Genomic DNA, 144,179 nt, shown 5'->3' with positions numbered 1-144,179 from the left:
GTCTAGGATTTCGGACATTTTAGGAATTCAATTTCAACATAATACATTAACATTTAAAAGGGACAAGCACATCTCAAAATTCATCTGAGACCTATGAGACGAAATATAGTGACTAACAGACATGTCCGGGGGTCTCGCAGTTGTCTATGTACCCAAGCTAAAGCGTGTCCACTCAAGGCAACAGAGCCCCCCATGGTTACAGCAGTATACCTTGGCCTGTTTTACCATGTCCACTCAAAGCAACACAGTCCCCCAAGGCTAAAGCAGTATACCTTGGCTTCTGTTTTAGCATGTCCACTCAAAGCAACACAGTTAGCATCTTCACTTGTTTCATCCTGTTTTTAAAAAAAGAAGCTTTATTCTCGAAAATGAAAAATTTAGATTATTTGCCAATCAATCCTATAGCTTACTAAAAAATCTAAGCTGAAGCAACTGACCCTAGAAAAGCAAGGTCAGACACAGACCATCTGGGACACTTCAAGTGACAGAGCACAAGTCTTTCAAGTGTGAGGACCTGGATTCAACCTCTTGGTACCAGGACCCCCGGCAGAAAATCCAGTCCCCACAAAAGAGCGAAGCATTAGAGATCATCATAAAAAAAAAAAAAAGCAGAAGGAAATGAAATAGTCATTTCGTATTCCAAAACCAACCTAAACTTCTAATTTTGGTTAGAAGGAATTTCTAAGAACTTCCTGAGAACCTCTAGCATGAAGTGGTCGTGTAATACCAAGGGCCATGGAAACCTCCAAAGCGCCCCGTGACCCACAAAAGCGAAAGCAGCTAAGGAGGGCCAGTGCAGCAGGGAGGACGTTTGCCTCCCACGAGGCTGACCCGGGTTCGACCTCTGGCATCCCATATGGTCCCCGAGCAAATGACAGGAGCAATCCCTGATGTGCAGGACCAGGAGTAACTCCTGAGAATTGCTGGGTGTGGGCCAAAAGGCCAAAAAGCAAAAAAAAAAAAAGGAAAAAGAAAGCAAAGCAAGTAGCAGCAAAGGCTCTCTCAAGGAATCAGTCCACCGAGAGGGCTGGGGAAGAAGAAACCCAGGCGAATGCAGATGGTGATTTAGCATCCGCTGAAACCATGTTCCAGACAGACCTGCTGGTCACATCTGAATGAACGAGTGACAAAGAGGGCAAACACGAGCTGCGCTGAAGCACCACCTAGCACTTCTCTAGAACTTTCCACCTTGTTTGCTGTCGATTTGGGCCCGCAAAAGGCTTCCTTCCCCCGGATTTTACAGAAAAGCCCGTATTCCCAAGGCTAACATACAGATACCTCTTCTGTTCTGGCTTTCTTGGGACTCTCTTCTTTGTGAGGGGAGGATGTCCTCTTGACTCCAACTACAGGGTTAGGTATTTTTGTTGCTGCGTTTCCTGAAGGTCTAGGTGGCGGGTTAGCCAGACGTGCTGGAGGAACAGCTCTGGAGACCGTAGGCTTTGGTGGTGGTGAAATGGCTGGTTGTGTGGCAGTCTGAGGAATGCTTTCGCTCGATGGCCCTAGAGTGCGTGAAGGCAGAAATTAACACTGTCAAAATCAAATAAAGCTTTAGGCTTCCAAATTTGATTTCGCTGAAAATGAGATTGGTGGATAATAAAATGGCATTTAAAAATTTTAGCTAGGGGCTGGAGCGATAGCACAGCGGGTAGGGCGTTTGCCTTGCACCCAGCTGGCCCGGGTTCGATTCCCAGCCTCCCATATGGTCCCCTGAGCACCACCAGGAGTAACTCCTCAATGCAGAGCCAGGAATAACCCCTGCACATCGCCGGATGTCACCCAAAAAGGAAAAAAAAAAAAAAGCTAATATGCTTGAGACCTTATGTTCAATCTCCACAACCATAAAATAAAATCATTTTTAAATTTCGTGTCTGGGGCCACCCCTGCCTGTGCTCCAGTTCCACCCCTGCAGTCTGTGGGAATCCTCAGGTTAGTGCCAAGACAGAATCAGCGTCAGCAGCGTGACGGAAATGCCGCGATCCTCCAAAAGTAAAATAAATTATAAACAACTGGATTCAAACTCTTTAGCAACGAAGTCACCTTTTCAAATGAGGTCAAACCCAACATAAAGCAAGCATTCTCCACTGTCAGAGCAATCTCCTCACCCCCTGAGCTTTCACTGGAACTGACTTGTGGCACAGAAACTTCAGTAGCCTGGATGTTGGTCACAGAGGCCGCCGTCACAGCTGGAGCAGGACTGTTTCTGCTAGAGAGAGCGCCAAAACAGAAAATAAAACTCAGCAACAAAATTGAGCAAGTACAGAGTTCTTTATGTTATAACTCCATAACTTTACTTATATGTTTATCAGTGACTGATTTTGCTGAAATTAAAGCAACCAAAAGCTTATCAACATTCTAAAGCCGGAACCGTCCAACAAACCCTTCTGCAAGCATGATCAAGTCCTGTATCTGCACCTCACCTCCTGGGATGCTGTGTCACCATCCATCATACTGTAGCATTTTCTACTTCATCCTCTGACAGAGAAATCGTCCTAATCTGTCCCTTTGCCACTGGTTATACTTTAATAACTCCACTCTCAAAACTGCCTTTTCGAAATTTAAATAGTATGTCAAGAGGAGACAAATAATTGAGAAAATGACATAACAGTGATAAACACATCCAGAGAGCAGAGCCATGAGCATCACCAGGTGTGGTCCCAAAGCCAAAAAAGGGGAGGTGAGAGGAGTGACAAATGCAAAGTCCAAGAGAAAAAAAAGAGAAAAGACAAACCTGTGTGCTTTGAGGTCAAAAAAGGGTACATGTCTCTATAGGAAATGGAGACTTTTAAAAAACATCAAGAGGAGCTTCCGAGAAATTACACTTCTTGGCATCTAACCAAAGAGCACAAAACATGAATGTACAAAGATGTATGTGCTCCTATGTTCACTGCAGCTCCATTCACGAAGATCTTTAAGCACCGCAAGTGCTCAAAAGGATGAGTAGCTATACTGTGTTTAAAATAGGTAGCCCAGCGGGTAGGCCGTTTGCCTTGCACATGGCCAACCTGGCTGACCCGGGTTCGATTTCTCCACCCCTCTTGGAGAGCCTGGCAAGCTACCAAGAGTATCTCGTTCGCATGGCAATGCCTGACAAGCTACCCGTGTCGTATTCAATATGCCAAGCACAGTCACAACAAGTCTCACAATGGAGACGTTACTGGGCCCGCTCAAGCAAATCAATGAACAACGGGAGGACAGTACTACAGCTAAACTGTGGCATACACACACTGGAGACCCTGTGAGCGCTAAGATGCATCTTACGGCTGTCACCTGGTTGGAACTGAAGGCTATCATGCTGAGCACAGCGTGTCAAAGGGGAAAGGACACATACGGTATCTCTGTCCAAAGAGAATAAAAACCAGCTGACTGTGGTGAGTGTGCCAGGCTAGGAGCTAGGAAGGGGTGAGAGGGGCCTGACAGACGGGGCAGAGGAGGCCCAGACGGCTGGCGTGTGCTGTGCAGCGACATGAATGCATGAAGCATGACTATAAATCACGGTACCTATTCAGTCTTGATTCTTAGAAAGGAAAAGATGAAAGGAAGCGCCCTTCGACCAGATCGTCACTCCTTTCAAACACGCACCACCATTGAGACACGCGCAAGAGTCCCACGGCAGAACGGGGATTCGCCTCTCTTTTCTGGTGCACTTCCACCACTCGTTTCCTTCACTACTGGCAGTGGGAGAACCTCGATACAGGAAATGTGTGGGGCTGGAGCAATAGCACAGCGGGGAGGGCGTTTGCTTTGCACACGACTGACCCAGGTTCGATTCCCAGCATCCCCTATGGTCCCCTGAGCACCGCCAGGGGTGACTCCTGAGTGCATGAGCCAGGAGGAACCCCTGAGCATCGCCGGGTGTGACCCAAAAAAAGCAAAAGCCAGGAAATGTGATGCTAACATTCTTTAGTGTATTTTTTGGTATTTTTGAATTGAGGTACTGTAATTGACCAAGGTATTCATAGCACCCAGATTTTCAATCAGCCACGATTAAATTCCATGTGTACACTTTTCCCAACCTCAGATCTCAAACCCCATCACGTCAGGATCAGAGATGACTCCGCCTGGGCTCTGGGGCAATACAGGGTGCGAGGACCTGGACCCGGGTCAGCCGCCTTGCAAGGCAAACGCCGTAACCGCTGTCCTATCACTCTGGCTCCAATTCTTTAGAGTCTTGGTTAAGACATATCTCTCCCAAAATACAAGACAAAACAGGACCAAAATGTCACTGTCCCTGAAAGCTGAAAGTTAAACTGTTCTTTAAAACAAACAAAAAAAAAATTTGAAGATGCAACCAGAATAAGATTCTCTCTATACCACTTTACCAACCATGTATCTGTTTCGCCCATTTGGCTTCCGTACGTACCCCTGAGAGCTGCCAGAACTGTTCAATGGACTGGTCTTCATAGCACTGGTAGGTGAAGGCACAGACATGCTGTTATCACTGTCCATGGACAAGTCAAGGCTGCTGTCATTCAGAGGGGTTAACCTGACACCTTCTGCTGAATGCTGAAATCATACAATATTCAAATATATTTTTATCTCACTTAGATCTTCAGAACATGAATACCTTTTACATAAATGATATCTATTTCTACTATAAGACACAACACTAAGTAGACCAAAAATAGAGTAATGCTTCCTACGAAAGAGAGGTCTGAGAGACACATACTTCCTGACTCCTAAGGCCTTTGACTTATGCTACTTTCATAAGGAAAAAAGAAAATAATGCTACATTAAACACACAGTGAATGTACATCGCAGTGAAAATTGAAAAGTGTTACATTATGAAAATACATAAGCCTTTATCAGGACTATCAATGTATATGCATATGAATTAGAAAAAATATAACACCAACAGTATCAGGGTTAGAAGAAATCTGTTTACAGATTTTTTTATTCTAACAATGAACAAAAATAAAATTTAAAACATTTATCAAGTACATTCAAAATGCCACTCCTATTTATAAATAAATGAGACTGTCTGAAAGCAAGAAATTTCTAGTACTCAAAAGTACAATTTAGAATTTAGCCATCATACAGTTAACAGTACAGAATATAAAAGCAGAAGCAACTTTCTGAAAACCATTTTTCTAATCCTAATGAAACTAAGTATTCAAAAAATTACTCAATGTAGCAAGCTTGACGGTTTTCTGGTTGGTTGGTTGGTTGGTTGGTTTTACTGGGCCATACCAGGCAGTACTCAGGGCTACTTCTGGCTCTGCCCTCACTCCCAGCAAGGCTTTGGGGACCATGCGGGTGTCAGGGATTAAATCCGGGTCAGTTGCATGCAAGGCAAATAATTGTACCCACAAGCGTCCAAATGATTCTATGGAATGAAATTAAATTTCCAAAGTGACTTAGTTTCTGCAATCAACCTGATTATAATGCCACACTAATATCTTCAAGCTTTTTTTAAAAAAAAAAAAAAACTGGGATAAGTTTAATGTTCACTTACCTAAGGAACAATTTTAATGAAAGCAATATGCATTCTTATAACAATTTACAACCCAAGTGGATGCATGCTCTCTGCCTTCCCAAATGGGAATGAATCTACGTAGTGCTCCAGAAGCACCATTTACATTCATGACTCAATAGTGATCAAAAGGGAACATGAAACTTGGCAGAAATGAGGGGAGGAAATAAGTATCACTTGCTTATGAAGGAAAATTCCCTAATATCCTAAAATAAGAAACTTTCCTGTGCAAAAACACTATGGATTTCACACTCTGCCAGATAAGGATCTCCTCAGCATGTAAACTCTGCTGAACTAGAGCTAGTGAAAAGCAGAAGTTGAAGACATCGGTGTGGTGTTATGGTTGCACTGACTGCAGAAACGAAGTCACTTTGGAAATCGTAATGAAATCGGTGAAATAGCTGGTCACTGTGGGGAATGATCAGAGTGCGTGTGTTTGTGTGGATGTCTTAACAGGTCTTTCCAAACAAAAGGATCACATTTAAGTGACTCTGCCTCTGCTTGGTCACCTGTTTCAAATTTAACAGAGACTTCAATGCCAGAAAGCGTGGGAATACTCCCAACACTGCTGCCTGAAGACAGCAAACCACAGAGACAGACACAAACTGGACAAACCTAAGTCACAACACATACTTCCATGACATTCGGCAAGGTTTTTGACTTTGCTTCTATGAAAGAAGCAATACCAGGCCCGGAAAGTAATTCAAAGGGCTGGAGCACATGCTTGGCATGAAGCAATACCCGCCACCACAGCCCGCTTGATACTCGGCACCAACAGAAGCAAGGCCGAGGACCAAACAGCTGACAAGTGAAGGGAGATACTTAAGAGCTAAGACTCTTGAAATCTAGAAATTTGGGAACCCAGCGCTAAGCTGGGTATGAGTGATGGGCAACTGTCATGTACGCGACTGACCCGGGGTTCGATCCCCAGCATCCCATATGGTCCCTGAGCACCGTAAGGAGTGATCCCTGAGCGTAAAGCCAGGAGCAGGCCTAAGCACTGCCAGAGCAGCACAAAAAGCAAAAACTTTCTTTACACAAAACAAATACAGAAGCCCGGTACAGTGCTTTGCAAATAGTTAATAAAATAAAGCTAATGATAGAAAGCCAAAAAGACTGATGGATCTAGATAGATCTCTAAATACCCATTTACTTTGTAAAAAAAAGAAATTTTTGGTGCAAACTTGTAAATAATCTAAACAAACATCAGATGATAGATTTAATCACAGTAATCATATAAGGTGTGGCCCAAAAACAAAAAAACTAAGCAGCCAGTTAGTGCCGGTAATTTAAAGAAATCTGAATGCTTGCAATATAGTTAGCCCACAAACATGAAGGTCACAAGAATCTAAGTTATTATGGAAAAACTTTGAAAATACATATGAGTACTGTATAGTCTGTGTGGATAAAACCCAAGACATTAGGGCCAAGATACAGCGAGCAGGGCAATTGCCTTGCACACATCTGACTCAAATTCAATCCCCAGACCCCATATGGTCCCCTGAGTCCAACAGGACTGGTCCCTGAGCACAAAGCCAGGAGTAAGTCCTGAGCACAGTCAGGTGAGCTGCACCCCCAACCCCACAAACAAACAGAAAACTCCAAAATAAAGATATTAAGCATAGCCACTACTAGGTAATGAGTATGGTTAGTTCCTTTGAGAAACAATTCTTAGAGTTAATATTCTCATCATTGTTTCTTTTTCTATCCCAGAAGATTTTATCTCTAGGATATTAAGAAACAGAATTTTAAAAATTGATGAAAATTATATGCTACTTGTTTTATATGACAATTTATCATAAATGGGAGCCATGAACGGGTTCTGAAAGCCGAACCACTTCGGTAACGAAATGGCCATTTTAGTTAAAAACGAAGTGTCAAAAAAAATTATCTATTCACATTCTCTTCTGAAACCAAATTAACCTCCTATCTTTTTATACATATTAAATATTTAAGCAACATTCAGTTGCTTAAATCCACTAATAATATAGCACATTAAGGAACAATGAGAGACAAATGTTTTGCTTGATACTTTAAACATAAAATTGTCCAATGGTAGATTTTCTGTTGAACGTTTTGCAATAACACATTTAGTGAAACACAGTTAAAAATTAAACTTTATACCTCAAAACTCTAAGTGCCCTAGCCCCAGATTATGAACTACAATGATGGTGATTACAACAGATCAAGTATTAAGGCATTTGCTTTGTGCCAAGCACAAATCCATCTACCATTTACATGTAGACAGATTTACCCTTAATATACCCTACATCAGTGCTAAGGCAAATCAAGAACATGAAGTTACATATGTCACAGTTCAGAATGGTGGACCTCTAGTCTTTTCCCTGTATTTCCCACCATAACATAGCAGGCTTATTGTAGTAGTCATTTGACTGTAATATATATATATATGGTTATATATAATATTATATATATGGATACACACACACACGTATCTATGGTATACCGAAACCTGCAATACTATAACCTGTCAATTACCTTTAAGAAAGACACATGAAAGGAAGACACATGTCCTCTTTAGCTGAATTTCCTTTTTCTCATAGCCCCAGTTCCAGATCACCATCCATTATGTACAATACTATGGTTTTCATTCCCTAACATATAGCTTTAATTTTAGGTTCCTTTAACTAAGATATTTTAAATTTTTTAAACTTGTGAATGTTAAGCAAAGATATTCATATGCATCCACCTTTTAAAAACTCCACAAATGTAGCTCAATCTCGTTCATTTTTACTGCTGTAATCCATTACAGAAACAAGCACCTACTTTCTAAAACTACTGAGAGTGAAAATGTAATTGTTCCCTCTGCATTCAAATTCCCCGATGTCCTCTACCAGAAGTCCACAGAAACCCATGGCTACTGGACAGAAATAGGAAGCATTAACACTGGAATGTCAGACCATATGCCACTACTGCAGCTGTCAATAATCTTGTACTCCGATTTTTAACATCTTCAATCTGCACGTAGAATTCTTATCAAGATAAAGCCATCTTTGCTTTCAAAAGTAAAAAAGTTGATTCAAAATCTATACAACTTCGTATTTTTGCTTTTACAGGAAAAGACACTACATACTGATGCAGGATATTATATAGTTAAGAATGAAAGAGCTTCAGAAGAGAGTATGAGTGTATGTGAAACAAAGCTATACAACAACTGGTGCTGTATAGCTACTAACGTATCTCAAGCCCAAGGGCAGTGCGCGCAGGAGACCCGGGGAAAAGCAGTTTCACTTAACGGAAATTCTGCCCCCCAGGGACCAAAGATGTGAGCTGCTTCAGATGACATTAACCTTAACCTAAGTGTAAAGGACTGACAGGCCTGATGCGTAAGAACGTTGTTAGTAATGCTTTTGTAAGTATTTTCTACATTTACCTTTTTCTTTTTCTGAAGCACATGATTAGGTAGCAGCTGATGGAGTTGCTTTCTTTTGACATGCATTGCAGCAATTTTCATGTCCACCTCAAACATCTTGCTGTTTATTGCTTGCCTATGAACTATACAATTAGGAAATTGTTACAAGACACAGAAACATCTTAAGAAGGCAGTCACACGCACTCAGAAGCTATCCTAAACAGGCATCATTTTCCCATTAATACTGAATCCATAAAACCATCAAAAGTTATCTCTGATTTAACATTTATTAACGAGCAAATCCTAAGTGTCTTTTTCAAATAAGATCTGGAAAAGAACAAAGTGTACTAATTCTCCCAGTGTAATAACTCTTAAGGTATTAACAACCAGAGATTAACTGTTCTAAAAATGGACGAGTTGGAAAGGGTTTCTCAAATCCTATACCCATATAATACTCAAGAGAAATAAAAAATTCAAATTCAACTATGCAATAAATGCAGTAAAATCTAAAAATACCTTTCCAAGTCTGACATTAAAATAATGTCCTATTTTTGCATTACAGAAATGGAGACTTGTGAGAGCACAGACATTCAGGAGCCCATCTTAGCGCGCGGCTCTAGCCATGACCTCAGTTCGAACCCCTGCACTGCATGTGGTCCGCCAAGCTCAGGGTTGGGGTGGGCCCCGAGCACCTCTGGTTCCCAAATGAAAAACTGCCCCAACAGCAAAGCCCCAATGGTGGCCAGGGTGCTGCCCAGCAGTGCAGGGTCCCATCTCAGCAGCATTGCACTCAGTTTCTTCCACTGACCTGGCCGAGAATGGCTCTGGGACCACTTAAACACCACTCAGAGGCCAACTCCCCTCCTCCCCGCCCCCAAATAAAAACAAAATCCGCACAATTTAGTTCTAAAGGGAAAACAGAAAAGTCAGTTCTTATGCTAAACCAAATATTTACTGAGCCCCAATTTTCAATCACATTGTTCTCAAGGGGAAATAAATGAGCAAAAGACCTTTGGAGTCTTTAACACTAGTAGGGAGATCCCAATAAAACAAGAAAATGTCAGACTAAAATATATTTTCCGAGTCAGAGTGAAGAGTACAGCAAGTACAAGCAAGTTGCCTTTCAGGCAACTGACCCAGGTTCAATTCCCGGCAGCCCATAGGGTCCCTGAGACCCGCCGGGAGTGATCCTTGAGTGCAAGCCAGGAATAAGTCATGAGTACTACGAGGTCTGGCCCAAATACAAAAATTAAAGTATATTTTCTATTAGTTGGTGGTTAAATGCGATGAAGGAAAACTGTTTTAGGGAGAAAGGAAGTTCAGTCTGAACTCCTCGTGATCTAACATTCCAGAAAACAAACATTCAAGGGAGAAATGTCCTGAACAGAGTAGAGGCTCATAGTACCAAAGAAATCAGGGAACATCCCTTATGAAAGTTATAATCCCTTATCTATTTCTGACACACAAGATTCCTTTTCAGGGGGGTGGGGTGGCCACAGATGCCTGTGCTCTTACTCCTGTGGGTGCAAAGGCCTTACGAGGTGTTGGGGATTGAACCCCAAGAAACTTCTCCAGACAGACAACATTAATGAACAGCGTATGGTCATTTGGTGTCTACCTTTGTTTAATGTAAATATCAAACAGATTCTGTCAAGAACTCTAGTTTTTGACTACTAAAAATTTAGTCTCTGACTACTGAAAATGCTGCCTCAGGTCCTACTGGGCCCATTCCTAACCTTGTCACCTCTTAGCCTTGTATCACATGATTCTTAAGACATATTCAGAAGGCCCGATCAAAGGCTTACAAAGCGCAGGAAGAACTCAAACTTGGACTTTCACTCTGTGTGAGATGGGCAGTCGTTACAGTTTCACCAGGTATGACCTAGTTTGCCTTAGATTCATTTTAGACGCCGAGAAAAGGTAAAGATAGAAAAGGGCGTTAATCCAATAGATCGGGATTATATTTAGGATGATAGCAAGAAAAAAAAAGGAAAGTAGAAATCTGAATGTATCCTAAAAGCAGATGCAAAATAAAAATGGACAAATATCAAGTATAGGGTTAAGGGTGGAGTGACAGTATAGCAGGTAGGGTGCTAACCCTGCACACACAGATCCTGGTTCAATCCCCGGCAGCCCATATGGTCCTCCAAGCCCTGCACACATTCAGGAGTAAGCCCTGAACGCTGCTGGTGCTATGTGGTATGTGACCATACCCTAACCCCCCACCCCCACCTTCCAAAAAAAAAAAAAAAAAGAAGTAGGGAGAAAAGGTAGATTCCAAAATTTTTGCTTGAATACCAACAAAGATGTATTTGCAACTACCTTAGGATCAAGCTTGAAGAAATGTTACAGGACACTAAAAGGGTAAGAATAAGCTTTGAACACGTTCAATTTGTTTTCCTGGAAGATCTCAAAAATCACTCTGGTAAATGTTCCAAGATGGTGGGGCAGACCACTCATCAGGCTGAGCACACAGGCTGCGTGCTACAGGGTCTGACATCAGCTGCCACTGTCCATGGTCCCTGTCCAAGGGCCAGGAAGAATCCCAAAGCACAGGTCCCCAAAATTAAAAAAATACAAAACTCAAGATACAAGAAAACTAAAGAGTTTTCTTCCCTCCCCAAAACCCAAAGTTCCTTGAAATTCAATGAAATTCAATGAAGTTCAATTCCTTGAAATTCAACTTTGGATAAATAGTACTAGATACTTTTCAACATAGATAATTCCTCAAAACAAACAGACCATGCCCTACTTCCATTGCCAAAGAAGGTAAACATTAATTAAGAAAGAAAAAATGGTGAGGGCCAAAGAGGTAGCAATGGGAGAAGTGCCTGGCCTGCACACAACCAACCCAGATATGGTCGCCTTGGAACCTCTACGAGTGATCCCTGAGCAGAGCCAGGAAAATAAGACCTGGGCACCATGGGTGTGGCCCCAAATCAAACCAAAACAAAAACCAACGAGGTGAGAAATCTGCTTATCAATTACTTAATGTGAAAAAAAATCTATTCTAAATTTTCTAGGAATGCAACTACATGTATATGAATATATCCCCCACTGGGTCAAAGAGAGTACAAATGGTAAGGAACTTGCCTTGCATGGGGCCAACCCAGGTTCAAAGACAAGCACTACATGTAGTGCCCAGAGCATCGCCAGGAATGAGCCCTGAGCACCACTGTACCTAAAAACCAGGGGAAAAAATGAAAAACAAAACGTGCCACTCTATCACTGTCTTCCTATTGTTCATCGATTGCCTTGAGCAGGCCCCAGTAACGTCTCCTTCGTCCTAGCCCTGAGATTTTAAAAAGTGCCACATTTGAGGCTCTTTCAGGGTCAGGAGAATGAGACCCATCATTGTTACTGGTTTTTGGCATACTGAATACGCCATGGGGAGTTTGCCAGACTCTGCCGTGTGGGCAGGATACTTTTGGTAGTCTGCCAGGTTCTCCAGAGAAAGAACTAGATGAAAAGATGTCCTGCGGCCGTGTGCTTCCCCGTGTGCTTCAGGGAGCAGAGTTTTATACAAACAAAGAAACAAACAAAAAAATCACCTTTAAATTTCACCATGTCAGCACCAACAGAAAAGCATAAGTATGGAAAGGGAGAGAGGAAGAAGAAAAAAGGGAGAGAAGAGAGAGAGGGAGAAAAAGAGAACAAGAGAGCATGGGGGGGCGGAGAGGGGAGCCCGAGGGAGAGAGGAAAGAAAAGGAAAGAAAAGCACCTGCCATAGAGAGGCAGGCGGAGGGTGTGGTATGATGGGAGGGAACCAGGGGACTCTGGTGCTGGGAAATGGACACCGGTGGAACACTGCTCGACTGAAACCTAACCATTAACAGCTTTGTGAGGGTCTAGCTCACAGTGATTCAATTAAAAAAAAAAAACAAAGTAACACGTATGTACACAGGTAACAACACATTGGTAGGATTTTACAGATTCTACAGCAAGTGCAACGGCCCATTACTAACTTGATCCATGTGTTGTACCTACGCATCCCAGTCTGAAACACTGACTTTTCCGTACTTCACCCTGACACTGTCATGCTGGTTTGACACTGGAGGTGGGGACGCACGTTGTGTTTAGCTAACAGGCTATCTTTTCTCTCAGGGCAACACTCAAGTTTGAATGTAGCTCTAGTCGGCCTATCCCATACTTCAAAATGAACCTTTTTATGGCTTTTGGGCCATACCAGGAGAAGCTCAGAGCTGCTCCCAGCTCGGCTCAGGGAGGTACTGGGATGCCAGAAACTGACCCCGGGCGGCCGGCCAGCCCTAAGGCGAGCACCACAACCCGGGTGCGACCACCCCAGTCCTTCCATTTCCAACTGCTCCGGAAGAAAGCAGTCATCCGACTCAGTTTCAGAGACAGAATTTCTTTCCCATTCACAATCTTGAATCCCCTTAGGAGCCAAGAAATTCGATACAGGCCAATCTGTATTAAATATATCTGATCTGGAAACATTTTCTGGCCTTTCAGAAGCAAAAAATACACCGTGCATTATGTGAGTCCAACATTCAATTGTGTTAAGAAGCTAGGCTTTAGGGCCAGAGACCCAGTAAGGGCTTAAGGCACTCACTGCATGGCCCCAAGCACCGCCAGGGACAATGCCCCCCACCTAAGCACGGGGTCAGGAGAGCAGCACCCAGTACCAGCGGTTGTGGCCCAAAACAAAAGAGAAGAAAGAAATAAGCTATGTTCCAGGCAATCAAATATTGAGATGGTTTTCCTAGTAGGAAACATAATCAATTCTACATCATTCTCCCAACTTTAGGCCAACCACAATAGGAAAATCCATTTGTGTATGATATGTAACTGATGCTAAGTCAAAACTGTCATTCTGATGACCACGCAGTATTTTCAAGTAATTTTAAATTCCTGCAAATCTCATGATGGCATACACGATCAAATACACAAGTTACATGGTTTGATTTTCCAAGAACAGACATACCTGTATCTGTGAAAGACTGAATATCATAGGTGAGATCAACACTGAGGTTTTCAGAGTTTTCTGTTTTTTTAAACACTAGCCCAATCACCCACATCGTGCAAAATTCTTCCCTGCAAAGTAAGAACTCTATTACTCAGTTTACTGGGATTTCATGAAAAGTATATCAATGTAGCTGACAGTGGATGTGGAAAATTTCAGAACACAATGTATAAACAAACTAAATAAAACTAAGCCCCCCTCCCCCCCAAAAAAACAATCAAAATTATAATCCTTTCCCCATCAACATCTCTTTATTCCTATATAAAACTATATATAAACAACAGTTTTAGGAAATACTATATACTCTTACCTACATACTGACAGCTAATATAATAACGACGACTTATTCTAAAGTTAAAGGTACTACATAGAAGCAAAAGTTATGTTCACGGGCCAAAGAGAGAGCTCAACGGCTGGGCGGCATATTCCGAATGCAAGAGGCCTGCATCTGATTCCTGAACACCTCACGGTCCCCACAAAGCATCACTGGGAGAAACCAAGACAAGTAATCCCTGAGTACCACGAGGTATGGCCCTCAAAGCAAAAATAAACAAAAACTATGCTCCTTGAAGAAAAATAAAGACGGTATATTGGAAAAACGCGGAACAAGAAAAGGACAGTCAGGCTTCCTTGGATATATTTGTTGAAGGTCAGCTGAAAAGGCCCCCTCAATAAATTTACACAGATTAACAGAACCAGGGGACCCGGTCACCTTTGAACACTGGAGAGTTTTAATGGATCATACACGGTTTCAATAATTAAGACTGAAGCAACAAAAAAATTGTAGAGTTCTGGGAATGTCGCTCCATGGAGTCTTCCCTTAGGGCCCAAGGCTGAGAGTTCAATTCTTGGGCCCATTTGCCACCTTCACCCACGTGTCGACTTCACCTCCCCTCTGGAGATATGCACTTTCCTATCTAATGCTGGGATGTGTGCTGAGCCCCTCTTCCTGTTGAGAGAAGCCCAGGTTCTCTTGAGTGTGTTAAGATCCCCCACTCTAGGGCTGGAGCGATAGCACAGCTGGGAGGGTGTTTCCCTTGCACGCGGGCCGACCCGGGTTCGATTCCCAGCATCCCATATGGTCCCCCGAGCATGGCCAGGGGTAATTCCTGAGTGCATGAACCAGGAGTAACCCCTGTGCATCGCTGGGTGTGACCCAAAAAGCAAAAAAAAAAACAAAACCAAATGCCCCCGCTCCCATCCTCAAAACTTACAAATAAAACCAGATGTTACTTAAAAAAATAAAAACTCACTAGCAGCCCTGACCCAGTTTCATCCAGTGTGACCAAGTGGGCTGTACTGTCACTGTCTCAGTGCCTGTCCCAGCCTCCTTACAGCAATGAGACACCTATACGTGGTGGTGTGACGGTAGGAGAGCCTCTGCTGCACCAATCAGAACAGCAGAGCTACGGGGTGAGAACAAGCTTTCTGCAGAAGCTCCTTTTCGAGGAGTTGGTTCATCTTCATTAACTTTATTCTAAGGAAACATTTTTTCATCATTCTTTCAGCAAATTTTTTAATAACAAGCAATATGAAATAAATTGAGGGTCTGTTATGAGGCAGGCTTCAGGGGTAGTTGAGAAAATTGGAAATAATGGTGGTGGGATTGGTGTTGGAATACCAAATCATCATGAACAACTTTGTAAAACAGTGTTCATATAAAGTGTGAGGGGAAAATAAAATTTAAAAAATAAAAATTTTTCAGGGACTGGAGTAGGACCTTGCACGCGGCCGACCCAGGTTCGATTCCCAGCATCCCATATGGTCCCCTGAGCACCACCAGGAGTAACTCCTGAGTGCATGAGCCAGGAGTAACCCCTGTGCATAGCCGGGAGTGATCCAAAAAAAGCACAAAATAAAAATTTTTCAAAAGAGGTTCTTCAAAGGGGCTGGAGAGAGTGCTTGCAGCCAACTGGGTTCAATCCCCAGCATCCTATATGGTCCCCAAGCCCTGCCAGGAGTGATGCCTGAGCACAGGGTCGGGAGTAAGACCTAAGCACAGCTGTGTCTGTGCATGTGGGGGGTTGTGGGGGGAGCCCGGCGAGGGAGGCTCGTTCGAGGGACGAAGAGAGAACTCGGAAGGCACACATTTTGCATGTTAGAAGTCCACGGTCAATCCCATGCTCCTAGACTCCCCTAAAGCACCAAACTGGAAGTGGTGACTGAGCACCAGAGGGTGTGCACCCCACCAAAACAGTCATTAGCATTACCCTGTGGGGGTGGGGGGGAGACAGAACCTTGAAAATGAGTAATACAGCAACCCGTGAAGTGGGTTGTGGGACTCTAGGACAGTGGCGGAGGAAATGAGAGGACACTGGCTGAGGGTGTGGTATCAGAAGGCCTCATTCCAGAAATTATGTCGTTAATATGTTGTAAAACGTGGTTAAAAAAAAGATCAAGAAGCTGGATTTCACTCAAAAATCTTTTAAAAAATACAACATTCAACCACAAGCTAACCTATAAAAGACTATTAAAGGGAGCCTGGCAAGCTCCCCGTGACGTACTCGAAATGCCAAACACAGTAACAACAAAGTCTCCAATGGAGACGTTACTGGGCCCGCTCGAGCAAATCGACGATCAACGGGAGGGCCTTTACTTACTAACATAAAGCTGCTTTTATTACCCTATCTTCTGGATGCGAGGATCTATCAGCGTGCTGCAAGGTCAAACCAAAGTAAGCTTTGTTTAAAAAATTTCAGGGGGGCGGGGGCGGGCAAAGCATACAGCACTTATTGTAACAGCCACTGGAGCACAGAGGGAAGAGAATGCCCCGGCAGGGCTGCAGCGCTGGGGGTAGCTCGCCTTGCACGTGGATGTGAGGCCCCGATCAATCCCCACACTGCAAACAAAACAAGGAGGCAGGAAAGAGGGACAGGGGGGCCAGCCGTGCGAAGGGAAAAATGCGGAAGAGCAGACGTGGAGAACGGGAACTGGTGACTAAAGCACCCCGAAACCTGCAGCATCAGTCCAAGGAGCCAGAGTTCACGCTCTGCTCTGCACCACGCAGCAGGCCCCAGCTCAACACGACCCCCAGCACGGAGCTGGAGGAAGCCCCCAAGCACCCACCGCTTCACCAGCGAGAAACCATTTCTGTCAGGAGGGACTTTTCTCAAGAAAAAGGCCTTTTCCACAAGGATTCGGGTCGGGACTAGCCGAACTCTCAAACTGGTTTTGAACTAGAGTAAAACAGTGCCAGATTACAATCGCCAAGAAAAGTTTCTCTGAGTTACATTTATAGAGGAAAATCAATGAAACTCTATTGCCTTACTTGTCAGGATTTTCTTTGGGTGCTGGAAACGACTGGGGGTTCACATGAGCCAATGTAATAAATTCATTCTTCTCCAAACTTCCAACCAGGATTCGGATTTTTGACTCCACCAAGCCCACCCTGAACAAATGTCACTTAGTATTAATTAAAAGTCGGGTTAAATATTTTTAAATGCACAAAATTAGAAGTTTATGTAAAGCAATTAATATGAAAATTGTACTTAAACACACACGTGGGCAGTTCGCCTGTCTGAACTTAATAAATAAAACTAAAGCCTTCGCTTCCACCCAAAATTGCAGAAACAAAAACTGGGGGAAAAGAGAATCATGTCATTCCCAAAGGAAATTATAAAAAACGGTTCACCAAATATCTAAGGAAACAAAAAGACACGCCAGTAGTGAAATATGTGAATCTCTGGAAGGAAACAAATACGATGTATATTTATTCCCCAATTCTCATACTTCTGGTTTATGAATAAAGCAAAACGAACGTCATAAGGACTCCCTCCCATCTCTTCCTGTTCTCTGTGCTCATCTGAATCACTCTGAAGCGTTTTGGTTTTTAGAAAGTCTAATCTTATACTTACCATTCTAGGCGTTGTTTTTCTGTTGGTGCACTTGCTAGAAGTACAATATAATGCCTTTGAAGATAAAGACAACATGCTATTTATTTTACTTAAATGCCAGCGCTGGACATCAACACCACAATGTAATAAGCTTTGTTACAGTTCTAGATCACTTCATCAATTCAGCAAAGTTCCCACATTTCTAAATACAGGAAATAAAATTTGTCTGAAATAGTTCTTCTTTAACAAAATTAGTACCCCGAAGCAGTTTAATTCAAAAACACTAAAGAAACATTAAACATTACTGGTTCAATGACTTTGATGGAATGCTCTGACTATAAAATCAGAAAAGCTGCTCACTAAAATAAAATTTATCAAATGAGTTATTTTCAATGCAAATTATCACCAGGGCTTTGCCCCCAACTCCCCCCAAAAATTCACTAGGTCAAATATTTTATATCAGTAACTTCACGAAAATAACACACATGCTTGTATAATTCAAATGAAAAGGTACCAAAGATTAAACTGAATGTTGAAAATACAACCTTACTTTTTTCCAAGTCTTTTGTGTCAAGTTTCAGTTATGCTACAGTCTCAGTGCTATGAAAACAGCTCTCATGGGGCTGGAGAGACAGCAGGAAGGGCTCTGCCTGCAGCAAACGCCCACCAACAACAGCGGAGTCCTGGACAGTTCCCAAGCACCGCTATGTGTGCAACGGGCCCCTCCACACAACACACACAGAACAGTCACTAGCACGAGAACAGAAACATCCGACACACAGAATCCAACCCCACCAACTGTGAGAAAAGACCCTTTCATTTCAAAAGATATCATCACTACATAAAACATTTTGATTTTTATGTTACCTCCAAAAGCAACTGACAATCATTGCCAATACTGGTTTGGAAAGAGGACAGACGGACACAACAGTGGGAAGCACACTTGCCTGGCACACTGTCAACCCAGGATCTATCCCCCGCACCCCATCAGGTTCCTGAGCCTCGCCAGGAATAATCCCTGAGCTCAGAACCAGGAGTTTAGTCCTGAGCACCGCCAAATCTGACACAGCAACAAAGTAACTCCAAACACAAGGGGGCAACCCCAGCTTTATCCAGCAGTGCTGGATCCAGCAGACCACTGTGACCCTATAGAGTCATGCACAGCCTGAGCACTTCCAGGTTGGATCAAGAATCCTTTGGGGGGGTGGGGGGTGGAGGATGGCACAGGATATATGACCTCTGAATAAGTACTTGGGCAATTCTGGCAGGGAACACGGACAGTGAAACGGAAGGACTGAGGGAGGCAACGGGCTGGGATCCAATCCCAGCTCATCACGGCCTCACGGTGAGGTAGCTGCTCCTGCTGGCCTCCAGGACTACTGGACATCCCTTCCCCAAGGGGCAGTTTTTAAAATATAAAAAGAGGGCCAGAGTGACAGCACGGCAGGTAGGGCATTTGCCTTGCACGCAGCCAACCTGGGTTCGATCCCCATCATCCCATAGGGTCCCCCAAGCACCTCCAGGAGTAAATCCTGAGTGCAGAGCCAGGAGTAACCCCTGAGCATCACTGGGTGTGACCGAAAAGGCAAAACATAGTAATAAAATATTTTTTAAAAAGGCTGACCAAAATATTGCGGAACTATTCAAAAACTGAGGACAATCACATACACAGGTGGTTGACTTGAATGTAGCCAACCGGATTCTGTTCCCTGGAACCCCGTATGGTTCTCTAGGCCCGTCAGGAGTGATTCCTGAGCAGAGCCAAGAGTAGGCCCTCAGCATCACCGAATGTGCCCTCCTCCCAACCCAAAAAAAGCAGGCTTGCATGCAAAATCTCAAAAGTTATTTGTGAGGCTCATCCACTTAAGGATAAATTCCTTCTGTCTCTAAATTCTGCCACTACTAAAATAGTCTAAATGACCTCCCGAATCTTCGATAAAAGAATAAATGACACAATGTTCTATTCACAAAGGCAAAATACACAATCCATTTGAACCTCTATTCTGTTGGCAATTTAACATTCCTGTGTTTCAAGAGTTCAGCTTTGGTTGCAGAAATGGGGTAGGGGATGAAGCAGCCACTCTACAGGTGATGCAACTGGGGTTTACATACAGCGAGGAGTGTGGGGTATGAGGGAGTCAGAAGGCAGGGGCCGAGCAGCAAATACCAAAGGCATTTAGGACTCTTACTCATACATCACAAGAGAATCACAAGTCCTTTCCACAATCTCTCATTTTAAGCAGCTAAAGCGGGTAATTTATTAATTACGCTTAATAGGGTGCATGAGAGACAGTCAAGTGAGTACAACACTTGCCCTGCAAGCAGCTGAGCCCCATACCCCTTATGGTCCCGAGTCCGGCCAGAAGTGATCCCTGAGTGCAGACCAAGGAGTAAGCTCTAAGCAGAGTCAGGAGTGAACTCTGAACCCCCCCACCCCCCCCAAAAAAAATGAAAATAAGTTTAATTTAAAAAACTGCAGGGGCTGGAGAGATAGCACAGCGGGTAGGGCATTTGCCTTACACGTGGCCGACCCAGGTTCGTTCCCAGCATCCCATATGGTCCCCCCGAGCACCACCAGGAGTAACTCCTGAGTGCAGAGCCAGGAGGAACCCCTGTGCATCGCCAGGTGTGACCCAAAAAGCAAAAAAAAATAAATAAATAAAAAATAAAAAAATAAAAAACTGCAAATATTTTGTTGACCATTAGGAATTCATTTATAAGCCTAATTAATCCATCTGAAGAATTGAGCATGAAACCCCAACTAGCAGATTAAACTTTTAAAATTAAAACTAGTTTTCAATTTCTCAGAACAGAGACCAAGAAGTATGTCAAATTTGAACAGTATCTGTTGGTCAAGAAACCTTTTATGTTAAACAACGTATTTCACACTACCACTTAAAAAATTAAGACCATACTTGAGATCTTCCATCTACAGTCCTATATTCTGAAGGCAATAGTGATTAACTTCCCCCAAATCCAAAGGTAATCCGTTTCTGATTAGAAAAAAAATAGTTTCCCGGGGCCAGAGAGACAGCAGAGCAGTATGGAGCATGCCCTATACACAGCTAACCTGGGTTCCACTCCCAATATCACACACTGTTCCCCCAGCCTGCCACGAGTCATCTCCGAGTACAGAGCCAGCGATAAGACCTGAGCACTGACAGGTGTGCCCCCCAAAAAAGCAAAACAAAAAAATTTTCATTAAAGCCTATTTAAAAGTTTCTAAGAAAACTAATCTTAATTGCTATTATCTAAAAATATTTAACATTTTATCTCGGCAGACCACAGATCTGCTATACACATTTAAAATATACTGATATATTTTATAATACTTATATTTTAGCAAAACTCATTGCAACTACAGTGCAGCTCAAGACCAAAACTAGTTCACTTTCTCAATTTCAAAAATTTTTTACAGATACACTATTATAAATATATGGACTTTGAAATTAAAAAGCAGTATAAGTATTAATCTTAATACCTAAGAGAATACTTTTTCTATGCCACTTATTTCCTGCTGAAATGGAACTTCTGCTAAGTATATTGCTACTTAAATGCTAAATTGAATATCTTAAAGGAAAAACATGAATATTTTCTTAGAACTACTTAAAATTTCACAAAGCAATTTTACCCCTGTTTCTGAAGGAACACTGATATCTTCTGGAAGATGAATGATTTGTCTGCTTTTTTATAAGACAAATGAAATTTCCTCCATGATTCCCTCCCTTCCAAGAATGCCAGGCAGGTGCATTACACACGGTTTTACATCCTACACATAACAAATGGCGATACTTTGAGGATACACTTCAAATTAGGATTAAATCAATTTTGACTCGAAAACTAAGGATTTCAGTTCAGATGTGTATTTGCTGGGGTATTTCATATACATTTTTTTAAAAACCCAAATCTGGAATACCTCTAAGGTCTAAAAGTAATCACTATTTTAAAGAGGAAAAGTGTTTAATCGAAGTATAAAATATAATTTGCTATGTAAATAAAATACTTTTCTTCCCACTTTTGGGTCACACCTGGCAATGCTTGGGGGCTACTCCTGGCTCTGCATTCAGGAATTACACCTGGTGGTGCACAGGGGACCATACGGGATGCCGGGGTTCAAACCCAGGTCGGCCACGTGCAAGGCAAACAACCTATCTGCTGTACTATCACTCCAGACCCCTATAGTAATTCTTTTCTATATCTTCATTTACCCAGGACTCAAAGCTGAAATTTCAATTACCCTGATACAATCCTTTATTAGGTCCTACATCCTCTTATTTAGAAGGTTTAATAGTCATTTTTGATAACCTAAAGGGTTTGAATGTTTCAAGAGAATTCCGTAAAGAAAAAAATTCTAATGATTAATATTTCGCAAATTCAAAGACAGCTTAAATGTTAAAAAACCCTCAAACGTCTAGCAAAGCAAATTTATTGAAATAGAATTACACCATGAAGGTTTGTTCAATTTCAACGTAATCTCTTCAAGTGAATCAAGTTGCTTAACTACATACTTTCAAAATCACTCTACCCCTCTCCCCCCTTGCTGGTAGCAAAGTAAAAGAGGAAAATGAAGAGATCTACCTTCACCTGTGATTCTGAAGAATTAAGAGGTGCAGAAACTTTCTATGAGATTATTTATTATTTTCCAATAGAAAACAATGTACTCTCTGTGTGGTCATTTAAAGAGTATTATAATACAAACGCTTCATAGAGTAAATGTCAAATGGTACCTCCCTCAATATTGGTGAAAATAAAGGCAAAGAAATATGAACTGCTAAATGGGCAGAACACTTTATAGGGGACGGCTAAGAACAAGGAAGGGCATTGCAGGCTAATTTAAATTTTTACTGACACCAGAGTGCTCAGAACTCAACAATTAAGCTCGGCTCCACTATCACTTTCTCATGCAAAGATACAGAAACAAAACACAGAGACATCATGAAGGTCGTCATTCTTGTTTTTAATTGGGGAAAGAGCAGAAAGGAACCTTGCTTAAGATATTACAAAACACAATCCAACACATGATCAAAGTGCTAAAGAAAAAAATTTAAGTGGGACTTTGGCAAGTTTTCACCTGAGGGCAAATGAAAGTGCAAGTCCATTTTTTTTGAAAGTCAGATTTATTGTAACTTACAATTTTCATCAAAACCAATACAATCAGGCATTTAACCTGGACTACTGCTGTATTAAAACATTTAGTTAAAAAATATATTTATCTATATAATACCCACTTAGACCCCAAGAAAATTTGCAGAAATATTTGTTCAGGCTTTTATTAAAATTGGGGGAAATGGCAGGCCAATCATGTGCTGTAACTACGGAAAAACACTTGACTGAATATATTTACATTCTGTTAGCTATGCCTAAGTTATAAAAGAGTCTTTGTAATAAATAAGTATCCAAAACTGGGAAAATTAACTATTGATTTTAACCATTCTCTCTTTTGACAAGATATACAAGTTCATGTTTTGATGATGACTAACAGAGGAAATCTGTAGGGGACCACACTTTTACTTGACCCAAAAACAGAAAAAAAGAAAAGAAAAACTAGGGCTTTAACCAAAAACAGTACACTGTTTATGAGAAGGCATTTCTAGATGCTAAAAATTTAGAACAATACCCTAGCAAGAGGAGATGTTACATATGCTACCATTAAACCATTACTTAAGAGAGCAACATGTCCAACATGCCTTAAAATACATACTTGTACTTCTGAAAGAAGTTTGGAGCTTCAAAAAGTTTGGACCACTCTCCCTTACTCAGCAAAATTTCATCTGTGATAGCAAGACCTAAATTAAAAACATATTAAATGTTTGCATGCTTCAATCTAACAACCTAGAATTTAAAAACCATTAAGACATACCACCACATGCATTCACCACAATCCTAAAATCTTAATTTTAACGAACAGTAATGTTAGTCTAGGACTCTTTGAGCTCAGACTTTTTACATAACACAAACTATTCAAAAATGCTGGAGGATCTTTGACATCAGAGTTCTGATAAATTTTTATTACTCTAAAAATCTATGCTCACAAAATGACTCTCTCCAAAACCTTAAGCACTACTATTTTTTTTAAAAAAGGAATTCTTTTGCTGTTGGATTTCTTTACTTCCTAAAAGCAGACTTGGGGGGGGGGGGGGGTCGGGGTGACAGACATCACCATCTTTCCATGAAGAGCCTCTTCTAATTATAGGAAAGATTTTACTCTTCTGAGTTTGAAACCTGTAGTCCTTTAGCTGATTCTATTTCCCTGACACAGAACACACCAATTCCAGCTACTTCCCTAAGACTGACTTCAGCAAGGCCTTCTAATTAACGGAACTACACTGTAGCACTGTCCTCCAGTTGTTCATCAATTTGCTCGAGCGGGCCCAGTAACGTCTCCATTGTGAGACTTCTTGTTACTGTGTTTGGCATATCGAATACGTCACGGGGAGCTTGCCAGGCTTTGCCATGCGGGCAAGATACTCCCAAGAGCTTGCCGTGCTCTCCGAGAGGGGCGGAGGAATCGAAACCTGGCTCCGCCCGGCAGGTGGCTTTCAAGGCAAACGCCCTACCACTGTGCTATCGCTCCAGCCAGATGGAATGGGACTACAAGGATACAGAAAAACATGTCGGTTTGTCCAAAATAATGGAGTTTGGCCCCAATCCATACCACTTAGTCAAGAAGCTTATGGTACCACTTATGATTTTACACAATAATATGGGTAGTGAACCACCCATATAAAGGCCCAGCTAGGGATACAGCTTTAAATAGTCTTATAATAAAAATTTTCCTCAAAAAATTGAGGAATTGCATTTCTCAAATTAACACTCATACTATAATCAATAAATACGTAACTACTTAAAATCTACTTAGCAAATGCTTCAATTTACATCACGACCAGTCTATAACCGTATGCAAATCCTTTGTGTATAAAGGAGAGGATAAGGATAAACACTTACCTTGCTTAAACTCCTCAACCATGACCATCCGTGTTGAAACGGACACATTGTACGTGGAGTTCTGTTGTGGGTATGCTGGTGTAATTATAGGCATAAGATGGTACCTATCACTGGGGTTTACCTACATACAACAACAGCCAATCAGTTTCTTCAAGTACATATGCAACAGTTACTTGGACTTTTACCCCTTGTTAAACTGAACCAATGATTAAATTTTATTTCATTCAAAGCTGGAGTTGAGAAAGAAAAACCATGTAAGGAGACATCAGTTTTACAGGTATTCTTTATAGAAGAGATTTTTCTAAACTATCAGACTGTTTAAATTTAGGTATGACTATTTGAGTAATCTTATTAGAAATAGTGTGCCTATGAAACAAAACGGGGTCTTCTGGGGCATCTTTGATGTTTAGTTTTTCTCTTTTCAACAACAGATGGGGATACAAACGTAATTACTCTGGAGTAATGTAAAACTACAATATGTTATGTGTAAAAACAAATTTAAACAGGATGGAAATTTAGATACTAATAAATTGGTTACTTTAAGGAGCCTAAGCTATTGAGACATGCTGAAAGTACATATCCATGCTAGTTTCTTTTTAAAAGAATAAAATGATTTAATACATCTCATCTTAATCATATGCTAATTAGTGGCATAATTTAAAAAAAAAAAGGAAATCATAAACTCATATTCCTCCAGAATAAGTGCTCTTAAGTTTGGAAAAAGAAACATACCTTAATAAAATTTGAAACTGACAGAATCTTTATGCTGTAATAAGATAAAGCTAATGCAGAAAAACACGATTTCTAAAGCCTTTTAGAAAGCCTGAATCAAACCTAAGTTTCTTCTTTCAATTAATTATATGTTATCGACATTAAAACTGAGTAAAGGTCGTAACTTCACATGAGGCAGAATAGAAGTTCTTCTTTAGTCAAACCATGCTTTTGTAATCTGTAATAGCCAAACCAATTTTCAATTATATCATCGTAATTAAAAAGATATTGCTTAGACGATAACTGCCACAAGTAAACATTAAAACAGTTTCCTGCAGCAACCCAATTTTAACAGAATATTTAAGTCAAATAAAAAATACAGGGATTTTTATTATCCTTTTATTATTATTTTTTAGCACAAATGCCCACACAACTTTCTCTTACAAGGTAGTTCTCTAAATAGTATATAAATTAAAAATGTTAATGAACTTGGTATTAAACTATGTACAATTAAGATTTTATTTTACAGGGTACATAATTATGCTTCTCACACCAGGACAATTATAGCTGAAGTTATCTAAAAGAAAGAATAAAGCGGACATGTACACTCATTTGTCAATGATGGGAAGTCTCCCTGATTTTTACTTGTTATTGCACAGTGTGAATTTGTAGGGGAAAAAATAATACACTAACCCTTGGGTCCCATACAGGCAAATTAAGATTGCATTCTTCAGGCTGTTTCAATAGCACTGGATTTGGCCATTCCCTGTTTAAAAAGAGTGTAGCACTTGATAAGACTATTGGATATTACCATCTAAACGTATTTATTTTGTTAAACATACAGCAATTGTGAATGTGATTCTTCTTCATTCATCTTCCCTCTTGGTATATATAACCTTTTATTCCTTTCTGCAGACAACAGGCTCTTCAAAATACTTTTCGTTTAACTATAAAACTCCAAACTATTTAGCAGATGAAGTAAAGAAATCTCTGCTTTTCAAAGAACTGCCAAGAACCACATAAACACCATCTACAAAACATCTCATGTGATCCCTAAATCTAAAAACAGGATGATAAACTGTACACAAAAACTAAAACCCAGTCTTTATACTAGCTTCAGACAACAACAGTTCAAAACAAAAAGTTAAATGACTATAGACAGAGGGGTATAATAAATCATAGAAACTGATTAAGAAAAGTACTATCTCATGGCTTAAGAGGTCGTCACCAGGAATATATGTCACTGTTTTAAGACGCATTCTGAGTTAGCTATTTCCGTCCTCCACTAAGGATTAAACGCTAGAAAACATCTACCACCCATAAAATAAGTATCAGTTTCTTAAAAATATTAATTGTTGGAAGCAAAGCGATAGCTAAAATAAGTATCAGTTTCTTAAAAATATTAATTGTTGGAAGCAAAGTGATAGCGGCAGTGTAGGGCCCTTGCCTTGCACCTGGCTGACCTGGGTTCAAGCACCAGGACCCTTTATGGTCCCTGGTGCCCCACCAGGATGAACTCTGGGTGCAGAGGCAAGAGTAAGCCCTGTTCACTGCTAGGCTTGGCCCACTCCCCCCCCAAAAAAAAACAAAACATTAATTGCTATGCATGTGAATACTGCAGTATTAAGAGAAATTATGACAGGTCCTACTCAATCTCATCTCACGATTATGATTAGGTGCTGGCAACTCTGAAAATAAAATGTGTAAAGTGTAGCAGCTCTGAATTATAAACTGCTCCTAAGAAATAATTTTTTATAAAGTAACTATAAAAGAACAGAGGGAGAAGGTATGGAAGTTGGTAAGAATAGGAATGGAAGACCAATTTTTAGATCAATCTGAGTAAGAATGAAAAACTCTACAATCTTTTGGACCAGAGCAACTTTATCTTTTCTTAAAAGAAAGACAGAGAGGGCCAGAGAGATAGTACAGCAGGCAAGATGCTCGCCTTGAATGCAGCTGAACTGGGCTTAATCCCCGGCATCACATACGGTTCCCCAAACTCTACCAGGAATGATCCTTGAGCTCAGAACCAGGAGTAAGCCCTAAGCACTGCCAGGTGTGACCCTGTGCCCCCCACCCCCACCCTAGGCCTTCCCCCCAGAAGTTTTTAAGTTGATAAATATAAAGACGCTAAAAAAATGGGAGTTTATTAAAAAAAAAAAATTCTTTCCTGAATTAATGACTAATTTAAGGATTGAGGAAATGCCTTTTTCAAGTACTTCTATTCCTTAAGGGTTTTTGTAAATATATAAACAGTAGGGGTGGGGAATTTGGGGATCATAATGATATTCAGGGGACCATACAAGATGCTAGGGACTAAAGCCAGGTAGGCCACATGCAAGAAAAGCACATTTCTACTCGCTGCACTAGTCCTCTGGCCCCTGCACAAACATTTTTAACATTGTACCAAAGATAAAGAGACCATTAGAAAATATTTTTAAGATCTTGAGACTGCTTGTCTATTGATTTGGAAGTGATATTATGTTTCAGCTAAACTAATATTCTAGCGTATTAATCCCCTGGATTTAGCAAACATTTAAATTGTAATTTATTTAATAGTTTACACATGGAAATGGAAATAGAACCTGTCTTACTACTCTGGGAAATTGGAAGGAATGGAATTTGGTCTGCTGTTGCATACAACCCAATCTCCCCAGGACTACTTAAATTGTTTACATATCATGAGCAAAAATAGTAACCTGAATCCAGCTGCAGATATGTCATAGAAATAAGACTAAACTTCAGTGTCTACAATCAATTTTATTTTAATATAATCTAAACACATACCATTTAGAAAATACCAAGAAAAATTTATGTACAAGAGTTGACGCTATTGCATTTGGATAAAGCTGGCAAGTTCTTGCTACTAGCATAGCCCAGGAAACACCACCGAGGAAACCTAATATATTGGAATAGATGTTGTGGCCTGTTGGTGAGGGAAAAACAAACAAACAAACAAAAATTAGTGTTGAATTAAAGCTGAAACATTTTCAATAATCTAGCCAACAAATTCTGAACTCACGTTTGGCCCAAAGTTTGATAGCTCTCAGAGTTAACCTGAAGTTGTCAATGTTTGGTACTAGATGTAAAATTTCATCGGTTACCCTGCAACCTGATTAACAGGAGTGAAAAAACACAACATCAAATCGTCAAGAAGTTTAACATTATCTCTTTACATCTTCTGAAACTGGTGAAATTCTGAAATTAAATAAAAACTTAATTTGGCAGAGAAATACTAACTCAAAAGAGATATAGATTAAATGAATTAAATCGAATACATCTTCTACTAGAAATACTACCCTAATAAGTAAAACTTTTTCCAGATCAGATATAAGGCTTCCAAAAGTCTCTCTTCGAGTGTCTTAACAGCATGCAAGGCTAATATGAAAATGTTCAAAAAGGATTAATTTGATAAACATAGTAACTTGGAAATGTTACAAAGGATCAAAAGATAATTAGGACTGCACAATGAAATCCACAATACTAACAACAAAATATACAATCATCACAGTCTTTAAATAGCCCAGGAAGAAAAGTAACTGGGTTATCAAAGGTAAAATAAATGCCAGATGCCCTCTGGAGTCTAAACTATTAACACTAAAAGTACACTGCATTTAACTCGCTATGAATAAATACTTGACTATAAAAAGCATTATAAAAAGTTAATACCTACTAACTCAGTTATATGCAAAGGAAAGTTGGTTTGACATACCATTAAGACTTCTTATGCATCTTATATCTAAGTTTTTAAGCAGACTGTCATCTCGTAGGTCCAAATCTTCTGGAATAGTCTGCAGTGCTAATCTTGCAAACAAAATATCAATCTAAAATAAAAGTAAAATGTAACAGTCCATACCTGGCAAACAACTTTTTTTGCAGGAGAGGGGAACCACACCTGGCGATGTTCAGGGCTTACTCTTGGCCCTGAGCTCAGGATCACTCCTGGCAGGCTCAGAGAGCCACACATGGGTGTCAAGGATCGGACCAGGCTGACATCATGCAAGACAAGTACCCGGCCTGTTATACTAGCATTTCTTCAAAGGAGAAAGCACACCATTTAACACCAATACTTTCCTCTACTGGAGGTAAGTGTACAGCAAGTGGAACACTTGCCTTACAAGCGGTCAACTGGATTTCATCCTCAACACCCCAGGTGGTCCCTTCCCGCCCCATCCCCACCCCGAACTTCTCAGTCCACCAGGAGTGACCCACGAATGCAGAACCAGGATGTAAACCCTGAGTACAGCCTGGTGTGCCCCAACCCCCACCAAAAACAAAGGGGGGACACCAGAAAGTACAGTGAATAAGGGGCTCGCCTTACAAGCAGCAGACCCAGGTTCCATCCCATGCAGTTCCCCTCAAGTCTACCTTGAGTGATCTCCAAGCCAAGAGCCCCTGAGCGTGGCTGGGAGTGGCCCCAAAACCAAAAGGTTAAAAATAAAGTCAATACGTTTCCTTGATTACGAACATGAGCCTAAACTGCAGCCTCACGGGAAGGGGGCGAAACTGGCTCGTCCTTCACGCCCAACTAAGGTCACGAGCGGCTCTCCGGCATGGCCATGGCACCAGACACACAGAAACTAATCTCGTGATTATCCGGCTCTTGGCAGAAATCCCTCCAGATTTAATTAGTAAAATATCAGAAATCCAAAATCAGGCGGCCGCTATTGCAGTCGCTCAACATCATATGGTTTTCATGACCAGCAATAGAAAACAAATGATTTCACAATGCCTTCTCAGCAGTTCTGATTGTTGGGGGGAAATTCCAAACAATAATGGTGCATCTTTTGTCAAAATAATGAATGTAATCAAAGTAGAGAGTTAAGCAGAAATCATCTGCCTCACAGGCATCGGGAGAGGTGGGAGGGGGGTATATTGGGGTTCTTGGTGGTGAAAAATAACTAAAGTTTGATCATTGTATGACCGAGACTTAAACTTGAAAGCTTTGTAACTTTTCTCACAGTGATTCAATAATTAAAAAAAAAATGCATGAGCCTAAAGTCCACAACAGATACTTTTATCAGTTTTAAGGATTGAAAAGACAGTGCAGGGGGGAAGGCGACTACCTGGCATGGCATGCAGTTCACGCTGCTTTACCGCAGGAACCATTTGGTCCCCCAATACTCTAGTAGTTCCTAGCATCACTGTTTTGGGTGTGGCCCAAAACAAATCCCCCAAAATATTTTTACAAGCTAAATGGGCTGGAGCGATAGCACAGCGGGTAGGGCGTTCGCCTTACAAGCGGCCAACATGGCCGACCCGAGTTCGATTCCTCCGCCCCTCTCGGAGAGCCCGGCAAGCTACCGAGAGTATTCGATATGCCAGACACAGTAACAACAAAGTCTCCAATGGAGACGTTACTGGGCCCGCTCGAGCAAATCGACGATCAACGGGAGGGGCCTTTACTTTACTTTACTTTAAATATGAAACCGGAGCTCTGCTCGGGGTGGGGAGGGAAACTCAGCCCGCCCCCCTGCGAGGGGCCCCGGCGAGAACAGCCAGGCGCGGAGACAGGAGCAGAGCCCCGGCAACCGAAGACCTCCAGAACCGGCCACCAGCATGCTGAGACCACTCTCCACATGCATGAAGGTACCGGCAGAGGAACAAAGGCATGCAGGTCCCGGGGCTGAGATCTCCAAGCCTACTCAGATCGGGGCTGAGCATCCTCCACTCCGATCCTCCACCTTCCAGTAGGCAGGGGTCACATCCACCATCTGACCCCCAGCGCCGTATGATCCCATCAACGGCCAAGACCCAGAGACTATAAAACCCAGCTCCTGGAAGACATCTTATTATCTTATTCTTACTTTGGACAACCTCACAGGCTACCGAATGTAACCTGCCCACATGGCGGAGTCTGGCAAATTCCCCGTGGCGTACTCAATATGCCAATTACCAGTAAAAATGATGGGTCTCATTCTCTTAGCCCTGAAAGAGCCTTGAATATGGCACTTTTGAAAATCTCAGGGCTAGGACGAAGGAGACATTACTGGTGCCTGCTTAGGGCAATCGATGAACAGGATGGTCATGAAATATGAAACAATGGGGCAGAACAAAAAAAAAAAAAGAGAAACAATTTTTTAGAAGCATCCACTTGTTAGTTAAATCATACATCAGTTTGGTTTACTAAGAAATGCACCCAATAAATTTAACAAATAAAATTTAAAAAATTTTTAATACACGCAACCGGAGCCAGAGAAATAGCACAGCAGGTAGTTTGTCTTGCATAAAGGGGCCCCAGGTTTGAGCCTGCATCATATATATGGTTCCCGGAGAACTGCCAGAACTGATGCCTAAGCACAGAGCCAGAAATTAAGCCCTGAGTAGTGCTGGGTATGGCCTCAAATAAATTAATTAAATAATTAAAATAACTTTTAAAAAAGAATCATTCTCCCATGAGATGCAAATGAATTTTGTCTAACACACAAAACAAATTCCATCTGCTGGCAATGTTCTTTATGGGGAAATAGATCTATGTACAGACTATATTTATCACGGTCCTCCCGTTATTCATCCATTTGCTCACGCGGGCCCAGTAACGTCTCCATCATGAGACTTGTTGTTACTGTTTGGCATATCGAATACGTCACGGGGAGCTTGCCAGGCTTTGCCGTGCAGGCGAGATACTCTCGGTAGCTTGTTGGGCTCTCCGAGAGGGGCAGAGAAATCGAACTCGGGTCGACCATGTTGGCCGCTTGTAAGGCAAACACCCTACTGCTGTGCTATCGCTCCAGCCCATATTTATAATCTCTACTAAATTTTATACTTTCAGTTAATTATATAATGATTAGTCATAATGGAGTTCATGCCCAATTCAATCAGTCTAATCAATGGCTGAATAAATAGCAATACTCCTACATTAAAAAAATTATCATAGATCAAACTTGAGCACCTTAAGCAGCAATTAAAGAAATGCATTTTTCATAAACAAATTATTTTTCCATTTCCTCAAATTTCACAACTTTCATTATTAGTAACTTTGCAACATCATTATATAAAATATATTAACAGTAACTAATGAAAACTGAGGCTATCTCATGGTCAGTTTTGCTCCCATTACTTTCTCTCATTTAGTTGAAAGCAGTAAAAAATAATCTACATTGCGTCAATAATTTAAATTCATAAATCCTACCCCATCAGTATTTTTTTAATAAAAGTATCTTACTACATACAATACCAGGTCACGAATTTCTCTTAACCTCTTAAAATATCTTGCTGAAGACCAAACTCCTATTTGCAGTAAGTACTATTGCCTTGAATGATTAAAAAGTACTTAGCTATGCATAGAGAAAATTTACCAAGAATGTAGCAGCATTTTGGGAGTCAATTTTTCATTCCTTCTGCCTTTATTTGGGCTGAAAGACTAAAGTGACACGTTCTGCATCACTTCTACCAATCCAAACTTCCAGGAAGTGGGATCACAGGAGAGGCTAGGGGGACACCCGGCAGGGGGCAGGGCTAGGTCCTGGCTCTGTGCTCGAGGCAAATCCCTTACTCTCTCTCTGGTTCCCGAAAACTTAATTCTTATCACATCAATTCGCAAATTACAAAACTGTAAAATTTAACTACGTGGTTCAATTTCACACAGAGCAAGAAAATATTTCAACATATCTTACCTCTATTCCATCAAAACATAGTTTGATAACAGGTACGAATGCCTCTTCAACAGCCTGCAAGAAAAGTAAACAATTTCAGTGTCTCTCAAATTACACATTAGACCTGTACCAGTTTTAGCGCTTTCTGATTAAAGTGATAATTGAACTCATTTAAACATAGTTTAGCATAATGCCAGAGACTAGGTTCTTAATAACTAAACTTTTCTTAAGTCATTAGACTCTCGAGTCAGACAAACCAAAGTGAAAATCCTTGATCTGAACACATTTCATAGGTGAGCACGGCCAAATTACCTAATAGACCCCGTTTGTTTTCTACTCTGCACCCAATTACAGATTTGTTTTTAGGCAACTAAAAAAAATAAAATACAAACACATATATAAGTAAACACCTAAAAGCCTAGCAAACTGCATGAGCTTAACAGACAACAGCAATATCATAAAATCCGTTCCGTTCAGCTGATGTTTGTTTTGGGGTCACTCCTGAACGCACTGAGGCCTTACTCCTGGCTCTGTGCTTGGGGGGCCATATGTGCTACAAGTTGTTTGTTTGGGGGTCAGACTTGATTGTGCCCGGAGCTAACCATGTGGTCCCAGGGATCAAACCTGGACCTCTGAAGTCAAACCTGACACTCAACACATGAACTCTCTCTCCAACCCCCATTCAATCCCTTTCACCCAAGCATTTACGCACTCTTAAATCTTTCACTTCTTCTTGTAATTTCAACTTATCATAGAATGAGGTGAAAAAGTCACTTCGATCAACGTGTCTTGGTGCAACACACAATGCATCAATATCAGCACCTAAAAAGAAATTCAGTCATCAACCACTGAAGAACAGCACACACAAGATCATTTTGCATCTTACTGCAGCAAAACTTTACTGATGGTGACGATCTGCTAACATTTTACTGGTGGGCCTCAAAAAACAAACTCCACCTTCAGAACATGTCCAGTCAAAACAGAAAAAGATTAACCTTAACTAATGGTATTTTAGTTTTTAGCCGTAGGACCCTAAAATTGGCACGGACAAAGAGAAGAGGGCAGCAAGGAAAGTAACTTAGAAAAGACCTTTTATGATAAAGAGAGGGTCATCAACCACCCCCATATTAATTAATCCATCGATCAGAAAATAGTTCTCTTCTAAACAACAATCAATATTTAAGAGACTAAACTGATGTCTAGTTAAGAACTACAGAATCAACGTCAAAAACCACAGGCAAAAATTCCAAGGTAGAGACTGTGCTATGACAGTTGTTATTTAATGCTTTACTGGATGCCAGCAATCAATACGTGAGAACAGAAAAAAGAGAACATTAACCGGTATCATAAAAGAGAGGTAAGGTAAGGTAAGGTAAAGGCCCTCCCGTTGATCATCGATTTGCTCGAGCGGGCCCAGTAACGTCTCCATTGGAGACTTTGTTGTTACTGTGTCTGGCATATCGAATACTCTCGGTAGCTTGCCGGGCTCTCCGAATAAGAGAGATGAATGAGATGAATTAGTCTCCGAATAAAAGAGAGATGAATGAGAAATCAAGTTAAACAGTAATTTCCATGAGATTCAGAAGTGCAGGCACTATTCTGAAGATTGAGTATTTCGCATCTTCATGAAAGAAAAAAGACAATACTGTGTACAGGATACACGAAAAGCAAATACAGTACTAATACCATGGAGTAGTTGGAGATGGGCAGGAGGCTGCCAGAATAAATACAATATAGCACTGTCCACCCTTGTTCATCGATTTGCTCAAGCGGGCACCAGTAACGTCTCCACTGTGAGACTTAACTTTCTGGCATAAATACAATATACTGGCAGGTAATTTTAAAACCTTGAGATCAGTACTAACGGTTACACAGGAGCAGCACAAGTCAGAATCCTAGTTCTGCCAAGATGGCTAAAACTATTCAAAGATTTATTATCTCTTACGTGCCAAAACCCTGTATTTGGGGGCTGGACCAAAAGCACAGTGGATAGGGTGTTTGCCTTGCACACAGCAAACCTGGTTTTGATTCCCAGCATGCCATATGGTCCCAGGAGTAATTCCTGAATTACTCCGAGCCAGGAGTAACCCCTGAATATCGCCGGTGTGACCCAAAAAAGCAAAAAAAAAAAAAAAAATCCTCCATTTGTTTCATGAAAATAAGACATTAGTGTGGGAGAGAAATAAAATAATGAAGACCAAAAGCTTAGATCAGTGCCCAATAAAAAGAATTCAATAAATGTTCTCCTCATGGTTAGGATTTTTATTGTGATTTAAGAGGAGGAAAAACTGTAAGCGTAAGGAAGAAAATAAACAACACTGATCATTAATGATGACAGATACATTTCTTTGGTTTGTCTTTGCATGGGGAAGAAGGGTGGGTGTGAGGAAAACAGCTCATTTTCCTGATCTTCAGACATAATTCTTCAGGTAGGGAAAACAATATCGAAAGCAGCAAGGCTGGGGCTGGAGCAGCAGCACAGTGGGTAGGGCGTTGGCCTAGCACGCACCGACCCAGGTTCGATCCCCAGCATCCCATGTGGCCCCCTGAGCACCGCCAGGAGTAATTCCTAAGTGAAAATCCAGGAGTAACCCATGTGCATCGCCGGGAATAACCCAAAAAGAAAAAAGAAAAGGGGGAAAAAAAAGCGGCAAGGTTGAAAAGAACTCTTCAATGGGAAAAATGTTTTATATCCACATTCTCTAGGATGTTAGCAGTCATATGAATATTCAACAGATAATATGTGGGTATTTCTACAAGAAACAGAATTTGTAATTTTACTTTTTTTGTAATTTTGTAAAATTTGTAATTTTGTACAAGATTTGTAATTTTTGTAATTTTAAAGGTACAAATGGACTGGTAGGAAAGATGATAGCACTGTGGGTAGGGCATTTGCTTGCACGCGGCCACCCCGGGTTCGATTCCTCCACCCCTCTCGGAGAGCCCGGCAAGTTACGAGAGTATCTCACTTGCACAGAAAAGCCTACCTATGACATATTCGATCTGCCAAAAACAGTAACAAGTCTCACAATTTGTTGTGATGTTACTAGTGCCCGCTCAAGCAAATCGATGAACAACGAGATGACGGTGATTCAATGATAACTTAAGGTATCATTTTTCAGTTTATTAAATTTAAACCTCTTGAAATGTTCACTCTTCCATACAATCCCAAACTGTATAACAACATAATAAACTGAAATGCATGCCATAATTTTTCAGGAATAAAAAGATACTCTTTCTCAAAATAATCAGCAACAATATTTACCTTTTGTATGTACTCCTAATCTGTAAGATCCAAATGTAAAAATTTTTCCTCCAACATTTTCAATTACAGATTGTGGAAGATTCTGTTGGAGTAAATAGACGGTGGTTATTTTGCTGATGAGACCAAGGGAAAGGGCTTAAACAAACACAGTACACTTGAAAAGGAAAACAAAAATAAGACTTCTACTGCAATGTATCTAAGGACAGTGAGAAAACTTGGGAGGGCTGGAGGCCCTGCTGGCTCTCACGCGCCAGGCCCCCAGCACCACTGGGACAGGGACAAACCCAAAAGCAACCAGAAATTTCATCGAGAGGATACATAGCTAGCCTTCATGAAACAACTTAATGTGAAATGAAATCAACTCACAACTTTTAAATTGATATTTATTACTGAAGACTGAAACTACTTTTGAATTTTCTGTTCTCGGGAAATGCAGTCTCTACAGAGGATTATGGCCTAGAACAGCATGTGACTCCACAGAAGCAATGATGAGACCAAGAGATTTTTATTCATGACAACAAAGATGTTACATCACTCGTGTTTTACTTCTGGGGCTGGGATGTAGTAAGTTGTAGAGCTCTTGCCTTGAACGCAAAAGGTCCTGGGCTTGATACCTGGCACCACACATTGATAACTTAAAAAAAAAAATTCAATTATACAGACTAATCTAACAGTATATATCTCATAGTATATATATTCAATTATACAGACTAATCTAATAGTATATATCTAATAGTATATTAGAGTATAATTTTTCCATGTCAGAAGCGTCCTCAATGTCAATACTACTATAAATTTTTAATTTCCAAAATGCTTCAATAATAGAAATAAACTTAAGGTTTTTCTGTGTACAAACACCAAGAGAATTAGAAAAATTTTTTTCTTCTGTTTTGGGTTTTGTTTTGATTTGGTTTTGGGGCCATACCCAATTAAGTTCAAGGGTCACTCCTGGCTCTGTGCTTAGGAATCACTCCTAGCAGTGCTTGGAGGACCATGTGGAAAAAAATCCTGGGGCCAAAGCATGAATACAGTGGGCAAGGCATTTGCCTGAAATGCGGTCAACCAGGATTCCATCCCAGGCATCCCACATGACACCCACTGCCTCCCGCACTGCCAGGAGTGACCCCTGGGCATAAGCCAGAGAGTAAGCCCTGAGCATCAAGTCATATCCAGCAAGGTCATGCCTGTTTGGCAGGTGGGTCATACGTACAATCCAGCAGTACTCAAGGGCTACTCCTAGCTCTGTGGTCAGGAATGAACCCTGGCAATACTCCGAGGACCCTCTGCAGTGCCTGAGATGACACCAGGATCAGAGAGATATTAAGGCAAGGCCTTAACCGCTGGTTGGTACCTCTCTGTCCCCTGTCACGCAAACGCTTCAGAATATTCCCTAGACCAGAGAGGGAATATTCTAGCGGGCTTAACCAAGATTCATGCCCCAGCACCAACTACAGTCCCCTGAGTCTACCAGGAGTAATTCCTGAGCAGAGAGCAGGAGTAAGCTCTGAGCACTGCTGTTACCACCCAAAGACCCAAACTGTGCTCCCCCCAATTCTTTTTCCTTTTGCTGAAAGTTTATAAATTCATCAGCTATCATAACTTTTTATAATAATGCATTAGGATCTCAATAAAATAGTATTTAAGAACACTAAACAAAGCAATAGTTTGAGAGACTAGTACCTGAAAAGATTCTCATTTATGTAAGATTCCTTAAAAGCTATAGAGGGGGCTGGAGCGATAGCACAGCGGGTAAGGCGTTTGCCTAGCACGCAGCTGACCCAGGTTCAATTCCCAGCATCCCATACGGTCCCCCGAGCGCCGCCAGGAGTAATTCCTGAGTGTATGAGCCAGGAGGAACCCCTGTGCAGCGCCCAGTGACAAACAAACAAATAAATGAATAAATAAATAAAAAGCTATGGAGTGTCAAGTGTTTGTAACATTTTAAAAGTACCTTTCTAGGAAAAACTACTTCATATTTTCAGTTACTGAATTTCAGCTCTGTAATGTCACAACCATAAGGGACTTTTAATACGCGAGAGAATGGACCAATAGTAGAGAGTCATGCAAGCCATGGACCCACGTTAGATCCCTGGCACCACAAAGAGTCCCCCGAGCAGGGCAGGTGCAATCCCTGAGGGCCAGTCCAAAGGAAGTGCTGAACACTGCCACGTATGGCCCCTAATCCAAAACAACAACAACAACAAACACTGAACCTGAGCTCGGTGACAGAGTGCAGCCCTTGTGCAAATCCCTGGGGCCAATACACTCTGGGTCCAGGGAGATGGCTACAAGGGCAAGAGCACATGCTCCGGCCATGTGGGAGGTCTAGGTTCGATCTTTGGCAGTGCCTGGGCCCCAGCCCCACTAGCAACAACTCCCAGCACCAAGTTGTGGTGTGGTCCCCAAACAAAACAAAGAACTCAATAAGCACCATTCTGGTTTCCCAGAATGGTTATTTTAAAAAAATAACTAGACAGAGATACCGAGCCTTGTTACCAGGTGTATCTTAAATCAACTGCATTGAATTATGAACAAAAAATGACCAAAATGTTACTCTATAGACAAATATTTCACCTTACCTTGCTTTCACTGATTTCTCGTATCCATTCTTTTACCAGGTTATTCAATTTCCCTAAAATTAAAATCCTGTTGACAGAGCAAGTATCAATCGTCAATTCCATAACATTACTTATTGAGATGAAAAACAGATCAAAGGTGGCTTCCCAAATGTGACCCACTTTTGAAGTCATCAGAAAGCACACAGTGGCTAGGTGTATGTGGGCACTGTTCTACTGGGTAAGGCTCTCCTTTAGCTACGAAAGGCATTCCCATTTCTCCTGGCAAACCTGTACTTACATAATCCAAACACCAATCATCAAATTAAAGAGCCAGAGCAACAGGACAGTGGGCAGGGCACTTGCCTTGCATGCAGCCAACCCAGGCAGGATCCCCAGCACCATGAAAGGTGCCCCCATGCTCCACCAGGACTGATCACCGAGTACAGAGCTAGGAGTAAGCCCTGAGCACTGCCAATATGCCCCCACCCCACCCCCACCTTATGGTAGAAGAAAAACTAAGAGGCTGCACGTGAAGCCAGGCAGTAAAACCTTTGCCTTATTGTGTGAAGCCCTAGATTCGATCCCAGGATGCACAAAATAACATAAAAATTAAGGTGTAAGGAGTTCTGGCTCAAGTGCTGATGCACTTTCCTTGCACATGTGTGGTCTTGGGTTCAACTCTTGGGACATATAACCAGAGAGAATACCGCCGGGTATGGCCTTGGTAGTGCATAATTTTACACACACACACACACACACACACACACACACACACACACACACCCCATCCCCAGTCCCAATAGAATTTTATAAAGTGGGGCCCAAGAGATACGCAGCTGGCCCAGATTCAATCCCCAGCACCACATGTTGTCACCCCAGAAATTTGGTCCCTGAGCACCACAACCAGGTGTGACCCAGAGTCAAAACAAATATAATGTGACCTGGAAGCTTTGTAACTTTTCCCACAGTTATTCAATAGATAAATATGAGAAGAAAATAGAATAAAATTATGAAAAAAAATGCAAGGTGGAGTTCATGCCCAATTCAATCAGCTAACCAGTGACTGAATGAATAAATAGCAATACTCCTACATAAAAGAAAAAAAAAACAATGGGAAAAAAATAGGATTCAGGTTTAGAGTTCAATGGCCCAGAGATAGTCCTGCAAGTTTAAGGCCAAGAGCCCAATCCATGGTGTGCCTACCAAAGAAAGGTCTGAATGGGTACACTGTAAGTGGCAGCTCTAAGATCTGTGACCACTGGCACCATAAGAAGCAGTGTGACCCCCCCACCTCCAGTGAGCACCACAACTGAAACGATGTGCCAGCACCACAGCCAGTGGGAGGCTGCAGCAAGCACACACATGGCCAATGTGGCCCTGCGAGCACTAGCAGAAAGTGTGCAAACACCACAACCAAAAGTAAAGCATCCTGCTGCATACCTCTGCTAATGTGTGGAAGCCCCAGCCAACACCACAAGGATACGTGCCCCCACAAGACAAGTAACTTTGGGACACCCTATTGATGAAAGGAAGGGAAAAGAAGGGAGAGGTGGTGAAGAAAAACCTAAGATTCACCTGCGCTGCAGTTCCTCTTCCTCTTCAAAAACCCCGAAGGGCTTCAGAGTCTCGATCAGTTTCTGTGTCAGTACGCAGTCGGTCTCCTTGGGGGCCGCTAAGCTGATAGGAGAGGTAATGCCATAGTGCTTCGGTGGCGGTTGTGTTTGTTGTGACCCCTGCGTTGTAACTGGACTACAAAGGGAATTGGAAAAGATTAGTGCCTCCCCACACAAAAGTCTATGGAATTTCAAACCAACAGGCATCACCAAAAAACTGCTTTAACAGCTCCTTCACTGCCACTTCATCCCTCCAAAAATCTTATTCGCAGACATTTTGTCTTTAAAAAGGAAAAATAACAAATGACAAAGCAGTGTCTCCTCCCATTCCAAAGTGTTTAACTTTGTTACTACCTAAATTTACCTAAATAAATTCTGAGTAAGAATCAAAAATACTCTAAGAAGTCAAACTAGAACACAACTGAGAAAAATTCACTTTTGAAAAGGAATCAAGACTCAGCAGTGAATCCAGAAGACAGATGCTCGCCAGACATCTCTCCGGCCCGCGCTGAGCCGATTTCACGGATTTCATGGGGCTCCTCAGAGAGAGAGGGTGTCCCCTCGCCACCCACTCCAGATGAACCCCCGGTGGCCACAAACTTTCAGAAGAAAAGAAAAACTCAGGTACACGGAAACAGGGTCCGAGAAGCCCATTCCCTTCCCCTCTCCCCACCCCCTTGGGGTCCAGGCTGTCCCGCCCAGGAAGTGCCTCCAGGCCAGTTAAGCAAGGCACAAAAGAAATCTCAAAACCTCCCTACAGAGATGTCTCTGGACCCCAATCATCTACATATTGAGAATTCCAGGAGCGCGGTGCAGCGAAAGAAAGCAACAGAAAATAAATTATCTAGAATCTGCCTGTAGCGGGCAGGCCTGAAAGGCGGTGGGAAAATTCGAAATAATGGTGGTGGGAAGGTGTAATGGCGGTGGGATTGGTGTTGAAATACTGAATGTCATCAATGTGAACAACCCTAGGAAAATAAAATTTAAAAAGGAGTCCAAACCTATTTATTTCCAAGTCAATGATAAAACTAATCCCAAACAATAACCAATACAGGAGATGCCCCTCACCCCCCACAAAAGGGACTTAACATCTCACTCACAACTAAAAATCCACAGATAATATAAACACAAAAACCTTAAGGAGGAACAAAGGTTATGCACAGCAACGGTATTTGATTCTCTGGTTTGGGGGCAACACCTGGCAACATGAAGGGCTTGACTGAACTCGGGGATCACTCCTGGCAGGACTTGGGGGACCCTATGGGTTGCCAGGAATCAAATCCTAGCTGGATAATGTGCAAGACAAGCATATTACCCTCTGTACTATCTCTCCAGCCCCAAATGGTGTTTTTTTGCCAAGAGATTTACATTCCAAAAATAATATTAGTCTCTAAAATTCTTCCATTTTAAGAGAAATTCCCAAGTTGTGTAACTAGTCAGATTTCAATCTAAGTGATGAAAAGAAAATTGCATGCTTTGAATACTTTAAAAAATTAATTTGAGGGCCAGAGCAATAGTACAGCAGACAGAGTGCTTGCCTTGAACAAGGCGAACCCGGGTTCTATCTTTTAGCACTTCATCTGATCCCCTAAGGACCCGATAGAAGTGACTGTGGGCAGTCAAGAAGTCCTGAGTACCACACTGTGGCCTAAAAACTACCACCAACAAAAAATATTTCCACCTAAGTAATGGCATACTTCGAATACTTTAAAAAATTAATTTGAGTGGCTGGAGCGGTAGTACAGCAGGCAGGGAGTTTTCCTTGCAAGCAGCCGACCCGGGTTCGATCCCCAGCATCCCACGTGGTTCCCCAGGCACCACCAGGAGTGACTTCTGAGTGCAGAGCCAGAAGTAACCCTGAAGTTGCCAGGGATGCTGCCTCCAAAAAAGAAAAGGAAAGGAGGACGACAAAGAGGGAGGGGCGTAGGGAGGAAGAAATTAATTCAGCAAGCAAGACAGTTAATTCAACTGGCTAAAGGTATGTTTGCAAGCGAGAGGTCCAGGTTCCATCCTCTGCACTGTAATCAGGAGATGTAATTTTGAGAATACATGTTTCGACACAAAGAACCCCCCCCCACCCCACCAAAAAAGAAGTTTTTGATTAAAAATAAGATTCCCACATTGGGGCTGGAGAGCTAGTCTTGGTTTGATCCCCATCATCACAGTCCACTGTGAAAAGCAGAGCCCAGCCCCTGAGACTCCTAAGCACCCCTGGGGTAATCCCTGACAGTGCCCTGTGGCCCAAGTCGTGGACCACTGGCCCGGAGACAACTGCTGGAAGCAAGTCCTGATCACTGCTGGGGAGGCGACTCTCCACCACCTCCCCCTAAAGGCCAAAGAAACAGCTCACCAGAGCATGAACTCTGCATGCTGGAGGACTGGGTTCCAGCGCCAGCACGCCTGGACACCAACAGGTACAACCTCTGGGTATAGGAGCCAGAAGCACCTCGGTGGCCCCAAACCAAACCCAAACAAAAAGAAATTAACTGTTTTAGGGGTTGGAGCGACAGTACAGACGGAAGGAGGCTTGCCTTGCATGCAGCCAGCCAATCCCTGAGCACCACCAGGTGTGGCCTAAAAACAAGAACCAAAAAGTTAACGGCTTTAAAATACAAGTAAGGCGACTGAAAAGACAGGAGAGCAGGCAGACGCATGCCTTGTATGAGCCAACTTCCGTTTGATTCCCAGCACCCTATACGGCTGCCCAGAACAAAGCCAAAATTTTAAAAATCCACAAACACATCCCAACCTTTTTTCAAGTTCAAAGTAAATCATTTTAACAATAGCCTACTTAAGCAATACCGTGTGAAATCCAATATACGAATGTCATTATATATACTCATTCCCTACCGACAGGATTCTGGCTTACACTATGACTATTAGACTGTGTTTGTTTTTAGGGGGTGGGTATTTTCTATTCTCCTAGAACAAACCAAGAGCACCAAAACATACCATCAATCATCAGGCTGTAAAACATCTACTGATGGTGTTCCCAGGACCACTTACAGATTGTCTCAATTTTCATTTCATTTTATGAAAGTAACACTAAGAATCAGATTTATGATCTTTTACAGCAATCCCTTCTGAGCAATCCCCTCCTACTTCCTCACTCTAATGAGCTGTCCAGAGCCAGGAGAGCTCACAGAACTGGGGATCCACATGAGTCATCAAACTTCCTTAATGCTCTAGCTTTCCAGTGCAGGCAGTCACCTCCTGCGATGAAAATACACAAAGCAGGGGCCTGAGAGAGTGCAGCGGGAAAGTTGCTTGGCTTGCATGCAGCTGACCCGGGCTTGATCACCAGCCCAAAAGCAACAACCATAACAACAACAACAAAAAACCCTTAAGTAATAATTAAGTCCTTATATCCTATCAATTAACAGTCAACAGACTCACAAAACTGGTATCATAAAGTGACACTAGGGGCTGGAGAAAGAGTGAGGTAGGCGGAGCATTTGCCTTCCGTGTGGCTTACCCAGGATGTCCCCAGCATCCCTTATGGTACCCAAGCCCTGCCAGGAGTGACATATGCGCTCAAAACCAGCAGTGAACCCTAAGTATTGCCGGATATGACCTAAAAAAAAAACATAAAAAACAATAAAACCTGTAAGACTCCAACAAGTTCCCTACAAAAAATCCAAAGCATCACTATAAGAACTATTTGGGTGTGACAGTCCAGCGGTGCTCAGGCTCTGTCCTGGGATCACACCTGACTGTGCAGAGACCCAAATGGAGTGCGACTGTCTTGCCTGTCATAGTGTCTCTCTGGCCCCATGTCTTTTTTTTTTTGCTATGAAAAGCAAACTAGAAAATTTAAAACTACAATAGTTTTCTTATCAGTAAAGGACCTTTTCCAGGCCGGAGGAAAGTCCAATGGGTAGGGCAGCTGCCTTGCACAATTCCTGGCATCCCAGAGTCCCCTGAACCCACCATAAGTGATCTCTGAACACAGATCCAGGAATAAGTCCTGACAACTACCCTGCAAGGTGTGGCCAATACTCAGAAGTAAGGTCCCTCCTTCCCCTCCCCTTACCATACACACACACACAACCCCCCAATGCTTGGCATCCAAGACCTGACTAGTTAGAACAAATATTTAGGTATTCAGAACAACAGCATTTTTGTGAAGTTACCATGTGACTACAGAGTTCTTATTTTGGCAAGATTGTTGTTTCAAAAGTTTAAGCATCCAACAAATACACTTAAGCAAACTCAAATGGTGACAAGTTAGTTCTTATGTAGTTTAGTAGCCATACAAAATATGATCAATTTGGGGATATACGATGACAATAACCATTTCCTGATCAGTGAGGAATTATGAAATATAGAAGTGCCCCCAATTCATGGCATTACTCATAAACCTTTCAGTTACCAACAGATAAACCATAGTGCAAAGTGTTACATAAGGCATATTAAGAGTTATATATTAAATATCAACTTTTATTGCTACAGTGTCGTGCTATTTCATTGTAAGGTTATTAATGCCCTGCACCTAATTTATAATAAAATTTCAGTCCTATCACAGATATATGAAATTCCAGTATAAAGGAGTACATTAGTACCTGCAGGTTCAGGCATGATGGGGAGTCTGAGAGTCCCCTGGTAAGGGGGAGAACTGTACACTAAGAACTTTACCTTCCCACATAATACAGTTTCGAAATTCCAGAAAACTATTTTTACATATTTAAAAATTTTAAAAAGTACCCCAAGACACTCAAGAAAATAAACACTATTTTCAGAAGAGTATTCAAGAAACAAACTCAAATGCCCATTCATATAACATTGACCTACCTAAAAATATTCCAACTTTATATAGTAAAACACTTTGTAAGTCAAATTAAAAGAAACACTGTAGGGCCGGAGCTGTAATACCATAGGTAGGATGCCTGCCCTGCATGGGGTTGGCATAGGTTTGATCCCCAGAACCCCATATGGTTCCTGAGCACCACCAGAAGTGATTCCTGTGCACAGAACCCAGAGTTAGCCCTGAGCACTGGTGGGTGTGAGAAGGCATTATGCCAAATTATGCAAAAAGTTATCAAGCAAAAAAATATTTCACTGAATACTAGAGAGTAAATTTTAGCTACTATGCATCTGAAACAGGGGCCAGAGCAAAAGTACAGTGGTTAGGGCACTTGCCTTGCACACGGCCCACCAGGGTTTGCATCCATATCGTTCCCGAACCAAGAGTAATCCCTGAGCACAAAGCCAAAAATAAGACCTGAGCACCAGGTGTACCCCTGACCACACTCTCCACTTGGAAAAAAAAAAAAAAGAGGACGACATACACAGAATCTGGAAGTTACTGTGCTTGCCTTCAAAGTTGCAGACCAGTTGGGCACTGCCAGCTGAAGCACCAAAACTCAAGAAAGTTTTAAAAGTGCCCTCGCAATAGTGTGCCAAGTACCGAACCCCCGTACATCCGAAGCATGTGCACTACATTTCACTACCCCAATTTTAAGACTTTTCCTCCAGCAGCTGCACCTCAAGCAATTTACCTTCCAGAAACTGGAACCACAGAACACAGACGCCAGGTCCTGGAGTGGAGAACAGTGGCTCAGACACCCTGACTAGCTACACATGACGCTGAGCCCAGAAAGAGCACCCAAAGGGGAAGGCGCAGGCGTGTGCAACCGGGTTCAATCCCGTGACCACAATGGCCGGAGTCAGGCTGGTACACACCGCATCCCAGGAGCCTCGCACTGACCACTAGCTAGCCTGGCTGGCCCTCCCACACCAAGAACTGTCCTAGGCCACCTGAGCACATTGTGGGAGATCCCTCCCTTAAAACAAAAATGGGAAAGACATGAAATAGACACATTTAAAGACATGAAATACACTCATCTATCCCAAATCTACGCACCCCTCCTGAGGTAGAAGCTGGGTCAAACATGGGTCAAACTCCCCCTCCACAACACTTAAGTCTGAAATGAAGAGTCTGTATCAGAGAACCAAAAGCGGCAGTGCTTGGGATCTCTTGACCTCTCTCGATTTTGCTGGCTCCAGAATTTGACCCTTGTCATCAGACTAAGATAAAAAGACACCCAAAACTGTTCACTGGAGCACCATATGCCTTAAAATAATCAAAAAATCTCCAAAATAAACATCATTTTGGGGGCTGGAGTGATAGCACAGCGGGTAGGGTGTTTGCCTTGCAGGCGGCCAACCCGGGTTCGATTCCCAGCATCCCATATGGTCCCCTGAGCACTGCCAGGGGTGATTCCTTAGTGCAGAGCCAGGAGTAACCTCTGTGCATCACTGGGTGTGACCCAAAAAGCAATAAAAAATAAATAAACATTTTATTTTAGTATAGGATTTGCTAAAGAGATCACCTCTTCACAACAAAATGCCACGCTGCATTTGACAATGACGCTGTTATTGCACACAGTGGCAAGGAAAGATGCCCACAATAAGTCAGGTGAGGCCTACTCCCTAGAGGGCACCCAAAATGGCTAAAAAAGCCACAGACTATAATCTAGTACTTAGTGAAATCTCAACAGAACCCGGTAGCGTGTTATGCGTCCTACATGACAACCAAGTGTTTCGAACCACTGTGGAGAGGGAACGGGCACACTGGCAATACTGGGAGGCAACCAACGGCTGTGATCAGGAATCCCTCCCAGCGGTGCTCAGGGGACCAGACAGGACCAGACATCCACGCCCTTCCTCCTGCACAGGCCCTTCAAGCTTTCTCCCGGGCCCCTTCATTTAAATAAGCCCATTTTTAAAGCAAAACAGTTCTATTTAGGAAATATGAGAGGAAAGAATTACACACCCAAGTGAGGATGCATGCAACCCCCTCCCCGAATAGAACAGGCCTGGCGGAAGAGTGCACACACCCAGCGTACACCACACCAATTCACAGTGAGCTTTCGAGAAGTCCCACTATCCATCTGTCACAATATAATCAAGTATCCTTAAAATTAAAAAAAGCATTTTTGGTTTTTGTTTTGCCACCACACCACAAAGTGCTCAAAGTGCGGAGGGGGATCACTCCTGGTGGTCTCAGGGGACCACATGGGAGGCTGGATCTCAAACCCAGGCCAGCTGAGTGACGGCCCGCGTCAGCCCTGCTGCACTATCTCACCAGCCTGTTCAATTGTTCTTGATTATAGATGTCAAATGAAACTTGGAAGGTCATCTAATGCTACTCAGGCAAAGACAAAGGTAATAAGGAGGCTGAAATCTGTCAGCAATCGCCACCAAATAAATGTTCAATTAAAACAATGATCACTATTAGCCTATGACTAGAAACAAATACAAAGCAAAGTACGCAGGACTTGTAGCTCCAGGAAACTGCTACGGCATCTGATAATGGGATTTCTTCCTTTTGTTTCCGGGCCACTCCTAGCAGGCTCGGGCCCATAGGTAACGCGGAGGATGGAACCTGGGTCAGCTTTGTCCAAAGTAAGCCCCTTACTGGCTGTACGTATTGGTCCCCTAAGACGATCAAATTTCTTCACACCACTTTTCCAAAAAGCACCTGTGCACCATTTATTTTTGCCCCAAAGCACAGTATTCATTACAGTAGTTTACTGTTTATATTTTTTTTAAAAAAAAAAGCTAAAATCAGTAAGGAAATTAAAAGTCTGCTCTCAGTGACAATACAAAATTTAGTCTGAAATCCAGACCGTTCAAGAATTTAGCATGAGGGGCTGGAGCAATAGCACAGCGGGTAGGGCGTTTGCCTTGCACGCAGCCGACCCGGGTTCGATTCCCAGCATCCCATATGGTCCCCTGAGCACTGCCAGGAGTGACTCCTGAGTGCAGAGCCAGGAGTAACCCCTGTGCATCACCAGGTGTGACACCCCCCTCAAAAAAAAAAGAATTTAGCATGAACTAAATACAGAAACTGTCATGTCCTCCCGTTGTTCATCAATTTTCTTGAGCGGGCCTAGTAACATCTCCATCGTGAGACTTGTTGTTACCGTGTTTGGCATATCGAATACGTCACAGGGAGCTTACCATGCGGGGCTCTGCGAGAGAGGCAGAGGAATCGAACTCGGGTCGCCCATGTTGGCTGCATCCAAGGCAAACGCCCTACCGCTGTGCTATCACTCCAGCCCAATACAGAAACAAGGGGGGGGGGGGCGGGAGGGAGGGGATCAGACGGAGTTTGCAAGCTTGCAGTTGCCCTCAGGATGCTTGATCCCAGGTACACTGTACACTGAACACCACCAGGGGTCACTCCTGGGCACAGAGCCAGGAACATCCTGCCATTGCTGCTGGGTGTGGCCTAGAAACCCCCAACCCAAGTGTGTGTGTCTCAGAAACAAAGAGCCATGATTGTGCAGGAAGACGTTTAAGTGTGTTGTCGCAACAAGGGAGGGCTTGCAGAGATGAGTCAGCCATACAAAAGGGCAATAAATCAACTATCTTCCCAAACAGCTTATTGAAAAATTCTTTCAATTTAAGCAAAGCGCACTCTTACTAATGAATCCATCCCTATCACCTCCTGCTGGGCATCTGGGGTCTGTAGCGCACGGTAAGAGCTGGGTCAAATGACTCGATTTTACTTCAGTGGACAGGAAACACTGCCATTTCCCCCTATTTTTATTCAGGGTGAAACTGAAATCTCAACTTTCTTTGGAAGGGTCCTTTTTGGAAGCAACCAGAGAAATCAGAGAAATGCTGGATATGTGAGTGTGTATACATGTGTCTGTGTTACAGTTGTTTGGGCTTGGGGTGGAGGTTCTGGGCCATACTCGGTACTCAGGGCTCTCTCGTGGTGGGGCTGGAACGCCTGAACCCCTGCATCTCTCTGGTCCCGAGGTTTAAAACATCGCGATAGCTTCTCGGTAAGCAGTGGGGGAGGAAGACCTTGGCCAGAAAGCGACTGAGGGGCTGCTCTCAGCAGCATTCTTGAACCTTTCAGCCTGTGGAATGGTGCCCAGCTACACACAAGACCGGTACTTTCCAACTTCCTACTCCCACAGATTAGCACCCCATCTATGAACTGACATGGTGGCTGTAAAGTATCTGAAAGTGCATTAAATGAATCTGTCACAAAAAATTGAACAGACTTGCACACACACACACACATATATATATACATTGCACATATATATATTTTGCTAATAAATTATTTTAAAAACGTAACTGGCTTGTCCTGTGTTAAGTGATACTAAATATATTTATAATCTAACTACACATATATCTCTACACAGAATCTGGGTCTGGGACACACCATTAGTGCTAAGGGCAACCACAGCGTTGCTGTTCAGAGGCCTATGCAAAGCCGAGGATTCACTGCGGGACTCTAGTTTGTTTCTGTCATCTTATCTGTTCCACTGAACCTAGCATATTCTTAAAAATATATGTAACAAGTGAACCATCCAGTCATAGTTTTAAAAAGTAGCAGCAACTTGTTTGATCATTGCAGCACTCTTTACAATAGCCAGAATCTGGAAAAAACCTGAGTGCAAGAAACTTTGGTACATTTACACAATGGAGTACTATGTAGCTGTTAGAAAAGATGAAGTCATGAAATTTACATACAAGTGGTACTACATGGAAAGTATCATGTTAATCGAAATGAGTCAGAGAGGGATAGACACAGAAAGATTGCATTCATCTGGGGAACATAACGTAACAAATAGGAGACTAACTCCCAAGAACAGCCGAGATAGTAACAGGAGGTTCACTCCATGGCTTGGAGGCCAGCCGCACACGCTAGGGGAAAAGGCAGCTCAGATGGAGAAGGGAGGACCAATTACAGGGTGTTGGGAGGATCCTCCCAGGATGGGAGAAGCATGCTGAAAGTAGACTCTAGACCTGCCACTCAATGCCTCTCTTGCAAACCACAATACCCAAAAGGAGAGAACAAAAGGGAATGCCCTGCCACAGAGGCGGGGTGGGATGGGAGGATGGGGGTTGGGAGGGACACTGGGATCCGTGGTGGTGGGAAATGGGCACTGGTGGAGGGATGGGTACTTGATTGTTGTATAACTGAAACCCAAGCACAAAAATTTGTACATCTACAACTGTACCTCATGGTGTTTCACTAATACAAATTTAAAAATTAAATAAATAAAAAAGTAGCAGCAGAAGGGCTGGAAGAGATAGCATAGTGGGTAGGTCTCTTGCCTCCCACAGTGGACCCCAGCACCCCCATAAGGCCCCCTAGCTTCTGATCAAAGCCAGAAATAGCCCTGGGTATGGCCCCAAAATCAAAAATCATTCTTCTTTTTTAAAGCACAAGTTTGGGGGTCAGAGAGGTAATGCAACAGGTAGGGCACCTGCCTTACCTGCAGCCGACAGGTTTAGACAGATCCCAGACACCACTTAGTGAGTCCTGCTAGAAGTTGATCCCTGGGGCACAGTGTCAGGTGTGCACCCTGAGCACCGCCTGGGTGTGGCCCTCACCCCTAAAAATCACCAAACCAAGTAAAGCGATCATCTGCACTCAAGGGCAATAAACTAGGATTAAACCCCAAAGTCAAACTATGAAAATGCAAATTTGATTTTTCAGGGAAAGCATCCCTGTTGCTTTTAAGAATAGACATATTATTTTTCCACCCCTCATAAGGTCAATTCCAACTGCACCCAGACCCTCTAACCAGAAGGGTAAGAGAAATTTAAAAGTCCATTCACAGCATTTCCACGTCAATTCGTCAGTTTCAAAATTAAAGAATCTAGAAAAATACAAAAATAAATCAGAAACAATAGTCAAAATTCAGGCCTATCTTTTTCATTGATTTTTGCTTACTCAGGTTTTTTAGTTGAAAGCGGTTTGTGAGGGGCTGGAGCGATAGCACAGCGGGGAGGGCGTTTGCCTTGCACGCGGCCAACCCAGGTTCGATTCCCAGCATCCCATAGGGTCCCCTGAGCACCGCCAGGGATAATTCCTGAGTTCAGAGCCAGGATTAACCCCTGTCCATCGCCAGGTATGACCCGGTTTGTGACTACCCTGCATTAAGTCTACGGGTTGACTATTTCCCAACAACATTCGCTGTGCATTTCTTCCTTCATCACATCTCTCTCCCCTTTTCTAAATAAAATATAGCATTTGTCTGCTTCCTTTCAAAAGTATACACATCATTTATTGCACATATTATTACTGAATACAGTACACTGTAAACCTTTTATGTGTCCTGGGACCCTGTCCACCCCCCCCCCAATCATGCCTGTTTGGTTACAATATGACTTTATTAAGATGATCTGGACTAGAACACACAACTATTAGGTGTATCTGTACATCAAAACATATTATGTGCATTAAATACAAAAAATGCCAGTAACATTTTGCCTTCCTCAAAAACTGCAAAACCACCATTAGTGACATCAAGTTAGTTTCTGAACAAAACAGAGAAAATATAAATATGAAATATAATTCTATGACAGAGAAAGGAAGTTATGGGGTTGGGACCCTACAGATTTTCTCCTAAATCTTTAAATTTCCGGAATGGAGAAAGCTATAGGATTCTGCAAACCTATCATACAAGGATTGAAAACAACAAACATCTACCTTTGAAGGCTGTAGTCACAAGATAAAATGTCTAAGTGGTAAATCTGTTTGTGACTTTAAATAAACCAGAGTCACCAAAAATACACTAAGACTACAGTGTGCTGTTCGTTACATATATTTCAAGGCATTTAAACAGACGTCAACTGAGCTGATAAAGTAACAGTTCCCAACAAGACCCAGGAAAAATAGTACAGTATTAGAAGGGGAACAGAACCTGGAAACCAAAGCGGAATTAAGGCCCCAACCTCAAGAAATCTCAGACAATTTAACCAATGTTACGGGAAACAAATGTCTCCCGCAATACTGCTGCTTTGTGAATCAAGATTTTGTGCAATCATTTAAAAGCTGACAGAAATGAGCCAGACAGTGGGAAGGGCACTTGCCTGTAGGCAGTCAAGTGTATCTGATCCCCAGAACCCGGGATGGTTCCCCAAGTCCTGCCAGCAGTGACTTTTGAGTACAGAGCCAGGAGTCAGCCCTGAACATCACCAGGTATGCCCCCACCCCAAATCTAAATGGCCTTGCTTTACCTGAAACAAGTTTTTATAAACTTGATACAAGTAAGAGATGAAATTTTGTGTAACATTAAAAGCACCTTACTTAGTACCAAAGGAGGGGAACTAAATAGGTTCAAATTTACTCCCACGACCTCCCAACTTCGGCATAAAAAAGCAAATATGGGGTCGGAGCAACAGGACAGTCGTTTGGGCATTTGCTTTGCACACAGCAATCTAACCAGGCTTGGAGTGCCAAGCCGATCACAGGCACGCTACATAGTACCCAGGGCCTGCCAGGAATAATCCCTGAGCACACCAATGGGTGTGGCCAAAAAAAAAAAAAGAAAGAAAAGCATTAAGGTGTAACACTTCAGATTCATAGCAACATTAATAAGCAACAAGTAATTTGCTACCCCCCCAAAAAATTAAAAATCTAAATCCGGGCCAGAGGGACTGGAGAGAGAGCAGAGCGGGTAGGGCGTTTGCCTTGCACGCGGCCGACCTGGGTTCGATTCCCAGCACCCTATATGGTCCCGAGTGCATCACCAGGAGTAACCCCTGTGCATTGCCAAGTGTGACCCGAAAAGCAATAAATAAATAAATAAATAATAAATAAATCCAGGCCAGAATGCTAGTATGGAGAGTAGGAAACCTGTCTTGCACGCAGTCGACCCAGGTTCAATCCCCAGCACCAGGGACCGGAGCAATATAACAGCAGGCAGGTATTTGCCTTGCAGGCAGCCAACCCAGATTTGATCCCCGACACCCAGTACGGTCCCAGCACTGCCAGGAGCAATTCCTAAACGCAGAGCCAGGGGTAACCCCTGTGCAGCACTGGGTGTGACCCAAAAAGAAAAAAGAAAAGAAAAAAAATCCCCAGCACCACCTATGGCCCCCTTAGCCCCACCAGGACTGCAGGACTGATTCTGGAGCTGGGGCCAGGAACAAGCCCCTAGAAGCAGCGGGTGTGGCCTTCCCCCTCCCCCACAAGGCGGGTAGAGGGGAAGAGTGAGGGAACAACTCGAAAACCTAAATTAGAAGTTGTCCGTTATCTCCCTACAAGTAATTTAAGATTTTTTCCACTGAACCCCCCCCTCCCCACACACACACAGTCTCTAAAGCCATGTCTCCCAATTCCTCAAGACTTTTCAAAACTGTCTACACGTTTTCGTGTGGTCATTTAAAAGAAACCAACTAGCACTGAAAATAGAAGCTTGGGACAACTGTTAGCTGTACAGTTCTCGAGTTCTCAATCCTTTTTTTAGTCTAAGGGCTCTTTTATACCTCTTAAAACATACTGAAGATCCCAAAGAATTCATATAATTATGTGTGCCAATATTTACTGAACTGAAAATTTGAAGTGTTATTTTTTTAAATGCTTACTCATTTTTATTAATAAGGAATTTACGACATGCTAATAACTTCTGGGGGCATGCCTGGTCTGAGGGCAACTCTGAACTGGCAGCGGGGGTAAACCAACTGAGTCTGTATGAAAAGCGGTGCTCCACTTTGGGCCACCTCCCAAGACAATCATTTTTAGTAAGCTTTTCAAAACAAAAACTTAAAATAAGTTTTATATTCTTGCAAATCTCTTTAAATAATGGCTTAGGGGCAGGAGCAATAGCACAGCGGAGAGGGCGTTTGCCTTGCACACGGCCGACCCGGGTTCGATTCCCAGCATCCCATATGGTCCCCCGAGCACCACCAGGAGTGATTCCTGAGTGCAAAACCAGGAATAACCCCTGAGCATTGCCGGGTGTGACCCAAAAAGCAATAAATAAATAATGACTTAATAACAGACAGCAGGATTTCCAAAACTGCTCCAACAAATTTAAATCTTTTTTCCATAAAATCTTTTGAACAGAAGGGCAGGAATGTTAGTACCGCGGGGAGGGCACTTGCTCTGCCCGAGACTGACCTAGGCTGGATCCTTCCTCAGCATCCCACATGGTCCCCTGAGCCTGCCAAGAGTGATTCCCGACTACAGAACCAGGAGTAGCCCCCAAGCACCACTGGGTGTGGCCCCAAAATGGAATAGATACCTATCAAGAAAAGACACATCACTACATTATCATTAGAAAGCTATTAAAATGCTGTATCCTGGGGCTACAGATAGCTCAGAGGGTGGGGCTTTCGCCTTGTAAGCACCAAGATGGGTTCAAAACCCAGTGCCAGGCACCACACGTGGCTCCCACCGGTGCTCAGTCACATAGGAGAGGAGCAGAGAGCCAAGTGTACATCCGAGGGACCACTGGGTATGACCCAAAAACACAAAAATAAATTAAAATACTGTAATGTAAAAGCCATTCAAATAACTCATAAATCTTTGAAGCACACCAATACCTCACAAGTGGTAATTTCTAAACGAGTAACATTCTGAAAGCTCAAACCATACATCAACAAGCCCTTTACACTCGGCTGCATAAAAACAACTTGTCCACCTTAAGCCTTAAAATATGCATTTTGCCCATATATGATGGTACTGACATCATGAGTTGGAGGCTTGGAAAATGTAAGTTCACTGAAACAGGCACATCTTCCAAATGCTGACACATTCTTACCTATATCAGAAAAACGACTCCTTAATATCACCACAAATCAAATTGCAAACAATTACTGGGAAGTTGTCAAGCTGTGAGGATCAGAACCAAGTGTCCCAAAATTTGTTTTGTTTTCAGGCCTTATCCAAGAGCGCTCAGGGATCACTCCTGGCTTGGAAGACAGTCTGTGGTACTAGGGATGGAAGCAGGGTCAACTGCATGCAACTCCTGCTATGCCATGGCTCCAGCCTCCCAAATTCTCATTTTTGCTTGAAAGCTCAAATTTTATCTGTGGCCCAAACTCTATCAGTTTTCCTTAAAGCGACAAGCTTCAATTCATTCTCAGCAAATAACGAATTGTCCATATGAATCGGCAGAGCCTGGCAAGCTCCCCGTGACGAATTCGATATGCCAGACACAGTAACAACAAAGTCTCCAATGGAGACGTTACTGGGCCCGCTGGAGCAAATCGATGATCAACGGGAGGGCCTTTACCTTTACCTTTACCAAATCAATATCCATAGCTCAATACATGTTTTTGCAGGTAAAAACAGAATTCCGAAACACTAATTCGGCGCACAACTAGCACACAAAAGCTCTTTTCAGAACCACCACTCCCGGGGCAAGAGACATCACAGCACCTGCCTTACACCCGGCCGGGCCAGCCTCAATTTCCACACCACATATGGCTGGTTCCCCAAGCACTGATAGTGCCATTAAGCCCTGAGCACAGTCTGGTCTGGGCCCCAAACAAAAAAACTGTTCTACTTTTAGTTAGAGCTTAATGTGTAACTCCTCCTTTATGAGATCGGATTTAAAAGACATTAAAAAAAAAAACACCTCAAGTATCAAGTCTCGATAATAACATTTTACTTTTTTTAAAATGGGGAGGGGGGCTGCTTTAGGGTGGCCCATGGGGTTACAGCACAGAGTTAAGGCACTCGCCTTTCACACAGCTGCTTCATCCCAAGTACCGCATATGGACCCCAGCACTATCAGGAGTGATCCGAGTGGAGCTAAGAGCCCTGAGCACAGCTGGGTGCGACCCATACTCACCCCCACAGCAAATGAGAAGAGAAATGGGGAGGGAAGAGAGAGCAGGGGACAGGGGAGAGAGACCACCCGCGTGCACTCCAAAGGCAAGCTTCACATGCAGAAGACCCAAGCGCTAAGACCCAAGTGCTATTCCCAACACTGCCTGGTCACCGTCACCCAAGCACCACCAGAGAATGACCCCAGAACACACAACAGAGCAACACCAGCCAGGCCCAAAAATCAAAACGGGGGTGGGGGGAGGCAATTACTCTGGGCCAGAGAGTATAAGGGTCAGGGCTCTCACTTCCCATATGGGGAGCACTGCTGTCCCCCAGCACCACCAGAAGTGACCCCCCTGCGCAGGGCTGGGAGAAGCCCCTAAAGCATCCTCCAGGGAGGCCCAAAACACCCACCCCCACAAAGCACAACTACCCCTGGTAATAATACGAACATGGACACACCCTTCCAGGAGTGGAGCCTCTGTGTTATTACACTGCCACGCGGTATTAGCACTCTCCACCAGCAGGTCCACACTACCTGCCTCCAGCACCAGCCCGGCCCGACAATTCAGGACAACAGCTCTTCGCCCACTACCCATCTCCCAGCTACCTAAGCATCTCTTCGGGTCACTTCAACTTTGGTGGCTCTGGTAAGAATCCAAGTACTCCGGTACCCGAGTGCTAATCCTTTTTATTACAAACGGGATAAGAGGAGCTGATGCAATAATGATCTGCTCGGCACAGCACAGGACAAACTGTAAAATCGGGACCAGAAAACGCAGTGCATCTCATACCGATGCAGTAGTGTGCCAACACGATTTGGGGCCAGGCAGGAATTAGCCCGGAGCACAGGCATGTGTGGCACCAAAACAAACAACAACAAATACCGGAAAGGCACGATGTGTGTCATCTGTCTCCACTGTTGTATGTTTGGGGGGGGGGGGGGCCCACACCTGGCCATGCTCAGAGGACCATATGGAATGCGGAGGAGGATGATGAGCCGGGGGTGGTCGCCTGGAAGGCAAAGCGCCCTGCCCACTGAACTCCAGTCCTCACTTGCATATAGGAAACAGATTCTTCTGCAAAGAATTTAAAGCACTTAAGTGTTTTGTTTTGTTTTTTCAAGTTACAGTCTTCACCAGCCAGTCTTAAACAACAACAACAAAAAAAAATACAGAGGTTAAAAATAAAAATAAAAAAAAAAAAGCATGCAAGTATTCTTAGTTTCTTAGGACGGCGAAGCCGGGCTCTTCCAGGGCGCCTCGAGGCACGGAGCGCGGAACCTGCGGCCCTGCCCCGAGGCCAAGTCCCTTCCTGCTCCGAAAGGGCCACCAACATGCGGGCGGGCGGGCGCTGCGTCCCCCAGGCCCCCGGCCCCGCCCGGAATCCCCTGCTCGGGCCCCGGCCCAGCCCTGCCCGGCCGACAACTCCCCCTCCCCGCGTCAAAGAAAACGCACAACTCGGCCCTTCCATCCTGCGGGCGCCGCGGGCGGGGGCGGGGGGCGCGCGCTCAGGGCCCGTATTTCCCCGGGGCGCGTGGCTGGGAGCTCGGGCGCACGATTGCCCCCCTGCAGAAAACACACACACACACACACACACACACACACACACACACACACACACAGAAACACACACACACAAGCACGCACACGCGCGCGCGGTCAACCCAGAAGCGAACGGTCGGTCCGGGCTGGCCGGCGCCGTCCGTCCGTCCGTCCGTCCGTCCGTCCGTCCCGGGGGCGCCCTGGCAACTTCCCGGGGCAGACGGAAGCCGCGCTCCCGCAGACAAACTTTTGGGGGACCCCCTCCCCCGCCACCCCGACCACACACACACACACACACACACACACACACAGCGGCGCGGGCGTCCCCGGGCCACCGAGAGGAGTGGGGGGTCGCCCCGCCGCGTCCCCGGGAGGCGGGAGGGCGCGGGGGGCGCGCGCGCGCGCGGGGCCGAGGGGCGGGAAAGGCCGGAAGGGGAAGGCCCGGCGCGGCGGCGGCGGCGGGGTGCGGGGCGCGGGGCGCGCGGCGGCGGCGACCCGGCCCGAGCCCCCCGCGCCCGCCCCTCGCGCGCGCGCTCGCTGGCTCGCGCCCCCCACCCCTCCAGGCGGCCCGGCGTGCGCGGGAGGAGGAACAGAAGCGGCGGCGCTACTCACAACGGCATCGTCTCCCGCGCCGGCACCGCCCAGTCACTGCCCCCCCGCAACCGCCGCCGCTGCCGCCCTGGGCATGATCCACTGAGGCGGGAGGGCGGGGGGGGCCTGGCTCGGCCCTGGGTCCAACCCCGCTCCCGCACCCGCTCCCGCCGCTTTAAGCGCTTCTCCTCCTTCCCCTTCGTCCTAACATGGCGCCCGAGCGCTACCACAGCAACGTTCTAGAACCGCTGACGCCGCCACGCACGCCGCGCGCGCGCAGGCGCAACTCGCCGCGCGGCGCCGCGGGGGCTGCCGGGAAGTGGAGTTCCGCCCGCCCGCCCGCCCGCCGCCCGGCGCGCCACTTCCGGGCGCCGCGCTTCCGGCGCCGCGGGGGCGACGAGCGGAGCGGAGCCAGGCGGGCCAGCTCGAGCGGGGCCGCCGCTTCCGGCGCGGTGGGTGGGCCCGCCGCCCGAGGTCGCGGCGGCGGCGGCGGCGGCGGCGGCGGAGACGCGCGCGCACGGAACGGGGTGGGGGGGCGCGAGCTCCGCGCGCCTCTGCAGCACGTGGCACGCGCAGAGGAGTGGGGGGTGCTTCTCCCACCCCCCCGGAGCGCCCCGCTTTGGGGGGCCCTTGCCGGACGCTGAGTGCGGAGAAAGCGCCCCGTGGGTCTGTGGGTTTTGATCACACGTGGAAACATTGTTTCGGATAGAGAAGCAAATTTGGTTCGGTTTGGTTTTGCAAGTTTTGATTCTGGGCCCACACCCTGAACGACCGGGGAGGTTGTGGGGGGGGGGGGGACCCCCATGTACTCTCAGCCCTGAGAGCGTCCCCCCAGCCCTGTTTTTGTTGGTTAGTGTGGCAGCTTGAAAGCACTTCAGGGGTTGGAGCCGTAGCACAGCGGGGAGGGCGTTTTTGCGTTGCACAAGTCCAACACGGGTTCGATTCCCAGCATCCTGCATGGTCCCCCCCCCCCCCCCCCCCCCCCCCCCCCCCCCCCCCCCCCGAGCACCGCCAGGAGTGATTCCTGAGTGCATGAGCCAGGAGTGAACCCCTGAGCATCGCTGGGGTGTGACCCAAAAAACAAACAGAAAGCACATCATACAATGGGAACTGACAGTGTCCTAGTGGCAAAACACCTTGTGTTGGACCCTGGGCTTCATTCTCCCTCACCACGTGGCATCCTGAACCCCATCAGACATAGTTCCCGGCATAGCAAAAAAGAAAAGAAATGAGCGGGAGACAGTACAGGGTTAAAACGCTTCCTGGGATTGTGGGTCACTGGGCACCACGTGGAGGGATCCCCAAGCAGACAGAGTAGCCCCGGTCACCCTCAGCACCACTGGGTAAGGCCCCCCAAGAGAAGGAAAAGGTCAAGATGCCCAGGGGCCGGAGAGACCACCGAGTGTGCCCAGGTTCCACTCCTGACCAAAGATGGTACCCAGAGCCCCATCCGGGCTGACCCAGCCCAAAGAACCCACGGAACCCAGAGTGTCCCACAGCACAGCTGGGTGTGACCCAAAAACAAATAATAAAAAAAAAAAGCTCCAAAGTCCTGAGACCTGACTCTCTAGGATCTTGGGAGGGGAAGGGAAGTGGAATGCCAGGTTGTGTTAAGAACCATGAGCAAGTGGGGCCGGGTGCCAAAGTACAGTCAGTAGGGTTCATGCCCTGCACGGGGATGGCCTGAGTTTGCCTGCACAACCCATCGTGACAGTGAAAGCAGTCAGCGGAGTAGGAGAAAGGGCGATGAGATCACCTTTGTGATAGGGCCAGAGTCCCTCCAAGGATTAGAAGGATTAGAAGGGCTGGAACTGAGCTTTGAAGCTGGATGTTTGAGGAGGTGGCTTTTTTTTTTCCTCCTGGTTTTGGAGTCACACCCAGCGGTGCTCAGGGCTTCCTCCGGGCTCTGTGCTTTGGGATGACTCCCAGAACGTGACATCGGAGAGTGAACCTGGGTCAGCTGTATGTAAGGCCAGCACCCTGCCAGCTCTCTCCTGTAGAAGGAGAGAGCATTAAGTCTGAAACGAAGCAAAGAGCTTTCAGGGGCTACCAGAGGAGCTGTCGGGCATCCTGGTGTGAGGGGAGAGGTAGCAGAAGACTCCAGAGTGTTGGAATAGTTGCTTTGGGGTTTGAGTTCAGGTAGATCCTGTGCTCAGGGGCTGCTCCTGTCCCAGTCCTCTTGCTCCAGGCAGCGTTTGGAGGACCAAGCGATGTAAGGGATCAAACCTGTCATTTCTACCAGCTGAGCCTGTTGAGCTGTTTCTCCTGCCCTGGAGTGGAGTTTGATTGGGTCAATTTTTAAGGGCAGGTGGACGTTCAAAAATGCCTCTCATGGGGCTGGTGAGATAGCACAGTGGGTAGGGCGTTTGCCCTGCACGCGGCCGACCCGGGTTCGATTCCCAGCATCCCATATGTTCCCCTGAGCACCGCTAGGAGTAATTCCTGAGTGCAATGCCAGGAGTAACCCCTGTGTTTCGCTGGGTGAGACCCAAAAAGCCAAAAAAAAGAAAGCCTCTCAGGCTGTTGGATACCTCCAGGACCCACACATTTAGGACTCCAGGATTAACTGGAGGGAGCAGAGTGACAGTCCCCGTAAGACTTTTGCCTTGTATGCAGCTAACCTGGGTTTGATCTCCAGCACCCCATATGGCCCCCAAGCCCACCAGGAGTGATTCCTGAACTCCACTGGTTATGTCCCAGAAAACAAAGATAAAAAGCCCCAGGAAATGGAAATGAGCTAAGCCAATACTGGCCAGCTGACCATGTTGTAACCCTTACCTCACCTGCCCACTGCCTCCAGCTGCTACCCGTTCGTTGTAGACCTGGCCAGTGTCCAACTCTGCCAGGTGCTGAGACAGGGGAAAATGTTACCCTAAGTATCATGCAGATTGCATTTTTCATACACTGTCATAAGATTGGAAAGAAAACTGGTCCTCAGAGATCCAGAGTGTAGCACTGCACTGTAGTACTGTCCTCCCGTTGTTCAATTTGCTCAAGCCGGCACCAGTAACGTCTCCATTGTGAGACTTATTGTTACTGTGTTTGGCATATCGTATCGTAAAGCTTGCCAGGCTTTGCCGTGCGGATGAGATACTCTCAGTAGCTTGCCGGGCTCTCTCAGAGGGGCAGCCGCATGCAAGGCAAATGTCCTGTCACTGTGCTGTTGCTCCAGCCCAGATCCAGAGCGTGCGCCAATAAAACACACCCTGAATGCTCTTCTGAGAATGTACCCTTGTAATGGGAAACTACTGTGGCTTGAGTCTCAAGATCATTTAGGTCATTGGAAAGACCGTAATTTATGTAGTTTATTCCAATACTAGTGGTTCATCTGGCTGCAGATGGTTCATTCAAAAATTTTGAATCGGTGGACTCATGAGTCACTAAAGTGAATGTAATATAGCAAAAGTAATACGCCCTTTCATTTAATGACTTCTGTACGTAAGCTATTTCATCATTGACTTCTCATTTTTCCTTTTAGATCCTGAATATTGTTTCGAAGACAGGTTCGAATGAAAGAACCACGAACGGCAGCATCCTGATGAGAACCAGCCCCACCCCCTGCTGCCTCTGCTCTCTTGCCTCAGCTGCACCCTCCTCTTCCAGAATCCAGCCAGAGCCACCAATCAGCCTGCTTGGGGGCTGGAGAGTTCGTAGAGTGGGCAAGGTGCTTGCCTGGCACGCGCCCAACCCAGGTTCGATCACCGGCATCCCATACGGGACCCCCAACCGTGATCAGGAGGAATTCCTGAGCGCGGAACCGGAAGTAACCCCTGAGCATTGCAGGGTGTGACCCGAAGAAACAAAACAAGCCACTCTCCTTGATCCCATACTTTCCCTCCCAGCCCATCTCCGACCTGTGATGGATCATCGCGAGACCCCATCTGAAATGCCTTCTCTCCCTGTCCTTCACACCCTCCCCTCAATTTGGCTGTAACAAGCTTAGAGCAAGTCAGCCCTCTCCCTGCTGTTAGGATTTCTCTCCAGCCCATTTTGCATCCTCAGCTGGACTTTTAAAATGGGGGCTGGACGGTTGGTACAATGGGTAAGGTGCTTGCATTGCAGGACCTCATGGGATGGGTAGGGGGATGGAACCAGCCCTGCCCTGACGAGGCCCCGACTTGCTGTCCACAAACGCCTCCTTCGGCTCCTGAACGACCATGATCCCAGAGGCACACAAACCAATCTCAGAACCCAGTGGCTTTTGCTAGCAATCCCTCCAGACTTATTACTGAAATATCAGAAATCCGGGGGCTGGAGCGATAGCACAGAGGGTAGGGCGTTTGCCTTGCACACGGCCAACCCGGGTTCAATTCCCAGCATCCCATATGGTCCCCTGAGCACCACCAGGAGTAATTCCTGAGTGCATGAGCCAGGAGTAACCCCTGTGTCATCACCGGGTGTGACCCAAAAAGCAAAAAAATAAAAAAAAATAAAAAATCCAAACTCACGTGGTCGCAATAGTGGCTGCGCGACATCATATGCTCTTCATAATCAGCAATAGAAAACAAATTATTTAATGATGCCTTTTTGGCAGGTCTGATTGTTGGGGGGAAATCCCAAATAGTAATGGTGGGTCTTTTGTCGTAACATTGAATGTGATCAAAGTAGAGAGAGAGTAAAGTGAAAAACTGTTACACAGACAGGGGGAGAGTTGGGAGGGGGCATATACTGGGCTTCTTAGTGGTGGAAAATGTGCACTGGTGAAGGGATGGATGTTTGATCATTGTATGACCAACCGGACATTGTATGACTTAAACTGGAAAGCTTTGTGGCTGTTCTCACGGTGATTCAATAAATAAAAAAATTTTTTTAAAAAAGTAGCTGACAACTGAATAGAAAACAATCAAACAAAAAGGTGCTTGTATTGCACCTTAATCCTAGTTCTATCCCTGGTACAACAGCTGGTCCCCCAAGCACTGCCAGGAGTTAGCCCTGAGCACAGAGCCAGGAGCAAGACCTGAACACAGGTAGGTATGACCCAAAAAACAAGAAAAAAAAAACATGCTTTGTTATGGCGACACACCCAACGGCATTCAGGACTTACTCCTGGCTCTTCACTCGGGTCATTCCTGGTGGGACTTGGGGCCATATATGGTGCCAAGGATCAGTTCTGGGTCAGCTGTGTGCAAGGCCAATGCCCTACCCACTGGACTATCACTCTGGCCCCCAAAACACACTGTCACTGTCACTGTCCTCCCGTCGTTCATCGATTTGCTTGAGTGGGCCCAGTAACGTCTCTATTGTGACACTTGTTACTGTGTTTGGCATATCAAATACGTCACGGGTAGTTTGCCAGGCTTTGCCATGCGGGTGAGATACTCTCAGTAGCTTGCCGGGCTCTCAGACAGGGGCAGAGGAATCAAACCTGGGTCGGCCGCGTGCAAGGCAAACACCCTACCCACTGTGCTATTGCCCTAGCCCCAAAACACACTATTTTGGATTTTCTTTCTGCCAAATACCAGTAACAATGAAGGGTCTCATTCTCCTAATCCTGAAAGAGCATTGAAATGGCTCTTTTAAAATCTCAGGGCTAGGAAGAAGGAGACCTTACTGGTGTCTGCTCGAGGAAATCGACGAACAGCAGGATGATTGTGATCGAGGGCCACACCCTGCGATGCTCAGGGGTTACTCCTGGCTCTGCACTCAGGAATTATTCCTGGTAGTGCTTAGGGGATCATATGGGATGCTGGAGACCAAACCCATGTCTTCTGTATGCGAGGCAAGCGTCCTACCTGCTGTGCTCTCTCTTTAATCCAACAAACTTTAAGCTACTTAGCATAATAGATGTTTACTGTCACAGTGTCAGTGGGCCTGGAATCTAGACAGGAGTTTAGCAGAGTTCTGAAGTTCAGGATCTGTCAATAGTGCACGCATTCTTGGTGTTGGGCAGGGCTGGGCTCTCATCTGAAGGCACATCTGGGAAAGATCTACTTCCCCATTTGGACTGGTTGACAGGATTCAGTTCCTTGAAGTGGCTGGATTAAAGATGTTGGTGTCTGGGACTGGAGCGATAATACAGCAGCAGTGCATTTGCCTTGCATGTGGTCAACCCGGGTTTGATCCCTGTCATCCCATAGGGTCCCCCAAGCACCGCGAGGAGTGATCACTGAGTGCAGAGCCAGGAGTAAGTCTTGAGCACCACTGGGTGTGGCCAAAAAACAAGAACCAATAAAGGGGTCCGGCTTCCTAGTTGTTTACTCAAGACCCCTGCTGATTCCTCATCAATGTGCTCCTCTCCAACCCAACAGCCAGCTCATCAAGCAGGGAAGTTCAGACGGCAGAAAAGGAAGCAGTCTGCTCACAAAATTGCATTCACACGCGTACAGCTTAAGTTCAGTTGCATTTTATTGGATAGAAGCAAATCACAACTTCCACCCACAACCAAATGGAAGTAGTTGTACAAAGAAAAAAAATATCGTCTGGAGAGCTAGTACAGATGGTAGGGAGCTTGCTTTGCACATGGCCAACCTGGGTTTGATCCCAGGCACTTCACAGGTGGTACCTACGCATAGAACTCAGGTTGGCCATATGCAAGGCAAGCCCCCTACCCACTGGACTAGCTCTCCAACTCCCTGAGCTATGGATTTTAGGGCCATAGCCAGCTGTGTCTGGAGCTTACTCCTGGCTCTGCACTCAGAGATCACTCCTGGCAGGCTCAGGGCACCATCTGGGATGCTGGGGATCAAACCTGTGTTGGCTGTGTGCAAGGCAAACGCCCTCCCCATTGTACTATCGCTCCAGCCCCAGAATTCTGTTATTTTTATCTTTGTATGTACCCGTGTAATTATTACTTAAACCAAAATATCAGCCCAAATGATTTCCAGCCACACTGAAGCTAGGTGTGTGTAAACACCACCCAAGGAGTGCACCCCTGGCAAAACCACTACTGAGAAAATGAGCAAGCACCCATGCAGGAACTATGATGACACCTCCACACAAAACAAAGTGTTGTGTGAACACTGTAGTAACCCCCAGTGAGCACCACAACCATCATGGGTGGGCCTTGACTTAGGGAGTGTGACCCCCCGGTCATTGTAACATCATCAACAATGAAGGGAAGGGGGATGAGTGGAGGAAATGAAAAAGACATGGTGGCTAGGATGATAGTTCTGGGGCGAGGGGCACATGCTTTGTATGCCCAGGGGCCCAAGTTCAATCCCTGGCACTCCCTAGATCCCCCCAATACTGCTGGGCGTGGCCCTGATGATCCCATGACCACTGGACGCAAACAGGGTTACATTGTGAGGCCCAAGCTTTGGAGTATCCAACCCACAGAACAAATAGATGAAAACTAAGAAATTCTCCTCCCATGCAACAGTGCTCCTCGGTCATTGGCAGGAATGGTGCACTGATATCGGGAGTGATGCGGGGGAACTTGGACATACAAGGTTGCACTGTGAGTGATGTCTTTTACATAAGATCCCCGGAACAGAAACCCTTAGAGACAGAAAGGGGTCTGGGAGAGGGGACCATGGGGAGTGACACACAGGTTCCTGTCAGGATGATGAGGAAGTTCTAAGAAGTGGTGAGGTAGGTAGGCATAGTGGAAGTGCTTAGTACACAGATCGCACACTGCAAAACCACTACAGGTGGGGACAGAGCTCAGCCTACAGTACTTGCCCCAGTACGGGTGAGGCTCTGGGTTCAATCCGGCACCACCGTAAAATAAAATAAACCAGTGGACACCGATTAATAGAACTAAGTACCCTGAGAAGAAGGGGAAGAAAGGAACAAGGAGTATTCTCACTACTCATGTCCAGGGGTTTTGTGTTCCGTTTTGAGTTGATGTCCATCTTCGTTGGCTTGGGCTCCCATGGTCAAATACCAAAGACTGAGTGGCTTTGAAAGGATCAAATGCTGGACCGGAGAAATAGCTCAGAAGACTGAGCACAGGCTCTGTATTCAGGAGAAGGACCAATGGCACCATGAGCACCACCTCAAGTGACTCTCAAGCATGAATGGCCCAGGCACTGCCAGGTCCGAAACCAAAATGGGAGGAAAAAATCAAATATTCAGAAAGGTAAACTTTATGTGATGTGGGCTGAGGAGATAGTTCAGTGGGAATCTATATGGCACCTTATATGGCCTCCCAACCCCTGAAAGAAAGAAAGAAAAGAAAGAAATGACAGGAAGGAAGGAAGGAAGGAAGGAAGGAAGGAAGGAAGGAAAGAAGTGAGGAAGGGAGGAAGGACATATTAAATAAAGCTAAGTTGGGGGGCAGAGAAATTGTACAGCAGGTTGCTGTACTATTGCTTTGCATGTGGCTGACCTGGCTTTAGTCCCTGGTACCCCACATGGTCCCTTGAGCCCCACCAGGAGTGATCCCTGAGTACAGAACCAGGAGTAAGCCCTGAACACCTCTGGGTATGGACCGCCCCCCAAAAAAAATTTTTTTAAAGTTACCATTCCATGGGATTCTGGTAATTATTAAATTTTTTGAGAGTTAGGAATGATCTTAGGAATTGATGATGTCCATATTGCAAAGTTAGTTTATTGAAACTATTCGACAACTTATTAATTAGCACAAATATTAGAATTATTTATCTGGTTACATGACTTTTCGATCAAGAGGTTTATTACCATTCTCATTGGTGGTTGTGTTACTGGCCCCAAGCCAGCCAGAAAGCATCTGCCTCTGCCCCACACTGACATGACGTGGACCACTTTCATCTCCATCCTTAATACCATCAGAAGAGGGACTTTTGACACCATGAGTAAACTCATTAGCTTTCCTACAAGAATAAGACAAGTCTGGCTTTCCTCATGCGATGAATTACTGAAAACAGTGGCATACGGATCCTCGGACTAAGACTGAAACAGTCCATCGACCTCCATCTGCAGATAACTTATCAGTTTACCTTTCATATATTGGTCTGATGCAGTGACTCATTACCAGAGAGCTTCCCATGACCATTCCTCTGAAGATTTCTTTACAGCAAGGAAAGCGAAGCAATTTTCCAAGGGATTTCTTTTTTCCAAAGGCGATGTTAAATTCATCTCTAGCTCTGCAAGGGTGTATGACACGACGCCTTAAAGTTTCACTGTGTTTCAGGATTATTCTTGAAGAGGTACTCAGCCTATAATGAATGGAAAGAATGCAAATAAATAAATAAATAACCCAACTAAACCCAAGTCAACAAGTTTGGAGATACAAGAGACTGATCAGTCACATATTTGCGATTGAAAAATAGAAGTGTACCCACTACTACAGCAGTAGTGGGTAGGGAGTTTGCTTAGCAAGGGACCAATAGTTTGATCCCTGTCACCCCATATGGTCCCCCAACACCCACCAGACATAGTCCCTGAACAAAAGAGCCAGGAGTAAGGACTGAGGTATAGTAGGTATGGTAAAAAAAAAAAAAAAAAAAACAAAAAACCTTACTTCTTTACTTGCAAACGATTAATAAAATGTCTTATTAGTAGCATCTGTTTTTAATGTCCGGCATAAAATCCAGGACCTCATAAGTGCAAGGCAAGTGTGTTTCCTCTAAACCACATTCCCAGACCCAAAGTCTTATTTCTCTATTTCAACTGACTTCCTGTTTAGAATAGACTGTTTCAGGTTGGTTGGTTGGTTTTGGAGGGGAAGGGTCAAAATCCCACTCCCTGCCCCTGTGGTGCTCAGGGCTAACCTTTGGCTCTGTGCTCAGGAATTACTCCTGGTGCTACTGATTCCAATTTTGTTTAGTTGTTTTTTTTTTTTTTTTTTTTTTTTTTTTAGTTTTAGATTTGGTTTTGGTTTTACCCGGCTATGCTCAGGGGTAGTTTCTGACTCTGAACTCAGTCAGGCGTCACTCCTGGCGAACTCAAGGGATCATCTAGGATACTGGGGATTGAATCTGGGTCGGTCACATGCAAGACCAGCACCTTACCAGCTGTACTATGGCTCCAGCTCTATCTTTACTTTTTAAAATATCCTTTTCAAAATAAGGTATGTCCGAATCTGGGCCAGAGAGAAAGTACAGTGGATCAGCTGTGATGCGAGGCAAGAAGCTGACTCTGGTTCCATCCTTGCCACCACATGGGGTGCCCCCCGCCCCCAACACCAAGCACAACCACGAAGAATCCCTGAGCCCAAGCCAAAAATAGTCAAAGACCAATTTAAAAAAAAGGGCTAAAGCAAGATTTTGGCAGCTAAGGAGGCTACCTCGCCCCTGGCCAACTCAGATTCAAATCCCCAGAACCCCATATGGTCCCCAAAGTCCTGCCAGGAATGACCCCTGAGTCTCCGCAGAACCAGGAGACAGCCCTGAGCACCATCAGGTGTGATTCCCCAAATCACAAAATAAGTTAAATAAACTAATACACGAAAAATAAATGTCCTACCAGGAAGTCCACCGGATCCTCGGGCCTGACCTTGCAGCACTCATTCAGGCCCTGCATCAGCGTGGGCATCACGTAGGCCATCAGGTAATTCCTCAGGGGCACGGACTGCGCCTCCAGCAGCTCTCTCTCCTCCCGTTTCACTTCCTCTAGGCGTTTGTTCTACAAAGAGAAGGTCTGGGAGTGAGCGAGAACTGCAACAGCGAGACCACTGCACTGGTGGGGTAGCCGGACTCGCAGGGGCGGGGTGATAGTATAGTGGGGAGGGAGCTTGCCTTGCGTGCCGCAGACCTAGGTGGGATCCCCGGCATCTCATATGGGTCCCTGAGCACTGCCAGGAGTGATTCCTACATGCAGAGCCAGGAATAACTCCGTCTGTTATTTAGGGGTGTAGGGCCCACCCACCCAAAAAAAAAAAACAAACAAAAAAATGGTGTTCTGGTGTTCCCCTAGTAGAGAACAGCTGACAAGGATAATATAAAAACTGGAGGGGGAGGTGGTAAGTAGATAAACAGAGGGACAGACACTGGCCTTGTACAAGTGAGGTGGTCCAAGAAGGCAAAACCAGGGGGGCTGGCAAAAAGCAAGACATCACACGGTTATGGGCTGTGCATTTTTTAGTTTTTTTTTTTTTTCTCTTTTTGGGTCACACCTAAGCGATGCTCAGGGGTTACTCCTGGCTCTGCACTCAGGAATTACTCCTGGCGGTGCTCAGGGGACCAAATGGGATGCTGGGAACCGAACCGGGGGCGGGGGGGTCGGTAGCGTGCAAGGCAGATGCCCTACCCACTGTGCTATTGCTCCAGCCCCTGGGCTGTGCATTTTGGGGGAATGGCCTAGGGGTTCCCAGGCACTGCGCAGAAGTGTGCTGGGGGACATTCCCTTGATATTCCACCAATAGGCAGCAGTTCAATGCCAGTACCCAAAGGCGTGAAATCCTCAACGCCACATACGCGCCCCCAAGAGACCCTGTGAGCAGAGGCAGGAGTCAGCCCTGAACATGGGCAGGTATGGCCCAAATCCTGGGGGTGGAGGGTGGGGAATAATCTTGAGTGATAGATAGCAGGGAGGGTGCTTGACTTGCGCGCAGCTGACTGGAGGTTTGAACCCTGGCATCCCATATGGTCCCCTGAACCACCATAAATGATTTCTGAGTGCAGAGACAGGACTAACCCAGGTGTAGCCCAAAACCTTAATAATAATGATGATGATGATCATAATACCACTGTAGTGCTGTCCCGTTGTTCATCGATTTGCTCAAGTGGACCCAGTAACGTCTCCATTGTGAGACTTGTTACTGTTTTTGGCATATCGAAAATGTCACGGGGAGCTTGCCAGGTTTTTCCTTGCAGGTGAGATACTCTCAGTAGCTTGCTCACCGAGAGGGGCGGAGGAATCGAAGGCAGAGGAATTGAACTCAGGTCGGCCAGGTCGGCCGCATGCAAGGCAAACGCCCTACCCTCTGTGCTATCACTCCAGCCAAAAAAAAACATCACTGTCACTGTCACTGTCCTCCCATTGTTCATTGATTTGCTTGAGCGGGCCCAGTAACATTGTGAAACTTGTTGTTACTGAGGTTGGCATATGGAATATGTCATGGGGAGCTTGCCAGGCTTTGCCATGTGGGCGAGATACTCTCAGTAGCATGCCAGGCTCTCCGAGAGGGATGAAGGAATCGAACTCGGGTTGACCAGGTCGGCCACGTGCAAGGCAAGAACCCTACCCACTCTTCTATTGCTCCAGTCTGCCCTTTAATAATAATAATAATAACAATAATATTAACAACCTGAACCTAGAGCTCCCATTTGATCCAGCCCTGCCCTGTCTGGGTATTTCTTCCAAGGAAATGAAAACCTAACTTGCACAGCGACACCAGCCCTCTGCTTGTCCACGCCAGTGTTTATGACGAGCGCTGAGATCTGGGAGCCACCTCTGGGAGCCACCAAAGCACCCGTTGGTGGAGAATACGGTCAAGTAAGGCCCTGTGTGGGGGAGTGGGATGCATCCTGCTGGGAGGAAGCGTTTCCTTTCACAAAATACAAGTCTTTTGCATGCGGTCCACTGGAGTTCAAATTCCAACATCCCATATGGTCCCCCAAGCACTGCCAGGAGTGATTCCTGAGTGAAGAGCCAGGAGTAACCCCTGAGCATCACCGGGTGTGACCCAAAAAGCAAAAAGAGGGGGGGGGGGCTGGAGCAATAGCACAGCGGGTAGGGCATTTGCCTTGCACGCGGCCTACCCGGGTTCGATTCCCAGCATCCCATATGGTCCCCTGAGCACTGCCAGGGGTAACTCTTGAGTGTAAAGCCAGGAGTAACCCCTGTGCATCGCCAGGTGTGACCTCTCCCCCACAAAAAAAAAGCAGAAAAAAAATTCAAGGAGTTTGAATAAAGACGGGAAGCAAAATTAGCCGGAAAAAGAGAAATGTTGGATGGTCTCTCTCCCGCGCAAGTTCTAGGGACATGAACTGGACGAACAGGAGCTGGGAGACGGCTCAACGGGCTGATGCATGTTTTGCATCTGAGAGACCCAGGTTTGGTCCCCAGCACTGCATTATGGTCCCCTGAGCACCACTAGGTGTGACTGTCAGAACAGAAGAGAAACTCACAGTTCTATAGATGTGTGCGACATTTGGGCCTTGATGAAGTCATTTTTGTTTTATAACTAAAAGACAAAAAATTTACAGTACAAGAGAATTTCAAGGAAGTCCCCACTCCCCACTCCCTCTCTCTCCCCCTCTCCTTTATGTTGTGGGGTGGGCCACTCCCAGCCATCATGCGGTGTGAGGTCACCTGGCAGCCACCTTAACCCCTGTGCCATCTCTCTGGCCCTCACTTTTTCTTCTTTTTAACCTCTTCTTAATCTGAATGTTTGCAAGAGTACCTTCTCTGTAGGCTTTCTGTGAGAAGGCCAGAGCTTAACTTCTTGACTATTGACTTTTTGGGTTTTCTCAGAAACCAATATAATTTATAAGATTATAGAAATGCTGGGGCCAGAGCAGTCGTACAGCAGATAGGGTATTTGCCTTGCATGCAGCCAATGCTGGTATGGTCCTCTGAGCCCTGGGAGGGTGATTCTAGAGCACAGAGCCGGGGGTATGCTCTGAGCACTGCTGTGTGTGGCCCCCCAAAACAAAAACCCACAAAGACTCTAGAAATGTGTACCAGAGAGTTATTTCTGGTTTCTGTCTCCGATCCTTATAAGCATCGAGATCTCTTGATCATCTAACCTAGAGGGAATTGTTCCCTCTGGTCTCTGCAAATAGTGCAGATGGCATTGCTTTGACTCTGCTGATTAGAGTGTTTTCTCTGTTAAAAACTGTTTCCTGGGGCTGGAACAATAGCACAGCGGGTAGGGCGTTTGCCTTGCACGCAGGCCGACCCGGGTTCGATTCCCAGCATCCCATATGGTTCCCCGAGCACCGCCAGGAGTGATTCCTGAGTGCATGAGCCAGAAGTAACCCCTGTGCAATGCCGGGTGTGACCCAAAAGCAAAAGCAAAAAAAAAAAAAAAACCAATAAAAATATTAATAAATAAAAACTGTTTCTTGCTGAGCCTCTGCGTCATGCTCTTACTGATACTTTAGTTCATCTTTTTCTTTTTATGGGTGTTAGACCACACCTAGGTACTCAGGGGTCATTCCTGGCTGTGTGCTCAAGACAGGAATATTCCTGGCAGTGTTCAGGGTGTATGTGATGTACATGGCAGTCACCTTATCCCCTCTACCATCTCTCTGGTCCTTCAGGCATAATATTTATAAGTGCAGTTTTCAAGTTCAGAAGGGCAGCCTGGTTGTGTAGGCGGGGCAAGGACGTTGGTGATACCACCTCACTGCTTCACTCAGCCATGGCTGGCTTGGTAGTCTGGAGATAGGTGATGCCTTAAAGTAGGGCTGGAGGGACACTATAGTGGGGAAGGCGTTTGCCTTGCACATGGCCAATCCGAGTTCAATCCCCGACATCCATAGGGTGCCCTAGCACTGCCAGGAGTGATTCCTGAGTGCAGAGCCACGAATAAGCCCTGAGCACAGGGTGTGGTCCCAAAACAAAAACAAAAAAAGGAAAGAAAAATTAAAAATTAAAAGTAAGTCTCCTACCAGAAAAAATTGACAGCATGGTCTGGACTTCCAGCACGCTGACAGTCCCCACGGGGCTCCCTGAGCACCCGAGCAGGGGTCTGAGAGTGGCCGCTAGTGGCCGCTGAGCAGTGGCAGGGGTGGCCCATAAACAAACAAAACAATACCCCCCCAAACTGATAAACACAAAAAGAAATGAAAAAATAGCCAGCCAGTTGACACTGATGACCTGACCAACCAAGGCTACATGAGGGGTGAGGAGGGAAATGGGGGAGGAGGTAATAGAGAGAAATGAAGAATGGATGGCCTCAAAGAGGGCACCAAATTTAAAAAGGAGATATTTATTTTTATCATGTCTAATTAGATATTTTAATATTTTGCCAGTTTTGTTTCTTTGAACTGGATTTCATGTGGAATCATGAAAGCGTTATTTCGGGTGATTTGGGCGTGGCAGGGGCTGACTACGCCTGAGGGTGCTGGCTGGGGGCCCTCCTGGCAGAGCCCAAGGGACAGCGGGATGCTGGGGGTCGCAAGGCTTAGAGCGCCAGCCCATGTGTCTCTCTCGCCCCTTGGGCGTCTGTGTCTAAAGCACTTGTCTGCGGGCAGGTCCTGGGTCCCAGCCCGGGTGCCACACAGGCTCTGAGTAGAGTCCCACTGCCCTCCGCACTGATGGGAAGCACTCCCAAACGATGGCACACTACATGTTTGGGCTAAATGACCCACTGGGGTGTGACCACAGAACCCAGGTGATGGAGCAGAGAGGACCCCAAGGTGGGGCCCGAACAGAAGCCGTGCACGGGGGTGACAAGTACATGTGTGAGGCCATGTGAGGTCGTATCCTGAATAGAGAGACTATCCTGGAACTAACATGCCTCAGACAGACAAAAACATGCTAGGGGACAAAGCAAGGGGGAGTTCCTAGGCCTAACGGGCCCCTGCCTGCACATTCAGACATGCGCACCCATGCACACACATGCGCACTCACCCACACATGTGCAGACACGCCCATACACACTCGATGTGCAATCACTAGCACACAAGTACACTTGTGCACACTTATATTCACGTGTGCGCACCCTCCATGCACACTGACCCACAACGTGTACGCACGCCCATGCACATGCACACAGGCGCACACTCACCCACACATGTGCACATTCACCCCCACACATGCACATGTGCGCACTTACCCACACATGTGCAGACACGCCCATACCCACTCGGTGTACAATCACTAGCCCACAAGTACACCCGGGCACATTCGTGTTCACACGTGTGCACACTCTATGTGGGTTAGTGCTAACCCACGTGTGTGCACACCCCATGTACACTAACCGGCACGTGTGCACACACCCATGCCCATGCCCACAGGTGCACAATCACCCACACATACACACGTGTGAACACTCACCCACACATGTGCACACTCACGTTCACACATGCGCACACTATGTACACTAACCCACACATGTGCACACACCCATGCACATGCACACAGGCGCACAATCACCCACACGTGTGCACACTCACCCACTAACATGCACACATGTGCACACCGACACAGTGAGCGCTCACACACACGCATGTGCACACTCAGTGCGCACAACCCCACACACATGCACATTCACCCACCCATGTAGACACATGCACATGTGCACATTCACCTACAAACACGCACACATGTGCACCCTCACCCACACACACTCCCACTTACCCGCACACCCACACACTCACCCAGGCCCATGCATCTACACTCACACATGTGCACACATGTGCACACACACACACACACACTCAGGCGCCCGTAGCCTCAGCCACATGCAAACACGCATGCACTCATCCACGCACACGCACCCTCGCGCACACATGCCCGCCACGTGCCCAGCCCGCGCGTGCGGCAGGCACACTCACCCACTCCTCCCAGCGGGCCTTCTTCTCCTCCATCTCCTGGGCTTCCTTGCGCTTCTTCTCCGCTTGCTCCGTGGCCTCCTTGGCCAGGAGCGCCTCGGCGGCTTTGCGCTCCTCCTCCTCCTTTTCCTCTTCCGTCAGGCCGTAGTTCCGAGGCTCCCCGATCTCCTTGATGAGCTGTTTGATGACGAGTCTGTTCTGGGCATCTTCCAGCCTCCCGACATCTGTAAGCGCCAGGGGAGAGAAGAAGGTTTGTGCACGTTTGCCACCCGGACAGCTGCGTGGCTCTCAATGCCAGAGGGGCAATGGTTTCTCCCCAGATGGGCCCTCTGCTAGGTCCTGCACAGCCAAGAATTTCTTGTCTTGGGGACCAAAGCGATAGTACAATGAGTGAGGCGTTTGCCTTGCATACGGCTGACCCAGGTTCTATTCCTGACACCCCGTATAATCCCCCCCACCCCAGGCACTGCAGGGAGTAATAGTAACTCCTGGGCACAGAGCCAGGCATGATCCCTGAGCACCACCAGTTATGACCCCAAAACAAAAATAATTTCTTATCTTGGGGCCAGAGCAAAATAGCACAGCAGGTAGGGCATTTGCCTCACACACAGCCAAGTCCAGTTTGATCCCTGGCAGCCCAAATGTTCTCCCCGAACATCACAGGTGATCCCCAAGTTTAGAGTCAGGAGTAAGCTCTGGGGCACAGCTGGGTGCCCACCAATAAAAAAAAAAATAAGACTATCTCATACTAATAAAGGATGAAAATCTTTTATTTTTAATTTTTTTCAATTTTTTTGCTTTTTTGGGTCACAGGAATTCCGATGATGCACAGGAATTACTCCTGGCTCGTGCACTCAGGAATTACTCCTGGCTCATAGTCTCGGGGAGCTGGAGTGATAGCACAGAGGTAGGGCGTTTGCCTTGCACGTGGCCGGCCCAGCCAGCCCAGCCGACCCGAGTCTGATCCCTCCGGCCCTCTTGGAGAGCCCGGCAAGCTACTGAGAGTATCTCACCCACATGACAAAGCCTAGCAAGCTCCCCGTGATGTATTCGATAAGCCAAACACAGTCACAACAAGTCTCACAATGGAGACCTTACTGGGCCCGCTGGAGCAAGTCGATGAACAATGGGAGGACAGTGCTACATTGCAATGCATAGTCTCAGGAATTAATCCTGGCATTGCTCGGGGAATGGGATGGGATGCTGGGAATCGAACCCGGGTCGGTTGCGTGCAAGGCAAACGCCCTCCCCACTGTGCTATCGCTCCAGCCCCCATCTTTTTTATTTTAAGGAGGAGAGGGCTGGGGATGCACAAACGGTTGGAGCTCGGGCTCAGAAGACCCACGATCGATCCCAGGCACCACGTGGTCCCGAGTATGTACCAAGAATCAAACCCAATAGGAAGGAAAAGAAAAAGGACCTGCCAGTGAGCCCCCCACGGCCCCTGCACCGCGATGGGTCACATTTGCTCGAAACCGCCGGTAGGGAAGGGTGGTGGTGGGTTCAGCTGGGAACAGAACCTCCTTGGCTTTCTGGGGGCAACGCCCATATGCTCCTCCTACACGGCGGTACCTTCAGCGCTGGGCTGGGACAAGCTGATGGGAAGTCAGAAGCCCAGGCAAGAGCAAGAGGAGAGACTCCCCCAGCCCCCCATTAGGCCTGAGCTAAGCCGCACCTCATTGCCTGAGCTCTGACCTTGCCGTGTGTTTCCCCCTGTCTGGCTATTGTGAAACTATGGCCCCTCAGAGTCCCCTTTCGGCCTGAAGGCCCAGCAGCCCGCAGCCACACCCAATGCCCTCCGGCACAGAAACGGCCCAGCTACCACTGAACCTTATCAAACTGCCGAGCTTCCAAATCATTCCCACTCCGCAGCTCCAAGTTTCACAGTTACTGTGCACCCAGTAGGACCACGACCAATCTGACAGGAAAGCTGCATAGAGGCCCCCAAGGTCAGTGGGCGAAAACAATGGCCCAGAAGGCTCAGTTCGCACCAGCCAGCATAGAAGATGCTCAGGCAATGGCTTTATAACACCAGTGCCATGGGACCAGAATGATGGCGCAGCAGGGAGAGCGTTTGCCTTGCACACGACCGACCCGGGTTTGATCCTCGGCACCCCCATCTGGTTCCCCAAGCACCGCCAGGAGTGATTCCTGAGTGCAGAGCCAGGAACAACCCCTGAGCATCCCCAGGTGTGACCCCAACAGCAAAATATAAATAAATAGGGGCTGGAGAGATAGTACAGCAGATAAGGTGTTTGCCTCGCACACAAGCCCAACCCAGGTTCAATCCCCGGCATCCCATATGGTTCCCTGAGCACCACCAGGATTAATTCCTGAGTGCAGAGCCAGGAGTAACCCCTGAGCATTGCTGGGTGTGACCCAAAAAGCTAAATAAATAAATAAATAAACACCAATGTGAGATACTGCAATTATTACCAATGGACTCTGAGTGATCTATTTTTTTTTTCCTCATTTTGGGTCCCACCCAGCGATGCACAGGGCTTACTCCTGGCTCATGCACTCAGGAATCACTCCTGGCGGTGCTCAGGGGACCATATGGGATGCTGGGAATCGAACCTGGGTCGGCCGCATGCAAGGCAAATGCCCTCCCCGCTGTGCGATATATCGCTCCAGCCCCTGAGTGATCTATTTTTGATCATTCCATTTGCCTTTGTGTAGTAACCAACAATGTGAAGTAAATTTGTTGGTGCCTGCAAGGGGACAGGCTTGGTGGAGGTTGGAAAATTGGGGACACTGGTGCGGGGAAGGTCCCACTGGTGGTGACATTGGAGTTGGAACCGTGAATGCCTGAAACAACTGCATTATGAACAAACTGGTAAATCACCATGTTAAGTATAAAATTAAAACATTCAAAAAAATTCAAAAACACACTCAGCTGTGTCCGCCGCCCCCCCCCCCCCACACACACACCCACACACACACACACACACACACGCTGCCTTCCTACCGATGTGGATGGGGTGGATCTCGAGCTCATCGAAGTAGTTCAGGACCGTCTCGTCCTCGGTGCTGACGTCACGGAAGGTGGCGAGCGCGCGGAGAAAGCGGTCCTGGCTGTAGTGGGTGCCCGCCACCACGCTCTCGGGCAGGTTTATCACACGGTCCTTCAGGAACTCATCCGAAGCGTCCAGCGCGCAGACGAACTCTGGGAAGAGGTGGTGGGCGCCCCGTGTTAGCACAGTGACAGAGATGAAGGCTGGGGGACGGGTCACCGCATCACAGAGACATCTGCTCCCCTGCAGGGCCTCAAGTCCTACAGCTGCCCGGATGGACAGGACTGCGCCCTCAGGGGATGAACACCGGAGACCCAGCTGAGGCACTCATCCCCCTCCTCCCTCCCTTCTGTCCCTCCATCCCTCCCTTCCTTCCTTTCTTCCCTCCTCCCTCCCTATCTCCCTTCCTTCCTCCTTTCCCTCCCCCCTTCTTTCCTCCCTCCTTCTCTCCCTCCCTCCCTTCTGTCCCTCCATCCCTCCCTTCCTCCTTCCTTCCCTCCTTCCTTCCATTGCCTTCCTGTCCCTGCCTCCTTCTCCTCCCTCCTTTCCTCCTTCCCCTTTCCCTTCTCCCTTCTCTCGTTCTTTCCATCCGTCCTTTATATTTCTTTCCATTTGAATAGAAGCAGCAAAAATTATCAATGACCGACTCGCTCACCGGCTCTTTCAGACACACAGTGACATGCTCGGCGGGCTCCGGCAGAGACTGGGGTGGAGGGACTGCTGCTGGCTGACGAGCCAAGTTCATAAAAACGGGGCCTGGCCTTGGGCTTTTAATTCTCCACAGACCCAGCTATTTCCTCACTTCATGCGATGGACAACAAGGTATTGTGTTCTGTGCTTCTGGTGGGGTTCAAGGCTGACAGCTGTGCTCAGGGATCACTCCTGGAGGGCTGGGGTGAGCCTCGGGGATGCTGGGGATTGTACCCGGGTTGGCTTCCTGCCTGCTGTACTATCTCCATGGCTTATGGACAACAATGCACATTAGAATATGGTGAAAACTGATCTGATGTTTGGGACATCAGCTAAGTTATCAGAGAAAAGAAATAGTGTCTGCACAGGGCAGGTCTGAGAGCTGAGCCCAAGTGAGCCACTAGATGTGGTCAAAAACCCGAACAGAGGGGCCGAAGCGATAGCACAGCTGGGAGGGCATTTGCCTTGCATGCAGCCAACCTGGGCTCGATCCCCGGCATCCCATATGGTCCACCAAGCACCGCCAGGAGTCATTCCTGAGCGCAGAGCCAGGAGTAATCCCTGTGCATCGCCGGGTGTGACCCAGAAAGAAAAATTTAAAAAAACCCTAACAGAACCAAACGAACACCCATCTGACGTTTGACTCAGATGCAGAAAGGTGGTTAGCCCCGGCCCGTGCTCTCTGTGAGAGCAGAACTGGAGGCGTGGCTTAGGCTGCAGCCGGCGCTTCACGTGGGACCCCGGGTTTGCGCCCCAGCGGTCAGGGGCGGCCCCTGCACACCAATGGGTGTCGCCCAAAGGGAAACATCAATGACGAGGGGCTAGAGCAATAGCACAGTGCATGCTGCCGACCAGGGTTCGATCCCCAGCATCCCCTATGGTCCTCTGAGCACCGCCAGGAGTGATCCCTGAGCACAGAGCCAAGAGTAAACCCCCAAACAAACAATAACAACAACCCAAAATAAATAAATAAATAAATGAAGAAAGCAAGCAGCGATTTCTTTTGCTTCTGGCACAAGTTCAAAGGATATTTGGTTATTTGGGGGAAGGAGATTCCCAAGCAGAGCTTCGGGGTCCCAGGGGCCACTCTGAGCAGTGCTCGGTCAGTACTGCAGTGGGGGAGGACCAGCTGACCACCCTGGCTGTGCCCAGGGCCTCCAGGGCACCCCCAGCAGTGCTCCAGGGTCCAAGCAGTGCCAGGTGCACAGGTGAGGTGCAGGGCAGGCATGCACCCCGACTCATCTACTAAGTGATGGCCCCTCGATGGACATTCGTGATGGAATAAACGATTCAAGCATCTGGGAAATGATGCTCTAGGCCAGTGACTATCCAGTGACGTTCACAGTGGACCGAAGTGTGGGTTCTGGTTGGTGTCGGTTTGGGAGGCACTCTGGGCTCTGTGCTCAGGGATTACTCTGGGTTCCCACCAGAGTAATTATCTTGGGGAACCAGATGTGATGATAGGGATTAAACTCGGGCTAGTCATGTGCGAGGCAAGTGCCCTACACAGTGTCCTATCACTCCAACCCCTCATCATGTATTGTTTCATTTGAAGAATAATAACATTTAAGAAGAGATTATGGGGGTTGGAGTGATAGCACAGTGGGGAGGGCGTTTGCCTTGCACACGGCCAACCCGGGTTCGATTCCCAGCATTCCATATGGTCACCTGAGCACCGCCAGGAGTAACTCCTGAGCATAGAGCCAGGAGTAACCCCTGAGCATCACTGTGTAAGACACACACACAAAAAAAAAAAACAGAGGAAGAAGAGGAGGAGGAGGAGAAGGAGAAGAAGAAGGAGGGGAAAGGGAGGGGGAGGGGGAGGGGGAGGGGAGGTGGAGAAGGAGGAGAAGAGAGGAGGAGGAGGAGGAGGAGATTACCTAGGGGCTGATGTGATTGGTCAGCAGACAGGGCATTTGTCTTGCAAGGAGCTGACCTGCGTTCAATCCCTGACACCACATAGGTCCCCCAGCCCTCTAGGAGTGAGCCCTGAGTGTAGAACCTGAGCACTGCTGGGTGTGCACCCCCCCAAAAAAACAAAGATTGCCTAACCCTGAAGCAGCCCAAAGGCAGAAAGGCAGACATCCTGAGAGCTTTGGAGGAGAGACGCTGAAGCATCCCCCAGATGCAGACCTCTGGGCCCCTCAGAAAAGAGAGGCTGCAGCAGAACCTGGGATTCTGGAAGCCGTCGACAGGGCAAGGTGGGATCAGGAGACCATCAGCAGCGCAGGGCTTCCCTGGGACAACACTCCTTTGGGTTTTGCTTATTTGGGGTCACACCTGGCAATGCTCAGGGGTGACTCCTGGCTCTGCACTCAGGAATTACTCCTGGCGGTGCTCAGGGGACCCTATGGGATTCCGGCAGGGACCATGCAAGGCAAACATCCTCCTCAATGTACTAGCCCCTTACTCCTTTTTTTTTTCCAGGTTAACTTCTACACAGGCAGGTAAAGGTAAAGGTAAAGGCCCTCCCGTTGATCGTCGATTTGCTCGAGCGGGCCCAGTAACATCTCCATTGGAGACTTTGTTGTTACTGTGTCTGGCATATCGAATACTTTCGGTAGCTTGCCGGGCTCTCCGAGAGGGGCGGAGGAATCGAACTCGGGTCGGCCATGTTGGCCGCATGTAAGGCGAACGCCCTACCCGCTGTGCTACACAGGCAAAGCTCCAGAAAAACGGGGCTGGTGCAATAGCACAGCGGGTAGGGCGTTCGCCTTGCACGCAACCGACCTAGGTTCGACCAGGAGTGACCCAAAAAAAAAAACAAAAAACTTTGCTGACAGAACGTGCTTGGTCTTGGACATTATCTCGCTTGGCTCCTCTCAATGTTTCTTTGCTTACTTCCGCTCTGCAGAAGCCCCTGTTCTCTCTTTTTTTTTTTTTAATTTTGCTTTTTGGGTCACACCCGGCAACGCTCTGGGGTTACTCCTGGCTCATGCACTCAGGAATTGCTCCTGGCGGTGCTCAGGGGACCTTATGGGATGCTGGGAATCGAACCTGTGTTGGCCATGTTGGCTGCGTGCAAGGCAAACGCCCTACCCGCTGTGCTATCGCTCCAGCCCCGCCCCTGTTCTCTCTTGAACAAGTCCTTCTCTCTTTCTCTGCCCCCAAGTCCTTCCAAATGTTTCAGTAAAAATAATCTTGCTTCACCATTTCACCTCCTCCTGAAACTCTTTCCTGTCTGTGGGGGAAGGCGATGAGCCCTCGCTCTCTGCCCCGAGGGCCGTGCCTGGTCTAGGCTGGCAGTGCCCAAGCGCGGGTAGCTGAGTGGGTGAAGCAGGGAGGTGGAGACATTTTTCTTTCCTTTTTCCTTTTGCTTTTTGGGCTCACACCCGGCGATGCTCAGAGATTACTCCTGGCTCTGCACTCAGGAATGACTCCTAGCAGTGCTCGGGGGACCCTACGGGATGCTGGGGATCGAACTCTGGTCGGCCGCGTACAAGGCAAATGCCCTCCCTGCTGTGAGCTGTTCCTCCAGCCCCAGAAACACTTTTCCTGACTCAACTTTCCCTGCTCCCCACTCTCCCTGCCACCTGCCACAGAGGCCACTGGCTTGTCTGCACTGTTTCCAGAAGCAACTCAGGCAGGGAAAGAAGAAGGTGACGTGGGTTCTGATTGGTCATTCCGGGCTCTGTGCTCAGGGATCACTCTTGGTGGGACTCGGGGGACCAGATGTGATGCCAGGAATTGAACCTAGGTCAGCTGTGGGCAGGGCAAGTGTCCTACCCCTGTATTATCACTCGGCCTCTGGAAACATGGTTTATTTTTTTTTCCCCAATATCCTTATACATCCCAGATATATCCTTATATATCTAGATTCCACGAGGCCTGGTCCTGACGGGTTGCCTAGTAGTCCCAGATTAGGTACCAGTGGGGCTTCTGTTCTGTGATTCTGTTTGATTTTGTGCCACTTCAGACTCCATGGCTCTGTGCTCATGGAGTGCTTGGGAATCACAATGTGGTACTGGGCATTGAACTAAGGTTGGCTGCGTGCCAGGCAGGTGACATAGGCCCTGGATTATGTCTGGGGCCCCTGATCAGGGATTCTGAAGAAAGTGTCTCATGAAGGGGTCTGCCCTCGTGCAGGCTCCTCCCACGAGGCTTTACAGGGGAAGCAGGAGATAAGAGAAAAAGGAACAAATGTTACATTTTAGCTAGGCCAGCCTGGACTTGCTCAACTAGCCCTTGTCCAGGGGGTGGGAGGCATTGCTCCAAACCTGTTTGTTTGTTTGTTTTTGCTTTTCGAGTCAGGGGTTACAGCCTGGCTCTGCACTCAGAAACTACTCCTGCTGGTGCCCAGGGATGTCGGAGATAGAACCCAGGTCAGACGTGTGTAAGGCAAAGCTCTGTGGCCCAAGCCTTCCTCAAAAAACCAAACGAAACAAAAACAAAACAAAGGCAAACACCAGATGATCTTACTCCTTTGTGGAGTAGGGGGAGAGGGGTTCTGGAGAGACAGTACGGTGTCAGGGCGCTGGCTTTGCACAAAGTGGACCTGGGTTCCATCCCGGCATCCCAATATGGTCCCCCGAGCCCTGTCAGCAGTAATTTCTTTTCTTTTTTTTTTTTTTCTTTTTGGGTCACACCCGGTGATGCACAGGGGTTACTCCTGGCTCATGCACTCAAGAATCACTCCTGGCGGTGCTCGGGGGACCATATGGGATGCTGGGAATCGAACCCAGGTCAGCCGCGTGCAAGGCAAAGGCCCCACCCGCTGTGCTATCGCTCCAGCCCCATCAGCAGTAATTTCTGAGCACAAGTCAGGAGTAACCTCTGAGCATCCCAGGTGTGGCCTCCAAACAAACAAAAGAGTGAAGGACTAGACCATCTCCAGTATAAAGAACCCTAAAACATGGTCAACGGAACTGTGACCTGGGTGAAGAGCAGTGATGGGAAGGAAGGGAGATAAGAGGAATCTTGGCTTGGGATCACAGTGGAGGGATCCTGGGGCAGAGGTGCGGTGTTGCAAGTACTTTTACTTTAAGGGGGCAGGTGGGGTGGGGATGGAGAGGCAGCACAGAGTAGGGCGACTGCCTCGCACGTGGCCGACCAGGGTTTGGCCCTGGCATCCCATATGGTTTTCAAGCACACCCAGGAGCAATTCCTGGGTGCAAAGCTAGTAAGTAACCCCTGAGCACCCCCCAAAAATATATAGAAATAAATTAATTAATAAATAAGACTAGAAAGATGAGATTCAGCTGGGGACTTAAGTGGTTATATCAGTATCGGTGAAACATACTATATTTTGGTTATAGATGCTAATGGCACTCCACGCCAGGCTGTTTTCACTCGGGGTGCCCCAGAGTGGGGGTGGGTAAGGGCCCTTCCCCCCAAGGGACCCAGCCCCGGAAGCCGACCTCCACTACCCAATCGCCGCCACGCTCCAGGCCGCTTTCCACACGCTCAGGCTGAGCCTCACATATGAGTGAATATATTCCTGAACTGACACATCATAAGATGCTTCCTACCCATTTCCCATAATTACCACACCATATTTGATGGGGTTCAGACAGTAGGTAACAAATCATAGAGGGATATATATATATATATATCCTGTTGGAGAGCCCAGCAAGCTACTGAGAGTATCCTGCCAGCAGGGCAGAGCCTGGCAAGCTACCCGTGATGTACTCCATATGCCAAAAACAGTAACAATAATGGGTTTCATTCCCTTGACCCGGAAAGAGCCCCCAATACGACAGCATTGGGAAAGAGGAGTAAGGAGAGGCTGCTAAAATCTCAGGGCTGGGATGAATGGAGACGTTACTGGCGCCCTATGGAGTAAATCGATGACAGTGATACAGTGATAGTTGCTAATATATATTGCTAGCCCTGATCATTAGTGTCAGGAGCACCGCTTTTGCCACCTCTGTCACCAGTGCCCCAAAACAAAGAAAGGAAAAGGGGGACCATGGGGGTGTCGTTTAGTTAAATTCCTAGCAGCATCTCTCTAAATAGTCCCACGCCAACACCCCCAGTGGTGAACCTGGAGTTCTCCAACCCTGATTGGTTCTTGTGAGTCTCCCGGGCTCACCCCATTGGGCCAGTGGCCGCTGCCCCGCCCCCAGTGGGCGGTGCTAACGGGACTCCAGGAGCGCAGGGCTTTTACTGCCCTGGGGCTGCCCGTGGCTTTGCAACAAGTAACACTAACTTGCAGGGAATCCTGATTTAGGCGCCCCCTCCTCTCATCTGGGAGCTTCTCTGCCCTACTTTCCCTTTCTTTCCTTACCCTAATTAAAGCTTTTATTTAAAAAAAAAAGAAGAAAAAAAGCAAACAAACCCAACCCCCAATTTTTAAAATCTAATCCAGTAGTTTTTCTCGCGTGCAGAGGGGGAACCCAGCAGCTGGGAGATGATCCTGCCTCCAGAGAGCTCAAACTTGACCCTGTGCGAGCTCGAACCCTGCCTGGCCCCATCTGGAGCGCCACCTGGAGCAGCCCTGGTGACCCCCAGCACCCCCGCTGCTGCTGCCCTGCGGGTCCCAATGCACAGACAGACACGGCCAAGATAAAATCACACCCTCAAGGCAAAAGGGTAGGACTTGGGGAGATCTTGCCTAACGATCAGACGGACCAGACTGCTTCAGTCCTCTGGGACAGACAGAAGCAAATTGGGGTGTGTGGGGGGGAACCCAATACAACTAGCTGGGGCTGGGGTGAGGGGGGAACGCGCTGATCAGGAGATCAGGAGAGCAGGTGGGGGTGGGAGAAATGGGAGGGGGTCCTCCTTAGGGGCGGGACCCTTCCTAGTAGACTTACTCAGGTATGACACTCCACACTGCCTGACAGTCTACAGTACCGAGAACTCAAGCTTAAGCAATTCAATGGTAAAATAGAAAAATTAATTAATTAAATTTGAAAGGGAAAAAAGGAAGCACATGAATTTATTGCTGTTGCTGGGTTTTTCTTTCTTTTTTTGCGGGGGGGAGTCGGTGTCTGGGGCTCACTCCTGATCCTGTGCTCAGGGATTAGTCCCCATCGGATTTAGGAGACCATAGAGGGTGCCAGGAACTGAACCGTGGTTGGCCGCAGCAAGGCAAGTTTGCTCCACCCACTATACTATCTCCACTCCCAAGATTTTTGGAGGGAGGTTGGGCTTGGAGGTCATACCTAACGGTGCTCAAAGCTTGCTCCTGGCTCTGTGCTCAGCCCATCACTCCTAGCTGGGCTCTGGGGACCATGTGGGGTGCTGGGGATTGAACCCCATTCAGCCGCATGCAAAGCACTTACTATACTATCTCTCTGGTGCCTGTTTGGGAGTTTTTGTTCTGTTTTTTTTTTATTTGTTTGTTTTAAGTTACTGACTTTTTAACCTTTCTTGAGGAAAAACACAAATTAAAGGGAAATCTAAGCACTTCACAATTATGGCCAGGTTTCTCTGGTGCTTTGGCCAACATTCCCAACCCTGCGTTTGCATCCTCTCTCTCTCTCTCTCTCTCTCTCTCTCTCTCTCTCTCTCTCTCTCTCTCATCTCTTGCCTCTCTCTCCTCTCTTTTTCTTTCTTTCTTCTTTCTCTTTCTCCTTTCTCTCTTCCCTCTCTCTCGTTCTCTCTCCCCTCCCCCTCCCCCTCTCTCTCTTTCTCCCCACATCTCTCTCTCCCCTTCCAGGAACTTCCAACTAGCTCTGTTTGCACACAAGACCAGGATGACACAGTGGTCACCAGAACCATGGACACAGTGAGTAGTTCCTTCCTGGTTCTAGTGGGGGGTTGGGGGGGGGGTCTGCTGCTAAAAATAATTCAGTCCTGGCCACTCCCCACACGCTCACATATGAGTGAACATATTCCTGGACTGCGTGGCTGCAAAAGCCACATCATAAAACACTCCCTAACTATTCTCCATAATGACCACACCACATTTGATGGGGTTCAGATAGTAGGCAACAAATCATCCACGGTCCACGGTCCACGGTCCTCCCGTTGTTCATCGATTTGCTCGAGCGGGCCCAGTAACGTCTCCATTGGAGACTTTGTTGTTACTGTGTTTGGCATATCGAATACTCTCGGTAGCTTGCCGGGCTCTCCGAGAGGGGCGGAGGAATCGAACTCGGGTCGGCCATGTTGGCCACTTGCAAGGCAAACGCCCTACCGCTGTGTTACCGCTCCAGCCGGGAAATAAATATATATATGCATATATACATATTTTCAGACATATATACCAAAGCTCCGACCATCTCCGAATGCAACAGCTATGTGTACCTAGGTCGAGAGGTCAACATGAGAAATGACCTGGCACCCGAGCTGCGCAGGAGGAAGAGAGCGGCTTGGAACGCCTTCAAGAGTGTCGAAGAAATAGCTAAGAGGACGAAGAACCTCCGGCTCCGAGCACATCTCTTTGATTCCACTGTTCTTCCTGCATTAACATATGCCTCAGAGACCTGGGCCCTACGCAAACAAGATGAGAACGCCATTCAGGTCTCCCAAAGAAGAATAGAAAGAGCTATGCTTGGAATATCACGTTTCACTCAAATGAGAGAACGAATCCGGAGTTCTGACATCCGTCGACGATCAAGGATCAGGGACGCTGTCTCATTTGCCAAGGTGTCGAAAATCAGATGGGCTGGTCACGTAATGAGATTTAAAGACAACCGCTGGACTAGAGCTATTACTGACTGGATTCCACGGGATGTCAAAAGACCGCGTGGCCGCCCACCTACCAGATGGTCAGACTTCTTCGTCAAGATCATGAACGATCGGTTTGAGGCCCTTCATGTTCCCGGAGCGAACAGATGCCATTGGGCTACACTAGCACGAGACAGGGACAAATGGAGACGTTACTGGCGCCCGCTCGAGCAAATCGACGACTAACGGGAAGTTAAGTGATTAAGTGATTAAGTGTTAGTGATATCCTATAGCATGTCTCAATGGCTCCTGCCAAAATAAAACAATCCTCACACCGTTTCCTATATGAACACTTTTTAGGTAAGCATGTTCAGCAATTGTTCACAACACATAACACAAAATATATTATTTCAGTTGTGTTTTGGGACAGGGATTGGGTTTGGGCATGGAAACATCCCAAATTTGGTGGTGGGAAGGTGCAATGGTGGTGGGATTGGTGTTTGAATATTGAATGTAATCAAACATTGTGAACTTATGAAAGTTATAAAAAAAAAGTGAACTTATAAAATTAAAAAAATTAAAAAAAAGTATTGTGGTGTTGATGCCCAATTCAATCAGCTTAATCAATGGCTGGATAAATAGCAATGCTCCTACATTATAAAAAAATAATAATAATAAAATAAGATTTAAATAGTTCAGTCCTTCCTGGCAAGCTCCCCGTGACGTATTCGATATGCCAAACACAGTAACCACAAAGTCTCACAATGGCGACGTTACTGGGCCCGCTCGAGCAAATCAATGAACAACGGCGGACAGTGACAGTGACAGTGACAGTCCTTACCAACACTGATATCCTGTGATGACAGTGTGAGCTAATCAATGCCCTCGCAGTGGCTTTTGTTTTTCAGTGCAGGGCTGGTTCCCGAGAAACGCCACCCACGTACCTGCAAATGTCCTTTCGTGGAATCTGTTGTTGTTTGTGTTTCTCTTTCCAGGGAACTTGGCGAAACCCGGGTCAGCAGGGGACCCAGTGGCCAAAGGGCTCTGTCTTGGCCCAGCCACAACTCTGTTTTCTCGGTGGGGAAGAGAAGGTGGCATTGCTTCCCCCCCGCCTTCTTTTTTTTTTTTAGTTTTGGGGCCACACCTGGTGATGCTCAGGGGTTACTCCTGGCTACGCACTCAGGAGTTATTCCTGATGGTGCTCCGGGGCCCATATTGGATGCCAAGGATTAAACCTGGGTCAATAGCATGCCTTATCCGCTGTACTCTTTCCCTGGCCCCAGGAGGGTGGCATTTCTGTGCCCTAAAACTGAGCGAGAGCAACAGCACAGTGGGGAGGGCATTTGCATAAAACCAACCTGGGTTCAACACCTGGCAGCGTCCCATATGGTTGCCAGAGCCCGTCAGGAGTGGTCCCTGCGTGCAGAGCCAGGAGTAACCCCTGAGCATGGACAGAGGTGGCCCCAAAACAAAAAACAAACAAACAAACAAACAAACAAAACGCCTGAAAAACTGAGTGGGAGGCTGGGAGGTGTGCTCCGCGTATAGGACATCCCTGGCATGGAAACGAGCCTTCTCAAAGTTACTCTGTCCATTTCAGAATGTTAAGTATTCCCGATACTTACCCCAGTGCTCCCCTGACTCCCACCCCATAGCAGGGATGGAACCCAGAGCCTCTGGTTCTTGCTCTGAATCAAATCCTAGGCCTGGGAAAGTTGTTCACATGCCCCTCCCCACACACACACACACGATTTTTTGGGTCACACCCAATGGTAAGAAGGCTCACTCCTGGCTCTGTGCTCAGGGCTTACTCCTGGCTCTGTGCTCAGTGATCACCCCTGGCGAGCTGAGAGAATCAAATGGGTAAGTTCTCTATAGTTCCTGGGAAGCATGCTTTTTCAAGTACCTTGTTCATTTCTTAGTCCTTCAAAAATATAAAGATTCTGGGGGCTGGAGCGATAGCACAGCGGGTAGGGACGGACCCAGGTTCGATTCCCAGCATTCCATATGGTCCCCCGAGCACCGCCAGGAGTAATTCCTGAGTGCAGAGCCAGGAGTAACCCCTGTGCATCGCCAGGTGTGACCCCTCACCCCCAAAAAAGAAAAAATATATAAAGATTCATTTTATTAACATTATAAGGCTGTTTTGTTACAAAAGATATGTGAGGGGCCAGAGCGATAGTATAGCTGGTAGGGCATTTGCCTTGCATGAGACCAACCCGGGTTCGATTTCCAGCATCCCATGTGATCCCGTGAGCACCGCCAGGAGTAATTCCTGAGTGTAAAGCCAGGTGTGACCAAAAGAGCCAAAAAGCCAAAAAAAAAAAAAAAAAGGCATCTCTTATAATCTGACCTTGGAGAAATTGTTTAAACTTACCAGGTATGATTACTTTATCGTAGGGTGCTATTTTGCCTTTGCCTTCATAGTCCTCTTCTTCATCTTCATCTAATTAAAATATATTTAAATATATCTACATATCTACATATATAATTAATTAAAATTAATTTTTTAAGTATAAATATACATATCTATATCTCTATATAAACATGGTCATGTTTGTTATATATCATGGAAAGCCCAGCCAAAATTTTAAACTTATTATTTTAATGTTTAAACCAATCTATTTCTGTGTTGAGGTATCAATAGTTTGCAATAATACTGAAGTCTTCATTTTAAAATTGCATCATTCTGCCGACCCCTCCACCATCCCACGTTCCCACAGCCCCCAGCCACTCCCCCACTCTCCCATTAAACTTTTTTTTGGTTCTTTGTTTGCTTGTTTTTATTCTGGGGCCATATGTGGCAGTGCTCAGGGAATGATCTGGCTCTACGCTCTGGGATCACTCCTTAGTCCTTCAAAAATATGAAGATTCATTTTGTTAACATTACAAGGCTATTTTGTTACAAAAGCTATATGAGGGGCCAGAGCGATCGTATAGCTGGTAGGGCATTTGCCTTGCATGAGACCAACCCGGGTTCGATTCCCAGCATCCCATATGATCCCCTGAGCACCATGCAAGAGAAGTTTTGCATGCAAGAAACCCGGCAGTGATTGGAGCATCTCCTGAGCACATTGCTGGTTTGGGTGGTTCTTGGGTAACCAAATGGGGTGCCGAAGTTTGAGCCCAGGTCGGTTGCATGCAAGGTAAATGCCCTCCCTGATGTATAATCATCTGGAGCCCCAACATTAAACTTTTTTTGGGGGGTCACACCTAGCAATGCACAGGGGTTACACCTGGCTCATGCACTCAGGAATTACTCCTGGAGGTGCTCAGGGGACTATATGGGATGCTGGGAATCGAACCTGGGTTGGCTGCGTGCAAGGCCCTACCACTGTGCTATCTCTCCAGTCCCCCAACATTAAACCTTTAAAGCTCGTAGACACTAGTGAAAACTAGCCACACACCGAAAGACTGTATTCTAGACATAGTTGCTTTTGATTTTGGCTTCCTTAGGATCAGTGATGATTCCTTTGAAGATAAGAATGGAAACTTTTCTGCAGATGAAGTCAAAGTAAGGGGACCACTCCAACTTACGACTAAACAGGTCTCTTGCTTGATCATAGGTCTTGGGATATCCATCCAAAATGTAGCCTTGATTTCTGCAGGGCATGGACTTCAGCTTCTCTCTTACAAACCTAGTGATATACTGATCTTCCAGATGGCCTAATACAAAAGGAAAAAATTACTCGAAAATGATAATCTATGTAGGGGATATTTTAAACCATCATCTGAAAAGTCAGAGTCAGAGTCTCCTGCCCGCGCCTGGCTGTCCTCGCTGGGGCCCCTTGGAGGGGGGCGGGTTGAGTTTCCCTCCCCGTCCCGACCAGAGCTCCGGCAGCCAAAGACCTCCAGAACCAGCCACCACCATGCTGAGACCACTCTCCGCACACATGAAGATAATGGCAGAGGAACAGAGGCATGCGGGTCCCGGGACTGAGATCTTCAAGCCTACTCGGATCGGGGCTGAGCATCCTCCACCCAGATCCTCCAAATTCCAGTAGGTGGGGGTCACACCCACCAACTGGCCCCCTGGCACTGTGTAATCCCATCAACGGCCAAGACTCAGAGACTATAAAACCCAGTTCCCGGAAGCGCGCGGCCGCATTCGAGGCCACGTGACATCTTATTATCTCATTCCTACTTTGGACAAACTGGCAGGCTACCAAATGTAATCTGCTCACATGGCAGAGTCTGACAAACTCCCCGTGGCGTACCCAATATGCCAAATACCAGTAACAATGATGGGTCTCATTCTCCTAACTCTGAAAGAGCCTTGAATATGGCACTTTTTAAAAAAATCTCAGGGCTAGGACGAAGGAGATGTTACTGGGGCCTGCTCGAGGCAATCGACGAATAACAGGATGGTTGTGATCGTGATCGTGATCATCTGAAAAGAGTCTGTGTCAGGGCTGGCGAGATAGTAAGAGATTAAGGCAGATTAAGGCTCTTGCCTTGCATGTGACTGACCTGGGTTCAGTCCCCAACCCCCAGGTTTGGTGCCCTGAGCACCGCCGGGAGTGATCCCAGTGAAGAACAGGGAGAAAGCCTGGAGTATAACCAGATGTGGTCCAAACTCTCCCCGCCACCCCATCACAAAGATCTTTGTGCCTGAGTAGACAGCTCAACATGCATGTTTTGCACGCAAGAGACCCAGCACTGATTGGAGCATCTCCTGAGCACATTGCTGGGAGTAATCCCTCAGCCAGGCTGGGGAAAGCACTGCCTGGCAAAAAAAATAAATAAATAAAGCAAATCTTTTGCCAGGTCGGGGTGTGGCTCAGCGGTATAACACACCCATACCTTGTGCAAGGGTCTGCATTCGGTCCTCAGTACCGGCCCCCGCCAAATACACATGACCCAAAACTGCTTTGGATAGTCCAGCAGGTAGGGTATTTGCCTTGCATGCATGCAGCAGGCTTGGGTTTGATCCCCGGCATCCCAAATGGTCCCCTGAGCACTGTCAGGGGTGATTCCTAAGTAGAGCACCAGGAGTTACCCTGGAGTATCACTGGCTATAATTCCTGAGTATATGAGCCAGGAGTAACCCCTGTGCATCGCCAGGTGTGACCCAATAAGGAAAAAAAAATCATGCCTCATTTTATTTTATTTTATTTGCTTTTTGGGTCACACCTGGCGATGCACAGGGGTTACTCCTGGCTCTGCACTCAGGAATTACCCCTGGCGGTGCTCAGGGAACCATATGGGATGCTGGGAGTCGAACCCGGGTCGGCTGCGTGCAAGGCAAGCCCTGCCTGCTGTGCTATTGCTCCAGCCCTCATGCCTCATTTTAAAACTGCACCAAACCAAACCAAACCAAACAAAAAACTGTACCCAAGTTACTATAGAAAATCCTTCATTTTCTCCCTGAATGGAAAAAAAAAAAAACCCGTGTGGGTTTGTATTTTGAGCACCACACTTGGATTCTGATGTGCAGTGAGGTAGGAGAACCCAGAAAGCTCCTACTGCAGGAAAAACCAGCACTGTGGGCCGGAGTGAGCGCACAGCAAGGGAGGGCACTTGCCTCACATGTGCCTGACCCAAGTCCAGTCCCTGGCACCACATATGCTTCTCTGAGACTGCCAGGAGCGATCCCAGGGCACAGAACCAGGAGTAAGCCCTGAGCACTGCCCAAGAACCAGAAAAAAAAAAAAGAAAAGAAAAAGAAAAAGAAAAACCAGGAGTGATGCTAGTGACCTCTCTGTGGCCACAGTGAAGCAGGTGACCTCATTCACTCCCACTTACCACCAGCATTTAGGTTCTGCCGTGACACTGTCTCGATGCTGTAACCTAAACACCCCCATCAAGAGAGATCAGTGAGGATGCTCTCCTGGGGGAGGGGAGAGGGGGAGGGGTTGCCCACACCTGGTTTATTCCTCATTGGTGCTCAGGACTGCGTTTGAGTAAACTCATGCCTTTGGGGCTGGAGCGATAGCACAGCAGGTAGGGCGTATGCCTTGCAGGCAGCCGACCCAGGTTCGATTCCCAGCATCGCATATGGTCCCCAAAGCACCGCCATGAGTAATTCCTGAGTATATGAACCAGGAGTAAGCCCTGTGCATTGCCGGGTGTGACCCAAAAAGAAAAAAAAAATCATGCCTCATCTTTAAAGCTGCAGCAAAGAGTGTGACCGCTGCCACCATCCCAAGTCCCTGACGTTCCGCTGGGTACTCCTGATCCTGCTCCCTCCAGCAGGCTCTTTCTCCAAGCCTGTGCTCTGCATTCCTGCAATCGCTCAGGGAGGTCGAGGAGGAGTTTGTCCCCAGACTACAAGGACAGGGTGATGGGTGTGGGGGCAGCACCAGGATAATCACTGATCAACGCATCCTCATTACTTTTTTGGTTTGGGGCCACAGTCGGGACTCACTCCTGGCGGTGCTGGGGGACCCTATGGGATGCTGGAGATCGAACCCAGGTTGACCACATGCAAGGCAAGCACCCTCCCTGCTGTCTTATCACTCCGGCCGAGCAGCTGTTGTGGCTAAGACGTAATCCTGGCCTGCCACCACCGTGTTGTGTAATGTGAGTTTGGCAACTGTGAGATTTTGAAATTTGTCTCTGAAGTGCCTTGCAGGGTATGTGCTATCTAGCGTCAGCTCTGGGGTGGGTCTGTAATATGGGGAATAGTCTGGGGCCTCTCTGTGCCTCTCATGACACATGGCATGACGGAATGGAAACCCCTCCTCACCACTCACTGTCACATGCATCACCCAGTAACTGACGCTGAAGATGATGCCTTTTAGAACAGTCCTTTTTTAAAACTTGAATTTAAATTTTTGAGTCACCGTGAGATACAGAGTTACAAAGTTGATCATGGTTGGGTTTTAGTCATACAGTGCTCCAACTTCCGATCCTCCACCAGTGTCCATTTCCTACCACCAATGTCCCCAGGTCCCCTCCTGATATGGTCCCCAACCCCCTCAGCCTGCCTCTATGGCAGGAACTTTCCTTCTTTTTCTCTGTCTCTGTCTCTGTCTCTGTCTCCCCCCCCCCCTTTTGGGCATTACTGTTTGCAATACACGGACTAAAAGATTATCATGTTTGTTCCTTTACTTGTTTTCAGCACACAGTTCTTGTCCAGAGTGATCATTTCCAACTGTCATTGTCACAGTGGTCCCTTCTCTATCCCAGCTGCCTTCTCCTTTAGCATTTGAGGCAGGCTTCCAATCATACATTTGATGGCAGAGCCTGATTCAGAAAACTCCAAGGTCACCTCTGGTTATCCATTGCCCCGTCCAGGAAGGTTCACAGAGGTGCAAAGAAGCAGAACCAACTTTTAAAAATATGTGAAGGGGATTTTTTTGTTTGTTTTTTTCCCTTTGCATCACACCCGGCGATGCACAGGGGTTACTCCTGGCCCATGCAGTCAGGAATTACTCCTGGCGGTGCTCAGGGGACTATATGGGATGCTGGGAATCAAACCCGGGTTGGTTGCCTGCAAGGCAAACGCCCTACCCGCTGTACCATTGCTCCAGCACAGAAGGGGACGGGTTTTAAGACGCAATTGGACTGGCCCTTAGCCAGGCAATCTGATTGGTCTACTGGGACCCTCCGGTTGTGATCTGTGATCTGATTGGTCGTTTTAAGTAAGCTATTAGATTAATGGGTTTCCAAGTCCCATTTATATCGGGTATAACCAATCAGACAACAGGGTCGGGGATACATAAAGTACCTAGCTTAGAGCACTGCCCGCGTGGATCCTTCCCTGACCCCAACCCTCCCTCCCTCACCCAAGAAAAAGGATAAAACAAATGAGCATAGTTTTTTAAATGCCATGCAGAATAGTACGGGGGGGGGGGGGGGAGGGGTTAAAGCATCTTGTAAGCATCTGGTCATGAGATTGACCCACACACACACACACACACACACACACAGACCCCCAGCATTCCACATGCACCAAGTGTGATCCTGGTGTCTCTGCCACCCCCAATGCCGCAAGCGATTTCCAGCCTCTCCACAAGCAGGTCTGTGAGTACCAGAAAAGGGGGTGCAACCCACAGTGAGCTCCATAGTGAGAAAGGTGTGCCAGCCTTCCACGGGGTCACAGGGACAGTTATAGCCAGGAAGGGGCCGGGGGCGTGGCCGGAAGCAGAGCAGGGGACTTGTCTGTGCCAAGCCACATGAGGTTTAATTCCCCTGTGACAGGAAAGAGGAGATTAAGGCAGGAAAGAGTGGTAAGCGTCAGTGTACATGCAGGAGGCTTGGGGTTCGATCCCTAGCACTGAGCGACCCCTGGAAACACTCAAGTTCAGCTCATGAGCACTGCCTGGTGTAGAATCCAAACAGAAAACAAAACAGAGGGGGCTGGAGAGACTGCACAGCGGGGAGGGCATGGTCCCCAGCACTATGCCAGGAGTGGTCCCTGAGTGCAGAGCTGAGTTAAGCCCTGAGCATCCCCGGGTGTGACCTCCCCCTCCTCAAAAAAAAAAGACAGAAAACAAGAAAGGGAAGGGGTGTGGGGTGGGAAGAAAGTTTTTTTAAAAGTTGGGGCCAGAGAGATAGCACAGTGGGTAGCGCACTTGCCTTGCACATGGCTGACCTGGGTTGGATCCCCAGCACCACATGGTCCCTGAGTCAGCCAGGAGTGACTCCTGAGAGTAGAGCCAGAAGCAAGCAGGTGTGGCTCAAATAAACAAACAAACAAACAAACAAACAAGGGGCTGGAGCGATAACACAGAGCGGGTAGGGTGTTTGCCTTGCACGCGGCCGACCCGGGTTCGATTCCCAGCATCCCATATGGTCCCCTGAGCACCGCCAGGAGTAATTCCTGAGTGCATAAGCCAGGAATAACCCCTGTGCATCACTGGGTGTGACCCCCCCAAAAAAAGCAAAAAGCAAAAAAAAAAAAAAAAGTCCAATATCACATGTTTTTTTGAAAATCATCTTTAAATTGATCTTCCAAATAGCCGTAATACTAAAATGTTGGTATTGAGCCGTATTCATAATGGGTTAATTTTCATAATTTCGTAATCGGTTAAAACATGAACCTAGGCTCCTAATAACTCACGCTTTAAAAATAGCCGCAAGCCAAGCTCTGAAATAACCCACGCGCCGTGTAGACGCTCTAGAGCTGAGGCCACCCCCTCCCCAGTTTCTCATATCCAAACACTTAGCAGTGCTCTGAATCTATTTCAATGATCCCCGGAGCCTAGCAACCAGACTCAAGAGTCCATGGCGCTCTCCAAGTGTATCAAGACAGTCGGAAACCAGCAATCCGTGACTTAACAGACTCCTGGCAGTGCTTAGGGGGCCACTCCTGGTTTGGTGTGTAGGAGGCAGGGTCCCCTCCCCTTCCCCCGACTCTGGGGCTTGGGGACCATCTGGTACCGGGAATTGAACCTGGGTCTTCTTCATGCAAAGCCTGTGCTCAGCGCCAGGAGTTTTCTGCAGCTCTCCCTCCCTTTCCCTTTTAGAGACTGAGTATCTGGGTGGGCAGAGGGTAGGGCGTTTGCCTTGCACATGGCTGACCCGGTTCAATTCCTCCACCCCTCTTGAAGAGCCCAGAAAGCTACCGAGAGTATCCCGCCCGCACGGCAGAGCCTGGCAAGCTCCCCGTGGCGTATTCAATATGCCAAAAACAGTAACAACAAGTCTCACGATGGAGACGTTACTGGTGCCCGCTCGAGCAAACCGATGAACAACAGGAGGACAGTGCTTAGGGCACATTCCTGGCGGGACTGGCTGACCCATCTTTGGTGCCTGGGACTGAACTGGCGTCAGCTGCCTCTGAAACAAGTGTTTCACCCCCTGCACTATCTCTCTGTCCCCCAAAACTGTTTTATTTTGCAAACAGGAGTTACGTGGGCGGTGTTGGGGGGGTGGACAGGGCGTGTCCTGCAGTGCTCAGGCCTGCCGCTGGGGTGCTCTGAGCCCAAGGGGACCTCTCAAAGTCCCCGTTTCGGCTGCTGAGTTTGATATAGGCAGGTAGATAGGGAAAGGCCCTTGGCAATGAAACCTGGATTAAACAAAGTTTCATGGAAGAATTCTAGGACTGATTCACCTTGTGGATACAGAACACAAAGACCTGATAAGACCATCCGGAGACCCTGAGGATATAGGACCTCTCCCCGTGAAGTTCCTCAAACCCTCAAACCTCTCCCTTAATCTGATTAAAATGTGATCCAGCCCAAAGAAGACCATAACCACTCCCAACCTCACTGATAACCTCCTTAGCAACAGGACCACGTGGGACAGGTTGGAGAAAACCCTATAAAGGCTACCTTGAGCAAAGGAAGGACGCGCATATGTTGCCTGAGCCCATGTACTGCTTGTGCCCATGTGGCCAGGCACATGTGGGCTGAGCACATGTGTCGCCCGCATCTCCCCTCTTGAGATGTGGACTTTCATGCTTTTCTGTCTAATGCTAGACAGAAAAGAAATATGATGTCGGCCACGCGACATCTTATTATCTCATTCTTACTTTGGACAACCTGGCAGGCTACCGAATGTAACCTGCCCACACGGCAGAGTCTGGCAAACTCCCCGTGGCGTACCCAATATGCCAAATACCAGTAACAATGATGGGTCTCATTCTCCTAACCCTGAAAGAGCTTTGAATATGGCTCTTTTAAAATCTCAGGGCTAGGATGAAGGAGACTTTACTGGGGCCTGCTCGAGGCAATCAACGAACAACAGGATGGTCGTGATCGTGATTGCTAGGATGTCTGTAGGGGCTCTCTCCACCCTTGGAGAAACCCGCGTTCTCTCTGAGTGCGTTACTCAAGTCTTACTCTCCATTCCCCCACTTATCCATTTACCTTTTTCTCTTTCTCTCCAAAAGCCTCCAAATAAAATCTGTTACTTCACTGTTTGTCTACTCCTGAAAGTTTTTTTTTTTTTTTTTTTTTTGCTTTTTGGGTCACACCCGGCGATGCACAGGGGGTTTATTCCTGGCTCGTGCACTCAGGAATTACTCCTGGCAGTATTTGAGGGACCATATGGGATGCTGGGAATCGAACCTGGGTTGGCCGCGTGCAAGGCAAATGCCCTCCCCCCTGTGCTATCACTCCAGCTCCAGTACTCCTGAAATTCTTTTCTGCGAGCGAGACAAGAACCTTAGAAACCCTGGGTAAGACTTGGGACTGGCCTCTCCTTTCCTGCAAAGAGCAAATCCCCAACCTGAGTCCGTGGCTCCCCGAGCAATCAGGTGGCGAGAATCAACTCCCATGCCGAGACCAAGTGGACTTCAGGTGTGGCCTGACAGCCACCTTGTGGGGCTGGTAGGGCTCAGACCCGAGCTGAGCTGGGTTTCACTGCAGACTTTACCAGTCCCAGGCTTCCCAGGGACTCAAGGGTGGCAGAAGCGGAGTGAGAGAGGGTGACGGTCTCCCTCTCCTCCCGACTCGCGTGAGCCACCCGTGGGGTCCACCGACATCAAGTTGAGGCTGAGGAGAATGTGTGAAGCTTGTGTTGGAAATTGGAATAAAACAACTCGGAGCATGGGGGCTGGAGTGATAGCACAGCGGGTAGGGCGTTTGCCTTGCACGCCGCCGACCCGGGTTCGATTCCCAGCACCCCATATAGTCCCCTGAGCACTGCCAGGAATAATTCCTGGAGTGCAGAGCCAGGAGTTAACCCCTGTGCATCGCCGGGTGTGACCCAAAAAGAAAAAAAGAAAAAAGAACTCAGCAGGAAAGTGACGCAGCCCCCGTGTCCTCAAGCAGTGTTTCCCCAGGAAAGCCGGGGACACGGGTCCAAGGCCTTGCTTGGCTCGGGTATGATCCGGGTTTGGACCCCAGTGCCAGGTCAGCAGCACAGGAAGCAGTGGGGGCTTCCTTGAGGAAGAAACCCCTCGACCCACTGTTCTGTCACTCTGGCTCTGGAGAAAAGGTTCTTGGTCTAGAAGTGGGCTAGGGGCTGCCACACCCGGACAGGGTGGGTGTTCCGGTCTGGAAGCTTGGGGTTGGAGGGAATGACAGTGTCCCTGAACCCCAAAGACCACATCCCCTGGGCCGACGGTCCCAGCGACTTCTTTTAAAGGGAGGTAGGGAGGTGTCAGTCCCAGAGCCTTCTGCTAAGGACAGGTCTGTGCGGGCTTTAGGGTGAGGGGCAGGGGTCACCCGGAATCAGTGGAGGGTCCGAGGAGTTCGAGGATAAGTATCTGGAAGGGGACAGCAGGGAGGGGAATGAGAGGACCAGGAGGGCAGAACCGGGGCCGGTGGTCAAGAGCCAGGGGTGGGGACTGGAGCACAGTGAGGAGGGCGTTTGCCTTGCACGCAGCCGATCCGGGTTCAATTACCAGCATCCCCTGTGATCTCCCAAGCACTGTCAGGAGTAACTCCTGAGTGCAGAGCCAGTGACCCAAAAATTTAAAGGAAGGAAGGAAGGAAGGAAGGAAGGAAGGAAGGAAGGGTGAGTCGGGGTATCCTCAGGTGGGCAGGTCAGGGAAGGACCCCCAGAAGCACGACCCCAGGAAAAAAGGGCCAGCGCTCAGCCCAGGGCCACCAGACAGCCCTGGCTCAGCTGTGGAAGGTCACCCTGGCAGAGTGAGAGGAGAAAGCCGAGGATGGGAGAAGCATGCTGAAAGTAGACTCTAGACCAAACATGATTTCCACTCAATGCCTCTCTTGCAAACCACAGCACCCAAAAGGAGAGAGAGAGCAAAAGGGAATTCCTTGCCACAGAGGCAGGGTGGGATGGGGGGGGGGGGGGGAAGGGAGGGAGGGTTACTGGGATCATTGGTGGTGGAGAATGGGCACTGGTGGAGGGATGGGTATTTGATCATTGTATAACTGAAACCCAAGCACAATAATCTGTAAGTCTACAACTGTACCTCATGGTGTTTCACTAATAAAAATTTTAAAAAATTCAATTTGTATTTTCCACATTAAAAAAAAAAATCCCCGCAGAAGCCTGCAACTCGGCTGCACACAGTTCTATGAGTCACGGGTGCGAGCCGTGAACAAGAGGCAAAGCAATCCAGGGCAAGGAGGACAGAGGCCAAACCTCTGGCTTCACCCGGGACGCCCCGTCCAGGGGGAGGGCAGGCCACGAACTAAGGCTCAGAATGAAATCATTGTACTTCCGCCAATGAAGTCAGCAGCTGACTTCCCCAGACTTTCCCAGCTCATAAGCACATGCCCTGAGGAAACAGTTGGGAGGCTGGGTGAGGTGTGTGTGTAGCGGGGGCGGATAACTGGTCCCCAGCGCACCTCCAGGAGTGACCCATGGGTCCAGAGGAAGGAGCAGCCCTGGGGGCTGGGGGTGGCCCAAAAGTCAGTTTGTGATTCTTTAGGTTGAAACTGCTTTTTTAATTATTTTTTTTATTTTTTATTTTTTTGCCGTTTGAGTCACACCCAGCAACGCTCAGGGGTGACTCCTGGCTCTGCAATCAGGAACTACTCCTTTCCCCCCCCTTTTTTTCTTTTTTGGGTCACACTCCTGGCTCTGCACTCAGGAATTACTCCTGGCGGTGCTTGGGGGACCATATGGGATGCTGGGGATTGAACCCGGGGTTGGCCACGTGCACAAGGCAAACATCCTCCCTGCTGTACTATCACTCTGGCCCCAGGAACTGCTTCTTAAAAGCATGAATAAACAAAGAAGTTCCTGATTCTCCAGAGTGGCAGGAACCAGCGGAAAGTCCCAGGTGGAGAAAAGTGACCTCATCAGCCTTGGGGTTTTAGTCTTCAGGCAATTAGGAGTCTCCATTTAATTTATTCAGTGGCTGGATAAATATTACCAGGCAAGTGAAATATCTTCCCACTTACTGGTATTTCTTTTCTCATGAATTATTGGTTCACACTATTTTTTTTTCTCTTCCTATTAAGGACTTACTGTCTTTCTTATTTACCTGAATATTTTACATCTAAGTGATGTTAACCCCTTGTTACCAGACAAATATATATATATATATATTTTGCTTTTTGGGTCACACCCGGCAATGCACAGGGGTTTCTCCTGGCTCTGCGCTCAGGAATTACCCCTGGCGTTGCTCAGGGGACCATATGGGATGCTGGAAATCGAACCCGGGTCAGCCTCATGCAAGGCAAACGCCCTACCTACTGTGCTACTGCTCCAGCCACCAAATATTTATTTTCTGGTTCATCTCTTGCGATCTTTCTTGAAAGCCGAGTGCCCGAGAACAGAAGACTGGTTAAAGAAACTTTAGTACACCTACACAATGGAGTACTATACAGCTGTTAGAAAAGATGAAGTCATGAAATTTACATACAAGTGGTACTACATGGAAAGTATCATGCTAAGCGAAATGAGTCAGAAAGAGAGGGACAGACATAGAAAGATTGCATTCATCTGGGGAACATAAAGTAACAAAATAGGTGACTAACACCCAAGAATGGCAGAGATTAGTACCAGGAATTTTGCTCCATGGCTTGGCGGCCAGCCGCACATGCTAGGGGAAAAGGCAGCTCAGATAGAGAAGGGAGCACCAAATAAAGGGTGTTGGGAGGATCCGCCCAGGGTGGGAGAAGCATGCTGAAGGTAGACTATAGACCAAACATGATTGCCACTCAATGCCTCTTTTGCAAACCACAGCACCCAAAAGGAGAGAGAGAACAAAAGGGAATGAATGCCCTGCCACAGAGGCAGGGTGTGATGGGGGGATGGGGGTGGGAGAGATACTGGGAGCACTGGAGGTGGAGAATGGGCACTGGTGGAGGGATGGGTACTCGATCATTGTATAACTGAAACCCAAGCACAAAAATTTGTAAGTCTACAACTGTACCTCATGGTGTTTCACTAATAAAAATTAAATAAATTAATTAATGATCTTTTTCTTTCTCAAATTTTCTTTTTTTAAACTTTCTAATTTTATAAGTCACGTCACAATATTTGATTACATTCAATATTCAAATACCAATCCCACCACCATGACACCTTCCCACCACCAAATTTGGGATGTTTCCATCCCAAGCCCCAATCCCTGTCCCAAAACACAACCAAAAGAATATATTTTGTATTTTCTGTTATGAAGAACTGCTGAACATACTTACAAAAAAGTGTTCATATGGAAAACAATGTGAAGATTGTTCTATTTTTGGCAGGAGCCATTAAGACATTCTATAGGCTATCACTAACATGTTGTTATGGTTTGGGTGATGTGAGCTTTGGTATATATGTCTGAAAAAATATATATACATGTAAATATATATATATATATATATATATACACATATCCCTCTATGATTCGTTGCCTACTGTCAAGTCCCATCAAATATGATGTAGTAATTATGGAAAGTTCTTGATTTTTCTTTCCTTGGCTTTTGTTTTTGGGTCCCATCTGGCAGTGCTCAGGGCTGACTCCTGGTTCTGGCTCTATGTTCAGGGATCACTCCTGGCGGAGCTCAGGGAACCGTATGGGGGTGCCAGGGATCAAACCCAGGTCAGACACATACAAGACAAACCCCCGGCTCACTGTCCTATTGCTCTGTCCCCAACAATCTTTTTCTTTTGTTTTTCTCCTGGGGCTGGAGCGAGAGCACAGCGGTAGGGCGTCTGCCTTGCGTGCTGCCGGCCAGCCAAGCCGGGTTCGATTCCTCCACCCCTCTCGGAGAGCCCAGCAAGCTACCGAGAGTATCTCGCCCGCACAGCAAAGCCTGGCGAGCTCCCGGTGATGTGTTTGATATGCCAAACACAGTAACAACAAGTCTCACAATGGAGACGTCACTGGGCTTGCTCAAGCAAATCGATGAGAGCAATGGGAGAACAGTGACAGTGCTACAGTGTTTTCTCCTGGGGTGGGGGATGTTGAGGCTCTCTTGGCAGTGCTCGGGGACTACTCTCAGCACACTGGTTGAGGATAACTTTTGGTGGCGTTGGTGCTCAGGGGACGGTGCAGAGGAGGGGACCGAACCTGAGATTCTGGAACACGCAGCGTGCACACTGGCCTTTGGCCATCTCCCCGAACTGTCCCTTCCCCCCAGGTAATGATCAGGTAGACCCCCCGAAAGCGTAAGGTGAATTCTGCCACGCCCCCATGAGGGGCAGAAGACAGGGCACTTGCCTTGCAGGCTGTCAACCTAGATTTGACCCCCCGGTGTCCCATATGGTCCCCAAAGCCTTCGAGTGGCCATTTCCGTGGACTCTCAATGGGCAACCAGTCCATTTCATCGCCCAAGCTGGAAGACGCCGCCTGCCCGCCCGCCCATGGGGCCCTACCTGCATTCTGCTCCAGGCTCTCCTTGATGGCATCCAAGAGCTCCTGTGCCTCCTCCACGTTCTCCTCCTCCTCCTCCTCCTCTTCCTCTTCCTCTTCGCTCTGATCCTCTCCCTGTGCTGTCTCCTTCGGTGCCACGATGGCTTCCTGCGTGGATAGCCCCACTCAGCTGCAGCCCACCAAGCGCAGGCGGGCATGCACGCAGGGGCAGTGCTAGGAGAATCTTCAGGGCTGTGCTCACTCCCAACAGGGTCAGAAAGGATGCCAGAGGGCTGGGGAGGCAGCTTGGCCAAAGGCCAGGTGTTAAGAGGGCCTGGGGGCCACCCCTGACCTCCTAACAGTGAAAATATATTAACGATTTTCTGTGTCTGTTTGTTTTGGGGCCACACCTGGCTGTGCTCAGGGCTTACTCCTGGTTCTGTGCTCAGGGATCCCTTCTGGCAGGCTCTGGGGACCCTATGGGACACCGGGGGTCAAATTCAGGTTGACTGCATACAAGGAAAGTGCCCTGTCTGCTGTACTATTGCTCTGGTCTTTTTCTTTTTCTCCTTCCTTCTTTCTTCCCTCCTTCCCCCCTCTCTCTTTCTCTCTCTCTCTCTTTCTCCCTCCCTCTCCCTCCTCCTCCTCCTCCTCCTTTTTTTTTTTTTTTAACAAATTTAGCACCCAACGGTGCTCAGGGCTTTCTCGTGGCTCAGCAAGACAGGCGCTTGGCACGCTGTCCTATCTCTCCAGCCCCCAGTGAACAATTTTCTAAGTAGCAGGTTATTTTTGATTGGGGGCCAAACCCGGCTGTGCCCAGGGCTTACCTCTGGCTCTGCGCTCAGGAGTCATTCCTGGCGGTGCTCAGGGGACCCCTATGGGATGCCGGGGATCTAACCCAGTTTGGCTGGGCGCAAGGCCAGCGCCCTTCCCGCTGTAAGTAGCAGGTTGCCTTTGACTTGGAGACGACAGTACACACCACTGAGCTCAGGACTGGCGACCGTTCTGTGTGGAAACGCGTCTCGGTATGTCCCATTCTTACCCACAGGGTGCCGGGTACAGCCCGGGCTCTATCCCGGGCAAGGAAAGGCTATCTGAGCACCAAGCCTTGAGGAGTCCCTAGGTACTGCCAGGTGTGCTGTCCCCCCACACCACCACCACCACACCCCCCCCAAATGAACATAGAAATAGCAGTGAATTGGGGTGGAGGCACACAGTCTGAAGGCAAAACTCGAGGAATTTTTTTTTTCTTTTTGGGTCACACCCGGCGATGCTCAGGGGTTACTCCTGGCTCATGCACTCAGGAATTGCTCCTGGCGGTGCTCGGGGGACCATATGGGATGCTGGGAATTGAACCCGGGTCGGCCGCGTGCAAGGCCAACGCCCTACCCACTGTGCTATTGCTCCAGCCCTAAAGTTGCTAATTTTAAAACTGTTTTTTTTTTTTTTATGAAGTAGTTACTAGGGGCTGCAGCGATAGTACAGCGGGGAGGGTGTTTGCCTTGGACACGGCCAACCCAGTTTCAGTTCCCGGCATCCTATATGGTCCCCTGAGCAGCACCAGGAGTAATTCCTGAGCATCTCTGGGTGTGGCCCCCAAAGCCAAAAAAATCCCCAAAAACAGTTAATGAGGGACTGTAATAATACAATAGTGGGTAAGGTATACTTGCCTTGTGGGTGGTTGACCCTGGCACCCTATATGGCCCCCCTGAACCCCACCAGGAGTAGATCCCTGAGCGCAGAGCCTGGAGTTAGCCCTGAGCACTGCTGGGAGTGACCCAAGAAAACAAACAAAAATATATAAAAATGTATAGAGCAACCAAGGAGATATTCCAGAATCTTCATGCCCAGCACTGCAGCCGCACCCCCACCCCCGCGCAGGATAGGAAGGTGGAACTGGGGTCCCTGAGCCCCACCCATGTGGCCCCCACTGGCCCCCGAGTCGTGCTACATCCTCAGGCTGAGCCCTGAATCGTGGCCTATCGGCTGAGCATTGCTGGAAGCATCTCCTGGGGGGGCCTCCCCACAGATAACAGGAGAAGAGCATCTGGACAGCGCCCAGGAGGCAGGGGGAGGTACCAGTTTAGTGATGGCTTCCGAAATCACATCCTTCAGCTTAATGTGATGCAGCTTGTAGTGCTTGCACAAGGCCTCCGAGATGCTGGACTTGCCCACAGCAGGCGGGCCCAGGATGCAAATCTTGATGGGCTGGAGGGGAGAGAAGGGTGGGCTGCGTGGGGGGAGGGGCGCCGGACAGACCCCACCCCGGGCTGGGTTTCCCCAGACTGGACCTCTGCCTTTCTGAGAACCCGCTGCACCGCACAGGCCATGCTCCAGGGAACCTTCTTCTTCTTCTTTTGGTTTTTGTGTCACGGGGCTTACTCTGGGTTCTGCATCCAAGAATCACTCCTGGTGGAGCTCAGGGGACCCGACAGGATGCCAGGGATCGAATCCGGGTTGGCTGCGTGCAAGTGCCCTCCTCGCTGTCCCATCTCTCTGCCTGTCCCCATGTCACACCCCCTCCGGAGCAGAAGTCCCGAGCTCCCGCTGATCTAGGAAACTCCGCTTGGTGGGCCAGGGCTGGGTCGGGATTTCCTTCCTTTCAGACCTGCTGGATCCTTTTATCAAGTTCTTCCCAGTCCTGCCTAAGGGGTGCAAGAGGTCCAAGGCAAATGCCTGCTGCACTATAGCTGTGGCCCCAGGAGCCGGAAGATCTCCTGCTGTCTTTGATTTGGGGCCACACCCTGCAGTATTCATAGCATCCCTGACTGTGGGTACCACCCAGGAGCATCATCAGGCTAAAGGCCCAGCAGCCTGGGGTACCCAGAGCGCTCAGCTCCCGCCCTCTGCTTCTCTTTCTTTTCTCTCTCTCCCAGGATCGTTATTCCTTTGGCTAAATGGTACATCTTTTACTTATTTTTAGTTAAAAATGTCTAGCGTCAAGAACTGAGTGCAGAAATAGGATAAAGGGATATACCTGATAACCTTTCAGTACCTGTGTTGAGAGCCATAATGCCCAAAAAGGGGGTGGGGCGGGGAGAGAGAGAGAGAGAGAGAGACAGACAGACAGACAGACAGATGAAGAGAGAGATAGAGACAGAGAGACAGAGACAGAAACAAGGACAGAGAGGACAGAGAGACAGAGACAGACATACAGAGGCAGAGAGACAGATACAGAGACAAGGACAGAGAGGACAGAGAGACAGAGACAGACATACAGAGACAAAGAGACAGATAGAGAGACAAGGACAGAGAGGACAGAAAGACAGAGACAGACAGACAGAGGCAGAGAGACAGATACAGAGACAAGGACAGAGAGGACAGAGAGACAGAGACAGACAGACAGACACAGAGAGACAGATACAGAGACAGAGAGACAGAGAGAGAAGTATAGAGTCAGGCTGGAGGTTGTGGGAGGGAAATTGGGAACATTCATGGTGGGAAATACATACTGCTGAAGGGACGGGTGTTGGAAGATTGTCTGCCTGAAACCCGACCATCAACAACTTTGTAATTGTGCACCTCACAGCGATTCAAGTGAAAAAATTAATGTCTAGTGTGGGGACCAAACTAGAGATATGGCACGGGGTGAGGTACTTGCCTTGCAGATGGCCAACCCCAGTTTGATCCCTGGGGCCCCATATAGTCCCCTGAGCATGGCCAGGAGTGAACCTCTGATCACAGAGGCAGGAGTAACCCCGGAGCAGTACCAGGTATGACCCCAGTCACGCCTCCCGTTAAAAAAAAAATAAAACACAATAATTGTAGAGTCAAGATAATGAAAATAAGCAGTGAGTCCTGTGGCCAGCTGGAAGGGCCAAGCGCCTGTGTGCATCTCCCGTACCTCTGTCTCCACGTTCCCCTGGTCCAGGCGGGAGGCAGGGCAGGGTGTGTGAGCCTTGATCTCACGCTTACTGTCAGTTCAGCGTGGGTCAGGCACACGAGAACCAGCATCAGTGTTGGACAGAGGAAACTCAATCTCCGGTGGACAAGTATTCCTAATCTATGCATAGGAGATTGTCAGCCGCGGAGAGAACAGGGGTCGGTGTGAAACAGAGCTTGCATTCAGGAACCCTGAGCCTGGCCAGGGGAAACAGTGGGGACCCTTGACTTGGCTTAGGCAGGAAGTGGGGGTCAGCGGACAGAACGGACGTAGTTACCAGCAGCCGTCGGCTCAGCTTGTACTCCTTGAGGATCCCGACGATGTTCTCCACGAAGCCCGTGTGCGAAACCCACCGGATGTTGAAGTTCTCCTTCACGTAGAGTGCTTCCATCCGACAATTGATCAGCAAGTGGTCCAGGGCCTCTTGCTGAGGGATGCGTTTGGACAGTGAGGACAGACGCAGAGCGGGACGCTACGTCCGTCCGTTGGCTAAACACGAGGGGCTGTGACTGCGGCCCTCGGACTGGACGGCACCGTGCTCCCCTCTTTTACCCGCCTCGTCCCCCCCACCCCCCGCCTTTCGCCTCCCACCATTTCCTCTCGTGTCATCAACCAGCAGGGGGAGGATTAGGAAGGTACCCGACGTTCAAGTATCGAGGTGCGGAAGGGTTTTGTGTTGCTTTTGCGTTTGCCAGGGATCACACTCTCACACATTCCAAGCAAGCACTTGACACCGAGCTGTATCTCCAGCCCTCAAGACACATCCCTGGCAGTGCTCAGGGCCTCCTTCTGTTCTGTGCTCAGAATTACTCCCAGGAGTAACAGCAGTAAAAGGCAAGGGGACCTTGTGCACAGAGCTGAGGGTAGAACGTGGGTTGGCTGCGTGCAAGGCAAGTGCTCTCTCTCCAGGCCCGTGTCGACACTGTTTGGTTTGGTTTGTGTTTGGGGACCATCCCTGGGGGTGCTGGGCTAACCATGTGGTCCTGGGGATCAACCTGGGCTCCTGCATGCAGCCACGCTCAGTGGCTGATCCACAGGTCCCTGGGGGGTCCACACTTTTATTTATTTATTTATTTTTGCATTTTGGGTCACACCCGGCGATGCACAGGGGTTCCTCCTGGCTCGTGCACTCAGGAATTACTCCTGGCGGTACTCGGGGGACCATATGGGATGCTGGGAATCGAACCTGGGTCGGCCGCGTGCAAGGCAAACGCCCTGCCCGCTGTGCTCTCACTCCAGCCCCAAGTCCACACTTTTTGAAGGGTGCCACACTGAGGTTCAGAATATAAAAGGGCATCAGGGAAGTAGCTCGAAGATACAGCACTGCCTTCAGTGCTTTCTTTCTATAAAGACCCTGGGCTCAAGCCTCACCACTTTTTCCCTCCTCCCCAAGAAGCAAAATTCAGAACTAAAGGCAGAGAGGAAAAGGCACCCAACAGGCCCCCATCTCCCGTCCAATTCTGCTGCTCAGAGGCCACCAACGAGATCAGACCGTCCTAAAACTTTCTCAGATGCAACGTCTGTGCGCGACATACTCAGTTTGATAACCAGCCACTGAGATGGTTCAAAGGGCTGAGCACATGCCTTGCACGTGGGTGACCTGGGTTCGATGCCCAGCACCACGTGATTCTCTGGCCATTGCCAGGACTGACCCTAGCACCGCCTGGTGTGGCCCCAACCTCCACTGGCCCCCAACAATTCCTTTATTCTCAAAGCAAGCTTAAAGAACACACTACAAGCCTCCGTTAGTTTGGGCTTGAAATAATAATAACTTCCGTTAGTAATGGAATTGAAATCTGACGCTCCCACTCGGTTCAAAGAAGCCAAAGTAAATGATATCCAGTGATTGTACAGTAGCTCCGGGCCAGAGTGACAGAAAGCAGGGAGGGCGTTTGCTTTGCATGTGACCAACAAGAGTTCGATCCCCGGCACCACATATGGTCTCCTAAGCACTGCCAGGAGTGATCCCTGAGCACAGTCAGGACTGAGCACTGTTGGGCATGGCCCCCCAAAACTAAAAAACAAACAAGCAACAAAACCAACCCTGAGCACAGTTCTTCTAGAGTTGCTCTACCTTATTATTCCAATTTCTCAGTTCTACCCACAGGTTCAAAGATATTATGAACAGGGGTCAGAGAGATAGTACAATGGGTAGGACACTTGTCTTGCACAAGGATGAGCTGGCATATGATCTCTGGACCTGCCAGGAGTCATTCCTGAGCACAGAGCCAGAAGCAAGCCCTGAGCACTGCCCGGTGTGGCCCCCAAACAAAATTTAAATAAATTCAATTAAACTTTATCAGAAGAATGTATGTCCGAAAAGAACTGCGTGTAGGGCGTTTAAGACTATCTTCAGCTTCAGGCATCTGTTAGGAGTCTTAGAACGTCCCTTCCTCCCGGATGAGGGGCAGACAACCACCTATACCTCCAAGTGCATTTCCTGACTACAATCTTTTCAGTACAGAAAGCAGTCAGAAGAGGACAAGCATGAGTGTACTTGGAGAAAATGTGAGGTTAGCAGGGAGGTGCCAGGAAGGTCACTGAACCCCTAAGCTTGCAGAAGCTCTATGTGTGGGGACGAAATCTCTTCCACTCACTTTTTTTTTTTTTTGCTTTTTGGGTCACACCCAGCGATGCACAGGGGTCACTCCTGGCTCTGCACTCAGGAATTATCCCTGGCGGTGCTCAGGGGACCATATGGGATGCTGGGAATCAAACCTGGGTTGGCCGCATGCAAGGCAAACACCCTACCCGCTGTGCTATCACTCCAGCCCCTCTTCCACTCACTTTTAAGTCCTTCGTTAAGAAAGCATTTTCTTTGGGGACCTTCTGAATCTTCCCTGGGCCGGTACTTTTACTGATGCACTATAAGGAAAAAAACACACAAATGTTATTTGGTTCATCCACAAACTTTTCTATACAACTCCACAAATATAACGAAATAAAAACAATGTTTTTATGGGTTGGAGCAATAGTACAGTGGGTAGGGTGCCCATCTTTACAGGGGTTGGTTGACTTGGGTTTGATCCCCAACACCACAAATAGTCCCTGGAGACCACCAGGATTGATCCCTGAGCACAGAGCCAGGAGTAACCCTTGAGCTTCGCTGGGTGTGACACTGCCCCCCACCCCGTCCCCCCAAAAGAAAACAAAAGAAAAGAAAGTAGTTTATTTCAGAAGAACAGGAGGAAGAAGGCTGTGGAGGAAGGAGGAGAAGGAGGAGGAGGAGGAGGAAGAGGAGGAAGAGGAAGAGGGAGGAAGAGAAGTAGCAGGGCGGGTGATGGGAGGAGGAGGAGGAGGAGGAGGAGGAGGAGGAGGAGGAGGAGGAGGAGGAGGAGGAGGAGGAAGAGCAGCTAACAGTGGCGCGAAGTGGCAGTGGTGGTGGCAGTACGTGTTGGGGTGGTGGTGGCTGCGGTGGCCGGGCAGTGACAGCGGTCACGGTAGTCGTGGCCGCTGGAGTGGCTGGTGGCCGCCTCACCTTGATGATGTCCTCCAGGGTGACCACGGACTCGTCCACCGCGAGCAGGTAGTGGATCTTGGGCGCGTGATCGATGACGTTCTGGATCACTCTGCGGGGACAGGGACAGGGTGCGGGAGGGAAGATCACGGCACGCGCAAGTCACCTACTGCCCAGCCCGTCCCGGTACTTCAGCGCGTGACCACAAAACGAGAGGGAGAGAGAGAGAGACACAGAGAGAGAGAGAGAGGGAGGGAGAGAGGGAGATAGAGACAGACAGACAGGGACAGATAGAGACAGATAGAGACAGAGAGAGAGAGAGAGAGAGAAACGGGAGAGAGAGAGAGGAGGAGGAAGAGACAGAAATGAGAGAGAGAGAAAGGGGTAAAGGGAAGGAGGGAGGGAGAAAGAGAGGGAGGAAGAGAGAGAGGGGAAGAGAGAGAAGGAGAGAGAGACAGAGACAGAGACACAGAGACAGAAAGCGGAGAGGGAGAAAGAGGGGGGGAGGGAGAGAGAGAAAGGAGAGAGAGAGAGAGGGAGAAAGGGGAAGGAGGGAGTGAGAGAGCAAGGGAGGGAGGGAGAGAGAGGGGTGTACCAGGGAGAGGGCTGGGGTGCCCCTGAGAGGGGAGGCAGGCGGCCCAGCACCCGCCATGGCCCCGGAAGCTCCCAGGAGAGCCAGCCCGGGTCAGTGGGTTGTGGACTCAGATCAACGCAAAGAGAAGCTTTGCCCCAGGAGGCCCAGAACAATCCATTCCTCCTTTCCCGAAAGCGGACGGTAGAGGCTGGAGCGATAGTACAGCAAGGAGAGCGTTTGCTTGCACGCGGCAGACCTGGGTTCGATCCCCAGCATCCCATATGCTTCCCCGAGCACTGCCAGGGGTGATCTCTGAGCGCAGACACAGGAGTAACCCTGAGTACCACCAGATCCACCCTCTCCTGGAAATAAGTCCCCCCCTCAACAAAAAGTGGAAGAGAAGCAAAATCAAGGTTCCAAAAGGTGAGCCCGAACACGTGAGCACAGACACGAGGCTTTGAGGTGGGGCCCTTCCATCAGGGGCGAGCGGGGAGAGTGGGCAGGCTCTGGTCCTCGGTGCTTCCAGAGCCATGGAGCGGTGGGGTGAGGGTGCCTGTCCCCCAGGTGGATCCTGGTTCCATCCCGGGCATTACATATGGGCCCTCAGGTACTGCCAGGGAGCAGGGATGGCCCAGAGTCCCTCAGGGTCTCACCCAACTGTCCCTCCCACCGTAATGGGACTCCTGGTGAGGGTTCACACACACCCATGCACGCCAGTTCACTGCAGGAGCTAAGGCATCATTGATTCCCTCCCCCAGGGGCTTACCCGGCTAGATCAAGAACATGAATTGTCGGAATGATGTTCAGTCCATTGCCAAACACTGGTAACGCGGGGACCTCACCAAGCCAAGCCATCTATAAGAAAGGAAAGCACAAGTTCTTCTTATTTTTTATTTTATTTTAGTTTTTAGCTTTCTGGGTCACACCCGGCGATGCTCGGGGGTGACTCCTGGCTCTGCACTCAGGAATCACTCCTGGAGGTGCTCAGGGGCCCATATGGGCTGCCAGGGATCGAACTGGGTTGGCCATGTGCAAAGCAAACGCCCTCCCTGCTGTGCTATGGCTCCAGCCCCCAGAGTGAACCAGTGGACCCACCGAGGGGGAGTCAGACGTGTTGGCAAGATCTCTCCGGTGAAGGGTTCAACCCAGGAAACGCTCTGTAAGATCAGCTGGTGTCAAGGAGAGCTCCACAGACTGTGCACAGGCTCTGCACACAGGGGCTCCGGAGCACAGAAGGGAGCAAGCCCCCAGCCCCGAGCACTGGGCCCTGAGCAGCGCCGAGTACAGTCTCCAAAGTCAATGAGTAAATTTCAGCCAGGATCTTAGAAGACAGAAGGAAGATCGTGTTTCCGCCCACGCTTTAGAGTTTATATAACCTATAAAACTATAGGGGCTGGAGCGATAGCACAGTGGGTAGGGCGTTTGCCTTGCACACGGCCGTCCCAGGTTCGATTCCCAGCATCCCATATTGTTCCCTGAGCACTGCCGGGGTAAGTCCTGAGTGCAGAGCCAGGAGTGACCCCAAAAGCAAAACAAACAAACAAACAAAAACAAAAACAAAACAACCAAAGCCTATAAAACTATAGTTTGGGGGCTGGAGTGATAGCACAGTGGGTAGGGCGTTTGCCTTGCACGCAGCCGACCCAGGTTCGATTCCCAGCATCCCATATTGTTCCCTGAGCACTGCCGGGGTAAGTCCTGAGTGCAGAGCCAGGAGTGACCCCAAAAGCAAAACAAACAAACAAACAAAAACAAAAACAAAACAACCAAAGCCTATAAAACTATAGTTTGGGGGCTGGAGTGATAGCACAGTGGGTAGGGCGTTTGCCTTGCACGCAGCCGACCCAGGTTCGATTCCCAGCATCCCATATTGTTCCCTGAGCACTGCCGGGGTAAGTCCTGAGTGCAGAGCCAGGAGTGACCCCAAAAGCAAAACAAACAAACAAACAAAAACAAAAACAAAACAACCAAAGCCTATAAAACTATAGTTTGGGGGCTGGAGTGATAGCACAGTGGGTAGGGCGTTTGCCTTGCACGCAGCCGACCCAGGTTCGATTCCCAGCATCCCATATTGTTCCCTGAGCACTGCCGGGGTAAGTCCTGAGTGCAGAGCCAGGAGTGACCCCAAAAGCAAAACAAACAAACAAACAAAAACAAAAACAAAACAACCAAAGCCTATAAAACTATAGTTTGGGGGCTGGAGTGATAGCACAGCGGGTAGGGCGTTTGCCTTGCACGCAGCCGACCCAGGTTCGATTCCCAGCAACCCATATGGTCCCCTGAGCACTGCCAGGAATGATTCCTGAGTACAAAATTAGGAGTAACTCCTGAGCATCGCCAGGTGTGACCCGAAAAGCAAAAAATAAAAAATAAAAAAACTATAGTTTGGATTTAGAGCTTGTGAAAAGCATCCAAATGAGAGGCTAGAGCCATAGTACAGTGGAGAGGGTAGTTGCTTTACACATAGCAGACCTGGGTTTGAACCCCGGCATCCCATATATTCCCCTGAGCACCGCCAGGAGGGATCCCCGAGTGCAGAGCCAGGAGAAATCCCTGAGCATCACTGGGCGTAGCCCAAAGAACAAAACAACAATTAAAGAAAAGCATCCAAGTAAGTAGGGTCAGGGACTGGATCTACAGAGCTAGAATGAGGAGAGTTTACTGGAGACTTATGGTTGCAGGTCCTTGGCCCTGCACACAGGCGTGAATAGACCAACCCAGGAAGGGTGTGTGGATAGGGATGGAGGCTGGGAGCAGAGGCCTGCGGGCGGTGAGTCCCACAAGGGTCAACTGATTCCCAGCACTCGGAGGGGGTTCTGGGCAGGGTCTGCTTACTTCCCTGCCCACTGTTCTCCTCGGGGACCACCCAGGTCTCAGAGGGGAGGAAGCTGCTTCCTCCGCCTACCAAAATCCTTTGGGCTCATCCAACAGGGAAAGTGACCTGCAGTCAACAGGAAAAAGCCATGGGACGGCAGAGCAATAGTACCGCAGGATGGTCACATGCCTTGTACGGGGTGGGTTGGGATTCCATCACACCCCCCCCCCAGCACTCCCAATGGGTCCCCTGAGTGCTGCAAGGAGTGACCCAGAAAGCAGAGTCAGGAGTAACCCCCAAGCATCACTGGCTGCGACCCCCAAATTAACAACTCCAAAAACTTACACAAAAATTTTCCTTATGTGAAAAGACCCTTCACAGACATGATCCTTCCAGGGACCATGTTGAGGGGCATGCAGGAGCCCTGGGGGTCCCCAAATACCTCTGGTAGGGGCCCCATCCAGCACCCAAAGCAAACAGACACCCTCTACCCAATAGGTCATCTAGGGCTGGAGAAAGAGCAAACGGGCTGAGTATATGGTTTGCATGTGTGAGTCTTGAGTTCTCACCCTAATTCCATACACCCACTCCCTCCACCCCACCCCAAGGGGAAGTAGTCTCTAACTACTGGCCCTGGCCCACAAGCAAATGAAAAGAGAGCTCAGGGGGTTGGAGCACAAGTTTTACATATGAGAGGCCCTAGTATGGTCCCTCGCACTGCATACTTCCCTGAGGACCATCAGTGCACTGCATATTTCCCTGAGGACCACCAGTGCACTGCATACTTCCCTGAGGACCACCAGTGTACTGCACATTTCCCGGAGGACCACCAGTGCACTGCAAACTTCCATGAGGATCACTAGTGCACTTCATACTTCCCTGAGGATGATCAATGCATACCATCCTCCCTTGCATACCACACCAGGAGTAACCCCCAGCGGTGAGCTGAGAGCAACTCCTGAGCAATGCAGGGTGTGGTCCTAAAACAACAGTGAATGCAGTCTGGGGCCTGGGATTAGGATAGGGGCCTGAGTCTTCAAAGGGGAGGGGGCAGATTCAGAGAATGATAAGAAGGGCAGATATTTGATAATTAGATGGTTGTCATTCCAGTCACCTTCTGTGGATTGGGAAAAAAACAACCACACACAAAATCCAGGGAGTTGATGAGATAGTACAAGAAAGTAATACACTTTTGCTTTGCAGGGGGCCAAAAAAACAAACAAAAAAAAATCCCTTGAAGCCATCTACATGAACCTTTATCTAAACTATTTTAGGTTGTGAAGGGATAGACAAACATCTAGGCTGGAGTTTGTTTAGTCTTAACTAATCTTCCTTGGAAATCTCTGCAAGCCAGGCTTGAGTGGGTAGGGAAAACGGTGGGGAGGGCACTTGGCTTGCATGTGGCTGACCGTGGGTCAATCCCCAGTACCCCATATGGTCCTCGGAACCTCACCAGGAATGATCCCTGAGCCCAGAGTCAGAGCCAGGAGTAAACACTGAGAACTACTGAGCGTGTCCCCCCCCATAAAAAAAAACTGCCTGCCAAAGAGACATATTTGGGGGAGATGTGTTCTGTTTAAAAAATAATCATAAATGAAGAGCTGGAGTGACGGTACAGCTGGTAGGATTTGCCATGTACGTGTCCTGCTGACTTTGTGATCACTCCCACCCTTCTAAAGACCCAGGTTTGATCCCCGGCATCACGTCTGGCCTCAGAGCTCAACAGGAGTAATCCGTGAGCACAGAGCTAGGAGCAAGCCCCGAGCATCACCGGGTGTGACTCCCCAAACGAAACAAAAGAATAAAAATAAAATTAGAAGTAAAAAGTGTGTGTGTGTGTGTGTGTGTGTGTGTGTGTGTGTGTGTGTGTGGTGCCCACTGCCTGCCGGGTTTTCCACCAGAGGAAGGTTTTTCACCTTCCACTCAACTGTCAGAGCCCGGGGGCCGGAAAGATAGCACAGTGGGTAGAGCACTTCTTGCCCTGCGACAACCAGGGCTTGATCCCTAGGACCCCCTAGGGACCTTGAGCCCACCGGGAGTGATCCCTGAGTGCAGAGTTCAGGAGTCAGTCCTGAGCACCACCAGGTGTGACCCAAAAAACAAACAAAAAAAGTAACAACCTGAAACAGACCTTCCTCATAAGGAAACCACCTTCCCAGCCCACTGTGCTTCCTGATGTATTAGAAGTGGAGGGCACACTGGCTGTGCTGGGAGCTACTCCCAGCTCAGTGCTCAGGGGGTTGTTCCCCACAGTGTCGTCCTTCCTGTTTGTTTCTTTGTTGGGGGGGCCCACACCCAGCAGTGCTCAGGGCTAGTGCTTGCTCTGTGCCCAGAAGTGCCCCCTGGTGGTGCTCGGAGCACCAGACGTGGTTCATAGCAGGCACAGGACTCGGGCTGGGAGCAGCCGAGACAGGCAGGAAGCAAGGGAGCAGAGCTGGCGTGGCCAGACCCAGAAAGACTTTATTTGGGGAAGAGACAGGAAGGGAATTTCGAGAAAGCAGGGGAGCTCCCAGGTCATGAGTGGGGTCTCCGTAAGAAGGGTTCCAGACCGAAATCTCCAGACTCTCACAGAGTCGGGGGATGGGCAACCTCCCCCCCATGTCCTCGTTCTTCTGGGAGCCTGGCAGTCACACCCAGGAACTGCCTCTGGTGCCATATAAACTCATTAATGGCCATGATCCAGAGACTCACACCTGAATCTCAGAAGAGAGCTGCAGAGATGACTCCGGACCTCAAAGTCACCATCCAGTTAAAAAATTAACTCCAGCTATATCACTCCATTAAAACTTTAGAATTCCTGCCACATTTCATACTCTCCATCACTGATATACCAGGAGTAGCACACCACATTGGATGGGATGTGAAGCAGAAGGAAACCCATCTCGATTAAGAAAATATTAGCCCATAAGGTTTACCCTGTAACAATATGTTCACTTTATCACTTGACTTCCCGTTAATCGTCGATTTGCTCGAGCGGGCGCCAGTAGCGTCTCCATTTGTCCCTGTCGCGTGCTAGTGTAGCCCAATGGCATCTGTTCACTCTGGGAACATGAAGAGCCTCAAACCGATCGTTCATGATCTTGATGAAGAAGTCTGACCATCTGGTAGGTGGGCGGCCACGCGGTCTTCTGACATCCCGTGGAATCCAGTCGATAACGGCTCTAGTCCAGCGGTCATCTCTAAATCTCATTACGTGACCAGCCCATCTGATTTTTGACGCCTTGGCAAATGAGACAGTGTCCCTGATTCTTGATCATCGACAGAGGTCGAAACTCCGGATTCTTTCTCTCATTTGAGTGAAATGTGGTATTCCAAACATAGCTCTTTGGGAGACCCGAATAGCGTTCTCATCCAATATGTTAGTAATCTCTTTTACAAGAGTTTGATCACTCCAGGGTAAGATACAAAAATCTTCACATATTTAATCTTTTTGGCTTTTGGGTCACGACCAGCAATGTACAGGGGTTACTCCTGGTTCTGCACTCAGGAATTACTCCTGCTGGTCTCAGGGGACTATATAGGATGCTGGGGTTTGAACCCGGGTCAGCCGCCTACAAGGCAAACTCCCTCCCCGCTGTACTATTGCTTCAGCCCCATACACTTTCTTTTAAGGAAATCTTTTTTTTTTATCATTTTAAGCCAATAATCGTAATAAGCAATACATAATAAATCATTTAGGGCCTGCTATTGGGGCAAGCTTGGGTGGTGATCGGGTTAATTGGAAATAATGGTGGTGGGAAGGTGTGATGACGGTGGGCTGGTGCAGGAATATTGAACGTAATAAATCATTGTGAACAACTTTAGAAAAATAGAATTAAATTTTAAAACGCATTAACAACAACAAAAGGGTTCCAGAGAAAGATAAACAATTCCATACTCTTTTAACAAAGGGGAGGGCGCTGAGTGAGCATTTCTTTACCAAGTTCCAAGAATGGGGGTCACTACATGAGGATGCTGAAATGACCTGCTACTGGGGTCCCGCCCAGCTCACAGGCACCACCTGGGCCTCCCTTGTGCCATTCCATGCCGTTTCTCTTGGGCTCTATTCCTAAGCTCCCTCATATTCCAGCCTGTTTGTTCCCTTTTTGTCCCTCCCAGTGGTGTTAGGGGTTAAACCAGAGGGTCGCTGGCTGCTTGCAAGGCAAGCACCTTACTCTTTTGGTTTATTTTTGTTTGAGGGCCACACCCTCTGGTGCTCACTCAGGAGGACCTGATGGGATGCCGAGATCAGACCAGGAGCTGAGCTGGGTGCGGGCGAGGCCAGTGTCCTCCCCCCTGAACTATCTCTTCACCCACCCGGCCTTTCTCTTGGTAGTTTCCACAGTATTGTCAACATGGGGCATATTCCACAATTACCAACTACTGTCCTCTCTGTCCATGGCCATGTGAGGGGCGTGTCGTAAGAAATGCCTTGGCAGGTGACTTTGTTGTGGTACAAAAGTCACAGTGTGATGTCCAGGTCTCATCCCCGGCACCCCGTATGTTCCCTCCAGCCGGCCAGGAGTGATTCCTGGGTACAGAGCTGGGGGTAAGCTCTGAGCACCACAGGGTGACTCCCTCCTCACCCCAAAAGCCCCCTCGCCAAGGGTCACTGAAAAGTCCTACCTTAAAAAACGCATGTAGGATGCCTCCTTCCAATCCATATTGAAGTCCCGAGGCCACTACGTAAGTCGCGAATTTTCTGGGCTGTTAGATAAAAATACAGAAAAATCAAAATGTGATTATCATGGAGCACATCCAACCAGATTATTTCAGCCATGAAAACTAAAGTTCAGCTGTTCTGGAAGTCTCTGCAACCACGATGGCCTCCGAGGGTGGAGACTGGGGGAGAAAGAGCAGCTCTGAACCCCCAGGGCCCAGCTGTTCAGGAGAACCTCTGAGCACTTTGAATGGAATGGGGGTGTGTGGTGGTGGGGGGAGGAGGGAGGCTTTTACTGGGGCTGGAGAGATCTATAAGACAGATCACTGTGTTCATCCATGGTGCTTCAATATCTCCTCCTCCTCCTCTTCCTCCCCCTCCCCCTCCCTCCTCTTCTTCTCATTCTTTTCTTGGGTCACACCTGGCGATGCTCAGGGGTTACTCCTGGCTCTGCACTCAGGAATCACTCCTGGCAGTGCTCATGGGACCATATGGGATGCCAGGGACAAGACCGACCCAGGTTGGCGAAGCAAATGCCCTCTCTGCTGGGCTGTCACTTCAGCCCCCACGTCAATATTTTCAAGGATGAAAATAATGAATCGTAAAGGTGCTCCGACTCAGAGTTGGAAACAGAAAAGGTTATTGTTGGGCTGGAATGACAGTGCAATGGGTGGAGCACTAGCCTTGCATGCAGCTGACCCGGGTTCGAGCTCCGGCACCCCAGGTGGAACTGTGTCAAGAGTGGTCCCTGAATACGGAACCAGGAGTCAGCGCTGAGTACCACTGGGTGTGACCCTCATCCTCAAACAAAAATAAAGGTCCTGATAAGAAAAGGGACATCAAGAGTCCAAGGCTTTCCCGTGACTACACCCAGCTTGTACATACATACATGTATGTATGCAGAGAATTCCAGGTCAAGACAGTTGAGAGAAACTGTATAGAACCTGCCCCCACTCCAAGCCATTCCCTACCCCACACCCCTGCAGAAGTCCATGTTCTCTCTAGAACATTGTTCTCTTCCTCTCCACTCACATTCCACATTTCTCTTAAGTAAATTCCTTTTTTTTTTCTTTTTGGGCCACACCCGGCGATACTCAGGGGTCACTCTTGGCTCATGCACTCAGGAATTACTCCTGGTGGTGCTCAAGGGACCATATGGGATGCTGGGAATTAACCCGGGTTGGCTGTGTGCAAGGCAAATGCCCTACCTGCTGTGCTATCACTCCAGCCCCAGGTCTTTTTTTTTTCCTTCTTATATTTGTTTATTGAATCACTGTGGGAAAACTTACAAAGCTTTCAGGGTTTTTTTTTTTTTTTTTGCTTTTTGGGTCACACCTGGCAATGCACAGGGGTTACTCCTGGCTCTGCAATCAGGAGTTAATCCTGGTGGTGCTCAGGGGACTATATGGGATGATCGAACCTGGGTTGGCCACGTGCAAGGCAAACGCCCAACCCGCTGTGCTATCTCTCCAGCCCCAAGCTTTCAGGTTTAAGTCTCGGTCATACAATCATCAAACACCTTTCCCTACACCAGTACTCATTTTTCACCATCAAGAACCTCAATATACCTCCCTTCCACCCCTCCCAATGCCTGTGAGGCAGATGATTTCCACTTAACTCTTCTCTACATTGATTACATTCATTATTTTGACAAAAGATGCGCCATTATTGTTTAGAGTCCCCCCCCCCCCCCAACAATCAGAATTGCTGAAAAGGCATTGTGAAATATTTTGTTTTCTATAGCTGGTTATGAGAATCATATAAAGTGACACAGTTACAATTGTGGATTTCTGCAAAGAGCCAGATCATTAGGAGATTGGTTTCTGTGTGTCTGGTGTTATGGCTGTGCCAGAGAGCCACTCATGGGGGCAACTCGTGACCTCGGTAGGGCGTGAAGGACGAGCCGGTACCGCCCCCTTCCCATGAGACTGCAGTTGCCCGTCACCGCTGGCTCATACCTGGCTTTCCTATAAGCTCTGAGGTGGCGGCCACCTTGCTGCCAGAGGGGAGGGGAGGATAAAGGCGGAAGGGAGCTAGACTAAGTCCTTTTGCCTCTGGAGCCATGGCCGTGCTAAAGAGCCGCTCGTGGGGGCAACTCGTGACCTCCGTAGGGCACAGGTCTTTTTTTTTTCCTCCCTTTCTTTTTCTTTTGGTCTTTGGGTCACACCCCACAGTGCTCAGGGATCACTCCTAGCAGGGCTCAGGGGGTCATATGGGATGCTGGGGATCGAACCTGGGTCAGTTGCATGCAAGGTAAGTGTCCTCCGTGCTTTCTACCACTCCAGCCCTGACTGTATTATTTAGTGCGTGGGATATATTTAATGTTTTATTATTAAATATTAAATAATATGAAATGGTTTTAGTATTAAATATTAAATAATTTGATATTATTAAATATTAAATTGGGCTGGAGCGATAACACAGCGGGTAGGGCGTTTGCCTTGCATTCAGCCAATGCGGCCAACGTGGTCGACCCGGGTTCGATTCTTCTGCCCCTCTTGGAGAGCCCAGCAAGCTACCAAGATTATTTCCACCCACACGGCAAAACCTGGCAAGCTACCTGTGACATATTCAATATGCCAAACGCAGTAACAAGTCTCACAATGGAGACATTACTGGGCCTGCTCGAGCAAATCGATGAACAATGGGAGGACCGTGCTACCGTGCTATAAACATTAAATTGGGTTGGAGCGATAGCACAGTGGGTAGGGCGTGTGCCTTGCACGAGGCCAACCCGGGTTCTATTCCTCTGTCCCTCTTTGAGACCCTGGCAAGCTACAGAGAGTATCCCGCCCACATGGCAGAGCCTGGCAAGCTCCCTGTGGCATATTCGATATGCCAAAAACAGTAAGAAGTCTCACAATGGAGATGTTACTGGTGCCTACTTGAGCAAATCAATCAATGAACAACGGGAGGACAGTGTTACAGTGCTACAAATATTAAATTTAAAATCTGTTAAGTTGAGGGGCTGGAGCGATAGCACAGCGGGTAGGGCATTTGCCTTGCAAGCTGCCGACCCGGGTTCGATTCCCAGCATCCTATAGGGTCCCCTGAGCACTGCCAGGAGTAATTCCTGAGTTCATGAGCCAGGAGTAACCCCTGTGCATCGCCAGGTGTGACCCAAAAAGCAAAAAATAAAATAAAATAAAATCTGTTAAGATGATACTTCTCATATTAGATTATCATTCACTTCAATTATTTGTACAACACGATCCTATGGTTGGGAAGAGGAGAAGTCTCCACATCACCACGTCACACATTCCCAGTCACCAGCCACGGCTGGACTTGGTTCTCACACTCCACTGGGGCTGGCATCAGACCCCACAAGAGCCCCCTGTAGGATGAAGATGAAGAAATCACAGATTTGCTCTTGGGAAATGCTCAGAGTTTTAATTAAAGGAACAGTCCAGTTATAGGATGTGGAATTGTAGGAAACTCAGACCTTCCCTTTCTTTTCTTTTCTTTCTTTATTTGTTTATTTTATTTTTGGTGCTTTTTGGGTCACACCTGGCTATGCTCAGGGGTTACTCCTGGCTTTACACTCAGGAATAACTCCTGGCGGTGCTCAGGGGACCCTATGGAATGCTGGGAATTGAACCCGGGTCGGCCGTGTGCAAGGCAAACACCCTACCCGCTGTGCTATTGCTCCAGCCCCCATTCCCTTTCTTTTAAATTGATTTGATTGATTTTATTTTGCTCTGTGTCTGGCCACACCTCAGGAGCCACTCCCGACAGTGTCAGGGCGGAACCTGGGGCGACAGCCCCTGAAGCCCGAGTTTGAGCCCTTTGACTGAGCCCATATATATATATATATATATATATATATATATTTTGCTTTTTGGGTCACACCCAGCAATGCACAGGGGTTACTCCTGGCTCTGCACTCAGGAATGACTCCTGGCGGTGCTCAGGGAACCATATAGGATGCTGGGAATCGAACCTGGGTTGGCCGTGTGCAAGGCAAACACCCTACCCACTGTGCTATTGCTCCAGCCCCTGTGGCCCATATTTTTAACTTAACCCCCAAAGTTCAGTGACATGATTAAAGTCACAACTTAGTGGATAAAAAAGCGGACAGGATTCTGAATCACATTCTTCCTTCAAATTTTTTTTTTTTTTTTTTTTTTGCTTTTTGGGTCACACCTGGTGATGCACAGGGGTTCCTCCTGGCTCTGCACTCAGGAGTTACTCAGGGGACCATATGGGATGCTGGGAATCGAACCCGGGTCGGCCGCGTGCAAGGCAAACGCCCTACCCGCTATGCTATTGCTCCAGCCCCCCTCAAATGTTTTTATACCCCCAATTTTGTATTGTATTTTGTATCAAAGTTGGGGGTGGGGTGGGGTGGGAAAGATTCTTTTTTAACGGTAGGATGGAACTTGGGGACTTCCCAAGTTCCTGTTGCAATATGCTCTAGGACCACTAGGTGTCACCCTAGTGCACATGTTCCATAGCCGCCGCCAAATCAAATGACTGTACTGTCACTGTCCTCCTGTTGTTCATCGATTTGCTCGGGCGGGCCCAGTAACGTCTCCATCATGAGACTTGTTGTCACTGTGTTTGGCATATCGAATACGTCACGGGGAACTTGCCAGGCTTTGCCGGGCGGGCGAGATACTCTCGGTAGCTTGCCGGGCTCTCTGAGAGGGGCGGAGGAATCGAACCCAGCTTGGCCGGGCCGGCTGCGCGCAAGGCAAACGCCCTACCGCTGTGCTATCGCTCCAGCCCAGTCAAATGACTAAAGGTGCTAATTCCCACCTGGAGGAAACTGGAGGATGATATGCGGGATTCTGGAGAATCCAGCCACAAATGAAACATTTGCCTCATGCCGGGCAAGGGACAGCAAGTCCTCAATACTAGTCACACGAACTCGTCACCAGGTGCTCGCTTCTTCTATTTTGATAGAAGCTGGGAGATGCAAGAACTGTATAAGAGGCGCGTCCAAAGGGTGTAGCTTCCACAACAGATGCCAGGAAGCCGCGCCTGCTCCACTAGTGTAGTGATGTGGGCGACTCAGTTACAGCTGAATCTTAATTCAGGGAGGGGGAAGGGCCACACGCAACAGTGCTCAAGGCTGACTCCTGGCTCTGTGCTCGGGCATCACTCCTGGTGGGGTTCTAGGAGACTAATGGGGAGCCGGGGATTGAACCTGGGTCAGCTGCGTGCAAGGTCAGTGTCCTCCCTGCTGTCCTATCGCTCCGGCCCTACCTACCACTGAGTCCCAGCAGTGCTGAGATGGCCCTGCAGACCCCGGAGTTGGGGTGGCGTGGCCCCGACCCCTGGAAATTTCCTTGTCTGTGAGCTGAGCCCCATGTCCTTTCTTAGTGAAACTCAGTACAGCGGGCTGGGAGCGGTGTCCTCCTCGCCGTCCCGTTCTCCATGTGGCCTCTTTTGCCCCTTCACTGTGCAGCAGTAGGCTGGAGCCTGGGCTGGGACCCCACCCCCCCGGGCACTGTGCCACTTTTTGGGGGAGGGAGGATTCCCAAACAACGCTTGGGAGGCATTCTCAGCTAACTGCTTTTTGGGTCACACCCGGCGATGCACAGGGGTTTACTCCTGGCTCTGCACTCAGGAATTACTCCTGGCGGTGCTCAGGGGACCCTACGGGATGCCGGGAATCGAACCCGGGTCGGCCGCGTGCAAGGCAAACGCCCTACCCACTGTGCTATCTCTCCAGCCCCCGAGCCATCCCGGAGGTGGTCCCGGGGGGGTTGTGAAGCAAGGCAAGTGCCCTCCCCGCTGCTCCCTCTCTGCAGCCTGGACTCCGGTACTGCATGGAGGGCCGGGGATGGGCCACACGGAGCCACAGCACTGCAACACCCATGCGGTCCTGGCACTCACGGGCACACAGGCTTCCGGGGAAGACTCCGCACTCACGTTTTTCCCGAACTTGAGAACCAGTTTTTCAGCGTTTATGTGATCCTGGAAATTGGGGTGGTTCTTTCTCCTTCGGTAATCCTCTTCGGTTAAAGGGATCTCAGAATCTTCCTGGGAAAGAGAAAACGGTCAGACGGGAGGAGTCTGACAGCAACGGTTACAGCCCCTGAGACCTTCCAAGTCAAGGGGGCAGAGGGACAGCACCGCGGGGAGGGTGTGGGCCTTGGGTGCGGCCGGTCCGGGCTCAGTAGGATCCCCCAAGCCCACCAGGGGCGATCCCTGAGCACAGAGCCAGGAGTCAGCCCTCAGCATGGCTGGGTGAGCACTTGGGGGACCCTAGGGGGGGGCAAGGCAAGCATCCCACCCACCCTCCTCTCTCTCTGGCCCCTGGGGGGCATTCTATTTCATATATTGTTTCTGTTTTGGGGCTACACCAGGAGGAGCACGGGGCTTCCTCCTGGCTCTGAGCTCAGGGACCCCACCTGGCATTTGGTGCCTGGGGGACAATGGGCATCTAACCTGGGCAAGTGCCCTGCCCACTGGACATGAGACAGCATCCTGGTAGTACCAGAACAAGACTCCTTAGGCTTCAGGCACCAGCCCCAGGGCCTTTGTGGTCATCCACAGATACTGAGGGACCCAGTAGATTTAATGCACTTTTTGATCATTTGAAGGGCCCACACCCAGCGGTGCTCAGGCTTACTCCTGGCTCTGAGTTCAGGGATCACCCCATTTATTTATTTATTTATCTATTTATTTATTTATTTGGCTTTTTGCGCCACACTTGGCGATGCTCAGGGGTTACTCCTGGCTCTGCAGCACTCAGGAATCACTTCTGCTAGAGGGACCGTATGGGATGCCAGGGATCAAACCTGCGTGGGCTACATGCGAGGCAAATGCCCTACCCGCCTGTGCTATCACTCTGGTCCCCAGGCATCACGCCGGGCCCAGGGACCATATACAGTGCTGAGGATCAAACCTGGGCAAGCCCTTTACTTGCTGCAGTGTCTCTGGCCGTAAGACACGTTTCTCCCCTGGATTTTAGAGTTTTACTCCCCCCCCCCACCTTTATATTGCATTTCTGTGACTTAAAAGTTGCAAAGAGGGGCTGGAGCAAAAGCACAGCGGGTAGGGCGTTTGCCTTGCACGCGGCCGACCTGGGTTCGATTCCCAGCATCCCATATGGTCCCCTGAGCACTGCCAGGAGTAGTTCCTGAGTGCAGAGCCAGGAGGAACCCCTGTGCATCGCTGGGTGTGACCCAAAAAGGAAAAAGAAAAGGTTGCAAATATATTTATGATTGAGTCTCAGGTGTAGAGACGCTAATCTCTTCATCCATGCCCACTACCTCCACCAATGCCCCCGTTTCCCGCCCGGCCATCTGGGATACACTGTGGTTGGTGAATTAGTGGACTAGGGACAGATGTGGGGAGGGAGACTGGGGCAACTGGAGTGATGGCGAAGCCTTTGGGGTAAGACTCGGGGGGACTGTTATTTGTGTGTGTGGGGGGCACGCCCTGCGCTCTGGAACCTCTGACCCCAGGAAAGGCCCTGAGTACAGCACACGTGCCGAGCCCATGGCCCAGATTTCTGGGCTCGTGTCTAATTTCCTTTGGGTTGAGGTTGAGGTTGGATTTGGGGGCCCGCCCAAGTGTGCTCAGGCTTACCCCTCACCCAGAGAGCGGGGCCCAGTTTCGGGTAAGCTCAGAAACCAAACTGCAGTTCCCTGGAAGCAGCCTCCAAAAAACTGGTGTTCAGTTCTCAGCAGAGCCTCCCGACCACCAGGTGGTGACAGCTGACCCTGCACCAGGTGCGGGAGAGCCCTCCTGAGAACTCACTAGTCCCAGTGGGTCATGCACGCACACAGCAGAAGCCACGCACCTCGGCAAAGAGCTGATTGCCTCCTCTGTGTGCAATCCTGGAGGACTGCCTGGAGTGGGCATCCTTTTTCAGTTTTAAGTTATTCAAGCAGAAAATGGTTTTCTTTCTCTGCTGCCACTGCTTTGGTGCAAGGCTAAAGATCTGCTCCTTTGGGTGCTGGAGCGGGGAGCCCCCCAAACTGTGTTCAGGAGGTCCGGGAGGTGGCTCTATTTGTGATTCTTGGCCAACCAGGTGAACTGGTGTCTGGGCTGAGGGCTGCAATGATGCTTGCATTCCGTGCTATGGGTGGGTGTCTGAGCCCTCTGGGGGTGCTGGCTGGGGGCACCCTGAGATGCCCGGACAGAGCCCAGGCCGGACACACGCTAGGCTTGTGCTCTAACCACTGTGCTACCTGCTGATGGTGAAGATTTGTTCTTAACTAAATTTCCGCTCCAGGATACAGGGACTATTAGGGATTTGTTTAGAACCATGTAAGAGGAGGCGACATTGTTGTCAGCTTCCAAAGGCAGCTCCAGGGCTGTGAAGACCAGCTACAAAGTGTCTGAGATGAGGGCAGGGGGCGGATTCTGGGGGTGGGTGACCCACCAGCAACCCAGCACCACTGGGTGTGCGAGTCAAAATGAGGGTGGGCAAGAATCCTGCCCTGGAGGTGGCTTTCCTGCTGGGTCCCCTGTCCCACTGACATCCCTTCCACCCCTCTCCCCTGAGACCAGGGTGGGGGAGGGGAGGTAACACTCATGAACCAGCAACAGCTGTTACCGAACAGTCCTTCCTGGTCTTCGAGGGTCGGTTATTTTTTGAGGGTCGGTTATTTTTGTTTTTGATTGTGACCACCTCCCGTGGTGCTCAGGGCTGGCTCCTGGCTCCGCACTCGGGGATGACTCCCGACGGTGCTCAGGGAACCATAAGAGATGCCGGAAAGAGAGGGACAGACATGGAAAGATTGCATTCATCTGGGGAATATGAAGTAACAAATTGGGAGAGTAACACCCGAGAATCATGATCACGATCATCCTGTTGTTCGTAGATTGCCTCGAGCAGGCACCAGTAACGTTTCCTTCGTCCTAGCCCTGAGATTTTTTAAAAAGTGTCATATTCAAGGCTCTTTCAGGGTTAGGAGAATGAGACCTATCATTGTTACTGGTATTTGGCACATTGGGTACGCCACGGGGAGTTTGCCAGACTCTGCCGTGTGGGCAGGTTACATTCGGAAGCCTGCCAGGTTGTCCAAAGCTAATAATTGATTTTATTCAAGAAAAGAACATGAAAGGAAATGCAGTACAACTAAAAACAAGTATCAACTGCACAGATGGTTTTTCAAAAAATTTTGGGAGAGAACTTTTTTTCTGTACTATATGGAAGCAATAAACGAAATGTTCTAAACTAAACCTAAACATCTACTTATATTATACCTGCATACCAAATACATATATGTGTATGCCTTTTATTTTGGCATGCTAGAGTAGCCGAGATAAGTACCAGGAGGTTCACTCCATGGCTTGGAGGCCAGCCACACATGCTAGGGGAAAAGGCAGCTCAGATAGAGAGAGGAGCACCAAGTAAGGGGTGTTGGGAGGATCCTCCCAAGATGGGAGATGCATGCTGAAAATTGACTATAGACCGAACATGATTGCCACTCAATGCCTCTTCTGCAAACCACAACACCCAAAAGGAGAGAGAGAACAAAAGGGAATGCCCTGCCACAGAGGCAGGGTGGGATCGAGGGGTGAGGGGGTGGAAGGGATACTGGGATCAGTGGTGGTGGGAAATGGGCACTGGTGGAGGGATGGGTACTTGATCATTGTATAACTGAAACCCAAGCACAAAAATTTGTAAGTCTACAACTGTACTTCACGGTGTTTCACTAATAAAAATTAAAAAAAAAGAGAGAGAGAGAGATGCCGGTAAACCAACCTGGGCCGGCCTCATGCAAGGCAAGCGTCGCTCTGGTCCCTTCTTGGTCTATCCGTAACAGTGTTTTGTTCTCTACACCTGGTCATGCTCATCGGGGCTGTGGGGTCGCCCTGGGGGTATTCTGGAGCCATGCCAGCCATGCCAGGGACAAAACCAGGATCCTCACATCCGAAGCACGTGCTCGGGCTCTCTGACTCTCCGTCTCTCCCTTCCCTCCCTGCCCCTGCCTTGCCGCAGTGCCCGAGCCAGCACACTGGCACATTGCCATCTTTTTGTTCTCTCTAGCTGTGGTGCTCTGGTACAATTCGGCTGCGGTACTCATAGGGGTGGGGCATGGGGGTGGGCAGTTGGCCATGGTACATGTGAGCGGGGAATCAAACTCTCAGCCTCGGGGCTGGAGCGATAGCACAGCGGGTAGGGCGTTTGCCTTGCATGCGGCCAACCCGGGTTCGATTCCCAGCATCCCATATGGTCCCGAGCACCACCAGGAATAAGTCCTGACTGAGTGCAGAGCCAGGAATAACCCTGTGCATTGCCGGGTGTGACCCAAAACAAAAAACAAAAAATAAAAACAAACAAACAAACAAACAAAACCCCCAAACTCTCAGCCTCGAGCCTGCAAGGCAGGTGCTCCCCACTGAGCCATCCCTGGACACCATTTTATTTTCCTTTCCATGTATGCAAAAGATTATATGTGACCCAAATTGAACAACTCTAAAAGTTCTTTCACTATTTTTTTTGTAATAGGGAACTCACACCTGGGAATGTTCAGGGGTTACTCCTAGCTCTGCACTCAGGAATCACTCCTGGTGATGCTTAGAGGACCATATGGGATGCTGGGGATAGAACCAGGGTTGGCTGCATACAAGGCAAAGACCCTACCCACTGTACTATCACTCCAGCCCAACTTTTTTTTTTTCCTTTTGCTAAACCTGGCAGTGGTAAAAGGCTCTTCCTGGCTCTGTGCTCAAGAGTGACCCCTGGCAGTGTTCAGGGGACCAAATGAGGTGGTGGGGATTCGAACTGTTGAGCCCAAGTTTCAGATCCCCAATCGTAGAGAGACCAAGTCCACACATGATAATGCAAAAGCTAGCTCGAGCTAGGGGCCACCTCTCATCCAATGCAGTGGAGTTTTGACGAGGACCCCGACTCCAAATCACAAGCAGTTTATATAGGATTCAGGTTAAGATGCAGTTCATATGCTGGTCTATTTTTAGCACTGGCCCTAATACGTTGGTGGTCAGCAATTAGGCAATGGTTAGCAACAATTTCTAAGGAGGGTACAGTGACCCCTCATGACCGGCCAGACCCAACTGCCCAGTTGCTTATCTAGACACATTACTCAACTGGGAGTTTACCAGGAACTGCAAATCCTGCTTTGGGGAAACAGAAACTGAGGCCTCACTGAGACTTAATGTTGGCTGCAGTTTTTCATAGCATTAGTTTCATCCTCACAGAATCAGGGATGGTGTGATGTGAGGCAAGCATAAGCCCAAGACTCCCACTGCGACCCCTTCTTTCACTACCCTCAAAATGCCAGTGCGATAGTACAGCAGGTAGGGCATTTGCCTTGCACGCGGCCCACCTGGGTTCAATCCCCAGCATCCCCTATGGTTCCTCTCGTCCGCCAGGAGTATTTCCTGAGTGCAGAATCAGGAGTAAACCCTGAGCATCGCCAGGTGTGACGCCCCTCAAAAAAGTGAAAACAAAAATACAACCCAAGGGGGCTGGAGCAATAGAACAGCAGGTAGGGGGTTTGCCGTGCACACGTGGCCGACCCGGTTCGATTCCCAGCATCCCATAGGGTCCCCTGAGCACCGCCAGGGGAAATTCCTGAGCGCAGAGCCAGGAGTAATCCCTGTGCATCGCTGGGTGTGACCCAAAAAGCAAGAAATAAAAAAAAAAAAATTAAAAAAAGAAAAATACAACCCAAAAACTCAAGGCCTTGGAGTACCAGTGGGTGCACCCCAGAAACCTTTCAGCACCCCAGCCTCGCCCCCAGTACTGAGTTGCAGGCCAGTTAGCGGAGAAACCCTGGGAGGAACCCCCACCCCTAAAAGGGTGATGACCAACCACCGCTAGTTTTACCGGCAGTGTTTTCTTGTTCTTCCTTAGAGACACAGAGACCCCGGGGTCCTGTGAATGAGGGGGGCTTCGTCCATAAACTCTGCCGAGTGCTGATCACAGGACAGGCAGGAGTGTAAAAAGCCAGCAGGTAGGGTGTTTGCCTTGCATACAGCCAACCTAGGTTCGATTCCCAGCATCCCATATGGTCTCCCAAACACCGCCAGGAGTGATTCCTGAGTGCATGAACCAGGAGTAACTCCTGTGCATTGCTGGGTGTGACCCAGAAAGCAAAAAAAAAGCAAGCGGTGCTACCTACCATGTCCAGAGGTTTGGAGCGTGCCCAGGTCATCACCGTGGACAGTAGGATGAACATCTTCTTCTTCTCGAAACGACTGATTTCCTCATTCAGAGCTGCAGTTCAAGACAGACAGAGGAGCACTTAGGGCCGAGTGGAGCGTGTCTGGGGGTCTGCAAGCTACCAGCAGCTCCTGGGGCTCCATTCCCCCCTCAGGAGCAATTTAAGACAGAGGCCTCACCCCAGCTTCCCGATCGCCCCTGCTCCCATCACTGTTCTCAGGATACTTTTGTTTTTGTCTTTGTTTTCAGTTTGGGGGCCACACCCAGCGATGCTCAGGGGTTCCTCCTGGCTCTGCACTCAGGAATTACTCCTGGCGGTGCTCAGGGGACCATATCAAATACGAGGGATCAAACTTGGCATCACCTTGCTGGGTGCAAGGCAAATGCCCTCTCTGCTGTCTCATGGCTCTGGCCTCTGTTCTCAGAATTCTTTCTTTATTTTATTTTATTTTTTTCTTTTTGGGTCACACCTGGCAGTGCACAGGGGTTACTCCTGGCTCTGCACTCAGGATTTACTCTTGGCGGTGCTCAGGGGAGCATATGGGATGCTGGGAATTGAACCCGGGTCAACCGCGTGCAAGACAAACGCCCTACCCGCTGTACTATCTCTCCAGCCCCTGTTCTCAGAATTCTGATTCCCACCACCCAGCTACTCCTCTAAAGACTTCCTCAAAATTATAGCTCTGAGGGTTGGAGTGATAGCACAGTGGGGAGGGCGTTTGCCTTGCATGTAGCCAACCTGGGTTCGAACTCTGGCATCCCATATGGTTCCCTGAGTACTGCCAAGGGTGGTAATTCCTGAGTGGAAAGCCAGAAGTAACCCCTATGTATCACCGGGTGTGACACCCCCCCCTAAATAAATAAATAAATAAATAAAGTACAGTTCCCCGGTAGTCACCTTATTTCTCAGTCTGCTACTCAGGCTTTTATGGTTTTGCAAAGTCAGCAATACTATGCCTCAAACTCATGGCATATTTAAAATAATTTCTGTTCATGTTTCAATTTCCTTTTAAAAATCTGTTCTGGGGGCTGGAGCAATAGCACAGCGGGTAGGGCGTTTGCCTTGCAGGCGGCCGACCCGGGTTCGATCCCCGGCATCCCATATGGTCCCCCGAGCACCGCCAGGAGTAATTCCTGAGTGCAGAGCCAGGAATAACCCCTGAGCATCTCTGGGTGTGACCCAAAAAGCAAAAATAATAATAATAATCACGGTCACGGTCCTCCCGTTGATCATCGATTTGCTCGGGCGGGCCCAGTAACGTCTCCATCATGAGACTTGTTGTTACTGTGTTTGGCATATCGAATAATTCACGGGGAGCTTGCCAGGCTCTGCCATGCGGGCGAGATACTCTCGGTAGCTTGCCGGGCTCTCCGAGAGGGGCGGAGGAATCGAACTCGGGTCGGCCATGTTGGCCACTTGTAAGGCAAACGCCCTACCGCTGTGCTATCGCTCCAGCTGGAATAATAATAATAATCATAATAATAATAATAAATAAATAAAATAAAGTAAAAATTTGTCTTTGCAGATTTTATGAAAATTTATTTATCTACTATACTTTTGGGTTTGGGGCATGCCTGAGTACTCAGGGCTTACTCCTAATTCTGTGCTCAGAGGCCGTTTCTGATCAGGCTGGGAGCACTGCATGGGATGTCAGGGATCGAACCCAGGCCTTCTGTGTGCGAGGCCAGCATCCTACCCACTGTACTATCCCTCTAGACCCTATACCAATATTTTTTTTAAAGGTGGGGTGCATTGCCTTGCACTAGGCTGACCTGAGTTCAATCCCTGGCACCCCAAGCCCCACCAAGAGTGACCCCAAGCTCAGAGCCAGGAGCAAACTGTGATCACCGCTGGGTGAGGCCCCAAAGCCAAAATAAAAATAAAATAAAATAAACAACCCACTTTGCACAGACAAGGTGCCTGGCCACTCCCCACCAGCGAGGCTGCACAGAGAAGCCCTTCTGCTTTTTTTTGGGGGGGGGGAGAGGGATCATCAATGCTCAGGGCTTACTCCTGGCTCATGCACTCAGGAGTTACTCCTGGCGGTGCTCAGGGGACCATATGGGATGCTGGGAATCGAACCCGGGTCAGCCACATGCAAGGCAAACGCCCTCGCCGCTGTACTACAAAGGGCTCTGGCCCCCAGAGGAGCCCTTCCGGACCCACTCACCTCCTCTTCATCACCTCCTCTCCGCAGACCCGTGACGTATCTCTACCATTTCCCCTACCTGTGGTGCATGGCATGCTTGTAAGCGTCTCCGACGCACACGCCCACCTCATGCATATTCATGAGTCCTGGAAAATAACTAGGATGCTCATAGGCCCTCCACGCTGCTGTTCCATGGCCAACAAACGCTTCTTTTCCCTGTTTTTCCTCCTTTGTTTCCTGGACCACACCGGGTGGTGCTCACGGCTGACTCCTGGCTCTGTGCTCGGGGGAGAGGCTTGGGGACCCTATGGGATGTTGGGGATCGAACCTGGGTCAACCACATGCAAGGCCAACATCCTGTCCGCTGTCCTATCATCCGGCCCCTTGGATGTGTCATGTTCTAGGGAAAGACAAATCTAAAGTTGCTGACGAGATGGTCCCAGGGACCCAAGGCAGCCGCTGGCTCTTCTAACTCACTGTGCTCTTCTACCTCTTGGCCCGCTGGGGTTTCCGACTGGCCTACTTCCTGGCACCGGGCCCCCTTCCAGGGCCTCGAACTGGGTTGCCCTGTTAATGGATGATCCCTTTATTCATTCACTTTTTGTCTCTGGGCCACACCCGGTCACGCTTGGGGCTGACTCCCGGCTCTGTGCTCAGGGATCGCTCCCAGCGAGGCTCCGGGGACTGGACGCCATGCAGGGGACCAAACATACTCTGGCTGCATGCAAGGCAGGAGCCCTCCCTCCTTCTTCCTCCCTCCCCCATCACTCTGACCCCCATAACGTTGTTACTAGGTCTCAAGCGATCCGCCTGTTCACTTTCAAACAAATGCAAGCTTCTGTTATTGTTTTCTGGTTTGGGGGGCCACATTGGTGGCGTTCAGGGACTATTCCCAGCGGTGCCTGGGTGGGCAGGGGGCATGGGGGGCCTGAGATGGAACCTGCCTGGGCTCTAGGGAAAGACAAATCTCAAGTTGCAGACGAGTCCCCCGGTCCTGGGGACCCCAGGCAGCCACTGGCTCTGGCGCCTGATAGCTCAGTAAGTGAGAGATGCTGATTTCTCAGAAGCCAGGGAGGATTCCAGGAGGAAGCCCCAGGGAGGGTGACTGAATTCCACCTCAGAGACACTGCAGCACGCTGACCCCCATTCAAAGGCTAATGCCAGTTTCTATTTTTATTCTGTGGACCAAACTCGCCTCTTCTCTTGCCTGCCAGGGCTGTGCCAGACCACTGAGCTCTCCAGCTACCCCATCCCCCCCAAGTGCAATTTTATCCCAATTGGCAGATGGCTTCTTGCCTTTCTGGTACTTTGTTTCTCTGGTGTCACTGGGACTTCCTTGGCTACTGTCTCTGAAGAGTAGGGTTTCCATGGAAACAGGGCTGGAGAGAGAACAGGACAGACTGGCACAGATTGCCAGAGGCCCAGGTTCCATCCCCAGCCGTGCATGGCCCCTGAGCACCTCCAGGAGTGCTCCCTGAACAACCACCTGGGGGTATTCCCAGAGCACCCACAGGGGTGACCCCAAAACAGTAGTCTGCCAATGTAAAATCAAAAAAGAGTCAAAGATACAGCTGCAAGTACCACCAGGTATGATCCCCACCCATCCCCCACCACACCAGACACACAATTTTTTTGGGGGGGTGGGGCCCACCCAGGGGTACCACAGGGGTATCTTTTGGCTCTGAACTCAGAAATTACTCCTGGCAATGCTCAGGGGACCACATGGGATGAGGGGGATAGGACCTGAGTGGGCTGCTTGCAAGCGATCTGCTTGCAAACACCTTACCTGTTGTACCATCTCTGAAACCCCCCACACAATTATTTTACTTGGTTTATTTGTTGTTTTGGGGGGCCTACTTGTATGAGCAGAGGGAGACGACTCAAGGTCAGTTGTTGGGGGGTCACCCCCAGGGGTGCTCAGAGGGTTGTGAGGGGACAGGGATGGAATTCCAGTGGAATCCCAGGCTCCTGATTGCAAAACCTACCACACAGTCCTCAGACCCATCTCTGGAGCATCTCATTTCATGTTTTTATTTAACTGATGAACTGTTTTTGGTTTTTGGGGCCAGACTCAGCCGTGCTGGGGGTGACGCCTGGCTGTGCTTGGGAACGATACGCAGAACCAGGGTGAGCTGTGTGCAAGGCCAGTACTTGATCTCTGCTATTCTCTCTCAGGCCCTCATTTCATGTCTTTTTAAATTTATTTTATTTTATTTTATTTTTTGGTCATACCCAGTGATGCACGGGGGTTACTCCTGGCTCTGCACTCAGGAATTACTCCTGGCGGTGCTTGGGGGACCATATGGGATGCTGGGAATTGAATCTGGGTCAGCCGCTTGCAAGGCAAATGCCCTACCCGTTGTGCTATCGCTCCAGTCCTCATTTCATGTCTTAAAGAGATTTCAGGGCAGGAGCGATAGGATAGCAGGTAGGGCCTTGCCTTCCTTGCATGCGGCTCACCCGGGTCCATCCCTGACATCCCATATGGTTCTCCAAGCATGGCCAGGAGTGATTCCTAAGCAGAGTCAGGAGTAGGCCTTAAGCATCTCCAAGTGTGACTCCAAAACAAAAACCAAATAAAAAATACATTTCAGGGGCTGGAGAAATGTACAGTGGCCAACGCAGCTCAATCCCTGGGCCCCCCATATGGTCCCCTGAGCACCGCCAGGAGTAATTCCTGAATGCAGAGCCAGGAGTAACCATTGAACATCATAGGCTGTGCCCCCCCAAAACAAAAACAAAGCAAAATAAAAAGAAGTCTTGGACTGGAGAGATACTACATGGGGTAGGGAGGGCACTTGCCTTGCACCCCCTGCCTCCTTCACCCCCATGCCCTGCTGGTTTGATCTCTAGCATCTCATACAGTTCCCTGAGCCCAGCCAGAGACAGGAGTGAGCCCCGGGCACTCTTGGGTATGGCCCCAAAACCAAAACAGGGAAAAACAGAAGTTCCAGATCAGTTTTCCCCTGGTCCCAATGTGCCCAGTATTGAGTAGATGTCCCTGCAAGAAAGCAGCACAGCTCACTGACCAGAGATGGCCCAGACGGCTTCCTCCACCTGCTTGGAGTTCTCCGTGATGTTGTACACGATGATGTCACACTCCATCAGCCGCAAGAGGAGGTCTTCTCGAGAGATGCCCTGGAAAAGAAAATTGATGGGCCAGAGCAATAGTACAATGAGAAGGGAGTTTGCCTTGCACGCGGTCAACCCAGGTTCCATCCCCGGCATCCCATGTGGTCCCCTGAGCACTGCCAGGAGTGATTCTTGAGCGCAAAGCCAGGAGTAAACTCTGAGCATTGTGGCCCCAAAACAACAAACAACAACAATAACAACAGCAACAAGAAAGAAAGAAAGAAAGAAAGAAAGAAAGAAAGAAAGAAAGAAAGAAAGAAAAGAATAAGAAAGTTGAGACAAGAGAGACTCACAAATGAGTCTGCAGCACAGCACAGAGATGCCTCCTATAGGATAACATTGGTTCGTCCTTTCTCCCTGGCCACAGGGAGCTTAGGTTTATTGGGTTACACCCATCACAGTGCTCCTGAGGCACTCCATTCGTCTGTGTTTATCTTTAACCTCTTCTCTGTGCTCTGCTTCCCCAGTTGGTTAATCACCTCTATTCCCAAAGCAGCACCTGTGACTTGTAAAGTCAAATTCCTCAGAAATCACTGAATTTGTAACTGTAAGTGAAATATCGCTTTTCTCTTTTCCTTAAGTCCTTTTTGCATATTTTTCTTTAGAGCAATGTCCTTTTTATAGACACAGAAAAACAGTTAATGCTATGCTTTTGTAACTTGGGAGTTATTAATGCCTTCGAATAATATTTACTCCTGGGCATCTCTCGTATTTTCTTGACTTAAGCCTCAGTTGCCCTTAGTTCCTAGCACCCCAGAGCAGGGTCCTGTCGAAGGGACTGGATGGATCCAGGACAAGCTTGAGCTACCCTGGCATTGAAACAAGCCAGACCAAGTGCCAAATACTTAACTCTAAGTTAAGAGCACTGTCATGGACAAATACTGTCATGATACAAAGAGAAACAACCGGACAAGGACCCTGCTTAGGGTTAGAAAGGGCTCATCTGAACTGAGCACTTTAGTCTGAGATCTATCTCCTCAGGAGAGCCACCTGATAAGCTTAATGTATCTCTTACTGTGTCCATACAAAATGACTAACCTTAATAAGAAGTAGAATTAAGATTAGTGTTTAAATGGTTGTTGGACTAAGAGAGGATGGACTGGAGCGATAGCACAGTGGTAGGGCGTTTGCCTTGCACGTGGCTGACCTGGCCAATCTGGGTTCAATTCCTTCGTCCCTCTCAAAGAGCCCGGCAAGTTACCGAGACTATCTTGCCTGCACGGCAAAGTCTGGCAAGCTCCCCATGACATATTCGATATGCCAAACACAGTAACAACAAGTCTCACAATGGAGATGTTACTGGGCCCGCTCGAGCAAATCGATGAGCAACTGGACGACAGTGACAGTGATTAAGGAAAGGAGAAACGTACCCCTAGTTGGTATTTTGCCCTTAGGTGGGTCATTTTGCTGGATGAGAATTTGTCTTAGAAGAAGCTTCCCCTGAGGGAAACACACCTATGTGTAATAGCTACCCCAACCCCTCATGATTTGGGGATATAAGACTCTAAGGGTGGGCAGGGGTATAGAGGAGGAATAAAGAGGAAGCACAGGGGAGGAGGAATACAGGAGTGGGCGAGACAGGAAGGAGGCAGAGGGAGACAAGATTGGAATAAACTGCCAACTGATCACCAATCAGCCTGGCTCTCGTTTCCTCCTTCATCCACCCATTGCTATCAGCTGACTCCGGTGACGGAAGCGACCTGAGAACACTGAATGCAGGCAGCCAGAGAGCACTGCAGTCTCGAATTAATATTTGAATACACACCCCTGGACCCCAGTTATTTAAGATTTTAGAATTCCAGGAGCGCGCGGCCACAAAAGCGGCCACTTACATCTCATACTGTTCATAACAAGCAACGCAAAATAAATTACGTAGCATCTGCCTGTGGGGCAGGCTTGAGTGGCGGTGGGAACATTCAAAATAATGGTGGTGGGAAGGTGTAATGGTGGTGGGATTGGTGTTGAACAACTTTACGAAAATAAAACTGAAAAAAGAAAGAAAGTTGAGACTCATTTGTTGTGAGAAGCGTTATAACAGTGCTCCGTTTAGGTGGATTACTGACATTTTCCATTTACCTCAGGAAGAACGTGAAGCAAAACTTCAATTGGTTCTCTTTAGTGTGTTAGTCTTCGAGGAACTAAGAAACTTAAGAGACACACCCAGAAATAGAGGATTGAAAAATCGCGTGATAATCTTCAGCAAAGGGCTGGAGCGATAGTACAGAGGTAGGGCGTTTGCCTTACGCAGCCGGCCTGGGTTCAATTCCTCTGCCCCCCATCCCCCCCGCCCCCCGAGAGCCTGGGAAGTTACGGAGAGTATCTCGCCTGCATGGCAAAGCCTGGCAAGCTACCTGTGATGTATTCAATATGCCAAAACACAGTTAACAACAAGTCTCACAATGGAGACGTTACTGGGCCCGCTCGAGCAAATCGATGAACAACAGGAGGACAGGGCTACAGTGCTACAATCTCTCTAGCCAGACCACACAATCTTCAGCAAGCCATTTCAGCCTGTCTGCAGGGTAGACACAGAACACAGTGGAGGGAACTGTGTGGAGCGGTTGAAACTAACTCCAAACTCCCTGCATGGTAATTGGAGCAATTATGGGTCTTGCTCTAGTCCTGCAGAAGGGCTGGTGAGTGATTCCGCGAAGCTTCAGAAGCTTCGGGATGGAACAAATCTGCCCCCTTTCTAGACAGCATCAAGTTAATTCCCGCTGCAAGAGAAAGACAGGTGCCCCCCCACCCCACATACACATGTGCGCATGCTTGGGGACAGGGAAGAAGTCAGGAGGAAGAGCATGGGAGGGGGCTGGGTGGGAGTCTGCACCCCCCAACACCCTGCTGCCTGGACTTACATAGTAGGTCTCTGTGGCAAACTCCAGGTGCGCGGGGTCCTGCTGGGAGATCGTGCCCACCACCTGGAAGGTTCCTTCCTTCTGCTTGACGGTCCCGGGCTCCAACATGCCCGACTTGCTCTCATCTTCCTCCTCTTCCTCCTCGGTGATCTCCTCCAGTGAAGCCCCGATCACACAGTTCGATAGGAACTGTGGAGAGACAGAAGCACCCCAGGTACCAGCCGGCTGGTGAGTGTGTGGGTCTCCCTCACACCTGCTACACACCCCAGCCACACCACAGCAACACCAGGGCGTGAGGGAGGGATCCCACACTTTCCAGAGGAGGAAGTGCTGACCCGCGATCCCGCTCTGATTCCAGCTGGGTTTTGTCCTTCCCCACCCCTTCCTCTGTCTCGAGTAAAATGGATGGATTTTGTTTGCTTCTAGTAGATATATTTTACACATACTATCCTATTTGGTTTTTTTTTTCTTTTTGCATCACACTTGACGATGCACAGGGGTTACTCCTGGCTTTGCACTCAGGAATCACTTCTGGCGGTGCTCAGGGGACCATATGGGATGCTGGGAATCAAACCCGGATGGGTCGCGTGCAAGGCAAACGCCCTCCCCGCTGTGCTATTGCTCCAGTCCCACACATACTATCCTACATATTCATACATAAAATGATAGATAGGCTGTAAACTTTATATATATATATATATATATATATATATATATACACACTGTAGCACTGTCCTCCCATTGTTCATCAATTTGCTCGAGCAGGCACCAGTAATGTCTCCATTGTGAGACTTGTTGTTACAGTTTTTGGCATATCAAATACGCCACGGGGAGCTTGCAAGGCTCTGCTGTGCGGGCGGGATACTCTCGGTAGCTTGCCGGGCTCTCTGAGAGGGACGGAAGAATTGAACTCGGGTTAGCTATGTGAAAGGCAAACGCCCTACCGAATGTGCTATCACTCCAGCCCATATATATATTATATTATATTATATTATATATATATTTAGAGATAAAAATATATATTGAAAGAAATATCACTTTTTTTGGAGGGTTTCACACCTGGTGGTTTTTTATTAATTAATTAATTAATTAATTTTGCTTTTTGGGTCACACCTGGTGGTGCACAGAGGTTACTCCTGGCTCTGCACTCAGGAATTACTCCTGGCGGCGCTCGGGGGACTGTATGGAATGCTGGGGATCGAACCCAGGTCGACTGCGTGCAAGGCAAACACCCTACCCGCTGCACTATCGCTCCAGCCCCAACACCCCAAGGTTTTCTGAGGTTATTCCCTGTGCCATGCTCACTCATGGCAGAGCAGAGGGAGCTCGCGGTGCTGGGGAGGGAGCCCAGGCCTCCCCTCTGCAGGGCCTGCCACCAGCCCTTTACACATGCTGCTCTCTGCGTCCAAATCTCTCATTTTCAGTGGATCAATCGTAGCTGAGCCGGGGCAGTGGCACACTGAGTAGGGCGTTTGCTTTGCATGCAGCCGACCCAGGTTTCTTCGGTTCCTCCGCCCCTCTCGGAGAGCCCGGCAAGCTACTGAGAGTATTCCGCCCATACGTCAAAGCCCGGCAAGCTACCTGGGACGTATTCAATATGTCAAAACCAATAATAAGCCTCACAATGAAGACGTTACTGGTGCCCGCTCGAGCAAATCGATGGATAATGGGAGGACAGTGCTACAGTGCAGTGGTTGCTGGCGTCCTGGATTGACCCGTGTGCCCCTCCCCCCACGGATCATCCCGTTTCCCTGGAACCTCAGACCATGACTTGTTTGGAAACAGGGTCTTTGCACATGTCAGGATGGGGGGGGTGGGGAACATGCTAGTCCAATAACTGGCAGGCACCCCTATAAGAAGGAGGACATTTGGAGACTGCTACCCTAGGGGACAAGCCAGGTAGTTGAAGATGGAGGCCAAGGTGGGGTGGTGAGTCTTTGGAGTCAGGAATACCAGCAACCCCCAAATCATGAAGCAGATCCACCCTCTGCAGCCTCTGCACGGAATTAACCCCACTGGCACCTGATTTTGGCCTCCTGACTTCTAGAACAATGCTAGGATGCATTCTGTGGGGTTCAGTCACCTGGTTTGTGGGGATTACCAGGAAACCACACTACACTTGATCTTAGCCAAAAGGCCGAGAGGCCATAAGACCCAGAGACTATCAAACCCAGCTCCCGGAAGCGCACGGCTGCATTTGTGGCAGTGTGACATCTTATTATCCCATTCTTACTTTGGACAACCTGGCAGGCTACTGAATGTAACCTGCCCACACGGCAGAGACTGGCAAACTCCCTGTGGCATACCCAATATGCCAAATACCAGTAACAATGATGGGTCTCATTCTCCTAACCCTGAAAGAGCCTTGAATATGGCACTTTTTAAAATCTCAGGGCTAGGACGAAGGAGACATTACTGGGGCCTGCTCGAGGCAATCGACGAATAACAGGAGGGTCGTCAGGAAACCAAAACAGAAGGTGAGGGTGTGCTGTAGCTCTGCTCTCGCCCCCAGAGTATGTGTTAGCCCAGCCTCACAGAGTTCTGCCCGGTGTAAGGGTCAGCTCCGCTTTCAGCTCCCGGGGAAGAGTGAAGACCAGTGGATGAGACTCAGGGAAACAATACCACGCTGGGACCCTCAGTGATGACCGAGCATTTTAAGGGACGGGCCCGGAGTCTTTCCTCTTGAAAAGCTTCATTTTCCCGGGTGAGAGGCAGAGTGGGTTGGACAAGGGCCCCAACCAGAGCCTGGCAGATCCCAGACATCAAGTCCAACCGTGGAAGGGATGAACGAATGCCCAGTGCACCGTGGGAGGTGTAACCATGGAACTTGGTGGCCAGTGGCCTGCGGGGGGCAGCGGGAGGAGAGTGAGAAGACCTGGGCTCTCCTTCCAAGTGACCCTGGGCAGGACCCTCCTTCCTTCCGGGCCTGTTTCTGGTTTATACTCAAGGTTCGGCTGTCCACCTTCAAGCACGCTTGTCTTACCTGGGTGCAGATGGGTCCCAGTGACTCTGGTGGTACCCTACGGGAGGTCCAGCGAGCGCCCCACGGCAAAGGCCCTCACTGGGCTAGGTGTTTTGGGGACCAGCCTGAGAAGTGGAGACTTGGGTTCTGCTCTGACCACCCCCACCCCCACCCCGGGACTCACCTTCCCGATATTTCGGCTGCTGAATGAGTCCAGCAGGTTTATAAACACCCGCTGACTCCGTGTAATTTTCTCCTGCGTAACGGTAACTTCCTCGTCGTCAAACATTGTGGGAACTGCTCTGCTTGCTAAGGAGAAAGCGTCCCTGGTTGCTAAGGAGGTGGGAACCCGGCGCCAACCGGCAGGACTCAGCGGGCAACCTGCAAGGGAGGGGTCTGGCTGGCGCGGAGGGCGTGGTGTTCCGGGGGTGGGCGTGGCTATCCCGGGAAACGGGCGTGGCCTGGAGCGGAGGGCGTGGCGTTCCCAGAGAATGGGCGGGGCCAGCTGCGTGGGGCGTGGCGGTCCAGAGAATGGGCGGGGCCGGCCGCGTGGGCGGGGCGTTCCAGGTGATGGGTACCGCTTGGTGCGCAGAGCTGGCGTTCTCGGGTTGGGGCAGGTGCTGGAAGTGCTCTGCGGGGTATTTCTGGCTCTACTCGGTGCCCCAGGGTCCCACCCAGCCCTGGTACGCGACTGCCACAGGGTCTCAGCTCCCTTTCACCCGGAAACTCCGCCAACACATTGAAATGGACTGGGAGGATTAAAAACATTAGGGAAGACGATGAAAAAGTGATGCCCACATCCCTGGCGACGCAGGAAGAGTATGTTCCCTGCGCGATGATCCGATCTGGGGGACTTGATACAAATTTGCAGCAAAGCAGAACTGTTGCCATGGAACCTCAGGTCGAGGACGCCGGAAGGACAGCGTGTGTGTCCCAGCCAGACTTAGAAATCAAGTTGTCTTTGGCAGTTTCTGGAAAGACTGCGGGGGATGCGGCCGCGTGGCTGGAGGCTTGTGCCAGATTCACCCACATTCATGAAGTGCTGGATCCAGCTGCTTGACCTTCCCAAAGGCGATTATACATGTCCATGTCAGATTAGTGGACACATAAAAAGATAGGACCAGTAGTGAAGTATGGAAACTTCGTATCTGGGAATATCCCAGTGAAATATTTAGAGGTTTTAAACGCTGGTCTGTTTAAACATAAGTATTTAAGACACCCAGCACCGTCCCTCCCACCGGTACTGACTGTGCATAAATACGAGTGGCACCAGAGACAAAATCATTTCCACACCACACCCGCCACCTTCGTCCTAGGGTCCCCCCCCCCCGCCCCGCATCTACTTTTAAACTCCCCCCCTCCCTTTTTAAATACATTTCATTAAAGTTTTGGGCCAGAGAGCATAAGGGTGTAAGAGTGCATGCTTTGGAGCCCTGGGTTCCATCTTTGGCACTGCATGGTTCCCCAAACGCCGCTGCCAGGAGGTGCCTCTAGCACAGCCAAGTGTGGCCCCAAGTCAAAATAATTAAAAACTGTTAACAAGGACGTGACTCAGGTGGTTGAATGCATGCCTAGCCTGTGAGAGGCCCTGGGTTTGATCCTCAGCACCTCTAAATGTGGTCCCGATGGCCCCCATTACAATGGAAAAACAACAACAACCTAACTTGGTGTTTTGGTCAAATAACCAGCACTTTGTCATTTGGATGAATGTGTCCAAATCCCTATTATTAACAGCACAGTGCTGTCTCCTGAAATGTACAAGGATTTATGCAACAGCAGCGCCAAATTTGTAGTAAATGTGCCGCAGCCATTTCCAAATGACTTTATTATTCCTCATTTCCATATTTCAGCATACATCATTCCACATTCATTACTGTTATGCTGTTATGCAGGTTCCTATTACATCATTGATAGGTTATAAAAAGGTGCAATTAATTTTTATCAACTAACGCATCTTTTGGGAGTTGTTTTGGGGCCACAGCCAGCAGCACTCAGGGACTATTCTGGACTCTGTGCTTGGGTCACTTCTGACAGTGCTTGGGGGGGACCGTATGTGGTGTTGAGGATAGTATCCAGGCCTCCTGCATGCAAAGAATTTATTCCTGTCAGTTCTTCCTGCATTCAACCCCTAGCACACCTTTGACTATGCTATTTCTTTTGTCTTCTTTGGCTTTTTGGGTCACACCCAGAGATGCTCAGGTGGTACAATGCCTCACCCCACTATTCCAGCCCTATTTCTTTCCTTTTTTTCTTTTTGGGTCACACCCAGCGATGCACAGGGGTTGCTCCTGGCTCTGCACTCAGGAACCACCCCTGGTGGTGCTCAGGGGACCATATGGGATGCTGGGAATCGAACTCGGGTCAGCTGCGTGCAAGGCAAACGCCCTACCTGCTGTGCTATCGCTCCAGCCCCTCTTTCCTCTTTCAAAATCAGTTTTCACATCATGTGGGCGATAGTTTTGAACTGTTACTGTGTTTGGCATATCAAATACATCACGGGTAGCTTGCCAGGCTTTGCCATGCGGGCGAGATACTCTCGGTAGCTTGCCGGGTTCTCCAAGAGGGGCGGAGGAATCGAACTCGGGTCGACTGGGTTGGCCGCGTGCAAGGCAAACGCCCTCCCCGCTGTGCTATCGCTCCAGCCCTAGGTTTGAACACCATATATTAAAGAGATGGGGTCTAAAGCGATAGCACAGCGGGGAGGGCGTTTGCCTTGCACGCGACCGACCTGGGTTCAATTCCCAGCATCCCATATGGTCCCCTGAGTACCACCAGGAGTAAAGAGCCAGGAGCAACCCCTGTGCATCGCCAGGTGTGACTCCCCCCGCCAAATAAAGAGCTAATAGAAAAATAACTGGGTTCACAAGGTGAAACTACTGAGCAAGTCCCAGTGTCAGTCAGAAAATGAAACAACAAAACAAACAAAAAAACG

At 48.2% G+C, this 144,179-nt stretch overlaps 2 protein-coding genes across 3 annotated transcripts in view; both read right to left on the bottom strand.

Annotated features, from left to right (window-relative positions):
* Window positions 1–58,265, bottom strand: part of PAPOLA (poly(A) polymerase alpha) — a 65,643-nt gene extending 7,378 nt beyond the window's left edge. The window contains exons 1-20 of one of the 2 annotated variants that reach the window (XM_056108271.1): window positions 58,042–58,265; window positions 40,310–40,483; window positions 38,756–38,822; window positions 36,177–36,258; window positions 33,624–33,733; window positions 32,933–32,986; window positions 29,029–29,140; window positions 28,339–28,428; window positions 28,104–28,242; window positions 26,010–26,082; window positions 24,606–24,726; window positions 23,362–23,446; window positions 17,682–17,735; window positions 17,096–17,215; window positions 13,789–13,898; window positions 8,865–8,986; window positions 4,361–4,503; window positions 2,103–2,203; window positions 1,279–1,499; window positions 273–335 (exon numbers count right to left, since the gene is read on the bottom strand). In XM_056108271.1, the coding sequence (XP_055964246.1) occupies window positions 273–335; window positions 1,279–1,499; window positions 2,103–2,203; window positions 4,361–4,503; window positions 8,865–8,986; window positions 13,789–13,898; window positions 17,096–17,215; window positions 17,682–17,735; window positions 23,362–23,446; window positions 24,606–24,726; window positions 26,010–26,082; window positions 28,104–28,242; window positions 28,339–28,428; window positions 29,029–29,140; window positions 32,933–32,986; window positions 33,624–33,733; window positions 36,177–36,258; window positions 38,756–38,822; window positions 40,310–40,483; window positions 58,042–58,049 (2,049 nt within the window). In that variant the 5' untranslated portion in view covers window positions 58,050–58,265. The remainder of the gene's footprint in view (window positions 1–272; window positions 336–1,278; window positions 1,500–2,102; window positions 2,204–4,360; window positions 4,504–8,864; window positions 8,987–13,788; window positions 13,899–17,095; window positions 17,216–17,681; window positions 17,736–23,361; window positions 23,447–24,605; window positions 24,727–26,009; window positions 26,083–28,103; window positions 28,243–28,338; window positions 28,429–29,028; window positions 29,141–32,932; window positions 32,987–33,623; window positions 33,734–36,176; window positions 36,259–38,755; window positions 38,823–40,309; window positions 40,484–58,041) is intronic. The other variant, XM_056108272.1, reaches the window with a different exon arrangement.
* Window positions 58,266–66,967: 8,702 nt separating this feature from the next.
* Window positions 66,968–141,536, bottom strand: AK7 (adenylate kinase 7). Its single transcript, XM_056108273.1, has 18 exons — window positions 141,432–141,536; window positions 138,286–138,474; window positions 135,325–135,433; window positions 130,105–130,199; window positions 123,929–124,039; window positions 118,018–118,098; window positions 111,364–111,452; window positions 110,045–110,135; window positions 109,354–109,431; window positions 106,844–106,993; window positions 104,763–104,891; window positions 102,707–102,851; window positions 90,125–90,253; window positions 88,965–89,033; window positions 77,296–77,493; window positions 74,331–74,551; window positions 68,347–68,505; window positions 66,968–67,097 (listed from the first exon to the last, which is right to left on the bottom strand). Exons 1-18 carry the CDS (start codon window positions 141,534–141,536, stop codon window positions 67,059–67,061), a joined length of 2,187 nt encoding a protein of 728 aa, XP_055964248.1. The 3' UTR covers window positions 66,968–67,058.
* Window positions 141,537–144,179: the final 2,643 nt, after the last annotated feature.

Source organism: Sorex fumeus, unplaced genomic scaffold (genome assembly GCF_029834395.1).
Source record: "Sorex fumeus unplaced genomic scaffold, SorFum_2.1 ptg000201l, whole genome shotgun sequence".
Lineage (NCBI taxonomy): Eukaryota > Metazoa > Chordata > Mammalia > Eulipotyphla > Soricidae > Sorex > Sorex fumeus.
This window is presented reverse-complemented; position numbering and strand designations above follow the sequence as displayed.

Bases quoted from the DNA above. Each gene is read 5' to 3' on its own strand.
- AK7 (XM_056108273.1), bottom strand. From the start codon at position 141,536: ATGTTTGACGACGAGGAAGTTACCGTTACGCAGGAGAAAATTACACGG. The intron at 118,099-123,928 runs GTGAGTGCGGAG...TTTATCTAACAG, and splicing joins TTCTCAAGTTCGGGAAAAAC to CCCAGAAAATTCGCGACTTA. The intron at 68,506-74,330 runs GTGAGTGTGCCT...TTCTCTTTGTAG, and splicing joins AGGCCCGCTGGGAGGAGTGG to AACAAACGCCTAGAGGAAGT.